General features: G+C 36.5%; 2 protein-coding genes across 5 annotated transcripts; both read right to left on the bottom strand.

Annotated features, from left to right (window-relative positions):
* Window positions 1–5,009: 5,009 nt before the first annotated feature.
* Window positions 5,010–101,102, bottom strand: SCAF8 (SR-related CTD associated factor 8). Of its 4 annotated transcripts, XM_062572405.1 has the most exons (21): window positions 100,737–101,102; window positions 79,428–79,511; window positions 77,398–77,442; window positions 74,182–74,343; window positions 71,274–71,430; window positions 70,193–70,323; window positions 66,527–66,703; window positions 59,468–59,547; window positions 58,920–59,037; window positions 56,557–56,688; window positions 56,291–56,403; window positions 55,646–55,839; window positions 54,313–54,413; window positions 52,728–52,841; window positions 51,917–52,073; window positions 50,554–50,684; window positions 48,924–49,068; window positions 48,459–48,539; window positions 47,583–47,804; window positions 45,245–46,958; window positions 5,010–6,117 (listed from the first exon to the last, which is right to left on the bottom strand). In XM_062572405.1, the coding sequence occupies exons 1-20, from the start codon at window positions 100,764–100,766 to the stop codon at window positions 45,259–45,261; spliced, it is 4,074 nt and encodes a 1,357-aa protein (XP_062428389.1). In that variant the 5' UTR covers window positions 100,767–101,102; the 3' UTR covers window positions 5,010–6,117; window positions 45,245–45,258. The 4 variants fall into 4 exon arrangements, with proteins under 4 accessions (XP_062428389.1, XP_062428388.1, XP_062428390.1 ...); XM_062572404.1 differs by lacking the exon at window positions 5,010–6,117 and having other exon boundaries at window positions 44,596–46,958; XM_062572406.1 differs by lacking the exon at window positions 5,010–6,117 and having other exon boundaries at window positions 44,596–46,958; window positions 59,468–59,544.
* On the bottom strand, window positions 100,875–101,462 carry LOC134138858 (bcl-2-binding component 3, isoforms 3/4-like). Its single transcript, XM_062573057.1, has one exon. The coding sequence runs from the start codon at window positions 101,460–101,462 to the stop codon at window positions 100,875–100,877; it is 588 nt and encodes a 195-aa protein (XP_062429041.1).
* Window positions 101,463–126,267: the final 24,805 nt, after the last annotated feature.

Below are 126,267 nucleotides of genomic sequence, written 5' to 3'. Positions count from 1 at the left end.
GCAAATATCTTCACTTTTAAATCTGAATTTTACTTTGCAGTTGTTTTGCTAATGTACAGTATTACCAAAACAAAAATTCAGCAGATCCTACTCTGGGCCTCATGAAACTTGTTGATTAGAAACCCCCTGATTAAAACTACTGTAAATAAAGATGTTAGGAAACTGAATCCTGACTCAGTCCAAATCTATATTGCACAGAATAGTTCAATGTCATAACAAAAGCAAGACTAATAGAAATTTCTCATAGCACTTATGTGGTAAGAATCTGATCTGGACCTCATATATTGTTTTAGGTAATTTTTTAAAACAAAACATTTTGTACGCAAATGAGTAAGCAGGCTATCAAAAATATACCTCCTCTGTTTTTGGCTAGCTTTCAGGATTTTATTGAAGGAACAAGGTGATGCAGATTCAAATATTTAATTTTTAATTTTTCAGTTTAACTGCGTTTAATCATAAGCTCTGTGCCTAGGTAAAAGTCAGGGGTAAGAGAGTCAGGACCTTTATGTTGTTCAGTCTGAGCTTTCATGCCCTGGATTTTAAGAAAAAAGAATCATTGTTTGGCTGATGGTCACAGATACAATTAAAATTCCTATTTTTCTGACATCCACTGATGTTTAGAGTGTGCAGTTGCTGTATCTCTCAGGGACTGGCATAAACCGGTGTGTGCATACATAGTAAGCAAATCCTGGAATGAATCTAAGATGGTAACCGTAAAAGATGTTTTGGGATTAAGTTAATGGAGAACTCAAAGTCATTCTGATCATCAAGTCTGAGGTCTTGAAGTCTTTTTGATCCTCCAAGGGCACACATCATCAAGCAGTCCCTGCATTGAGCACAGAGCTTCTGCCTGCAGTAGAACTTTATCACCCTTTGAACGGTTATTCAAGCTTGAGTTGAAGATTTCCACAATGGTGAATCCATTGCTTTCCTTAGGAATTCAGTATAGTAACTATTATTAGTTTAAAAATATCACTGTATTACTGACACATCTAGCTTCAGTTCAATTTTCATTCATTAATTCCTATTATTAGCATGGCTGTCCAGTACACAGGAATAATAAACAGCTAGGAAAAGCTTTCCTTCTCTTGCTGAAGATCATTGGACATTAAATGTGCCTTACAGGGCCAGGACTGAATTAGTGTGTTCTACCTCTCAGGCACGCTCTCTCTGTGGCTAACTGAATGAAAAGGGCTAGAAAGAGCATTGCTCTGGCAGTCAGCAAGAACTGCTTCCTCATCCTTTTAAATTCAGGGACATTTAATTCAGCTATTTAAGTTAATATTGAGGCTGTCAGGTTCCCTGTAAGTTGGAAGGTTGCAACAACTGTTTTTTTCCTTTTAAAGTTGAGCAGATTTGTTTTTTCTTATTTTAATGATAATAATAAAGCCAAAAAAGCTAGAATGTCTTGTAAAGCTCTGCCCAGGCAATAAGGAGCCTTGGTGAGGAGAACTGAGGCAAACAGCACATTCTCCATTTTCAGTGCGGCTTTGCAGTTTTCTAACTTCACCAGTTTGCTCCTTAAGTATATTCTTGCGACAGTTTCCAGCTCCCTTTCCTCTCCTAACTAAATATGCACATGGGGCATTCTTCATGGGGATGGAGTTTTTCCCAGGGGGTTTCACTGCAGGCCTTTCTGAGGTCTGTTAATGATGTCCATGGGCTCAACTCTCAGCTCCTTGCTGAGGTGTAAGAAAACACCTCTTTATTTAGTTGGAAATAAACTCCTCACTGAGCGGGAGACTTTCCTTAACTCTGCAGCTTGTGCCTGACAGCTGGAGTGGCTGCAGGCCATCTTCTAGGGAGGGCCTTGAGCAGAGCCCAGTGCCCCACCACAGAACTTTCCACCTTCATAGCGTGCCCCAGGAGGGTGCTTGCTCACTCATCAGCAGTGACTGCTTCAGAAACAGACGTGACCTCAAGAGCGTCATCTATGGTTAGAAAGTAAAAGTTCCAGCCAAGCCAGAAAAGAAGATAGCCTTGAAACTGGCTGAGAACTGACCAAATACAAAGTGTGAAAATGACCATTCACAGCTATTTCCAGTTTATTTCTCGGAATAACGCAACCTAATTGTGTCTTGGAAGAAAGCAGAGAGGGGAAATCTATAGAGCTGGGGAGAAGTTGAGGTGAAGTGAAACTGTTTACAGACTGGCCTTCTTCACACAAAAGGAAAACACAACAGTGATAGAGAAAGGTAGTGCTTAAAGGACTTTTTAGGGTGTTGCTTTACTTATAATGTTATCATTATTTTTGTTTATTCAATTGCAGTGCAGCAACTTCTTGTGAAGTATTAGCGAAGTTACTTAGCTCTCCAGTGACTTGGTTTACCTACTTAGACATTGGAATAAGAACATTTGCTCCATGGAAAGTCATGTTAGGCTCTTTTATTTAATATCTGAAAAGTATTTGGAGATTTCTAGATGAAGGTTGCAATAGAAAATTTAAAATGTAACATAGCTAATTGCTTATAAAACATGGTCATTGTTTCTCAGAAGCTTGGGCTTTTTGATGTAACAAATAATAAATAAACAAAAATTTGATAGCCAACTGTTGGGGTTTCTCTCGTATGAATAATGTGAATCAACAGTGGCATGTGCACACATACATAGGTCAAAAGCAAGTCAATGTAGCTGTGAGTGAATTAAAAGCAAATTTATTTGTAAAAGTATGTGCTGTCAAAGCTGCACATATTGGCAGTGGGAACAAAACTGTATTCAGCGGTGAGGTTTGGTGTGGTCAGCCATAGCAGAAACACACTTATATTTTTGTCACCAAAACCCCAACTGTGACCTGAAGAGTCAAGAGCCTAATACCCAAACAACACTGGATAAAAGAGCTGTCTCTAAACCCACTATTTATTTCAGGTCTGGACCCTTAACAGATGTTCTTATTCTTGGAATGGATTATTGTCTGCTAAGGAAATGACTTAAGACCATCTTATTTGAATGTGAACTACATTTTCACATACTAAACTCAGTCAGAGAAACCAACAGTTTTGCTTTCTAAGCCACACAAAGTATTTGCTCTAATTGTGCAAATATTGAACTGCTCCAACTCATCAAAGTCAGCTAACACCACTATTACCATGAATCAAACATTTAAAGCTGCTAGAAAAGAATGACTTTCGAAACTTTCTTTTGAAAGTGACTGAAGAGAGGGAGGCACTGGAGATCTTTCAATATTCATGTCCCTTCACAAAGAAGGGCTTGTCCAGATGCTGAGGGGAAGTAAGTGGGAGCTTCTGAAAAGGGGATTCAGCCAAAGAACAAAAAGCTCCAGCCTCGAACTTTCCTGGAGTGCCATAGGGTTTTCCTGTGTTGTTTTGTGTTGGCTTTTAATCATTCCTTTAACAGATGGGCAATAGTTATACATCTCTTCAGAAAGTTCTCCTGATCGAATAGCCAGGCTTTAGCACCTCCTGTTTCGGCAAGGACAAAAAGCCATTTCTCAACTTTTCTAAACATACTCTTCTTTTGAGGCGGTTGGTTTTCTCATTCAAATTCAAGTGGTGCCATGGTCCAGCCAGGTCCTCTATAATTCTGGTGAGTTCAGCTGTCCACATGCTGCGCATCTTTATGCCCCATTAATAGCTAAAGATTAGTTAGCACAAGAGAGTCACTGCACTGGTAATGCTGCAGGATACAGCTTTCACTCCTGTTCTTTTGAAAATGTTTTGGTCTACAGAACAAAATGAATTGCAAGAACATATTCCTTTCACAGCAATGTATTTTTCTTGTGCTTAAAATAATGCCACTGGCACAGGTAATTTTAATTTTTTTGTTAAATTTCTGTGGATTTAATTAATTGTCTTTATTCTCTGTAGCTTCACTAAATGAAGGAATAGTTTTTAGCCATCAAAAAACATGCTAGAAGAGGAAGTTAAAGTTTTAGGATTAGTTAGTTGAACATTAGAGGGACCCGAAGGCCTGGTTCCTCCATCAGTGTTAGCCAATCTACGACTAAACTGCTGATAAAAAGGTGTTCCCACCCTCTTCGTGATGGCAGAACAAGAGCTAAACTTTTATACAGAGTAGTTTTCGATCAGTTCAAAAAGCCTTGCAGGAGTACAGCTGTTAGTGCTCTGCAAGGGAGGAGGAGGAAGGTGTGACCAGGGGCAGACGAGGAAGACAGGGCTGCTCCATCTGAGCAGGAGCCCAGCCCTGGACTAGTTTTAATTTCTCAGGAAACCCCAGAGAGCCACTGTTGCCTGAGCCTGCTCACATGCAAATGCATCGCTATGGAGGGAGCTCTCCTGGGGTGCTAAGCATGCTTCCAGCCTTATTCCACTACATAAGATGCAGGATAAGAGGGACGCCAGACTAAGAGCTTTCAAAGGTCAGGGCTGATCTAATAACATAATAACCTAATAACTCTGGTATTTGCAATAAGCCAACAGTAGCTTCAGTAGGCCAGATCCCTGGATATATACACAGCCTTTGCTCATACAAAACTTAACAAACATATAGCTTAAATGTTACATGAAAAATATTTTTATAGTTCAAAATTTTCTTATTAAAAGAAGAAAATAAGAACCAGGAAAAATAATCTAACTAGCTTTTAAATTCTGATTCACATATGCTCAGTGCAATATATCACACACACAGCAAATCAAAGCCAGTTTAGATTCAGCTTTTCTGGAGTTTTTTCTTCCCCTACTTTTCCAAGTTTACTAATTAATGGAGACCAGATGTCAAATACTTTGGTGAGAACATAAATTTGAGATGTGAAGTGCCTAATCCTCTCTTGCCTGGGGGCCTTGTGTGCAAACTGGATGTAAGGATCACTCTTGATTTACTAACATTTTATATCCCTCTGACCTTTAACCCGGTGTAAATAATGCTACAAAGGAGAACCATAGTCCAACTGCACAAATACTTTCCTCTCTAACGTTTTTCTTTCATATCTTCTTCCAAGCAGTATTCAGATATACGCACGATTCCAATCAAACACTTGGAGATATGACATAAAAGTAGAGAAAATGATCAGAAACAAAATTTTGAAATCAGATCTTTATTATACAGGCCCAAAGCTGTGGTCACCATGCAGTTACACCATACTGGGAATGATCTTGCTGAAAGGATCTCACTAACCAAATTTAAAGAGACCACAGACTACAGCATTCCAAATAACTGGCACTTTAATTTTTGAAAGAGCAAAAATAAATAAAGGAATGGCAAGTATGTCCTTTTCACATACAGACAGGCATATACATATTCCTTCTTTTCTATAGATATTCAGGAGACAAAATTAGCAGATATTGCCCCCAAATGAAGATTTTTCATGTGAGGGCTCTTCCCTTGGTTATTAGATCAAATACACATTCTGATAGGTGCATATGCCAGAAAGGAAATACAAATACCGTTTTATATTTCATTACTACTTCCTGTTCTGTCCTCCACTTTTTAGGACACTAACAAGAAGTAATTGGAGACATCTAGTCAAATAAAAGCCCTGGAACTTTTCTTTCTATTTTTCATGATACTTTGATAATTTAAGGGTTCATCACAAATCTAAAAAGGTTCAGGTGTCTCATAAGGAATTCATCATCTCTAGAATATAGCCACAGTGAAGAGCTGCACACAGACTGCACATGTAGTGTTATGTAAAAGTGGTTATCTTTAAAAAACAAAACATTTTTTAAAATCGGTAGATCAAAACAAAACATCTTATTCCCTAAAGGATTTTCTTGCAATCTGTTTTTCAATTATTTGCACTAGGAGATGCTACAAATGATGTTAGTTACAATATACAGTCCACTGTCATCTTCTGGTCCAGCAGAAGAACCTGTCTCTCCGATGGACGCAAAACTGTTCATCTGAGCAGATCATCCTCAACAGCACAAATATGGTCTAGAAACTCATAGAGTTTATGGTTTTAATTTATAAAATTAAACCTGCTCCAGACAGGTAATACTGGTACGTAAATTTGCCATCCCTGGGTTCTAGCAGAAACGGGGTACTGAGGTGCTCAGAGCCGTCTCAGTCTGCAGCGCTGGGATCCTTCTAGCACGTCAGCCCCAAGCCGCGAGGTGATGCACACTAGCGCATTGGAGCACTTCTCACTTAACTCTGCAGAGCCCGGGACATGGTAAGCTGCCAGAACTTCCTTCATCTTGCCTGTTGACAAAAGGAACAATAACTAGTCATCACTGGTTACTGGAGTATAATTCCAATTTTTAAAAAGTCCTGTAAATGAGAGCTGAGACCAGGCAATAGCAACTGTTTTATACATAACAGATTTCTGAGAAGGTAAACCTCTGATGAGGTTTACAAACTCGCTGTTAGTTACGGGATGCTTATGAAGGAGAGAAGTGTTTTAATACTGCATGGTTCCTAACATATTATCTGGGATTAATCAATATTATTTTTAAAATATTGTTAGCATGTCGTTACATTCTCCAGTAGCTTAATTTTAAAATCTGAAATTAATAAAATACATATACATACAAATAAATATAATAAAATTTTGTTTTTAAATCTTCCTTAAAACGTTATGTCTATAAAGAAGATTTTTTTACAGCAGATTTTCTGGCTAAAAGTGCTGTTTTGTCTCTCACACATGCTGTACACAAGACACATCCTAAATAATTGAGAACTTTAATAAGGTGAATGAGTAAGAATCCAACAGACCAGGAAATAGTCTGCTTACTTAAGTTTGGTGTATGATTCTGTGCAATACATACTAGTCACGGGCATTTTATATTGGTAACATCTAGTCATTACTTACTATCCCTTCACAAATGACTTAATTCAATGGGTTTCACAGAACGGATGGTGAGAAAAGACCACTGGGTTATGTACTCTGATTTCCTGTCAATTACATTTTATCCAGATACTCCTCTGCAAAGTCCAGGCACTTTGGTTCTCAAGAAACCAACCTTTCTGCATCACCGAGAAAAGGCAAGACCAAGTGCCTGCAGTATGTATCTGCTACAGAATCAGTACAAAGCAAACAGCTTTGTTTTGTATCCTGCCATAGGCATCTGATTATGTTTACCTATTTATTTCCCCCAAATCATCAGCTAGTAGTAATTTTCAGTTATTACTGACATAGGCAAAATTACAAAAAGCATAGCTGCTTATAATCTAATGTAAATATGGAAGTCATGCAATAAATTGCAGAACTCATACTAGTTTTTTTTGTTACACATTCTCTAATTTCACGGAGATACCCAAAGTACTTCTTGTTTCTATAATTATTATCCTTATCATTTCCACATCCACAGAAATCATTAAAGGAACAGTGCTAGCAGGTAACTTGAGAGATCACTTCATCTATCCCTGATCTGAAGACAGGATACCTATGCCATGCCTGCTGATGTTTGTCTGACCACTTTGAACATCTGCTAGGCTGAAGGTTACATGAACTCCCTAAGCAACCTACTCCAGAGCTCTACTTTTCCTTGCTGCTTAAATTTCTTTCCTGATGCTTAAACTAAATCATCCTTGCTGTGATGTAAGCCTATTACTCCTTTTCCATACCTACAGCATACATGCCAGTCCAATTGTCTTTAGAGATATCTATTGCTATCTAAATACTGCTATCAGGTCTTCCTTCTGCTTCTTTGCTTCTAGACTAAACAACCCTTTAATCTTTCCCTGAAGGCCCATGTGTTTTGGATCTTTGACTAGTCTTACTGGCCTCTCTCTAAATGCTCTCTAGCATCTTTAGCTGCAGTTCCCGCAAGTGGGTAAAGCTCTTCAACTGAGGCCTTATCAGTGCTGAGAAGAGCAAAATAATTACATTTTATGCTTTGCTACTCCCATTCATACAGCTCAGAGTAGTGCTGGCCTTATTTGCAGTACCATGAGATCATTGATGTATGTTCAGCTTGGGATCATTATGGCACCAGATCTTTTCTGCAGAAGTGCTGCTTGGCCAGCTGTTTCCCATTTGTATTCTTGTGAAGCTGTTTACTTCTAACTGTATGTATGGTTTTGTATTTGTCCTAATTTAACTGCTCAAAAGTTGGTATTTTCTCTGCCATTCCTCTACTTTATCAAGATCATTTCCAGTTCTAAAACTTGCTTCTAAAACACTTTCTCTAGTCTATGTTACGAGCTTATTAAGTGTATTTTCTAACCTTTCATCCAAACTGTCACTGACAATACCGAATAATATCAGAACAAAGAAACATACTTGCAGAACTGTACTTAATGCTATATCATTGAGGACTACTCTCTGCATATGGTTTCCAAATCAGCCATACACTCAATAATAATAATATAATAATAATAATCTAGCTCAGTTTCCCTAGCTCATATGAAGTATTTTGCCATAGAGTCTTATTTAAATAAAGAAGGAAATATCAGTAAGCATCTTGTAAAATAGTTTGAAAATGAAAGTATCATGGAGAAGAAATTTCAGGCAAGAATACATAATCTTGCTAAAAATGATTTTACATCTATATAACTGCTTTTATGAAGCATTCACACTACTGGAATACTGTTGAATTTAAGCTTAATGGAGTCTTCCACAGCTTCCTAAAACTGAATTTTGTTCTATGGAAACCACCACTTAGAACACAACAAAGACATATCATTACAATACTTTTATCTTAAAATAATCCAGTTTCATACTCTCGCAAAACTCCAAGCTACAAAACCTTAGAGTATTCTTATAATTACTGTTTATTGTTTATCTTGCCTCAGTGGCTGGTTCTTGATTGTCAGGTTCCCTCAGAAATGTACTGAAGTCGGACTACTAAAATTAACAGAACTCGTCATACTGATGCTTTCAAAGAAAGGATTACAGTTTACCTTAATCTTTATGGAGTTACAAGCCAGTTCCACAACTACAGGAGGCACAAATCACTTTTCTAACATAATTTGGGTTATTTGGCAGGTCTTTTCCTACTTTTGAGCCTTCATAGGATTCTGTTTATACTATTTGAGCTACTCACAAAAGTGAAATAACTTGCTTCCTGAAGCGGAACAGAACACTTGATTCCTGGACGGTAATGTGCAACATTGCATTTTTAGTTCTGGACTGGAAGAATTGGAGGCCAGCAGAAGTTGAAATACGGAACTAGTGAACATAACCAACCTATAGTTAACCAGAACTCTCATTTGATTTGATATTTAGGGATGTGTCCCATTAGATTTCCAGTGAAAAGAAGAAGAAAACTGACTCTCCTTTGAAAAACGTAAGATTACTGAGATGCAATCACATAAAGAGGACATACAAATGCTTTCTACTTTCGTCAGTGGAAAAGAAGGAAATATGAGAAAGAAAGATAGGCTAATTAGCCTCAGCAGATTTTTTTGTGATGTGTAACACATTGCCTGACTGCAGAGGTAAAGAAGGATTCTCACAAAAGCCTCTTCTCATTACAGGAAGTGAAAAGTTCTGAGGCTGAGATAAAGCAGACGTCTTCACTTTTCACTGAATAGCTCTAGGGATTTTAAATTATAAGGATTTAAGAGACTGAGAATCACAGACATCCTGATACTGAAACTACCTTTGTCATTTTGTCAGTCAGGACCAGGACTTCCTTCCTTTCCTTGGATCAAGGCTTTTGGCAGCTGTGGATATGAAGGAAAGACAAACCTCTCAGTCAGAAATACAACTGGGAGAGAACCCAGGTAGCAACTTGTTCAGGAGCAGAAGTCTTGATATTCTATTGACAAGGAAAGATGTATGGTGACTTCTCTCCTAAGAGATCTCCATAATACCCCTTGTGGTCTAGAAATTAAAGTTGCCCAGTCCGTTTCCTTCGCAGTCATAGAAAGATGAATTGCTAGGAATTAAATCCAAATTTTTATGCACTGGTATCACAACACAATCATCTCCTGGCAGAGAGACTGCTCCAATTCACCTGCTGGCACGATACGCAGTCTTGATTTGGATATGCAGACCTTGCCTGTAATAGTGGAATGCAACTGCAGGTACTTTGAAGAGCCCTGAGCTCTCATACATGGTTAGGATACTTCTTTGTTCCTCCACAACCATTACCAGCTGCACATTGAGGTCATCTGAATAAATTTCCCAACCCAGAAACATGCATTTGATGATACTACTCTGGGAAAAAGGGAAGAAGAGAAGATCCGTTTGTTTGTAAACACTGGCTGGGTCTTGTCATCAAAGCAGGAAGTGTCTCTCAGGCCCAAGGGAATGTCTGCCTGAGCATAGCCAAATTCTGGGACACGTGAGGCCAAGTTCGATACATGCCATCAGAAGTGCTGATGATTTTACACACACGTGTTAAATTATGAAGCCTCTTCCCCTGACATTAGAGTGGAGTCCATTAAGGTAATATTTGGAATCTTACGCCATGCTGCATATTTTAATGTTACACACTCTGATGTTATACTAAACTGGTAGCAGAAAAATTAAAAATTATGATTAAATTTCATATAGGTCAATTTAATGTTTTTTGGGAAAAGTGAGTAGAGATGTTCAATATCTGTATTACTGTAATAATTCTATACTTGTACTACATAAAAATTCTCACAATTGATGTTTTAAAACAAACTAACAGGCAAACATTAAGCAAAAGTATTGTAATGTATCTAAGAGTGCTGAAACCATGAAGGGAAGCTACAATGTCATAAATTCTAGTTATATTTATTACAATGGATAATGAAATCTCCAATTTGTTAAGGATTTAGAAATATTTTTTAAAACCAAAGGAACCTGCCAGTTTGACAATCTCATGAAACAGTTTAACACACAAGTAAAATCTAGACTAAAGAAAAATAGTATATGTGCCATTCTTCAAAACAAATTAAAATTATTAGAAAGAATGCTATATAACACATTTAAAAATCTACTTAATTTAAAAAGCTTTTCTGCACTGAATGTGGTGGTATATGTGACATCAGTTAGAAACAAGCAGTCCAATGATGCATTACATTCTGCAGTTTGGATATGCTTAGAGTATGAAGTAAGAGGATAATCTAATTGCCAGTCCTTAAAAAATACAGCCTGGGACCCAGTAACCTTTGGCAGGGATTAGATGAGTTCTGCCCTAGATGGGGGAACTTGCAGCAGTTTGCCTGCTGTATGACTGAGAATGTATGTACTGCACTGCGTAAGCCAATGACTACAGCCATCTTTTCCCTGACCTCTTCACCTTCTTCCTCTCCTTTCAGGTGATCTGTGCCTGGCTTTTTTCACTTCTTACATAGCCTGCTTGAGTAAGAGATCTGTGATCCAAGCAATATCCTTATTGCAGCTGTGCAAACTCTAGCCAAACTCAATCATTTATCAAATACAGTGTTGTCAATTCTGGAGAATTTCTCATGAGCTTCATGATGATGTTTTTCTTCTGTAAAGCCTCACCTTCTGAAGAGAATGGTTTATGCAACAATCTGAATTTTCATTTTTTAATTTATTGCTATATGCTTGCAGATGCAAAGAAGCAGCACAAAACATGACTTTGTATCCTGATAGACTCAGAAGAGGCTTAGAAAAACAGAAGGCAAAATAAAAGGGATTTCCAGAGTATTATTTTTAAGATTTCCTAAAATTCTAAAGTTAGTCTCACGATTTTTGAAGACATGATTTTCGAACATTTGATGTTTGCAAGACAAGGAACCTACAAATTTGATGTCTGCCAGATTTGTAGGCTAAAGTAGCTATCATGCTCTATATTGCCATGAGGAAGACAAAGATTTATGTTAGTTTTGGAGTATGTCTACACAATTATATGACTGAGCTCTTGATCACGAGCCAAATCCTGACATACTTGCTACCACACTTCCTATGTTCATGCTTAACAGGACTCATTTGGGTACTCTAGTAAGGTCAGTGTATGAGCTGGGAACTACAAAAAACACTTGAAAGGTGTTAATAACGACTAGCCTTAATCTCTCCTTAGCTGGATGGATTGCGTGAGTGCTTCTGGCCTGTCTCAAGGCAAAGTCCTATGTACATACACAACAGGTTGAGCAAACTTTGCATTGCTCTGGTACAGCGAGCATGTGCTCATACAGCCAGGAGAAGCTGAGAGTCAGTGTGAGGAGCTGGTACATCTTGGCTGTGTGATCCCCTGCCTCACATGAAGGTAGGACCTGGCCACAGTACTGCTCCTACCCTGCTTCAGTTCTGCTGAAGGGTTTAAACTAACCTCTATGTCTCTGTCTTCAAGGGAACCAGAGCAGCCTATAGTCAGCTGAGACTCATTTAGGAAGCTGTTGGCTTCCTAGGTCCAGGTGAATCTGGTAACTTGTACGGAAGGGTCTTCGCTCCAGCTTTTCTCCAAGGTAAAGCACCAGCGGAGGTGGGCGGTGGTGGAGTCAACACCTCTCTGCCTGAAAGGCACCACCACCACTGCTGCTTGGCCACTTTCCCAGCTGTAGAGTTTGCGCACCCCTGTAAATGGTCATAATGGACAAAGTGGATAAAACTCATTGTGCAGTCACTGAATATTAGCTGGAAGCAAATAACAAATAGTTTGTTGGCAGCATTGAGCAGTGTCCTATACTGTCTCAAAGCAGTAACTCTGTGAACTCTTCTGCTGAGTTTCCAACAACATCAAAAAAGCAAGTTTAAACCAAAAGCATCAGCACTACCCTGAAATGGGCCTGAGGTTCTCATACCTCTCTGTGCCTTTGTCAGGGATGCGTCACACTGAGGACTTGAGATCCTGAGACAGACTAATAGACCTAGATTTTTCTCTTTTCTTACAGCCAAGGATACTTTTTGTTTTTTTTACTATTGTGCTTCATCTCACTGAATGTTTAAGAACTTCTGGTTCTCAAGGACAGCCTCAGGAACATACAAATTGTCTGGAGCCCTTAGCTATATGGGATAGAAGGAACACAAAGCATAGGAACTCAAGACAGAAGGTCATAGACTCCAGAATCCTGCTATTGCTTTTCATAAACTAATCAAGCTCTATCCTAAATTTTTTTCTCCTGTAACTCCTTTTTAACTACTGTTCCAGAAATTTGCTGCTCTGACAGCTAGAAGCCTTTTTTTCTAAGTTGCAGCTTATTCACGATCAATCTATATCTTTCAAGTTTGTGTCTACAATAAACATCTTTTCTGTTTTTCTGGTGTTTATCACTTTAAGGCATCTGGAGAGAACAAATTCATAGTTTCTTTCCCAGGCTTCATTTTACTAGGTTAAATAAGTCAACATCTGTTAGTCCCCTCTTGACTGTTAGACTTCCTTTTCTTTCCCCAAAGCTCACCTCTGTGTCTTTTCCAGCTTTATTTAACCTTTCTTGAATGTGGCTGATGAGACTTTCATCCCATATCCTACAAAGGCCTTCTATAAAAGCACTGCTACTCCAATATCTCCACTGCAAAGGCTTTGTTCTGAGACAGCATCTACCTTTTTCACAGCATTACACTGATGGTTCACAGACATCTTCAACTAACAAACACAATTTGCTTTTTTTCCCCGTTTTACTGTCTCCAACAGGTAATTGCAGAAATTATGTATACCTCTTTCAGTGCCTGACTTTCCATTTATACTGTTATATTTCTTTCCAGTCCTTCAGTATTTCCCACGTTTTAACAGTGTTTCCTTTGGAAGAACCATACCTATCTGCAGTTACCTGCTAGGCTTATACCAATCTTTAGAGTGAATGTATTTGCTTTGCTCACATGTCCCTCTGTTATCTAACGCTTTGTCTGCTCTCTTGCTTTAGCCCCTTAGGGGAGATCATCAGCTTCCTTCCCACACTCCCTTCACTGTTCCCATTCTGCAGTGGAAATACCACTTCCAAGAGTTTTAGTGCAGGAATTGCCTCCCCAGCAAATTAAAAATGTATGAATAGCCCTGAAAGTTGAACTTTTCAACCTACAGATTCTCTTAAAGATCTTGAAAATTGCCTGACTGGTATCAGTCTACATTTAAATTTAATTATTTATAAGAATAATCTTATTTAATGCCTAAAATAACTTTATTTTACAATATTAACAAGTTGCAATCTATCATTATTTTTGATTTGTCTGTGACCGTAGCTGTTATTGATCAGAGAGCCAATAATTTCAGTGATGATTCTATCTTACAGAGCTTGACACTAAAAATATTTTGGCACCTTTAATTTAAACTTATAAAGCATGTAAACAGATTGTCTCTTAATCCCATAGTCTGCTTAGTCTTTAAATGTCTGTATTGATGGTAAAGCTGACCAGCCTTGGAAAATAAGCAGTGGATAATCTTTCTTCAGATTATTTTCTTCAGATTATTAACCCCATTTACTGATCAGCTGTCTTTCTCTGCAAATTCTAGAAAAAAATTTGATTGACTCTATATTGGTGTTACCATACATCCTTTTCACTTACGCTAATAAAACACCACAATATTTAGAACTGCCTCTGATAATCATTCTTGAATGACAGAGTCCTAGGATTTACACAGTTTTTGCATCTGTTGAAGACTACATCCTCTATTATCCCTGCCATAGTCTCTGACTGACTTACTATTAAATCTACACTGGAGGTTTGACTGGACCAACGATTCAATATAATTGCTTTCAACATTTATTCATGTCAGATTTCAGGCATTTTAAAAGGCCCAAATCTAAGTATTTAGAAGAAGAAGAATCTTTAATGTCAACAAACAGTAACTAAAATAGTTCTGTATTACTAATGAAGATAACTAGAGAAATACTAAAGAAATCAGTCATCTACATATTACTATAGGAGCAGAAGAAATTTAAGTGGAGAAGACAAGAGAATTTATTTTGCCAGCTACTGAATCAACTTTTCTAAAGTAAAGATCAAGCCACTCAATGTCAACAATGAAAAATCTCCATTATCACTATTTTCTCCATCAGTCTAACAAAGATTTGGATCCAGTTTTTAATAATGGCAGTTTACTGGTATTTGTTTGATATCATTGCTTTGAAAATGATGCTTTTTGCACATGCCCTCTTCAGAAACCTTGTGAATTTTCAAAGTTGTCAGGCATTAAGTACTAGGCTCTTAGAAGTCTTTCACTTTTCAAAACACACTGTTGCCACTAGACACATTTTTTTAGGAATAGCGAAAACAAAAGTCAAATTTAACTTTTAATTGTGCAAAGATTATCATCTTTTTAAAAAAGACTATAGCTATAGGTAGCATCTTTGTTCCATAGCTCCAACAAAGACCGCCCCATCCAAAGAAAGTTATGCATCGTCTCTCATCAGTGCAGGAACGCGGTCTGCCTACCGAAGCCAAGAATCTCCAGAGATCAACATCGTCAAATTCACATCATTCCTGTTCTTCAAAGTGTTTAAAACAAAAATATTCTAGGGAATCACTTTGATCTTTTTTAACTGTAACTACTACCAGAACTTCTGAAGAGATTTTACATTATGCAAAGAATAAAGATACATTAATAAGTTGTGTGAGCCAGAGGAAAATCAAGAAATTTCAGAGTTTCTAATCAGATTAAGCTATCAAAAATATTTGATTTACAAATAATCTGAAGACTTTTTTTTTTTATCCTGAAGAAATACTTTTTGTTTCTACATTGGAAAAAAAAGTCAGCACAAAGGCAAATGCCTTTACTATAAGCAGAGAGTCTAGTAAATAAAACATAAAAAGTTCATAAGTTTGAAGCAGAAGATGTTAAAGATGCATTAAAAAGAACAGTCTACTCCAACTCCAAAATAGCATTTTTTAAAAAACAATCAGAAATAAAAAAAGGTGATTAACTTGTATGACTGTCAGGTTGTGCTCTTTGGGTCATACCACTAATTAAATAATTTTGCTAGCAGTATTTCATTAACAATTTTGCTATTACAAAATTAACCAGAATGTATCTTATTCTTTTATTGTAGCACATACCTCAGCAGTGATATAAACAGCTGGAAAAATATATTTACTGCAGAGATCTGACCTGAATTCATATAATATAACAGTGATAACAGAGTGAGATGGTTTAATAAATCCAAAGTAAAACTTATCACCATAGCTACTTTAATTATTGGATTTTTTTTCTCTCTCTCTATATATATTTACACACACACATACACAAACACACACACATATATACACACACACATATATGGACATAAGATTAGCAAGATGTAGTATTTACATAAATTATATATTTATTAAAATGCCTAAATCTAGGTATTTAGAAAACAAAAACCTTGAACAGCTTTAGTCTAGGAAAATTCAGCTTGGTGCCTTTAAATACAATTTCTTTGGTGTCTCCTAAGAATGTAGAGGATTTTCCAAAAATGTCATTTGTAAACTCTTTTTTGCAACTGCAGTGCTGCCAAATATTTTTACCACTGAAGAAATGCTATTTCAGCTGCATTTGAGTGGAGTAATAGTGGTAGCTAATGGCTTATTCAGTTAATCATAGTTATTCATCCCCTGGAAATGCCTCAGAATATAAAAAATGTTTTGTTTTCCTTGTGGACTCTTAAATTACAGGGATTATATAATATATATGATATAAAACCTATCAGTCTGACTACAAACTGAATCCAAAACCACTCCCCTAAAATAATTCTAATATTTGGAGTCTCAGAAGAGAGAAAAATGATGTTGTTTCCCACAGAGCTACTGAAACAGCACTGATAGCAGGGTAAAAAAAGGCTAAAAAGACAGTTCTGGTTTAACTGAAATGTAGCTGTTTGACCTCAATTTACACAAGTCTGAAATAACCATTACAGACCATTTTAAAAAAATGAAACCAGAAATATGCTCAAAGTAGCAGAACCACATATATCCTCTCCTGAGGCAAGAAAAGGCTATGGATGTAGGGCTGCAATTTGGCTCGTAATACAGGCCAGATCAATCATAACATTGTTTTTTAATCTAAGCCCAATAGTCACATCCAACTGTTCAATAAAGGAACAATACATCTTGTTCATCTCTTCTCATACCATGTATGTTTTAGAAGTACCAGTCAGACTTAGCTTTGTTTTGTTCTCAGGTCTGAGAAGACGATGTTACACTGTGTGTTGACTATCTGTCACACGAGCAAGGTCTTAGCTGGTTATATCTAATCTCTTTGTGGTTGCCATTATCCTGTGAGGCACATCACTCACTGTAATACCTTAAAGAAACCTCTTTCAAAGTCGTTTTAAAAAGATGCAGATCAAGCTTTAAGGTAATGTCAGGCATCAGGGATCAGAGCCGTCTGTGTTTTTAAGTTGAAATTGTTTTGCAGAAGGGAGTAGATCACTAGTTCATTAAAAAATCCTACTGGCTACTTCAAGGAGCAGCACTGGTAACAACCTCAAAGACAAAGTCCTGATGGTCTCCTGGATAGAGCATTTCTGCCATGAAAGCAGGTAAAAATTCTAAAGGCTTCCAGAATCAGCAAAGCAGTAAAGTTTGGTATTAGACATGTCTTCTACGAAGAAAAAGATACGTATTTTTCTGGGGAAGTAATCTGGGAGACAATAAAGTGTCAAAAGACCTAAGTAGATGGTATATACATAAGTAGTTAAGTTTTGACTTTAACTTCAAGGAAGAATTTGTTGAGAATTTAGCGATGAAAAGAAAGTTGAATGGAAGTGATTTAAAAATGCAAGATTTCATGATTCAAAGGAAAGGAAATGATAAGAGTAGTAGAAAAAATCTAGTGAATTTAAAAAATGCAGACTGTAGCAAACTCCAGGAACTAGTCTATGAAGCCTTCACTCTAAGAGGGGCCAAGTTAAAGGCACGATAGCAAATTAACCCAGTGAAGAGCAGGGCAAGCAGTATAGTATAGCAAGAGCTATTTAATTACCTTAAAATCCCAAATCCCAAAGCAGTAATTTAAGAAGCATCAATAAGGATGCAAATCTGCAATCTTACCATTGTTTATTGTGGCTGAAATGTCAGTGAGTTTGAGTCTACGCACACTGACATAGCTGAAAAGTACAGGAAAATTTAACTACATTGTGCAACATAACCAGTACTCACCAGAGAGGTGAATTCAACCAAAAAAAAAAAAAAAAAATGATATTCAAGCATTCCCTTTCATCTGGGTTCTCAAAAAAAGTTAGATGTAATTCTGCTACCTAATATATCTGAGGATCTGATACTTCAGTAAAGAAAGAGATTTATAAAATCTGCTATAAGACCAAGTGAGGTTGCAAGCAGTTTACAAGATCAGATTAGAATTCACTATGATGACAGTAATTTGGATGAAAGTTTTGAAATCAGCATTAAGTCTATAAAGACAAGTGAAAATTACCATCAAAAGATAATTCAAGTGCACAAACATAAAGGGAGACTTCCTAGGCAACAGTAGTGCAAAAAGGATCTGCAGGGGACTTCTAGTGGTCTATAAACAAATTATAAATCAGGATGATATGTAGTTGCAGAAAAAGGCAGTCTGATTTATCTTCATGATAATACTATATGCTAATCAAGTAATTATTCTTCCCCAGTCAGCACTGGCAAGGCCCTGACTATATTACTATGTCCTTTTCTGTCTACCAAACTTTCAGAGGAAGTAGACAGTTAGAGGGAATCCAGATGAAAGCTACAAAAAATGATAACAGATGTAGAAGGAGGGAAGGTTGAAAGAATTAGATTGTTTAGTCTAGAAAAAGAGAAGACTAAGAGAAGACATAACACACTTAAAATATGTAAGAAGTTGTTATGAAGAGAGGATGGTGACTAATTGTTCTCAATGTCCATCACAAACATGACAAGTAACTCACTTAATATGCAGTTATGGAGATTTAACTCAAACATTAGGAAAAGCTTTTTAACATCAGGATTGTCAGCCCTGCAACTGGTTATCTGTAGGAATTGTTTGTAATACCATCACAGGAAGTTATGAGGGCAGTTTAGACAAACATCTGTTAACATTAGCATGGCTATTTTTGATCCTACCTGGAAGCAGATGAGCAGCCTACGTAACTGCTTGAGACCCCTTCTAGCCATATATTTCAATGCTCAGCCACAGAAACAAAACACACTTTTAGTTAAAGAGACTAAACAGAACAACGTGCGCTACCGTAATTTATCTTGAAATAATTGCCAGGAAGGACTGAGCCTACAGCAGAAGAGATGGATCTCCCAAATCAGGTTAGCAAACTAATTCAATTGGGTGGAAACAGCAGAGAGCACACATTCAGTCACTGCTGTACGCTGTTTTAATTGTTTTATATACTCATATCCAGCTTTATTTGTCTCATCTTTGCTGACAAAAGCCTTTTTCACTGGTTCATAGGGACTGATATAGAGTAATTAGGTACTAACACTTGTGAATGAGCTGAACAGACTTTAAAAGGAACAGGAAGGACTGAGGCTGTAATAATGCCAGGCAGGGACCAGGCTTGTCATTAAGACAGTAGCCCACGGAAAGCAAATCGTAAGTGGAAGAGCAAGGGTGACGCGCCAGGAGACCGAGGAACGGAGCCTCCCGCGAAGGGGAGCCCAGCAGGCTGCTGCGGGCAGTAAATCAGAAAGCAGGCTGACGAGCTGCCTTTCCCAAACAACCAGGGGTGAAGGGGAGGGGAGAAGCCAGCCCTACTAGCAAGGTTTGTGATCTTGTAGCATGAAGCAGGCAAAGGGACCATGGTCAGGAATATTAGCTCTGACCAACAGCATCAGAAATCCAAATATGAGAGAGGATAAAGGATAACCTTCATGAAAGCACGGAACTAGGCCTTCAAGTTCTTTCACCCCTAAAAGAGTCTTAGGAGTAAAGATCAGGCAAAGAAGGAATCTTATGCGATTCCCCCACAGGAGTTTGTCTCCTGTAACTGGCTGTACGTTAGACTAGTCTGTTGCCAGGAATTCACTGCCAATTGCTGGAAAGCAGGTGTCTTTGCTGCGCTCAATTTCCTGGTGTGCCAAGAAAGCCAAATGAGCCGTCTGCTCTCTTGTAGCATATTCAGGAAGTTCTGATCCCCATCGATGGGTCAAGCTTAGCAGGCACTTATTCAGAGTAGCTTTGCCCTGTACGCTGTTGGATTTCACAACAGATCTCTTTTACTGCTGATTTTTTTCTTGTTAAAAAGTGTAGAATTCAACAAAAGTTAATACAGACTTTTCAAAACGCATCTATGTGGAAGCTGGCTAGAAGTAGTCATTGAGTTGGACAGGCAGAGGCTGCAAGGCTAGAAGCTGCTGTCAGGGTGTGCGTTCCCAGGTCTTGTGCAATCCCGGCAAGTTTCTTTGCAAGTTCTTCCCATATTAAAGTCAAATTTATTGCTTCTGACTACAGCATATCTACCATAAAGGTACCCTGCCTTGATCTGAAGCCTTCAAGATGGAGTAAATCCATTTTTCCAACCTATTGTGTATGCAGTCAGAATGCAGTGTAATGCTTCCAAGATACCTCGTCAGTGTTCTAGGTTTAAACAAAATTATATCTAAAAAATAAAGTACTCATTATTTAAAAAAGGAAAATAGAAAACAATGAAGACATAACCAAATATCCTCTATTAGGGTTGATCACTTGAATATAGAGATTAGAAGACCTGTAAAGACTGAATAATATACCGTGCAAGTTGAAACTCTCTCCTTGTACAACAATACAAACTACAGTTCTCACCCTCAAAAAAGCAAATTCACGGATAAATGGGAAAAATTTGATCCTGTCAACTATTTTGCTGTCAAACCTAACTGCTTGCTGAAAAAACTTCCTCAGGTTGTAATATAAATAAGTCCATACTTAAACCATTTTCGATGAGTACCTGATTTTCCTGGTATGACTTCAAAATCAGTGTAATTACACTAGTTTTTATTCACAAATGTAGACAACCAAAGAATCTGTACAGTTTACAAAAAAATCAGATTTGTATGTTTTAATGGTCCTTTCATGAAAAAATATAAAGGAATAGTACTATACTGATACAGAAATGTTTGTAACGTAGAAAATGGCCAACAAAGGAATACTCTCATAAAGAATTACTTTCTTCCCTGATTCTTAGGTCACTCTAGAGACTGTAACCACAACGATGACAATGACCTATGAAGAAGGATAATTTTGAAGATGAATGGCCTATAAAATGATGCAGCTAAATCAGATATTATCAATCTCCTGAAAATATTGAATTTTCATCATGTAAAATCCACTGGAGTCTTTCTACTGAATGTTAGCGTCAGCTAAATGCTATGAATACAGTGTAAATATTCCTTTCACCTATACAAGATTTCCTCTTTAGACTGCTGCAAGTCAAAAAACTATTAGAGACATTTCTGGCAGCATAAATGTGGAAGAAACCATGCTAACTGGAGACTGAGGGTGCAGAAAAGAAACATGAGCTACCAAGGATAGGAAATTTGCTCATAATTTCCCAAATTCCTTCCTCATTCTTCTTGAACAGTTCAGTGAAAATCTCCATGGAAGTCATTATATGAGTACACAGTACTTATGAAGAAGGATAATTTTGAAGATGAACTGCCTATAAAATGATGCAGCAAAATCAGACATTATATGAGTACACAGTACTTATTACAAGTCATGACAGTAGTAGGGCCCAAGTCTGTTTCTAGCACTGCTGTGCTGAAACCTAATAAACACATAGCAACAGCCTCAGCTAAAATATCACATTTCAGACCAATAAAGGAAAGAATGAGGAAAAAGGAAATACTACTGTTACCTCTTTTTCATGAGTGGCAAACCAAGACACTGAGACATTAAACAATTTATTCAGTTTCTTATTGAAAGTCTATGGCAAGCCACCCAAGATCCAGTCTAGTGTCTTAACATTAGTTCATTCACTTCATCTCCCATTATATCATAATTCATGTAATGGATAATATTTCTGTGAATTACCAATATTTATAAGAAAAGGGTATCAACATAGATAGAAATGTCTGATTGACCTGACTTTTCTGAAATCATAGTCTTGGTGTATTTAAATGAGAGCACCAGCCTCCTTCAAGTAAGAAATAAAATGAGAGACGCTTCTCATCTGAAATGGGCAGTGCACAGCATAGAAGCAGAGGCATGTCAGTAAAAATGCTCAGGTGTTTGGAATAATAATAATGAGAAAAATGAAAACACAATGATGAGTCAAGGTTAATGGAAGTTAACATATTTTCTTCTGACCTCTGCAGAATAAGGACAAGGAAGAGGGAATTTACAGAAATTCAGCAGGCATAATGCTCTTTATCATTGCCATGAAATTTCATATTTTGTGGCATATTTTGTGACTACAGCACATTCCTGTAACTGGCCGTGATTTAAAGAATCACCTTCATGACCTTCTTCAGTATTGTTCTTTAAGTATTTTAAGTCAAGATGTCTGAACACAAAGTTAAGTATGGGTTCAAATGCCTTGGGAAATAAGATGATGATGTGCAAGAGCTGGGAAGTTCTACATTATAGTGAAGCCTAAATATGAGAGACATTTTGTGGGAAGGGAAAGGAAAATCGACATGAAAGATTATATAAGTGCACATTTGTAAGCACACACAGAATAAGCAGATAATTTAATTCTTGATAGCTGATTTCAGGGGAACTACCAAACAATTAATGTCCAAATCTGCTTTTGCTTCCAAGAAGCAATTCCACTGGGTTTTATACATATATACTGGGGAATTTTTGTCTTTAAAAACTCATGTTTTTACACTCTGCTCTTTATCAAACTCAGGATGAATAGATATATCAAAGGAAGAGAACAATGAACTTCCATATCCCCGGAGACTGAAATCTGTTATTTAATTATTAGTACCGAATGCCTGAATTGGTGGTCTTGGAATTGATTACTTTTAACAGTTATGTATCTACAAACTAAATAAACCTGATAAAGGTAGAGGCATTCGTTTCCTGTGCTGAAACAACGACGCCTCAAGAATGAAGAATAAAATGGCATTTTCATATCCTGTAAAGCAAAAATAATCTATTAGGGCACAGGAGTCCTTTTTTAATGTGATGACACACAGTTGTGGAGGCAACTACAATACATCTTTATTTTGTATAGCAACTTTCATACAAATCATATCTTAGTTTGAGTCTTTTTTTTAAACAGTTCAGTAATTCAATAATACAGTTTCAAAGTTCATATAAAAAAGCAGATGAAGAGACAAATTAAGATGCAGGTATATACATCTATATACTAGGTTTCCAAAAGGGATTTAAAAGTGCTATAAGTTTTTTTCTGCTTCAGAGAGGCATGCTAAATATCATACTGGCCTAAAAGCAGTCAGATATCAGGGAAAACCATCAGTTTGAGAAAATAATTAAAACTTCAAGGAGCCTGGTGACAAGATATTTTACTCAAACAATACCCAGGCTTATGGGTATTAATTTGTAGTACTAAAGTATGGTTTAATACATGTATATTAAATAAAACATCACCGAAATGTGTCTCAGTTAAATATCTTACAATCTGGAAAATGTCTGCTTTATGAAACCCTAATTAAAGAGAGTATCATCTCACAGTACTAATGAAAAATTTGCCTTCTGCTTCTGTCAAAAATATACAAAGCCCTCGGTAAAATGCCTCTGCAAGGAGGAGATGGGAGGAAGGAGAATCTCAAGGAATGATGTGTGAAAGATCATGAACAAAATAGTGTGGAGGATGGAACTCCATTTTTGTGAAAGATTTTGAAATTCTCCAAAGGTAAGTCCATGAAATAAGAGTTCATGGGTTCCTAACTTTCTTTTAATATGAAAATTAGTGACATCAATCCCATTTCATGAAACATTTATTTGAATAGAAGCATACATTCTAGTGTAGAAAAAATGGTTTCATAAAAAAAAAAAATCATTTAATGACCTCATCTGCATTGAATCACAATGTCAGGGAAACAGAAACTTGAACTGAACAGAAGGACAAACCTATGGTGTATTTCAACATTACCAGACTTTAAAATCTATCACTAAGTTTTATGGACAAAGATTTCTGCTACATGAGTATTGATTTTAGAGTCATCTTTAAATTTTTAGAAATTTTATTACATTTTTGGCTGTTACTCCATATTTGCCTTATTTATCCTTTTTCATGTAGGCAGTACAGCCACCGTACACACTCACATGTGCTTGAAGTTAAGCATGTGAGAAATTTCAGTTACTCTAATCTGACTAGGCACATTTCATGTGCTTTGCTGGATTGGTATCTAGATCCTTAAATTTAATATTAAGCATAAAAAGGACTGATTAAAACAACACAATCAGGGAGGAAAGTAGTTCAATCTGCTTTTCAATGCATTAGTGAAAAATCAAAGGCACTTACTACTGTAACAGTTAAAATACTGCTGAGTGTCTAAATGAGCACTCTCACAAGTTTATCCTATTTCCAATGTGCGTAATTCAACGGATTTTTTTTAACTGCTATCTCTTTTCTTCAGCTTTGCCCTTCAAGCTCTTCAAATGTTTTTTGATCCTGAAAAACTGTCAAGGACAAAATAGAAGCATATAAAGGAAGGCAGGAAGGCCTTAAATTAAATAATATATTTAAATAGTTGTAAATTATTGCTTTCAGGTGGTCACTACTGAAGCCTTCGATTCACAAAGCACCTACGCAACGAATAGCCACCTAAACAACATCCATCACCTCCACCCCTGCCTTGCACATAAGACTAAGAGAAAAAAACACTGTGTCTGCTCTATAGCATTAGTCTAATTTGAACTGGCAGGAGCCTCTCATGAGTTTCTTAAATTCATCCACCTGTCCCCTGACAAGGAACAGTCTAATAATTTTCAAATCATCTTTACCAGAGGCGCAGCTAGTCAAACCTTAAATATTTCATTCTGACTTAATTCTATTACTAGGTTCTATGCACCTGCTTTCACACCTACGCAGTGCTTTTTCTTACGATTAAATTAACACCTCGTGGCCTCTGAAGACCAGTACGGTCTAATGGGCGCCTTCCTCGCCGCCCGCGGGAACTGCCCCCCGCAGCGGGGACGGGGCGGCCGAGCCGGGGCAGCATCTCCTCCCGGGGCAGCAGAGCCGCCAGCCCAGCGCAACCCTGGGGATAACCCAGGGCTTCCTCGCGCGTTGAACAGCAAGCTGGGGAACGAGCGACGTGGAGCTCTAACCAGCCCGGCTGCGTCCCCCTGTGAACCCAAGTGGGACTCTCAAAGGCCTAATTCAGTCACACACCTGCGGTGCACCCTTAAGCAAGTCATTTTTTTCCCCCCTAGAATATTCTGGCTATTTTAAATATGCAGACCCTAAATCTTAAGAGCAGGAGCTCTCTCTTGGTATGCGTATGAACAGTTTCTATCATAACGAAACCCTGCTTTCCACAGGGATATTTGAGTTGCTTTGAGTTAACATTTCTAGTTGTGTCTTTGTTGAATATTTAAAATACGCTTTAGAATAATAAATATTTGTCAAGGATCTAAAACCCCCCAGGAACAACGATGGGGGAACAGTGATGCCCTGAATAACCGTGGAACCCCCAAACAGGCCCAGTACAGTAATGCGGACCCTTCTACGCGACTCCATGTGGTGTTGGGTAGGTCACGGCCTAACGCTAACTTTATTAAACAGTCACGGCCTAACGCTAACTTTATTAAACAGTCATGGCCTAACGCTAACTTTATTAAAAAACTTATTATGTGAGCTTGCTCTCCAGTGCCAACTCCAGCAACACAGCTCAGCGATACGTGAGTTTGCCCACACAAAGTCACCTCATGTTCACGGAACGGAATGGGCCCGAGCTGCTGGCCCCACAGAAGCAGCCCAGATGCCTGCAGCCGGGCTGAGCCTGGAAACGGCAGAGCTGAACTCGCGGCAGAAGCGCTGGCCGCGCGCGCAGGCAGCAAGCCTCATCTGCGCCGGCTTCGGCACCAGATTCCTGCCATTTCCTTGCAAGCCAGGGACAGTTCGTCCAAAACCGGACAAAGTTCCAGAGATGTCTGCAGTTCCCTTTCTATCTACACTGATTTCTGCAAACATCTGTATGTTAGTTATTACGCAAGGGTTCTCCTATGCACTGACACTGCATGCCTGTACCACTAATGTCCGTCTCGGACACTGAAAGAATTCCAGGAAATTAGGAATTCCAGGAACCAGGAAATCCAAGCAGACGGGGCTTTGGGTTTTACAAACTGAGTTAGCTTTCCCTTTGGCAGAGCCAGTTTCTTTAATACACTTTCACTTTTGCATACAATCTGAATATTTGCAGAATAACAATGTAAAATATGAATACATTATAGAATTAATACATAGTTTCTGCTCTCAAAATCATATCCATTTTCTAGGTAGTAAAGAAAATTTCCTTTGTTGGAGATTTAAAACAATGAGTAATTTCATTGACTTTTTCCAAATGATATAATGATTTCTTATGGGCCTCATAGATTTTTATATGCATCTTAAAAAAAGGCAAAATAGGAAAACTGTAAAATAAAGTAAGAAGCTGCAGCTTTTTCAAGGCTTGTCGAGTTGCCAGGAGAGTGTCTAGGCTTCTCAGCTAGAACTGTTTGAGATTCAGTGTTCAAAGGAACCAGGGGTTTTCTTAGAGGCATGCCGGTTGCTGGACGAGTGACTGTAAGATGGCTTATAACCTAATAACATGAATATTTAAAAAAGACGTATTTTCCTGATACATGAAGTATCCTTTAAAAAGGTGACCTTTGAAACTGATACCATTCACTGAACAGTGATACCATCCACTGAAAAATGCCAGTAAAAACATACAGTTTTCAAGGAACGAGAAGTTTCTGCACGGAGATTTACTTGGAAAGGAAAAAGCTTAACAGACGACTTGCTTCCTCTCTCCCACCGCACAGCCCTGGCAATTGCACATTCCCAAGGCAGCCGATGTATCAAACCCAGGTGACGGACCTGCTGAGCAGCTGCACTAGAGCACGGGCACGTGGGGCAGGAAATCAGGCAGCATTTCACAGCAGCTAGGCCGTACATATGGGGTCAGGGTGGTAAAATCACAGCTCATTTACAATGACAATGAAAAATATGGAAGAACAAAATTACCCTTTATTTTTATATGTGAGAGAATTATATAGATGGTATGCATCTTACTTTCCCGTTGATAATTTTTATTTACCTTCAGTTTTCACCCTTTGAGTCTATATACTGTTATTTGTAAACGATATTTGAAACTTGAAAAAGTAACCAAATATCTATCTGCTTTGTCATTATTTATGTACTGAATTTAGTCTTTTACTTTAAATTTTCTTTTGTACAGCCATATGCATTCCTTCACCAGCCACAGGAACAAAGTCACTGTACAAAAGCACATTCATCTCCTCGTTCCACTGATCACGACACGGAGGGTAGCTCTTAGGCTTTCACATTATGTATGCTGCTGCTGTGCTTCTCCACCTGAGTAGTCTTTGAATCTGTCCCACCTGACAGACTCAGTTACTCTCAGTTGCCACTCACTAAGCATTCAAATACTGCTTCTTTTCTGTCTAAAAAGGATCTGGCTCTTATCTAGAAGATCTGGAAGCTGGGAAACTCTTCTTTCTCTGCTAGAGGAGAATGCAGGAAGAAGCTCTTGACAGGAAGAAAAGACTACATGAGATTTTACCACCTACCTCAGTAATATGGTGGCAAGATGGCAAAGGAGCAGAACAATCCCAAGACAGACAAGTAGCAATATGAGGTTATGAATGAGGAAACAGGTAGCTCCTGTTCCATATAAATGGTGACATCTAGTCAAAAGGTGTGATGCTGTAGCTACTGCATTACCCTGATAAAGGTAACTCCAACAGCAACCAAATAGTATAACCTTTCCACACCAAATTCAGCTATTGCTAAGTGGAGAGTATTCTTTGCATTTCTGTCCCACAACTTATATTAATAAGAAAAAAAAAGATGTACAGAATACTTTTTTTCCTTTGCTAATATATAAACCTGTAATGACACTTCTTTCCCGCTCTTTAGGACACATCAGAATTTCTGTCAATAGCACCATGTGAAAAAAAACTTGCTGCCTTTTTTAAACAATAGTTTACAAAAATACTTTATTTAATCTGTATTTGACAAAACTCCACACCCATGTAAAAGCTGAGAGTATATTTATACTAAAAGCCTAAAGAGATGTAAAACCAGATTCTCCTTCACTTTCTTCCTTTAAACTCTATTCTTTACTGTGAATTAAGGAGTTTAATCGTTACTGTCTAGCTACAGAGAATGCTATGATCACATGGTTCTGGAGCAGAGTGAGAAGATATCCACTCTGTATCCATACTATACGGTATGGGAAAAACAAAAGGTGATTCGAACTTCAGAGCAGAACTGCAAAAAATCTTATTCAACAGACAAATGAGAAAGTAGTCCCTTACAATGAAGGTGACTGCACGAAAATCACTGATTACCTAGCATTTCCCTTTACCTTCCAACATTCTGTAAGTAAATCTGGAGGTTATTTTTGATGCATTGAGTAGAAAGTGTTTGTAAAAAAACTGAAATACAAATTCAATGAACAAAGTATTAATGGTAATAATGAACTATGGAAACTAATGCAGACATCACACTGTCTTGAAAGCAAATCTCAACTAATCCAAACAGCACTCAAACTAATTTTATTAGCAACAAGATCTGGCAAAAATACACCTCAAATCACTTGCTCATTTATATGCAAATCTCCTTTCACCATTGCTCCTTTCAACCATCTCAAGTCAGTAAAATTGAGAGCAAGTATATCACAAATCAGCTCAAAAAATGATAGTCTTTCAACCTACAATAGTAGTTAGACATTGCATTTCACTGCAGAACCCGTGCTGTTCTGTAAAACCAGCCATCAAAGAAAGAAAGGGATTATGAGCTTTAGTCAGTTTACAGGCACCTGGGCTTTCTTTCAGACAGAAACTCTTGTTTCTTTGTATCCAGAAAATAAATAACTGCTGGTATTATATAAATAATGAATTGCCTAGGCCATCGGTTTCTGATCTATGCATCCTAGATACCTGTGGATCATGTTTTAGAAGTTATGCAAGTACCACCTACAGAAAGCAAACCTCATATAAGTAGGTTGAAATTTGCTGTATGACACTGCAGTGACCAATCAAATTTACGGGCACATTTTCAAGGATCTCAGCAAACAGAAGCTTCAAAACCTCAGTCTAGACCACTTACTTAAATCAACGTACTCTAAATCCGGATAAAGGCTTTCCTATCTCTACAATGACAATCTGCTGGAGGAAGAGAAGAGCAGCATAAGAAGACATCTGAAAGTGCACAAGAAAAGGTTTTTAGGATAACTGCTGCTTTGAGTTTCTGTTTTCACTTAAGAGCTACTAAAAATGACTCAGTCGGAATTAAGAAATACTTTCTTACAAGCAACACTACAAAGAAAATTTTAAAAAGCTTTGAGATCCAAAGATATTTAATTACAACATAACTCAGCTAGACATGAACTTGGCCTGCTAGAAACAAGCAAAAAAACTAGATATATTTGATAAAACAAATTTGATTCCAACAAGATGTTGGAAAAGCAAAATGTATTTGAAAAAAAAATTGCAAACCAGAAAAATTACAAAGCAGAAATATGTTAAAATGGAATTAAGCTAATGAGTTTATTTCATTGATTTATGGTAAGATAATTCATAGGATTATGCAGTTATTCTAATGACAAGCACTAGAAACTCAGATATCCAGACATAAGGGTAAATTTAATCCTAACAAAACACAAGATAAAAACGCACCCTTGTGGGACAAAACTCCCTCACAGTGCAATGCAATGCTGTCACTCCAATAATAAATGTATTTTAAAGTTTAGAATGTAAACTCAAGATTCCTTCCCCCTGCTTTGTAATATTGTTAAAGAAATTAAGTTTGGACTGCTCAAGTCCAACTGGCACAGGACTGGCACAACTGTATGTTCTTACATGCTGAACATAGTAAGATTCCTTTTACATTTAACTCTAAGCTGTATTATTTCTTCTTTGAAAATAGCACATTGAACAATTGAAAGTAGACATATATAAAACGTGCTTAAGCTTTCAATATACTCAAACATTGAATACATTACTGAATATTAACATCTAAACATACATACATTACATATATACATACAGTATAATATATTCAATGCTGAAGTACATTAATTATTAAGTATAGTGCATAAAGGCAATGATTTCATGAAGAAATCTTTCAGATAATAAGTGTAGTAAAATAAATACTACCCATATTTGAGTCAATTTGAAGGTGGTTAAAGCCAAAGGATTGTCTTTATTCATCAAACTTGATCACTTACATGACCAAATACTATGCAAAAATTTTTTTGCAAAGCATTCATAGTATTTCTTGCAAGAGAAATATGTTAGAGAAGTAGATTATAGTTGAAAATCTAAGATTATATCTACTTTCCAGTGTCTTAATTGTTGCTATTGGTGGAACATGCTGACATCAAAACAGATTTAACATGATACTGCTCTGACACATGCCACGCTCCAGAATTGGTGAGATACTAGCAGCCCTGCTAGGAGGCAGAAGAAGGCTGAAAAGAAACTAGTCACTATCAAAGAATTAGGTTTTTAAATGGGCGGTAACGGAGGGCTGCAGACCTCCTTTTCTCCTTTTGAGTATTATTAGGATTTCTGTGATAATACTTTGTATGCAGTTGATAATAAAACACATTCCTTATCAACATGAGCAGCTTAAACATGATGAAGCAGGCCATCTGATGAAACGCATTACTCACCAGAGTCACACTACCCATAAACATCAAGAAAGTATGACTACATTTACAACATTCCTATTCTGGAAACAAGTTTTATTAATGTTTTACTGGGTAGAGCACTCCTATAATCACATTCAGAAGATCAGCAGCTATATTAGTGTAACTACATACAAGTCCATAAACGTTAGTGTGCAAAGAAAACTGACGCCATTGAAGTTCCCTATAAATACAGGTGCACAATTCATATGCAAAAGATGATGGGATCAGAATCCATGCTACTAAAAGCTATAATAAATCTATAAAGCACCTCATATCCTAGTCCCCAACACAAGAGCAGACAGCTTTAGGAAAAAGCTCTTTTCCCAGTTGTCTTCAGAAATGTACATAGATGGTCCCCCTTCAGACATATTATACTGTAAATAGAGTACTCAACATAACAAAACTTACTAGCAGTATTTAAATAGAGCATTCTTAGATTTTAAGAAAAAAATACAGAAGATGATGTAAAACAGATTCTCTCAACTACATTTCTTAATTCAGCTCTCCTGATCATGTTTCTCTGATTTATAAAATAAGTAGTGTTTCAGGATGAAGCAGAGCAAAAGTATTCTGAGGAAAAGTAGTCCAAGGCATCACTGTTTGCTTCTCATCAAGATTTGTAAATGGAAACAAACTTCTACAAGTTATCTGGCCCCCTGAACTATTTTGTAATGTCTCAGATAAGACAAAAATTGGGAGCAGATAGGCAATGCTAATTCTTAGGTCCGAATGGGAAAGGAGCGTAGTAGTTACCGCAGAGCCTCAGTGCAAACAAAAGTTAGTGTTAACAGTCTTTTGTCATGGTCAGCCAAAAAAGCAGGGATGTAACTAATAACCAACCATCCCCTTTCACAGAACTTATAAACTATCAAGGTGATAAACAATTCAGATTCACCCATAATTCTTAAAGTAGAATCTCAAAATGATAAATGTGCAATCCTGGCTAATTTTAGTGTGTGTTTAAGATTAAGACCTTGCATCTTCTCCTGAGCCAGGCATACAAGAGAGCAAGAAATTACCACCAATTAGCACATATCCTCAAACTGGACTTAGAACAGCACATGGAAGCACAATTATGTAATTATTTTGAGATTCACATTTTAGTTACATGGTACCTCATCTCAATAGGGCTCAACTGGGCAGATGTCTGTCTTCAATGTATCAATAACTCGGTGGGCTATGAAGAGATAGCCGTGACTAGCATGTATTGTGCACCCTCTGCTGGCTTCAGAGCAGCAAGCAACCAAGCTTCATGAAACAATCTATTTGAAGCAAAATCCAGGGAAGAAAAATCATCTTAATTGCAAGCAGTAAAAACTGACACTAAAGTTACTGTCAAAAATGAAAGAGTAAATGTTTGCAAAAACCTTTTATTCCAAAATTACAAAAAGAAAATGAATATTAGCTAGTGTACCTTGCTCAAAGATATTCCCTACATGTAGTAAAACTACTGGCGCTATGTTTTACTGTTATTTCTTAATAGTTGCTAGTCTACTTGCATTTTTCAAAAATATTGTATTTTTAAAATTAGCATGTTGTTCGATTTCAGTATTCTGCTCTTTTTCAATCACTAAGCTAGCCTTAAAAAGCTTAGCAAAGAAAATGAAGTCAGTGATTACATTTTTTTAAAAGTAAGTCTGATATTTTCTCACCAGCTGGAATAATGGTAATGGTAAATAATAGTAAAGCTGAAATAACCCAAACCTTCAAAATTTTCAAATTACCAAGAACTACAACAAAGTAAACAGTGCTGATGTATGGCTGTGTTAATCCTCAGCAGGAACCTTATATGAGCTAGTTAGGCACCTCCTCCACATAAACTGAAATGCATATAAAACACAGTAATTTCACTTAACATACTTTACAAAACCTTCAATTTCAGTTCATCAAAATCCCATGGCAGCCACTGTGGCTCACTGCTCACACTTCAAAAAAAAAAAAAATTAATCAGTGCTAAAATGCTAAAGAAAGGAATATCAAGTCTCAAGCTCATTTTATCACTAACAAAAGAGGCAAGTTCTTAGAAAATATTTTTGAATACCTAACATTTTGCATCTTTCTGACAGAAGGTTCTATACTGTTTAGTTTGAAGTATCACAAAACTAGTATCTCTTGTAAGAAAAACCCCAGTGTACTTTGTCACATAACGTCCGTCTATGAATTTAATTGTGAAAATGTTCACAATTTTAGAGTGCCAAATAAAATATAATGTAATTATCCACAAGAAATGTGGTTGTGCTTCAAATATCTCTACTGCTTCCGCCCACAACTCAATCCTTAGTCGTCACAGAGTAGCCTTCCCAAATCCCATGGTTGTCTGCTGCTGTTTGCTCATTTTTGCATACTCCTCCCACTTCATTATGTTTTGACACATTCAGAATGAAATAAATTCTTGAGAGAAGAATTTAAACTCTTACTAAGGTATCTTCTCAAGGAGCACATTGTATATAGAACCAATGCAACTTTAAAGGATAAAAGGACAAAATAACCTAATTCAAATTTCTTATTCTGTAGTCTCTGAACAACCAGATTGTATGCATTAGCTTTAGAAATAGTGGTCAAAAAATACAGAAAAAAGGTAGGCGTGTGGGAGAGGGTAGTTGTCTCCTTCATGTCATAGACAAGACCTAATGATTCTAAGTATCTGCATACTTTATTAGTACTACTAAGCAAAGCTTTAAACCATAGTATTTCAAAAGTGTTTGAAATGAATGATTGAGAACCAGACACTTTATGAAAAGGATAACCAGCTGCCGGACATCTAAGTCTTGAAAACTCCTAGAGCCCCTCTAACAGTAATAGTTAACCATGGGAGCAACTCATCCAGCTGTCATTCTAGTCTGCCTGTATCCAAGGGCTTGCTGCAAAGAGGGGACTGAAACTGGGTAAGGTGTCCTGGCAGTGGAGACTCACTCTTTTCACACGCTTCTCTCACTGTATGTAGCCTGAGCAGCTACTCTTACGGAAATTGTAAATTTGAACTTTTTGAAACATACCGCACTTTCCCTCATGAGAAAACAAAAAAGTTGGCTGCAGTGGCTGGTTGGACAACACTGTTTTATGTAGGTGGCAGAAGCATTAAAGACTAGCAAGGGTATAAGGAAATTGTTCAGTGTTCCATTTCCTTTAAAACACATTAAAACATTTTTACTTTCAGATTAGAGATGCTGGAAACCCACAATAATAATCAGTTTTGAAATGCTCATTGCAAAGAACTTTGGTGAAGAAATTAAAAGATAGTGGAAATAGAAATTGGGGAAGTATTTTGTTATTTCAGTAGGTAACATTGTACCAACGAAAATATGCCAAATTTAGTATTTCAAACTTTTTAGAAGTTAATTGAGAACAGCAGTGTCAGGAGGACTGAAAATGCTACTGATGTTCCTACATTAGGAAAATTGATGATGATGATGGACTGCAGCTCTTTTGTGTGGGCTGTAGCCAACTACAGTCAAGACTGCACAAGGAATGGGAAGTCAGATGCAAGAGGACAGTATATCTGAGGTATCCACTTATCACTAGTGCTTTAAAAGGCTGAAGCCCTGAAGAGTTTTGAAATTTAACTCATGGCCTTTCCCCAGAAAGTGATACCTAGAAATAGGAATTCACAGGCCTATTTTATCTTGATCTGTTTTAAAAACAATCCAAACAAGCACCTAAAGCAGTTTAAGCATATCCCTCCTCTTTCTAGTAGCAATGATTAACTTGAAGAACATATTTTTAGTTAACTTCAAAAAAGTCTATTTATAAATATTAAGTGATACATTAACCACTTGACAAAGTTCAGTAGAAAAGATTATTCTGCTACTCACCATAGTAATAATCTTATTGTGGATCAAACAGAAAAGAAAACCTTGCCCTAGGTCAGCTGGAGCCCTGTATCTATACTACTCAAGACCAGTACACCCACTAGTAATTTGCAGATGCATCCATAATGCACAGCACTGCCTGGATCTGCCTGTACTCCCGGCGTTACTTCATAGCCTTGAGATGAAAAGTTCTGGCACATGGCTTTTCTAATCTAAAAGTTTTTTTGAAGTGCCAAAGTAATTAAGGTTGTGTCATAGCCCAACCAAACACTGTTTTCTACAGCATAAGGCTGAGAACAGTAAACTCTCAAGTAACAAAAGCCATCACAGACAAGACTGAACCTTTCATGAGTACATCACTTTTCCCACGTTATCCTCATTTTCATTCCTTAAACTGGGGAAAAAAAAATCAACTACTACTAACACACTAGTAAGCACTAAAAAAAATAAATAATAAAAAAAAAGTGCTGTGATTAGAATTGGTTTAAATTGGTTTGAAGTTTAAGAAAGTAAGATCCCTTCAGCTAAACAGTTGTTACCCTGGAAGGAGAGAAGAAACCTGCAGTTAACATACACTTTTCAAAGAGGGGAGAAAAAATTCTTTTATGAAGCACAGAATTTCTACAAAAAAACTTCGTAACAGTCCTGAGAAAAACATATCTTAAATGTAAATGAATTATGTTTTAGATATTCAGTGCAATTCACTCATTTTCACTTAGATTTCTCTATTTTTTCACTTACAGTAATGGTTGAAATTCACTTTCAGTAAATAGAAAAACTATTGTAAAGTCTGTGACACATCGTTTTAACTCTATTTTAATCCTGAATTACCTGGCAAGTCTACAAATTCTGCACTGCAGAAATTTATATCTAAATATAAAAATAACAGTAAAGCAATCCTTTTTCTAAGGAATTACCTGTTGACCCCTAGCCACATCTCTCTTCCCTGCCATTGAAAATGTCACATTGTCTAACACTATTCTAGAAATTGCAGAAGAATGGGAGAGAGGAGTTAAGAGAGAAGCTATAGCTGCTGACATGGAAGTACAGGGATCAGCAGGTCTTTGCATTAGGGGATGCAATCAAACACTGAATAGCAAACCATACGTAGTAACGGCATTTAAACTGTCAACTGTGAGTGAGTCAATGCTCCAGTAAGATAAATGGGGCTTCTTTATATCTTTTTATCTATTGTTCCATGTTTTGTTCAAATTCAGACAGTGTATTTGTTATATTGTGATCATGTTTTGAAGATATTCCTACCCTTTTCTTAATGAAACTGTAGAATTCTTGGTAATGGCTGTGTTTTAACACTGTTCTTTTATACCATAGTTGTGAGATCTCTTAACGCAATTGTTTTAGCTTTTAAGCCTAGACTTATACTGACAATTTTGCTTAATTTTACTTAAGAAATAAGATTTTAACTATCAAATGATATAAAAGTCTAGTGTAACCAGCCAAATATTTCATAGTAAGTTAAATGTAAAATCCTAACTTAATTTAGATGTTTAAATATTCACCCAATTTTCAGAGATGATGTGTACTTGAATCTGTAAGTTACTACACCCAAGCCTAACTTTAACACAGCCAGACTTTAGGACAAAACCCCAAAAGACGCTTCAGCTACAGGAACCCACAACTGAGGATGTATAGCGGGAGAAAGAGTCCATACTATGTTTTGACATGTACTTGCTTTGTATATCCTTTCATATGATACAGAGATCATAAACAGTGTGACTAAGCTTTCCAGGAGCTTCCACGAAAAGACTGTCGATAAACATACTTCAACAGTTTAACAATAATAAATGTTAATGTATTGTGTATCTTGCAGTATGCATTTCAAGTCTTTGCTGGATAATTACGGGAAGACAGCATGTATCAATTTAAAGCTATTTTATAAAATGTTTAGTAGATACCATTTCAAAAAAAAAAAAAAAAAAAAAAAAAAAAGAATGAGACCAAAAGAAAAACAACGAAATTTCCAATTTCCTGAGGAGCTCCTCTAAGAAAATATAATTTTCAAATAGATGCCTTTCTAAAAAGGCCAATCAGGCTGGTATAACACAATATGAGTTAAAATTTTTTGAGTTCTTCAGTAGTTCTTCAGTAGTCTTATTATCTTACGCATAAAAATGCTAGAAATGTTTTAAAAAACTGTTTTGGCATATTTGTTCTCTGTGGATTTATACTTGCTTGCTTTTGCCTCAGAAGATGAGACAGATTTAGAATGAGTTAGTTTTCTAAGTTGGGAAAAATGAAATCATTTTCAGGCATTTTTAGCTTAAATTTTGTCACTGTGAAAAAGAAAGTTTACATTATCTGGAAAAGGAAAATGCAAGACTTCTGTGCCATCACACTGCAACAGTGTTACACAGGATAACTCCTGAGGTCACTCTAATTTGTGCTTAGCTTCCTAAGTCGCATATAAACTGCAAAAAGCACTGACAGCCTAAGCTGCTAGAGGTGGTAGGAAAAGTACCATTTTAGTTATATTCTTGAACATGGTGGACTCAAACTATCATGACCCTATAAATATGTATTTTGGATAAAAGTTTTATCTGTCTTTTGCTTTTTTTATTTTTTTTTTAACATGTCATCCATTCTTATCTCTACCTAGTTCATATAGAAATGTAAGAGCTTTTCACTGGAAAATGAAAATTATTGAGGAGAGTTAAGCAGTGCATTCTAAAATGAAGAAAACTTTATTAACCTAAATATTACTTTTTCTTTAAATCATTTGAAGATTAAGCTACTTGAACAAATACAACCTTCCAAAAAAAACAATAGGCAGATGGAGAAAACAAGAATACATCATGGATTCTGAACAGAGAGCAGTGAACATGAATTACAGGGTTGCTCTACAAAGCTACATGCTGTATTGATGTAATTTACTCAGAAAGATTTTTGGAGAGACAAAAGTGAAAACCAGTGTGTTTAACTAGCTTTAAATTGCTTTCTTTCTTATTTTATGAATTTCTTACCATATGGTAGATGAGTATAGGGCTGCCCTACTTCACTTCAGACACATAGTACAAGCTACTCCCTCATACTCTTTTAACATTCTTAAAATAAGCTTTATACAGGACAGTCTGCTCAAATACTTACACAGGGAAAATAGAAACTGAAAGGAAAAAATAAGACAAAAAAATGAACAAAAAATGCCCTAGAAGGCTTCAGGCTTAAAAGCAGTAGAAATCAGACAATGAAGCTAGAACCAAATGATCTACTATCTGCTTTTCTAAAAGCTGTGGGAGAAGGAACTGGGATACACAAAAGAAAGGGTTTGAAATTCTGGATCCAGTAAAGCCAATGGCAACATCAACTGAAGCAGGATTTCACACACAGTTTTTACATTAAGGCTGACGAAGCATTATTTTGAATCTCTAGAAATAACATGAAAACAAATGTGATGTATTTCCTCAAAAGGATTGTATTTTCTACAGGCAGCAGAAAGCAAACTATATTTTAGCCATACAATATATGGGGTATGTTGAACCCTGGGACACTACTAAGCGGTGAAATACATTCTTCCTTTTAACTACTGAGATACTAAAAATTAACCAATAATTATCCCTGCACTAAGCAGACATTACTCAACAGTAAAGCTTTGGATTGTAGTTTACATAATTCAGTAACCTCCTTTTCTGTCTCCTAAGAGATTTCTCATATAGTTTTGTTCCAAACAACATCATTCCCAACATCTCAGTAGCTGTCTGTGCCTCTATACAGTGATGTACATGAACATGAAAGGTGAGTAAAAATGTAACAGATCAGACTATCCTCTAATCACTATTCAGATTAAAATAAAACCAATATTTAGATTGGGGAGAACTCAAACGGGGAAAATCAAATATTGGATTTTACACTGTTATCTCAGTTCAACACATTCTTCATAAACAAAATATTCTCTATCATCCTTCTACTTGACATCTTCTGTGTTCTGCAGTATCTACTACTTAAAAAATAACCAAGTACATATATTAACATTTTTATCAAGCTATTTTTTCCAAGAAACTTGTAGCTTTACAAATATTTACACATCTAGCTGAACCTTCCTGGTATTCATTTAGTGGTTTCTTTTCCACTTTTTTTTTTTTTTTTTTTTTTTTTTTTTAAGAAAAATGTTCAGGACTACTTAATATCTTTGGATGATTATTAATCAGAATGTGTGCATTAGCTTTTATCAAATCTAAAAAAAAGGATTTATCAATGTTTGTAATTGAATTTTTATTTGATTTCAAATTAGGTTAGCAAGCTGTTGTTTCTAAAACAACATTATCCACTGTGTGTATAAAGGTCCAATCTGTACAATATTCTCAAAGTGTGCTAAAATTTGCCATTTAATGCCTTTTTTTTCTATTTTTGATAGTAGTTTTGATCATGCTATAAGGATTGCAGATGTAAAGCACCTATGAAGTATACATACAAATTAAAAATTACAGTCAGGATGCAGACAAAACTTAAGACTACATTTCAATATTTTGTATAAATAAAATCCTTAACCTAATTACTTCAAAGTTGTCTATTCTAACAAAAATTATGGATTCCTCAGTCATTTTAAGAATGTCCAGAACTACATCCCATCAATTTCATACAATCTTTTTAATAAGGTAAAATTTTTCATCAACAAGAAATTTGAGAATATGCCATTAATTTTGCTTCTAATAAATAATAAAATTCAAAATGAATGAGCAAACATTCAAAATTGTTTTCAATATATGTTACGTAATTAGACCTCTTAATTACAGATAGTTTGATCAACAGGGTTCTCGATACTGAACTCCTTATGTTGGTCATAACATTGCACAAGTAAACCATGAATTTCAAGAGAAAGACTTTTGCCTTAGAATTAAATAATCCAATTATGTAATTCAACTGTTTAATTCAAATATGTTTCTTTGTGGTAGGAGGAATTCTGTGAGGGTGCTATTTGACAGAATAACATACTGCATTTATAGGACAATAAGTAAAAATTTAATATTCTAGTACAGTGGAATATCCTATATTGGAGTACAATTTTTATGAATGCTTGTAAAGTTAGGTCTCCATTTAATATTTACACAGTTACTACTGAAATGACAAAAAAATCTTTAAAAAAAAATCATTACACCCCAAATTACACTTCAAATTCTATAGACAAGGATTTGCTGATTTTAATCACATTTTTGCCTCATGCTTGTAATATATATTCCTTTTTAGAGGAAAGAAGTCAAGGCACTCTGAAAACAGTAATTCACTGCATTGCTGGAAGACGTCAGAAAGAGTATAAATTTAATTTTTCTTTTCTCTTGTTAACTGCAGTGACAACGGTATAGCTTGCTCTAGTTGGAAGAAAGTGAACAAATTTTAAAAGAAAACGTAAGTAGTTTTAAATTATTTGAGAGATTCCTTATTTACACTTTGATTCTTTTCTAGTGTTGCCAAAAAAATAAATAAAAGCTAGGCTACATTTCTCAGTTTGATGGATGCAACTATATTATAGTTCCTCCTTTAGTGTGAAAGCTGCATTCAGATCCAAATGGCCTACATGAATCTGATCTGTCTAGGTCTTAGTTAACAATTCTACATCCATTTGATATTCTTTACCTAGTGAAGATTTTTTGCACTGGCTTGCACACAGTTATAATACAGCTATGTTGATCTACATATTGTAGTACGTGAAGTTTGCCCTAGTTTTAGAAATACATCAAGTCATCTACCTTAAGGAGTCTCATAAGTTTTCTTCATTTCAACAAAAACCTTGAGATACGCTAGTGTGACCCCTTATATCCATTACAGCACAGATGCATACAAAAAAGCATTCAAGAGGAACATTTCAACATTAAAGCATTAACCAATCAGGAAGCAAAATTGTTAAACTAAATTATTTAAAGGTTGAAATACTCTCTGACCAGATTTTTTCTGTAAAGCACAAAATAGCTCCTTGACTAAGGGCATTAATATAGTTTTATCTAATAGGAGGAAAAGAGAACATTAGGCAAGCATTAGTGAGTTAACCGTTAAAAAAAGTAACAAAGTACAGAATAAGATTAGTAAACCAGTACCACTATCACTGCTGCTACATAAGTGTTGAAACATGCATTTTAAACTACTTTTTAAAAACTTCTTAAGAAGAGGAAATACACTCATCTTCAACTGCACTTAATTTTTAAGAGTACACACATCATTAGTCCTTTCCTTTTTTAATCTTCGTTATCAGAGCCAGTTATAAGATAAAATATTCCAAGACTGAGATGTTCAAGGAGACTACCCTTTTCCATGAAGTTTGTGTAAGATAGGAAAGAACATAAAAATTAAGGCTAATGCAATTTTACAGCTTACCAACTTTAGAACTGTTAGAAGACTCGTATCATCCTACCTCTGACAAGAAACACTGTTCAGATCATATATACTTTGCTATAAGCTACTACTTCTAAGGAGCTGTTACGCGCTCTCATTTTGGTAGCTCTACTTGACCTTTCTTGAGTATGAAATGTCATGTATGTATGTTAAAACAAGCTTCAAAATGTTTACTGAGTATCTAAAGAACTCTAGAACTTGTACAGGCTAAGCAGAGTGAAAACCACCACAAAGATGACCTTTCAGAGAAGAAATGTTAAGATACAAGACTAGTTACAATTGAGAAGTTCGTCCAGTAAGATACAATCTTTGCCACTGCAAGGTGTCTGCTGATGGAATATGGTAAAATGATATGACAGAAAGATGCTTTTGTCATTCTTGCTCAGGTAAGTATCTCCAAATTTATAAAACAAAGTAAAAGCTTAAAAATGCACCTTCTGTAGAAAAGCACAGAAAGATACTCTGCCTTCATCCCTTTAAATCAATCTCTCATCAGCAATAATTTGACTAAAACAGGTCCAAACATAATCCTCCACACAAGAAGCAAATGACTTCTCAGAACATTCTTACTTGTGTAAGCCAGTACTTTAAGGGAATACGTAACTACCATAAAATTCAAAGAATTAGCAGTAACTGTCAGCAGGGGAGGAGAGATCTTTTCATTATCTTAATTACCAGTAATGAAAAATTGTCCTAGTTATTCTTGGTGACTCCTGATATTCTGAATAGGTTATATCCATTCAGCTCTCATTATTAAAACAGAGAAGCCACTATTATTATATTGTTTTAAACGTGTTATTGGAAATATGAAGAAAGAAATTTGGGCTCCATTTTTTTCCAATTTCAGATTAAATGACCCAAAGATTTGAGAGTTAGTGGAGTATGAATCAAGAAAATGAGTACTTCAAGTGTTCAGAGCCATAGTGTATCCTTGCATGCATTCAAAACTGCTGATATAGTATTTTGGAGGAACTCGCTACAGTAAATTGGTTATTTTACAAATACTTTCTATAAACAATTTATTTGATAATTTTCCAACAACATTTAAGTAATGCCTACCCATGCCATGCTACAGGGTTGATTACAGTATTCTCATCACACCTTGACTTCATAAATAAGGTCTTTTAAATCACTGAAATGCCTTAAAGAGTGCTATACTGTTCTACTAAAATAATTTAACAGAACCTATTCCCTTGAGTTTGTAGTAATAATGTGAGACACTACATAAAAAAAAGAAAGCATCCTAATACTTTGCAGAAGAAATTGCTCCAGCAAAGAAGTCAAGTCATTATAGCAAACAACAGCTACATTTCATCTTTGTAACGTATACGGACACAGTATTCTGCTCAAGAACAGTACTGCGAGAAATCAAAAATGACAGGCTGCTTAAAACAACTCGCTAATGGGTACAGTTTTTCAATAAACGTGTATGCCTAATACATTGTTTGATTGTCTGTAAAGTTACCCGCAGTATTTTTCAATATACATATTGCTTATGTAAATAAAAACATGGACAAAACATTACGGATTAGTTTTTTTAGTTGCTGGAATCGACAGTTAGCTTTCATCTCATCACTAGAGGAAGCTTTAAACCGGCCAGAATGGCTGCCCAAATGTCTGTGCCCTGTCTTCTTTCTGCCCCATTCTCACCCTTTCCTTTATATCAGCAAAAACTAAATTCCTGTACTGTGAAATGCATAAAGCAATTAATCTGGCTGGATACTTGTACAGTTCTTTTCAGTGCAAGTGTTGGCTTGTGATGACTTCATCTACAGTGAGAGAGGACAGTTTTCACTTAAATTCTGAAAGACTTAAAATTTTCACTTACAAGATGAAGAAAACATACCCTATCATTAATATTTTGTCCCTTCTGAATACCTCTCTTTGGTAATACTTGTCTGCATCCTATATTAATAAAGTGAGAAATGGAACAGTCCTAGCTCTAAACACAATGAAACTAAAGACTGTAAAATAAACTTTCAGTTTATGAAAAAAATAAAATAGCTATTGGAAATTGATGGTATAACACACATACTAAGTACAGTAGCCAATTTATTAATGTTTGAAAGATACTACCAAAGATGAAAAATCATTAAATAATACATTGTTTTATAGCACTATCAACTGCATTATTTTAACCTCTCTCACTTGATAATTTACCTGCACCATCATACTCCGAGAAATATGGCATAACACAAGTCCCAGTTTAGAAAAATGCAAAACAGATTAACTTTTAGTTTAAAAAAATACTTAAAATTTTTGAAAAGAAAAGCTACTGTCAATATTCGTGTTTAATTTTGAGTATTTACATGGTCTGTTTCTGAAATCTTTTCAATCTGCAATATTAAATGAAATAATATAATCATTTAATTTCATAAAAAAATTTTACAGCTATTTTGTGTGTTTGAACTTTCACAACTACATATGCCTGACCAGAGTACTATTGCTAGGTGCAGCATCATCAGTCAAGTTCTCTGATCCACAGAGTCTGCAGATGAAGGTACTTTTGCCTTAAATATTGTTCATCTCAATTCCTGAGACACGTTCTGGTAATAAGCATGTCAGCAAGGTCTATTACAAAGCAATAATTTTTAACAAACATCTCATGACATCCTAATGACTACTTGTACAGCAGACAAAGAAGCATTTGTGTCCACTCTTTTGAAAGTCTATCTTCATTAAGCTGACAGTTTCTTTGCTATCCAGAATAAAAGTCCTAATAATTTTAAAACTGAAACATGACACAAAAGGAAAAAATACCGCTCTGCCCCTTCCCCGCCAAGAGGAAGGGCAACAAATACTTGACTCTATGTTTAAGGCATGCTTATGCATTACATTCACATGATATCCTCATATTTTCATCCCTTTGGGGGAAGTGGAAGAGGAATTTAAACTTGCTTGTTCCGGCTTTAATGAGTTTAAAAATCTAATCTGAGCTAAAAATGTTCCTACCACCAGTAGGGCACCGATTTAACAGAATCTATTCTTTGCCTATTAAGCAAGAGGAGAAAAAAAAAAAAAAAAAAAACAGATCTCCAAAACTCAGTGAAAGGATACTTTCACACATGGAATTTTAACAGAAGTTATGTTGAAAAAAGTTGGTGGAATGCACTCAACTAGACAAATTGAAAATCTTACATTGCCACATAGCCAAATCTTTCAATACCAATTTAAAGGATACACAAGCAGCAAAATAAATGAAACATGAGAGAATAGCGTTACTAATTTACCTAAGCAGCCAATTCATCTCAACGATTTAGCAAGAGGTTCTATTTCAATATGAAGCCACCAAAACAAAGCTCCCCTTATTTCTGTTAAAAACATGTAGGCTTTTTTAAACCAACAACAGCTTTTCACTTTTCGTGCAACAATTCTGGTCTTTGGAGAGTCACTGAAAACAAATAACCACAAAATACTTTAAAGCTACCACTACCTACGCAGAATACCAAATATATTACAGAATAAGACAATGCAAATACTTGCTTAAATTTTGGCTTCATGCATAACTGCATTTTCAAAAAGTAACCAAAAATCCTACTGTATATTTTTACAGTATGTTATGTTCCACCTTCTAGAAGTAGTAAGAACACATTTAACTATGAACATGAGAAGATAAACACGACACATTGTAGTCAAATAAATGTTTTTATCTTACTACCTAAAGAAGGTGAAAGGTAAATTTTTATAATCTAATTTCACTTCAACTTTATTAAACTGTCTACATTATTCTGTGAGTGGGTGCACATGCACAGGCACACACAGAAATAGTGATATCTACATACAGTTTACACAAATATTTACATACATATGTTATATACATCAACTAATACGACTGCATGATTTTCAATGTAAAAAGCATAGGCTTCCTTCTTGCACATGTAACTGTTGCATTGGTCTTACAAAGTAATATAAACCTTTTGCAACAACTGTCTAGGCACATATCATAGCTGATTCCAAGTTTTTATAGCTTGCAGTTTTTTTAAAAAAAATACAATACCTAGAACACTGTTATCAAACAAATATGCTTTATTGGCATCTAAAAACAAAATGCACCCAACATTAAAATGTACTTTTTCATTTTTTTTAAACCCACTGCAGTACGAGGAACAAATCACAAACACTTACTTTAGAGAAAACAGAGACTATAGTGTAGATTTTACAAAATCACTTTTAATCTCTGTGTTATGCTCCTTAAATGACATGGGCCACTTCTTTTTCTGCCAAATTGTAGGAACATAAAATATCACAGCTTTGTCTATACTTTAAAATTCTGCAGCAGCCTAAAAACACGGACAAGATACACCAGCACCTGTTTTCAAGTATAACAATTTCGATAGCCAACCTAAGGGAAGTATCTAAAAAATTCCATTTTCTTCCATAGGAAGTCTTTGTTTGACAAGCTGTTGTTTTATCTTTGTGAAATTAAAAGCGAGTGGGGGCAAGTTTATGCTTTACCAGAGAAATAAAAAAATGTTTACCTACCATGTTCAAATTAAGAACAGTATTCTATACAAGTCAGTTGTACAGTTATTTAAGTGAAAGATGAACATGAACATCAGATTAACTTAATTCTGGCAGACAAAAACGAACTGCTACGGTCCAGTCAGCCATTTATCTATTACAGAGAGATGACAACTTTACAAAAGGTATCTTTTACCTACTGAGTGATGATTATGTCCCCTCAGTTTCTGTGCTTTCTACCACTGGTTCACTTTCTATATCAGCTTCTGTGTCACTCTTCTCTTTGTTTACCTCGCTGGAAGATGTCAGTTTTTCATAAAGTTCTGGATCGTCCTGCACCTGCGCAGTTGGTGGCTGACTTTCTGTCTCTGTATTTTCACCATTTACCTGGGGCATATTATCAGCTTTGCGTTGTGAACTGGCCCCATCAAAATATTCAAAAACCCTCGGATGTGGAGGGGGGATCCAGTTGTTTGACATTCTGTCTCTTCCAAACCTGTTTCCGTTAATTTCTCTGCAAAAATTAAAATCTCTGTCATCTCTATCCCTCTGTCTTTCCCAGGGTCTTCTGCGGTCATCAAAATCTCTGTGAGCATCCTGTTCATATCCTCTGTTCCAATTGGGACCACCTCTATTGTCAAACCTATAGTTTATATGCCGAAACCTCTCTCTGTCTTCATGGAAGCCTTTAGGGCCACCATATATAGGGAAGGTATGGTGCTCTCTTTCATCGTAATCTCCTCTCTGTCCCCAGTGCTTCTCTGAATTGAAACCAAAATGCTCCCTTCGACCAAGATTATCTATACCTGGTCTTCCAAAATTCTCTCTCATGTCTACATGTGGTCTGGCAAAATGTTCTCTTCCATCCACTGGAGGTCTTCCTAAACCTTCTCTTGGATCAACAGGTGGTCGTCCAACAGAATCTCTGACATCCACTGGAGATGGTCTATTAAGATTATCTCTGTTTTCTACTGGAGGAAAGCGATAATCTCTGTCTCCTTCCTGTTGAATGTTATCGCCTCCAAGCGGGAGTCTTTTCTCTGAATTAGAAATGCCATCAATATTTTGTCTTCCTGGTGTTCCAAAAGGTCTTTCTGTTTGATTAAAAATATCTCCTGGGGGAAAAGGGCCTCGAGGTGGTGGGTGAAGAGACGGATCAAGGATTGCTGGAGGAGGAATACTGCGCTGTGGTGGTATTCCAGGCTGCATTAATGGAAACCTTGGTCCAGGTGAATGGGGCATTAGGCCTGGACGGATATCCAAAATAGGCATTCCTGGCATCCTTTGATTGCTAATATTTAAATGAGCCATATTTTGAACACCAGCTGGATGCTGCATTGCCATAAGTCCAGAACTATTTGAAATATTTGGTGGTGGCACTCCCATAAGTCCAGAACTACTTGAAACATTGGGTGGTGGCATTATGAGAAGCCCAGAGCTGCTGGAAACACTGGGTGGCTGTACTCCTACCAGAAGTCCTGAACTGCTTGAGACAACAGGTGGCTGCATTCCCGTCAAAAGCCCAGGGCTGCTTGAGACACTGGGTGGATGCACTCCAGATAGAAGCCCTGAACTACTTGAGACATTTGGTGGTGGCACTCCAGCCATAAGTCCAGAGCTATTTGAGACGCTGGTTGGCTGAACTCCACCTGTAAGAGAAGAGCTACTGGAGACGTTGGGTAGCTGCACTCCTCCTGCAAGACCAGGACTGCTTGAAACAGCTGGTGGTTGCACTCCTCCCACAAGCCCAGAGCTGCTTGAGACATTTGGTGGCTGTACTCCCCCTGCAAGTCCAGAGCTACTTGAGACACTGGGTGGCTGCCCTTCTCCAGTAAGCCCAGAACTGCTTGAAACGGTGGGTGGCTGCACTCCTCCAACCAGTCCAGAACTACTTGAGACATCATTTTGCACTAAAATGCAGCAACAAGAAGAACAGTTAACAGAAATTACCAATGTAACACAGAGCATCCAAAGCAAAGTTGCAGCTTAATCCATTATTCAATTAACCCAGTTAGTGACGAAACAGACAAGATCTGTCACTGTTTCTGTATAATGAACATACACCATTTTAATTACATACATGATAAATGGACAGTAAGCCACTATGTCTACACAGTAAAGAATGTAGAGCAGCTTAAAAATGACAGATCTCACAACCATCACTCAATTTGTGAAAGTGTCAAAATCTTTGAAATAATTCTATAAATATTACACTATTCTACCCCTCTCCTACTCCCTTCTACTGCCACATGCAGAAAGAATGCACTTCTTAAAAGTATTCTTAAAAGGCTCCCAGTGGTTCAGCTGTACAAGTCTACAAAGACTTGCCTCCTGAGCATGAGATGCCAGAAATCAACCATCAGATGCTGATAAAGGTGATTCCCATCACTCCTTCATCTTTAATTGAAAATGAAAACTGGCCTAAAACTTCCTATTCTGTGGTTATTAGTGCAGTGGAATAGGATCTGCATAAAAATTCAAAGGTATAATGTCTCTTGTATGTGAAAATATCGGACAATAAAAACATTTCTTACCAGATCTATTGTTTTCACTGGAAGAAATTTGAAGTTCTGTAAGATGTGAGCCTTTTTCATCTGATTCTGGTTTGTTGCTTGGAAGAGGATTAAAAATACTTCCCGTAGATAATGTTGGAGTGGCTATATTGCTACCAACTGTGCCAACTGGTAGAACAAGGCTAGTAAAAGGAACATCTTTCATTGCCTCTTGTGTAATTGGTAATGGAGGCTGCACTAATGCTGCAGAGAAATAACAGAAGTGTATCACTATAAGCATACTTTCAGCCTTTTAGTTCAGTTTGGCAAAGGTCAAGCTGTCAGATCACATAATCAAAAAAATTACTATTTTAATTAATATTTAATTAATAAGTTACTGTTTAAGAAACTGTTTTAATTACAAGATTTATGATGTTTCTGATAATACTTTTTATTCTCAATCAGTACATTAGCAATTATTTTGTAGCAACCATGAACTGCAGGCAACCTAAGCAATAAGTATTTTTTAGCAGACATTTTAAAATATTGAAGGGATACAGTCAAAAGACTGAAATAAAATAAATTATTATAAGTTACTCAGCAACACCAAATAGCTCAAGTAACAAAAACACCAGAGTATGTATACAACCAGGTTCAAATATTAAATCATGAATATGAATAAAAAATAATACAGTTGTCATAATTTTTTTCAACTGCTTTATGGTAAGTATTATTTTTCAGTCAACTTGAAAGGCTCTGTAAATCTTTTTCTCAGTATCTACTTAATACAGATAACTAATAACCTGTACTTTACTATTTTCCGTTAGATAGAATTAACATTTGATTAATTAACAAGTAGTACATCAAACAATTAAGCTTTTCATGACATATAACAATCATTAGAACAACTAAACTTACGTGTTGGAACCACCGGTGGGACAACCGGTGGTGGGACAACAGGTGGTGGGACAACAGGTGGGACTGGGGGAGGCATAAAACCTATATGGAAAAAATTACATTTTTACTATGGAAAGAAAGTAAAATTATACTTTTAAAATCTCACTAACAGCACTCATCCTGAAATGTTGCCTCAACATTCTTCTTTCAGTTCCACATTTTCCAATAACAAAAGAGTAATGTTGAGAATTTTTTCTTTTTGTTTAATTTTTACCAAAGATCAAAAAGAATTCAGCTTTAATGCTCTCCACTGAATGCACTGATAGGAAATAATATCAAGTTAGGCATAAGAAATTCTATACTAGGTTTAATTAGAGATTCAAAGGTCAACTCACTCCAATAGCAAACAACAGCTGATAGAAAAGTATACGAAGCATGATATTACATAGACCACACAAAATTTCAACTTTATTTTTACTAACCTACCTGGAGGTGGCTGTGAAGGGTTGAAACTTGCTCGCAAGAAGGGCGGAGGAGGAATTGCGCTATAACCAGGAGGAGGGACAGACATTGTGACAGGAAACGCAGGTGGAACTAAGCTAACAGCAGGCACAGCTGGAGCTACTGGAATCTTTTTTGATGAGAAAAAAAACAAATAAACAAACAGGTAACTTCAATACTTACAGTATTCAATGACACTGAAAGAGGGATAAACTGACTCAACTGTAATTCTGGTAAGCAGTGAATGTACCAAAGGCTTTGGATGTATTCTACAGACATAGAAGTATGAGATGGCATTCTGGAATAATATCTACTCTACAGATAAACAAGAATCCTGGAAGAAGAATTCCTAAATTCTAAACAGAATTGAAAATACATGGTTAGATACTGTAATTATTCAACAACAAAAAAATGGGAGACAACCTATGGGAGACACAGGAATACAAATAGGAAGAGAGAAAGAAAAGGAAGAAAAATATAGATAAAAAGGCAATTTAAGAGCACTTAAGGACAATGATTCCATTTCCATTAGAAAAATTCTCGTATTTTAGAACAGTACTGGAAACTTGAGAGCTTAGTTTCAGGTCAATAAACCTGATGAAACCCTGAAAATGATCTCGTATTTCTCAAACCTCTATTTTGAGTTATGCCTTTTGATTCAATGCAGAATGTTAAGAGTAATAAGCAGCAAATTAAAAGATTAAATATATATATATTTAAGTATATACTGATCACAGTGTATGCTAGGGGACCATATAAAATAAAAAGACCAACTTTTTTGAGAAGAAAGCTCAAACTTCCACAAAGGACATGCAAAAATATTACCTTTCATACTAATTTTAATGACAGCTCAAGCATGAATTAGAATACAAATTTAAAAAAATATATATATTCAGCAGCTGCTTTTCATTTTGCAATTTCATTTGGTCATAATAAAAAGGATTTGAAGATTTTGACAAAAAGCATCTGAATACATATTTGATAAACATGTACAGTGTGGTATACTTGAGGAAAAATACACTACGTTCCTCCAGCCTTTCACCATACTTTATTACTGATTAGAAGTTAATAAAAATTCTGTTTTATCAGAAAGAAGAAAATGTAGCAGAAAGTCAGACTCTCATGAATTACTCCATATACCATATTTCAACAGCATACTCCTTTGAATAACAACTCTTTTAAAGATAAGGTTCTCCCTATGAAATTCTGCCTAAAATTACTGACAAAGTAATCCAAACTTTTATTCAAACCTGATACATATGGGGAAATGCAAATAGGTAATATGCAGAAGTGAAAATAACACTGAGTTGCTTACTATACAGAAAGATGCTCTGGTGGTTTGCTCACTATAGTTTCTCTTTAAAAAACTAAGGTGCCAGCACTTTTAGTATTCATTCCATCATCAGCATTTAAGTCCTTATTAGAGAGCCTACTGAAGTTTGGAATACTTTGTGCTAAAGCATGAGATTAAGGACTCTGCTAAACCATGCAACTGAATCTTCCCTAAAGTATTTCAGAGATAAATACATATCTAACTCAGCAGCTTATCTGTATTGAATAAAAACTTCCCTCTCAGATCTGTGGAGGTTTTGTAAACCCAAACGTTAATACAAACCTGCAGCATAGTGACTGGTTGCGTGTAAGCCTCTGTCTGCGTTGTAATAACTGTGCTCTTATCAACTGCAGTACTCTGCGTAGTTTGAATATTTTCTTTAGCAGCTTCTGAGCTTCTGGCTGTTTCCCATTCTTAAAAAAGGTATGTTTTTATATAAAAAGATAATTAAGGTGTTATTTTGGTTCACACACTAAAAAATCCTCTTGTATCTTAAATAGCAAATTTTAAACTGCTATCTAGAGTCATTACAAATGATCTCCAAAATTATTATTAAAACACCAAGTGAAATTATAGTTTTTTTAAAATAATATAAAAAACTAATCACCTGCAATATATTTTTAACTATGCCTATAAACAAATTGAATTTTTAAAACATGCCAAGCTTTTTCAGCAATCGTTCTGTAATTGGTAACATAATCTATGTTCCACTTTTCTACATGCTGCTATTCACAACACACCTATGTTAACACTGCCTAGCTTATAAAGAGAGGATCCTCATTTGAAACAAAACATTCATCAAATTTCTTCCTTTCTCCTCTTCCTCAGAATCACTTCCATCAACACAAGGAAAAAAGTTTTGCATTTGAAGTATAATATAATTTATTCAAGAAGTGTAATATAACTTATTCAATGTAATATAACATTCAATAATGTTTCACATTTCAATTCTTCTGGCATTTATATACAATTTTTACTTAAAATAATGGGTGCATTTTGAACCGAAAAATTACTGTCTCTAGTATAAAACTGGATTAATTCACTGTCACATTCTGTAAAGAGTCCAGTCATTTGATGCATTTACAAGCTAGGACCATTTCAAGAAAAAAACTCGTAAATTTTTTCACAAACCTGACAAACCTCTCTCAATTGAGCTATGGTTTTGGGAAAAGATCTGACATTATCTACTTCTTGTCTCTTTGGCTTTAGGGAAAAAATACATAAAGGTTCAGCTAACTGACACCTATCTGGACAAGTACCAACTCCAACTTAAGTCTTACACCTGAGTATAAGATTTTTCACAGTCACAACCTGTTCCTAAATTTTATACAAATTAGTATTTCACATACTTGGAAACCAGTATGCAGAAAATTCAGAACTACTTTTAAAAATGCTGATCTTTACTGTCTTGCTTAAATTCATCCTCCTGACAACTGAAAACACTGCCATGACAATGAGTTAGTTATTCATCTACAAAGACCATCTAGGTATCACGATATCAGTGCCATTTATATCATAAACAAGTAGATAGTAAAATTAATGTAAATTGAAAAGAGTTTGTATTATCTAAAATAGTAAACTTCTGAGGAGTGGCAATTTTCAGGGGAAAAAAAACATTTTCTAATTATTACAATCATCTCCATACCAGTATTTACTGTCTCCTGGTCAATCATACCACCTTCAGCAAAGCCATCCAAATCATCCAATTTTACTTTCTCCCAAGGGATATATGAAACTCCCAGATCCACATCCCAGAACTGCTTATACTCTGTTTTCACACCTTTATTTAAAGCCCAGGCAATCTGAAAACAAAACCCAACCAGATAATCTAGTTAAACCAAAAATCCAATAAACAGAACATTTAAGATAATTTCCTTCATATGTCTGCCACTTAAGATCAGTCTTGAATGTCTACTTGTTGAAGTTTTTAAAATAATTAGCAGAAAGTTGACTAGGCCTCTGCAATGAAAGGCATGTAGAAGATTGATTACATTAAAAAGCTTAATTTTGTTCTACGTTAATACTAATAGACATATGCAGAAATTAAAAGCACAGTATCTCTAGGACTTGTCCTAAAGCATCACAGGAAGTAGAAAAACTACAGATCTGCTCAGCTTTTAAACTACTTATCTCTGTAAGAATACTCCCAAATGTAGTATCAAGTGATTCATATGGTCGGGTACCGACTTAGGCTGTTTACAGTCTTGAATTCTAATTATCAGCATATATATATATAATGTATTTTCCAAGTACTTCCTAAGCAACAAGTTATAATATAATTTGCCTGGAAAACCTGCATTTTACAGGGAGAGGAAAGAAAATAACCTACCTCTTATTGCTTCATTTTCCTTTTTCATTTCATGCATCTGAACCAAAAGCTTTCAAGTGATGAATCAACATACTAAAAATTATTGTATTTGAAATAGAACAGCATTCATAGATTAAAATAAACTTACTTTAATAATTTTAGATCCAATTTTATAGGACCCAGAACTAAGTTTCTGAAGAGCACGATACGCATCTTGTCTATGAACCATGCAGACATAAGCACAACCTCTTGGGGGAATCATCTGTGAAAAAAAGCAATGGTCTTAAAAAGTAGGAAAAACAGTGACATATCAACAGTAAATGAATGCTAATATTAAATACTACTACTACTATTAATTTTGAGCATTATCAAAACTTGAGAGTGACACTGGCAAAGTATTCCAATTATAACATTTCTAAGATGAAGAAGCAGGTCGAAGAGCAAGCGCTAAAGATGGAACAGAAGCAGGCTAAACTGGGAGCTATAACAACTTCAGAAAATGAGAGGTTCCTACCTCTTCTCAAGCTCTGAATTACTGAGAGCTGAGTAACAATCTTGCACAGCAGTGCAATACTAGTGATTAAAAGTAACTTGGTGTTTTTGAGGGGCAGAGACCTCATCCTGAAGCTTGATTCCTACTAGCTTTAATGTTTAATTTAGGAAAGAAAAATACAGTGTGGCATATAATATTACATATAGTGTTAAACAGTAACATACTGAACAACAGAAATATTTAAGATGACTAATTTTAATACAGTTGTTATAAAAATAAGATTACACAGCAACATTATCCTAGCTAACTGAAGTTTTGTGGAATGCCTAGGATAAGATACTTATAGCATGGTTTGTCTCTGAAATGTGGTAAGTGCTGGGACATGCACTTGTTGCTAATTTCTTTTGAAATTTGTTCATATTTAAGATATCTTACTTAAATGCTAATCCTTGCAAATCAAAATGAGACTTTAATGACAAGCTATAGGCTTTTTAACTCGTAAAACATCCTGCAATGCCATAAAAAATATTCTTGACCAGTTACGTATCTCATATGAAAAATAATGAAAAACATCTGAAATCTGAAATGAATGAAATTGTATGAAAAGCACTGTAAAAGCACTAGAGTTGGAACAATGCAGATTCCTCCCATGTAGATATGCTATTCTAGGAGAAAAAGACTTTTCTCTCAAACTACAGTCAACACTGAAGTATGACTCTAAATGACGCAATAATCATGAGAAATATGTTGCCTACTAACCTGTACCTTTTTTATCATCATATTTTCAAATGAATATTTGTTTTTACTAAATTTCCTCTGTTTTTTCTAAATATTTTATCCACATTGACTCCACTTACGCACTCTTCTGTATGGGATGTAACCAAAACAATATGGACACAAGTCAGTCTGTGTCCATTAGCCCAGCAAAGTGAAACCTGCCACAGTGCTTCATCACAAAAAGAGAAAAGACATAACCCTGTATTTGTTAAGAACTGATTTTAAAATTTTATTACCCAATTTTATAGTTAGTACTTTGAAAGAGTCTTTTTACTATGAAATGCAATACTTAAACTATTTTAAAAGTCAGTACATGGAAATCAACAAGAAAACATCATAGCTATAGCTTCTAAACAGTGACACGTTACTCTTCTAAATACAACTTTCAGCTGCCTAAAGGAATTTTGAGGCATAAGCCAGTTTAAATTGCTAGTATGTGATCCTTGAAAATGGACTCACTTACATTAATAGATTCTATTTGTCCAAATTCTTCAAACAAATTGGTTAAATCCTGTTGTGTAGCCTTCTTGTCTACTTGACCTACCCAAAGAGTAGTACTGCAAACTGTGAAGAGAAACATTCATATTAATTAAAAAAACAAATTTTTGCTTATATAATAATTTTTAGCATGGATTTAAAACACTCTATAATAAACAGAGAAATCACTCATCAAAAGTAGGAACTGTAACACTACAGAGATCAAGTGAATTAACAAAAAGGTTAAAAGACACTATATGGGTATTTAATAGCAAATTTAATATTTGCTTCACCCCCCCCAATCAAAACCATTCCTTTAACAGAGATGAAAAAAAAAATTATAGCTTATTATAGCTATGGTAAAATGCAAAAGTAATACTTATAAAAAAAACATTTCCATTCAATGTTCTATAAAAGATGTCTGTAGGATTTAAAGTCAGATTTAGCAAAGTAAGACTAAATTCTAAGGGGCTAAATATGTAGTTTTAAACAAATATGTATTATAAAGGGAACTTAACTACAGTACTGTGCACTACATTGCCACCTGGAAAAAAATGGAAGCTGTACTTTTACTTTACTTTGGGTAATACATAATATTTTTGCTGCAGCTATGTTAACCACAATGCTTTCTAGCATCGTCCATTTGTATAAAAAAGCACTGTAGAGTTCCACAACAAATACATGTTAAAGATGCCTGTTCAAGTGGTTTTTGCTGATATTCTTTTAAATTGTCATATAAATTATTATAGTCCCTTTCTTTCTCCCCGCAAAATTCATGAGATGAGTTTTCCATGTATATAACAACAATCTGGAAACACATAAACTTGCTTGAGGCCCACCACTTAGCTGAAGACATCCATGATTAAGGTTTAATGACTGGCCTATTCAGCAAACTATCCAACATTTGTACTGTACACTTTAACCTAAATTTTATCAGCATACCAATATTCAAATCAAGCTCTGATCATCTTCAAAGGTACCATAAAAGCAAGCATTAAAGATAAAGCAGATTGTAACTCAGGCACAGCTATTGCTACTCTTTCTTTAGAAGTAAAATCATCAGCAGAACAGTATGATAATTGCTTTCATCTAAGATTTATTGCTGTATCTGTGTAAGATGTAAAAAATGCACTAGTTACAAAACTGTTAAGTAAAATTTTGGTTGTTTAAATAACGTACGTAACAGTACTCAATCTAAATTTTGGGGTTTTTTCAATCAAAAGATAAAGTCTTTTCCCTTAATTTTTCCTCAAATTTTATTCCCTAGATTATTTTAATAATTCCCTAAATTTTTAAAACAGTAAGCATCTAGTACTTACCACTTAGTGTTTTTGACCGTATAGGAGGTAGTCCCTTTTTCTGACGTTCCTTTTCCCTTTCCCTAGCCCTTCTTTCACTGGAGTATGATCGAGATGACTTTCTCTTCCTTTCTCTTGATCTTGAGCGTGAACGTTTTCTGTGTTTACGCTTACGAGAACCAGATCGTGATCTAGATCTTCGTTTTCTTGGTGACCTACAAAATACTTAAATTTAGTATGTTGAGTTTGAGGAAAAAAATTACTAATTGCTGTTTTCTCTTAACCACATATTTAAAGTATGATACAGACATTTCCTTAATGTTTACTCAAAATTTTTCAGGAATTAAACTTACTGTCATTACTGTGAGGAACAGAACATATAACCTGAGCTCACGGTTTCTGTTTTTCTAGCATAGAGAACCTGTCCAACTGGTTAGCTTTAGTTAGTTATATTTGTTATTTGAGTAAGTCTTAAAAATTGAAGTAGGTCATAGGTATGCAAAACAAACTGCCATACAAAAAGTCTTCACTTAGTGTACTACTTTCTGTTCATTGGCAAAACTGCTCATGACAGTTCTGCAAAATACAAAATTGAGAATGAAAATCACAAGCGTCAACTTGGTTTCTGAAAAACATTATCTACTTAATACAAGTTCACTAAGAAACCTTGAACGAGATCTTGAACGTGTTCTTGATCTTGAACGAACAGCTGATTTCTTTTCTTCTTGTTCAAAAATCTCCTCTTCAGCCACATCTTGTCCTTCATCTATATCCATGTCCTGTGGTCAGACATAATAGATAGTCAGTAACTTTTAATAAATATAGTAAATACAAGTATGTAAGAAAATAGACCTATTTTACTTATTTTGAAATTATCTTAATACTATGTGTTTTCCTTTATATTTCCATAACCAAATTTAAAATAGTTTTACCTGTTGTTGAATATCCATTGAATCATCTACATTTGTGTCCACTTCTAAAAACTGCTGTTGACTACTCCCTTGTGAAGGTGATGCAGAGTGCTCTGAGCCAAAATTTCCCTCTGGATTTTCCTCAGGGCTTGCCTGAAAAGCAAATAATAATATAATCACAAAAAGCCTCATAATTCAAACTGCTTATTATGTCAAAATATAAGCTTACATGAAATAATTGCTCAAGTATTTCTGAGAAACAGTTTATTAAGTGTTTCTTATTTTCCCAATTCCAAAGACTGTTCAGCAATTATCTGTTGAGAACGACAACCAGCCAGATGTCACTCCACTTCATTGTAAGTATTGTCGTAAAATACATAATTTTTAAAGACTTTAGTATTCCTGACAATATAAAATATTACTATTTATTTGCTGAATCAAAAAGCAAAGTACACTATTTGTTGCTCTTCATTTGGTTAGCTAGAAAACAAAAACAGACAGGACAAACAATAGCAATGTCAGGCACATACACAGCAACACTCAGAAGATACTTATTGCTCATCTGTGCACATGCATTAATAAATTATGTGTTGTTATAAATAAAATGAAAATATTCACAAGAACTAGTTAAAACATTTACATTCAGTTTCAACATTTCATACATAGTGTGATTTAAGACAATAAATTACTACAGCATAAAGGAGGTTCCTGTGTCACTTCTGTCAATGTGTTAACTATAAGCAATCTAACAAAACAGGCAGTTCTGAAAAAACCCAAAGCTAAGTATGTAATTTTAAAATGTAGAACACTAAAAGTGTTAATTTGTGATAAAAGGAAAATAAGGAAAAAAGTGTAATAAACCCCTGTTTACAAGTATTGAGTTGAAAGCACAGATTTAGCTTATATAGCCAGAAGATATAAAGGTACACTCAGGAATGCAAGATGGACAACTTTTATAAGTAGTTTTAAATCTATAATCCAATATTACATGTAAATGTTTCAGCAGTTTTCATTACATTTTTGCTTTAATCAGAAGTTTGGTACTCTATCTGGTAAGAGAATGAATGGTAGAAAGTTTGCAAAATAGCATGTAGTACAAAGGTTTTCTGGTTTTATCTCTGTATTTTTAAAGAGTTTATAATGGCAGCTTGCCGAATTAAAAAAAAAAAAAAATCTCCCTACCACAATTTGCTTAATGTATTTGCCTTCTAACACCATCCACTTGCTTCACCTCATTTTCCTTATATTTAATGATTCTTCAACTATATCCTCCTTGATATAGATTGCTCTATTACTTGTTGCTCCTTCCATCTCTTCTGTCTTCCTGCTCTCCCTCTGCTCTTATTTATGTTTAACAATTTTGGTTTTTGTTTCCTCTTTCTCCCCTTTATCACTGATGCTTAAACATGGAAGAAAACCTTCCTTATAACTTGCTGCAAAATTACTGAGGAGTTCTGACAGAAATTTATAACTTCTAGCTGCAATCAGGGTAAAAATGAAACTTGCCCCTCATATTGCCTAGATAAGAAGATAAAGGGACCTAAAGGGAACCAAATTCTGGAAGAACATCAGATAATAAGGAGTGAGTCATATGAACACTCTACCCACAGATGTACTCTAATTTAATTTCATAAATGAAATCTAATTTAAACTTTAATTCTACATTTTTTCAAGAGAAATTACTTTATAATAAAGGTAAGTAGGTACCATTTTATTTTCAAATTAGATACCTACTTTTAAGTAAGTCATATTAAACACTCCTAAAACAGATACACCCGACAAAGTTATACTTCTATACATTTTTTTTTATATGGTTAAGGCCAGAAATTGCTAGATCATCCCTCTATGTCAAAAACTATTCAATTTTTAGCTGCATTGTACAAACTTTCTCTGTTACTATACTTACATGAGAAAGGAAAACGAAATATAGCTAGTAAAAAATAAACTATTTTTCCAAACAATTAAAACTCAAAGTCAGAATTTCAAAAGCCACAAGCCACTGTTGAGTGAAAGTTGAGTGACTACATCTTCGCACAGGTTAAAGTCCCCAACAGGTGTTTGTTAAGCTGGTAGTCCCTTAGATTTTCTTCAAGCCTAACATTTTTATTATTCTATGAAATTGTATCTGGAGGGTACTCTTTCAAATCATTACCAGAAAGTACACCCCACACATTTGGTTGTATTGATTTTTTCTGCTCTTTGTACTTTCTTCCTCTTATTCCACTTTGCAAGTGGATGCAAGTAGATGATCAGCTACCGACAAACACTCTCATTGTAAGAGAAGTGGCAGAAACACGATATTTTTTTTTTGTCCTGAAGTAAAGCATACATTTTTATCAGTGGAGAACATTATTATTATGATAACCACAAGATGGAGTTCTTACCTTTTGAGGCTGCTGTTGCTCCAGAAGCTGTTGTCTGAGATGTTCTAAGTTTTGTTGCTGCAGTTGCTCAGCTAGCTGATGAAAAAGCGAGTTGTTCACAGATTCTGGTACTAAAGGCCTAAAATGAAATAATTTTAATAATCCCAGTTTTTCTCTTGGTTCAAGCAGCTGGTAAACAAACCTTCATAACTGAATTTCAAGTTGAACTAAAAATGTAAAATAATGAAGACAATGTACCTAATACTATCTTGAGTTGTCATCATTATCATATTACAGTTTTAAACGTAACTAACAATGCAAAGCATATGTTAACGTTAAGATGAAGTCATCAAAACTTCTGGCACACAGCCTTATGTCGAAAGTTTTTTAAAAGTATACAAGTCTCATCTAATTCAGTGAAATGCCTTTTCTCTTCCTACTGTTTTAGTATACTTATGTATATGCTTTATTGTTTTAATATACTTATGCTCCAAAAGAAACATTTTGCTTACTATTTAATATTAATGTTCAGTTTAGTATTTTCCTTAAGAAACATAGCTTGGTCTTACAGTTGGGAAGTGGGAGTTTCCTTTTTAGGCTCTTCATTTTGTTCAGATTCTTCCCCAAAGTCAAACCGGTCCATCAGCTTCTAGGAGAAAGCAAGATAAGCATTAGTGAGTATTCATTATAAAACACGTCCTTCTGTTTACTTTTCCAAAAGAAAGATGCTCTTTTCTCTGAATTGAAAAAAAGTAAACTTGACAAAGAACTTGAGCCAAAAATTAAGTATCATACTGGTAGTACTACTGAACACCTCAAAGCATCAAATCCCCAGTCTTGGCCATGGCTTTCTTGAGCTCTGGCTGGTGTTCCAAGTAAAATTGTGTATCATGTCAATAGTAAACAATACCTAGTTTGAGAAGGCTTTAAAAAAAGATTCTTTTTATGCAAAGATATTTTTAATTAGAAGGAATTACTACTACAAAGAGCTAAAATATTCAATCCTTTGGCAATTAGCAAACCACAGTGCTCACATCAAGAGAAGAGCAACACATTATTTTCTAAATAATTATAGTACTTTGACACATGCAGGTCATTTAAACAATGTGCACTCCTTCAAATATACTGCTCCTTATAAACAACCTCTCACATAGTCTGGGACAAAGCAAAGTAAACAGTTATCCTGTGAGAGAAAGAAGCCTCCAAAGGGATAAAAAGCAATGGATCTGTCAAGGGAAAAAAAAGCTGGATAGACTTCCTGTTTTATCTGTGAAGATGTCTAAGTTGGAGTTCTACTGAACAAAAAATTTTGCTTTGACTCTTTTTTTTTTTCTTTTTGAACAGCTCAGAAGCATTTCATTTGCATTCTATTTATTTAAGGCAAAACTATAGAACACAGATGAAGAAATACAACAAATGTTATTTCTCATTGAAACTTTTTTTTTTTTAATATACTTCTGCATTGACACAGCTGTGGTACCAACCACATGTCCACATACCTTTACACCTTGGAATTTTTCTGAAAAACAGAGTTAACACTATACTACAAACTAACATAACTTTTTCTCAGAACACTAGTTTCACAGAAAAAAAACAGAACGCAGACCAGCCATTTGGAAATCTAAGGGCAGAAAAATTTCAAGTAACAAGTCATTATGTTTCGGCAGCCTTTCTTCTTTTTAGGATGTTTTATGTATTCTCAATTAAAAGAGAAAAGCAAGAAGAACGAAGCGTAAGTTGACTGAGAGTTTCATCAATCAAGAATTTTTAGAACTACTTTCCCAATGAAATAATGTAACATACATGAAGTACAAAAAGTAGGAATATGAGAACCTGAACAGAGACTTCCTGAAAGCAGGACTGAATACATCTTTGAGAAAGCACAGCAGACCAGCAAGCTCATGGGAGAAGGAAAGCTAACATCCTGAACAACTTGTATCATATGTACCTCAATTTATCAACTAATCCATTTAAACCTTAATGGAAAATGGTCTCCTTTTTTCATTCATTTCTTATTGCTAGAATGTTATTTCCATCTGCAAAATGCTACTTCTCTGAACTACAGTACTCATTTGAGAAAAATGCCCAATCCCATCTATAAATAGTTATTAATGGTCATATACTTTCCATCATGACAACATAGAAAGGAAAATAAGAACATATGTACTATTTAAATACTGATTACCTAAGGAAATGATCAAATGGAAAGAAATGACTGAAGATAAGAAAAAAATGTATTTAGGTAAATTGGCACCAGAGAAAATCAAAGAACTTCAAGTCATGACAGACAAATGTGCAGCATAGTTTCCATTTAAATATGCTTTTCATAAATATGAAATAGTAGGGAAAGATTTGAACTAAAATATCTTAATTTAAAAATAAATCTTAACAGAACATCCTAAATGCTCTGTACAACAAAGTAAAAGAAATTAAAGACAAATGAAACATTAGGATACTTAGCATATACATAAAACTATGGAACTTTAAATGATGGCTACACCTGTTACTTCAACTACCTAAGGATAGGATATGTTCAAAAAAAGCAATGGGAATGATTTAAGATAAATCTTTTTATTACAAAAGAAACAAAATTACTCTGAAGGGTCAGGACTATTCTCTTTAGAAATGTGAATAAAAGAATATAAAGGCATAGGTGAGACTAATCAAGTATTTCCTTTTACCATAACACAAGGATAAGGTCATCCAGTAAAATCAGAAAATAAACATATCTGATGCTGTTAAAATAATTTTTCAAACAATGCTCTTGTGCAATTTATTACTACAAGATACTATGGATGCTCAAGAGCTTGCAAACAAAGAAAAAGGATGTCAAGAACTGCCAAATTTATCAAAATTAAAGATTTTAAAAAGAAAATAAGATACTTGGTATTCAATAGAAATATCTTTCAGTGATATTTATATTTGTTGTCCAATTTACTGTCACTGCACCACGGAATCAGAACTAAGCTTCAAAATTTTCTTTACATCACCATGTTTACTGTTTATATATCATAAAAACTGGGTGTTTTTTTTTAATATTTGCCAGCTCAGAACATTGGCCACACCCTTTTTGGGTGTGGGACCATCTATCCTCCACTCTCTAAACTAAACAATTGTGAGAGTATTTTTAGTCTTTTCTACGGAAACTATTTAATATTTCTGGTGATTGCTTTCATGAATCTCTAAGATTCTTTCATTTTGCTGCTGCACCTTTCTTAAGGTTTTCAGCATTAGTTACTTTATCTCAGGTAAGAATATGTCATCAAGTTCCATTAGATCAAAAAAAATCTTTACTCCTCCATTCCTTATGTATCTTAGAATCATAGGATCATTCAGGTTGGAAGGGATCTCAAGAGGTCTCAGTTCAATCCCCTGCTCAAAGCAAGGTCAGCTGTGAGCTCAAAATAGGTCACTCAGGCTTTATCCAGTTGGGTCTTGAAAAATTCCTAGGACAGAGATGACAGATTCCCTGGGTAGTCTCTCCTACTGCTTGACTGTCCTCATGGCGAAAAAGGTTTTCCCTGTATCCAGTCCGAACCTTTTTTGATTCAACTTCTGCCTGCTGTCTCTTGTTCTCCTGCCATGCACTGCTCCACTTTCTTGCTGATCTCCGTGTACTGCTGGGAGACTGCTGTGAGATCCCTCTCCACCCAAAAGCCATCTCTTCTCCTGGTTGAACATGCCCAGCTCCCTGAGCCTCTCCTCACTGGTTAAATGCTCCAGTCCTGACCATCTTGGTGGACCTCCACTGAACTCACTCCAATTTATCATCTCTCCTGCATTAGGAGGTCCAAAACTGGATGTGGTATTGTAAATGCTGTCTAGTAAGTGCTGAGTTAAGGGGGCCACAGTCATGTTCCTACAGTCCATGATGCTGCTGGTCCTCTTTGCTGCCAGGGCACCCACAGGCACAGGCTCAGTTCCCTGTATGCCAATACCATCCGGGCCTTCCCAGCAGAGCTGCTCTCCCCAGTCATGCCCAGCCTGTCTTGCTGCAGGGGGCTCTGCAGCACACTGCACTTGGCTTTGTCAAATTTGTAAGGTTCTTGTTGGCCCATTCCTCCAGCCTGTCTAGGTCTCCCAGAATGGCAGCTCTGTCCTCAAGTGTACCAACAGGTCCCCCCAGACCAGTGTCGTCTCCAAATTGCTGGGAGTGTACTCTGTTGCATCCTCCAACTCCAAGATATTAAACAGGACAGGTCTCAGGATAAATCCCTGCGGTATTTCACTTGCTATTGATCTGCAGGTAAAGTATGACCCATCAGTCACTATCCTCACAGACTGATCATCCAGTTCATTTTTTTAATCTATCCAGATGTTCACTTCTGCAAGCTGAACATTACTCTCCCCTTATCCCCAAATTCAGTCATTCAATTATCATATACGGCAATCAGATTGATTAGGTACAATTTGTCCTTGGTAGATCTATGTTGACTGTTTTGAATCACCTTCTCGCCCTCCACATGCCCAGAAACATGTCCCAGGAGGACTGGCTCCAGGAACCTAAGTGAGGCTGACTAGCTTTTAGTTTCTTAGGTTGACCTTTTAGCCTTTTTTGAAGACGGATGCAACATTTGTACTTTTCTAGTTCCCAGTGAACAACTCCAGTCTCCACTTACTTACTTGCTTACTTTTGAAAAAGTAGCTAGAGGAAGTTACAACTGTTGCTGAGCACTAATAAGCAAATTTGATTTTATTACGTAAAATAGTGTTCAATTATCCTGTAACCACAAGAGTATACAACTTGTTCAATTGCTTCCTTCATAATGTATGTTAAATAGGACTCATCAATTCTGACCTTTAAGTGGTGCCTGCTAACCACACACCTCAGTTCTTCAAAGTCCTTTTGACCTCACAAGATAGATCTTAGTCAACAGACTTTTCTACCTTCTTCCTCTGGATAATTGAAATACTCATATCACACACATCTCGTGTGAAATATTTCAATTCATCATCTTATTTACTTTATTTTTCAGTCTCTTATGAAGAACCATTAAGTAGAAGGCTTTCAGAGAAGTCAAAGAATGTATATTAACATTGTTCCATTTTCTGTTTTGATGTAGAACTGTTGAGATAATTTTCTTACAGAAGTTGTATTTGTTAAAACAAGGATCACTTGTTTATAACTCTGTTGTTGCTGTCTTCTAAAGACAAGAAATTCATATGCTCTAACCTCGGAGATTAAGTAAGTGCAAGTTTGGTACTCAAAAGTTGCTAACAATTTAGTATTGCTGTTTCTTGCTCTGTTCTGACACCCATTTTTTGATACTTTTATCTCTGGAAGTATCTTCACTTCTAATTCAGGCATTTTGTGTTAAATATAAAACTATTATTGCAAGTTCTCTAAAATGCATACCAATACCAACTTCAGAGCATGCTAGGAGATCACTAGCAAAGATTTGGAGTGAGAAAGCAAAGCATTCCCCCATTAAAAAAAAACACTTAATAGCTTTTTTTTTTTGGTATGCTAATTCAAACTAAAACACTGATGTAGATGCAATCTATAAAACACTGATTTTTTGGCACTTCTTTTATTTATTAGTTAGGCCATAATAATTATATAATGAAATAGAAAGAAAGACTAAGACTCTAGTAAACAGAATGATATCATGACTCATGCTATTCAGCTATTGGGGAGAAAGAGCTGGGTTGCAGATATCAGTACTAAGAAACTATTAAAAAAGAAAGAAAATAATTATTCCCCAGACTTATCACTGCCAAAATTAAAACTGCCCATTAATGCCTTATATATTTATAGAATATCCAGATTTGCAAATCCTCAAGCCATGGAAAAAGGAGAAAAAAGGTATAGTAACACCAACGTCATAAAAAAGAGAAAACGTTCTAAAAGTACCGGCTGTCTCTGCAATGCAGCCTAAACAATCTTTGAGTAAAGCCTGAATGGACTAACAAGATATACACTACAACTTTATTCATAGATGCTACAGAACACTGAACAAGGAACTTGAAATGTATTAAAACCTAACACTACTCCAATGCAGAAATGAGGTACAGATCACATGCAGTAAACACAAGAACTCCTCCCCAGCTTACCAGAACAACAAATCAACACATCTATAAGCCCACCAAGAATTTGCAATTTATCACATTTCCACTCTTAAACAAGAATTCCTTCTGCAACACTTACCTTCAAAGTCCCATAAATCACAATCGTGTACATTCACTCTGCTGAGAACTTTCATGACAAGACTCCTGTATACTATTACTGCCATAAACTAAAGAACTTCAGGCTGAACTCTCACAACGTACATAAACATCTCAGTACAATGCCAACTCCTTCAATTTGCTCCAGTTAACCTCTCCAACATTCAAGATAGCTGCACCTATCAGTACACCTATTCACATAAATGCTGGAATTCAAGTCTGTGGAATAAAAAAACAATAAAACACTGTGCTCTTGTTTTTTTATACCTGTATATTAAGGCAGTCCCTATTACTGATCCATTTATTCCCTGTGATTATAACCCATTCTAGTAGATGGTTACAGTTGTATTACAGCATTTGTAAAGACAATATTTTTGTCCTAGGTTATTTTTACAACTGTATTACTTTCATCAGTAATGATGACAACTTTGTTATGTCAACGATTTAATGGACCAAGCAGGAATTTATGAGAAAATGTCCTGCAACGTCAGATGCAGTACACATCAAATTTAGGCCAAATCATTGCCAGGAAAGAGATTTTTGGGGAGTGGAGGGGGAGAAGGGGAGTTGGGAAGCTGCTTTTCTTCTCTGATTTATTATTTTTTGACTCAATGACAATCCTACAGAGATCGACTGACAAGCTTTTTCCCAAAGATACTAGAACAACATAATTCTGTACCTCGAGTAGAAGTTCTTCCTTCATATTCTAGCTGATATTCAACTGTTATTACTGTATTGTCAGCATGGTTATTTCCACCTGGTCTTGAACTGTATTAGCTTTCCTCTTGGAATTGTGCATTCCCTATTTTTTAATGTGAATGCATATTTTGCAATACACACAAAAATACTTAAAGGGCTTTTTTTGTTTGTTTGTTTCTGACATCCTTACAGAAGTATCCCTTGACTAGTTTTAACTACAGTTACGAACTACTTCTTCACTAACTATCACATTGTGGCTAAAATTAGTAATTTACTTGGCACTTATAATGTAAGAAAATTTTAAGTCTAATAATCCTTTAATCTTTTGGGAAAACAGGGTATACATTCCTACAAGTTTCCCTTTCATTATGCCTTAAGAAATCATTTCCTACTTTATGTTGTATACACAGGAAGTGAAGGGCATAAGACACACTCAATTTTCCTCTACGTATAGCTCATCTGAGATCCTCCTACCTGTTATGTTACAAAGGGGAAAAAACACATAATGGCTTAACTTTGCCAAATTAAATCCAACTTCATATAAATGTTATCTAGCTTGAAACTCATACAAGACTGTATATTATCATTTACACAATTCTCTCTAGAAAATTTTTTGAATTTTTCAAGATACAACACTTGCTAGTATGCTCATGTATTTTTAAAACTTCTAAATTTATACAGCAAAACCCAAAAAAAGACTCTTTCCCAGACACACATATTTTAACAATAAATATTTCTTAAAACTTCTATTACTCTACTTCTACCTTATTAAAAGAGACACTCTGTTCCAGTGGATTAAGTGTGTTGGCAGCAGCAGCTGCAGCTGTAAGTTGTGCAGTGAGGGCCTGTAACTGAACAACAAGACCAGCATCCAGAGCTTGAAGTAGTGAAGGCTGAGGTTTCTGCTGCTGTATCTGCAGTGTCTGTATTAATTGCTGAAGCTGAAAGAGAGGACAACTGCATTAAGCAAGAAAATTAAACAAAAGAATTAAACTAGTCTTTTCCCCTTCCAATTAGGAAAAAAACCCTCAGGAATGAAGTATTATCTAACCTATGGCTATTATTTCATCTTAATCTGTTTTCAGTTACGGCAAATTATGTTCCCACTTACTGGCTAATTTGTTTTCTGTGGCTGACAAGACATGCAGATGCTTCGTCCTCCTAACTTGCTCTGACAGGTTGCATGATGACCAGTCACCACTCAGGATTTCCTGCTTTCTAGGGTTCCCCCTCTTCTGCTTCTCCAGTTTGATTCCTTCTGACCTGAAAAAAATCTGTTAGCCTACTCCAGCTTCCTAGGGGCCCCACCTATATTAGGAAAATCTGTATGCTGTAGCAACATTTTTAATAGAGAAAATAATTACACTGTTGCAAGCTCCACTTTAAGTTGATGCAACATGTCTATATTAAGAGTTTGTACTAGTGTCTTTGGATTAGTCACAAGATAATCTCATGCTGAAACTCAGGTTTGAACTGACAGAGGTGCAACTCCAGTCATTTCAATAAAACCGTAAAAAGCAAATTAACCAGGAACTGGGAATATAATTTGACTTCTTGCAATAGCACAGATGCTGGGTTCTGTATAGCACCATCTTAGGATAAAAATTACCTAAAACAGCTCAGGAGATACAATTTTGAACAAGAAGCAGCATCTCCAGGGCATGGTAAAGTACAGCAACAACTCCAAACTCCTCCATCCACTATGGTAAAGAACATTACCGGAAATGGCTGCATCTACAGTTTTCTGATTTAAAGAATAAAGTATGGGGAATGCCAAAAGGCAGATGTAAAAATTTTGTTGTAACAATCCCACTGTGCAACTCAGGAGAAGTTTAGTATTCTACTGGAGTAAGTAGTAAACATAAGCAAAGAAGGAATTTTCAAAAGCTCAGTGAAATCTCCTGGAATGGAAACTAAAACATTTGATCAGAATGTTTCCAGATACCCGAAGAGTCTCTTCCTACATATCTAGAGATATGCAAAGAAAAGTAATATATCTTCCTCTAAAAGTTTTTAAAACAAACACACTATGAGGACCATCCAACTGTTTGGTATCTCTTATTTTCCTTATCCTGGTTTATTATTTGTATGCAACTTTTTAAAAGGAGCTGTCCCACTGAGGAAAGCAAGCGTGGAGATCCGTACGTCTGTTAAATGGAGATCCCACCATATAATTGTAAAATTTATCTTAATGCACCAGGAAAAGATACTATCCCTATGGGAAAGCCCTGTTAAAGTACCTCAGAATTAGAGGAAGCAGTTCTTTAATACTTCCATGAGGTAATCCCTGGAGCTTTTCCTTTGGATATTTCTGGATTTCTGGCAGATCCAGACCAAACAATGCTGATGCAAGCCCCTGATTATCTTCAAGTTCATATTTCACCTCTTCATGGATTTCAACATTGAGTTCTTTTAGTGTTCAAGTTTCTGGGATTTCTCCCTTATCGCTAGGCCTCACTAGAAAGTCTGCATAAGCTGATTAGGTTCATCTTCTCTTCCATACTGCATCAAAAAAGTATGACCTTCCTCAAAGGTTGCTTTAGAGACAGCCTCTGACATCATGAAGCAAGTCATCTTAAAAATGAATTATTCAGACTCTTTATCCAGTAAAGCCTCTGAAAACACTTGTTACTTTTTTACTTCACCAGAAGAGCTTTCACGGATTACTGCAAGAGGCAAAGCTGAAGGGCTGCCTCCCACACACCTTTCTTGGTTGATCCATAAAAGATAAACAAATACGGCTGGTCCACCTTGCCGTATGTTGCTCTGCGTAGGAAGGAATCAAACTGAAGAAGCAGAGATGGAAGCCCTAGAGTGGGAAAATCCTGGATGGTCACCATTCTAAATGCTTCCATATTCTTGTTGGTCACATCTCTCTTCCTGCTGTCCTTTCCTGTATCTAGACTCTCATCTTACCTGTATGCATTCTTCTCACCCATAAAACACAACCTATAGATGAAATCAAGTACTTTGGCTGGAGCTTATGGGAAAGGAAGTGGTTTGTGGAACAGGAAGAAAAAAAGAGATGGAAAGGGGATGGAAACAAACGCTGTAGTTCATCCACAAATCCTAAAGATCTGTATGCACTGTCTTTAAGTACGCAGTCTGTCTCCATGCTTTTCTTGGGCCCATCTTTTCTCTCCTCTCAAAGCCATTTTCTTTCTCATTTTACCATTTTCAGTAAATATGCAAATGTGATTTCTTTGACCTGTAATTCCTGTCTCATTTTCATTGATTTTTATCTTCCTCCTCTGCTGCTTCTTATTTTCAAATATTTTTCCTATTTTTTTCCTCTAGCTAACAATTTTTAAAACTACTTTACTTCCCTTGTATTCCCCTTTTCACTTTACATCCTCCCTCTGCTTAAGAGCAGTTCCACTATCTTTCTTCTACACTTCATGAAGTATCCTACAAACTCTTCCTGCTCTCCTTTCCAACAACCATATCAATTTTGCTCAGGGTGATCCAATCAGAAAATTGCCTGCATATGGCTTATGAACAATTACAAATGCCACTGCTTAGTTGAATACTGTAAAATCATCTCACTTAAGTAAATAAGTTGCTGCCGCCAGAATCAGTGCTTCATAACAGCTCACTGGCAGCTGCTCCAGTTTCATATTTTTTAGTACTCCATCAGGTACTAAACAGGTACATCCTACGCCTCAGCCAGTAACTATAATCCAAATAAAAATCAAAGTGTCAGACCCAGGCTTCAGCTATGCCAAAGTTCTTACATTAACTGAGTAAAGACGATAATCTACATTTTTACAGAAAGCTAATTCTAAGCGTTCAATTTATGTGGCTTCAGGTTAAGAAGGACAGGCAGTTCAATGCATTCTGCACACGAAGTCACTTTACTGAGCTGAGCATCTAGAAACTGAGAAACACAAAAATCAATCACTTCTTCTAAATGAAGACCTTATTTTTGAATGTTGCAAAATAAAAACTGTATTTAAAGCTAAATGCAAGATAAAGAAAAGGATCAACACAAAATGTATTTCCATAATGAGTATACTCTCACTGCATAATTCTATGCAGAGTTTAGCTTTGAGGAGGCATCTAGCAGAAAAATGTGCTTAAACTGGCACTCTATTTCACAGCTGTATCTCTGAAATCTTAATACTGCTTTTGCTTGATTTGTCTCCAGTACTATACAAATAAGAAATTTTATGTATTGAAGCCCAGTTTTTTCCCATATCTGAAGTCACATTCTGGGATACTTTTAAGGAATAAATAGGGTTTTATAAAAGGTATTAGGAAGCTTTAAGTGATTTAACTGGAACATACTTCTGATTAACAACCTTATGGGATAACTAACATGGGTACTAGATACAAAACTAAGAGGTAATAAGGAAAAGTTGTTTTCCCTTAAGTGTAGCTAAAGATACAGGGCAAACAGTGTACAGTGCAACTTTCTGCAAAATATTTACCTGCTGGCCCTGAGGACTTTGTAAAATTTGTGCTACAGCAGCAAGTGTATCTGTATTAGCAATCTGAGATACCCAAGGATCAGGTAAACTCTGCACCACATTGGCTGGAGTAACTGGAGTCACAGGTGTTCCTGAAAAAGAGAAAATCCAATATGCCAAAATACTTCCAACATATAGAGTTAAAAATAAAGTTTTTTGTTTTTTAACAATATTGTATAAAGCAACAAACATTCTTGTTATTTTATAGGAAAGATTTATGGACAATAAGAAATCCAATGATAAAGACACTATAATTTTTTCAGGAACTCACCCTGACAAAAAATAGAAGATGTAAATATTTTCTTACAATTATTAAATACTGAGAAAGACACTGTATGAACACCACTTGAAAACATAGCTCTTGCATACACACACACACATATACACACACAAAGGAAGAATACAGACTTCAACCAGCATTCCTTAAGCAGCAGGATTACTTGAAAATATTGTGCAAGTGTAGTTCACAGAACTTTCCACTGCTGACCTGTGGGAACTACGAACAAAACCACTGATGAATGCAAAATAAACCTAAGTTTCACACAGTAATCTAAACCATTGAATGGAAACAATCACATGAAACGATAATTTTTACCAATCTATTCAGAAACATCCATGAGATGCCCAGTAACTTGTGAACTCACTGGAGTTTTTAGGCAAAGCCTTGAGAGTTCTACTAAAATTGGATGGATTTGTCTTCCATGTAATTGTGATAGTGAACTTCACTAAGCTTTTCTCTCAGTTGTGGCACGACTATTTAACCAACATTTTCTTAGTATTATTTTGGTTTTAACTCTGTCAATGACCTACTGTTTTGACTTTCAAGTATAACATTATGCTTACTGCACTTCTACAGAACCTGAAAATACTTAAAAGTATATAGTTGGAAAGTAAACAGAACAAGAGAGCTCCTTTTTTTCCCAGTATTTCCTTTGATCTTTTAGCTGTCTAAAGGAAACCAGTGAGATTTTTCAGCATGTTGACAGCCAACATACTAAGGCTGACATAATTCAAAGTAAGATCTTAGCCTATCTTTGTTTACCTGGTGTATTGTTGCTCATAGCAGCTGTAGTGCTGGGTAAGACTGGAGTCACAACCGGAGGAGGAATTCCTGCTGCCATATCCAAGAGAGGCTGAATAATTTCACTCTTGAACACATTATTCTTCTGCCATAAATTTAGCACTCTAACAATTTTACTCTAAAATGAAGAAAGGATAACAAAAGATCTGAGTCAAGATTATATTTTTTATTATTATCAATTATGGAATTAACAATTGGCAATATTAATATGTCTAGATCTAAGTACTTTTTGGTTACGAACAGTAAGAAACATAAGAATAGTTACAGTAGGTCACACCAAAGATGTCTAACCCATAATCCTGAGACTGACTTACACGGGATACTTAAGGAACATTAAGGACACACTGTGCACACAGTGACATTGCCTTCTCTCCACAGAAAATCAAACAGACTAAAACAAAATCACAGAATTATAGAATGGCAAGGTTGGAAGGGACCTCTGGAGATCATCTAGTCCAACCCTTAGCGTAGCCCATACGGGGATTGAACCCGCGACCTTGGCATTAGCAGCACCACCCTCTAACCAACTGAGCTAAACCTGAAAAGTAAAACAAGTATATCTGGCTCCTTTATATCTTTACTCCTGAATGGTACTATGAAAGATAATAATTTTAAGGAAAGATTTTAAAGCATTACTAATAATTAAAACAGGGAATTTTCAGTCTCTTATATTTTTGTGGTCAACATATATTAATGTAATATATGTAAAAGTTTACCTATGTACCAACTGAAAAATGGAAATATTCTAATAAGACTGTTAACTACTAAAGAAAAGTAGCAGCTCAATATTTTACAAGTCCTCTAAAAATAAAGGCCACGTTTCTTATATTATTTCTTGATGAAGTAAAGAATTTAAAAGTTTAAACTGAAATACAATTCCCATTCAATTATAATTACATAATAATATATATAAATGTGGACCATGGGGGAAAAAAAATAAGACTTTATATAACTGTTAAGGGTAACTCACTGTTCTAGTTGCAAATCATTTCAACCTTGTTTTGATCTGCTCTCAAATGTTCTCTCTTCTAAGCTTTATTACTACCAAACAGTAAGATTTTTGCCTTGTTTTGAAAAGCTGGACAGTAACTGATAGGTTGGAAAAGATACCTTGAGTTACTATTGATCAGTTGTAAGGAAAGTTTAGTAAATTTCTGCATAAAATCTTGTGCTTGCTGCCATGAAGATGACTCAATACATTCAAGTTCTATGAAACATGAGCACTGAACATTTAACTGTACAATGTTTAAACCAAAAAGTCTGTTTGCCCAGGAATCTAGGAACATATTTAACTTATAAATAGAGATGTACTGAATTTTCACCACATTAAAGATGCGAGCTAGAGTTCCTTTAAAGAAGTCTTTTAAGGCTTCCATTCAGCATCATGCTATATAAGCCTTTTTTCTTTCAAAGTTTGTTCTGTCAGACAGTCTCTAACAAGCTAATCAGAGGCTCTAAAACTTCCCTTTTCTAACCAGAATAAGAATATAAATCCATTTCTGCCTTTTAGTAGATATTTCCTCTTGCACTTTCCATGTCTGAGCCACACACAGGAATCAGTATCTTTATTTTCGTTACTTTTTACTTTGCTGCTACTGTTTTTCTGTTTTTTTTCATTTCTTATGTTTACTCAAGTAAAGACAGCCGTTGTGCTCTTAACTGAAGGAAAAAAATAGGTTAACTGTCAGACATTCACACTTATATATATGTAAAAACACCAATGGAACAAAAGCAGCACGATTTGATCATTCATATACACTTAAAAACAGATTGGAAAAATATCATTCAGCTTAAATAATCTGTTCACCAGCACCTCAGAACTCCACTGCAAAAGACAAATACCCATGCTAGAGTTTTTCAACTAATTTTAGTTTGCAGATCCTGACATATTTTCTTCTGGAAGTCCTAACCCCTACAAAAAGACAGGAATCTTAAGGCAGTTACAAGAGGCATGCAATAGCTGAACTTGCCTTAGTCACTTTTCATGGATGCCTTGGGTTTCAGATCAGTGACTAAAAAAATGTATCTGCAGGATGCCATTTAACTGTCCTAAAAATAAGCAGTCTCTCTCTTCTTGCATTTTCCTGTCTCACCTATTACTTGACTTCGTAAGTGCATCACACAAATATATGTGGAGATGAAGCCCTTGGCATTTCCCACCATTTTGTAGTTTTTCAGTGCGCTAATATTAAGACACTCCAGCTATTGTAAAATCACTGTGACAAAGGAAGTTAAACTGTCTGCATCTTCTGCTATTTCCAACCAACCTCAAGCTGCGTAAAGATAATCTGGTAGCAATCTTGACTACTGTAGTCCAAGGAATCAACTAAGCTGTAGGATCAATCTATTGAACTTAGAACTTACTCAACTGTTAGTTGTTTTAGCACCAAAAGAAAGATAAATTTAAAGACACTTTGCTGCTTTTTCATTGTCACTTCAGAGCAAAACACACTAGCTTGCACTGAAGATACTGTTATCAAGAAACATATTTACTTCTGAACACTAGAAAACCCCTGCTCACTCATTTTCTCAATGAAAAGGGGAACAGAAAGAAGACTGGCAACCCTTCCCTGACCTATCAAGCACCTGCTTAATTTCTCCCCATCAAAATACCTTACTACCACTCACTGAGTCTTCTTGAAAACCTTGTGGAAAAACCCCTTTTAATCTAGCTGGATGCATCTTGAACCATGTTTCCACTCAGACAAGCAAAGTTGAAAGAAATCTATACAAATGCACACTGCATAATTGCATAGAGAAGTCTATAATCAGGTTCACTACAGTAATCAAAATGTGAGTTATTTTTTTTTACTGTTTACAGATAACATATTAAAGATTGTTTTGATTAGAAGAAGAACAAGTGGTTTACCTTGTCATCTCCAGGACAACGGTACAAGTTCTGGAAAGTGCTGATGATGTTATTGCTGAATCTTGGAGCAAACACATCCTTTTCTTGCCCAAACTGATGTCGGGACTGCCTCACAATGGAGTCAATGACATAGAGACCAGGCACCTTGTATTCTGGTTTGCACTACAAAGAATGAAAATTTAAAATATGCACATGCAAAAAATAAAACAAACCATTAACACCTGAAAGCAAATACGGACAGTCCACTAAAATTTTTTAATGGCTCAAGGTATTAGCAAAATGTTCTCTATCTAATAAGTTACTCCTCAAGTATCAAAATGTCTCAGACAGAAATATCTAAGCTTTAATGTTCAATTTATAGCATTTTTGCATATTTTGAAAATATTTAAGTGGTGTAAAGTCAGTTTCCTACCACTAGAAAAATGAACTTTTCAGAATCTAGCTAGCAAAATCTAGCACATGAACTCTGTACTCCTTTAAAATGCACCACTATTTTAAAAGAGGTAGAAGAGCATAAAGCATGAACAAATTCTAAGTAGTACACTGGAACTAGATAGAAACATTATTCAAAATATTCTTGTCCTTCTTGATGATCTAAGTCAAAATGTTAACTTTATTTTGAATCAGTAGGTGCTACATGTTCCTCTTGAACAAGAACGTATTTAAAAGGACACTAGTTTGGTTGAGAAGATACTGATGATGCTTATTTTAAAACTATGGAAAACTTACATAAATTTACAAATAGCACAGTATTTATAATGCACATGTTCCAACTGCAATTCTAATTACTTAGGTAATTATTACAGCTGAAGTCTTTGTCTTCTAATTACAAAAAATTGCATCAGACTAGTGCAATCAGTTTAAAGACAGAACGAAAAGTTGTACAAAACCATAAGGAAATCATCACTGGAATAAACTATGATGCGGATTTACTTTATGACTACTAGTTGTACACTCTCATCACACAAGATATCATGGAAAACATGAGAAAGTACACCTCTTCCCTCTCTGGTCCAGACCATCTAAAAATGTATCATGTAACACTGCAAACTCATTATCTCTAACGCAGAATCCAGTCTACCAGCATCACATCCTCCTAGGTTTCTCCCTTGCATTTTGTGTATGCTTTATATCTTATTTTCAAACGTATTAGTTTACCTCTTCTCCAAGCAGAATTACATTTTGTCACTTTCTATCTTTTTTTAAAAAAAATCTTATTAGGTCCTTATATATGATTTCTCTTTCCTCAGTATGTATAGCTTCTTCCTCAGTGTGCCATTTATTCCTTCTTTGACGTCATTAACAAAAAAAATGTTAAACAGGGCTGGCTGTAACTTTATTCTTGAGTTTTCCATATGAGGTAATACATACAGACTAGGTATTTCAAATTATCTTTACCTCTAATATTAACACAACTTGGAGAGAAGACAAGAGTTTCTAAACACAAACCTATTGCTTCAGGTATAAAGGAATTCATTGGTACAGAAAGCCAATTTTGTTTTTGCTTATTTTTTTAATACAAGCATTACAAAAATTCTCTAAACTGTTTAAAAACAAACTCTCCAAATTATTAAACTACTTAAGAGTCTAGATACATATTTTTTGCTTTGAAAGTGTTACCTTGCTAACACTTGAGAGCTCAATATAAAATTTATTTATGCTGTAAATGTAGACCTGTGTTTACAGTTGTGGTATTCTTCATTTTTAAAAGTGTACTGCATTCTTTATTTTTAAGAATTTGTATTAAAACTACAAAATTATAATGCACTGGATGTATTATTCTGTTTTAAGAAAATAAATTCCATGTATTCTAGCTACTCAAATTTTAGCTGAATGACCATCAAAACCAGATTATTCCGTGTATGTAACATACTTGCATACAACTTTTCACAATGTTCAAACTAGTAAAAACTATGGAAATTTAGTAAGAAAACTCAGCAAATATGCTAGGTAGAGTATTTAAAAACATGGAATACACTAAGCCTAAGAAAGGATGGTAATGAATATGATAATACAGATAATAAAAAATAAAAATAAAATAGAAGTAAAAAATAAAGAAGTAAAATTTCAACTGAGACAGTGAACTTAAGTATCCACAATCTCAGATAAGACAGATGTAACACACCAACTGTTCAATTCATGAATATGTCTGAGTATGAAGATAATACTTAAATCTGGATACTTAGAAAAATGACCTAAGTTTCGATCTCACAACAGAGCATCCTTGTACATGGAATGTGGTCACGTGGCCCTTGATTTGCTATCTTGCCAGAGATACAATCAATCAAGATGACAATAGTGCAGTAAGATAGTGTCAAAAAAAAATTGTGAAGAATTATTTTAAATGAAGTTTCAAAAAAAATTTAGATGAATTTGGAGGAAAGAAATGATTGGATTAGGAGAGAACCCACAAGAAGCTAAGATGGAACGAACATCACTCTGGACAAGTCTGTGGCAGATTTTAATGGAAGATTCAATGGTCTGAGCTTTAGCTTGAGGTGACTGCTTCCAGAAAAATAATCCAATTATCCAAATATGCACAATCAGTTCATAAACATCGAATGGCTAGAAAGGACCTGTCATCTCTTTATCTACAATTCTGCTCAAATACCAACTTCCTATTTCATGGTATTAATAATTTATGGACCTCGTTAAATCATTCATGAAAGACAAAAAAGAATTACCAAACCCACCAAAAGAAAACATCTAATGCAGAGAGATCATTAGACAAGGTTATCAATCACAACATAGATCTGCCTTCTCTGTAACCAGCAATGAATGGTCCAGAATTCAGTACATTCCCTTATCAAGTAGTTTGGGACACCGAATACAGCATGTGTAAATATAATCTATACTCTCACTAGTTTGTGGAAGAGTCAGGACAACCAGTGCAGTTCCCAACAAACTGCCAGTTCTTCATTCAGAGGAAAAACCTTCTCTCTCTTCTTGAATATGGAATAGTCTATCAGCAACTACTGCAAATAAATATCAGCATTTGGAATTCAGCCAATGCAGTATTAACTTCAAGATATGTCACCACAAAGTGGTACTGATCAGATGTGCACAAGGATAAGAAGATGGACACACATTTTCATCTTCCCTCATCTTAATCTTTATCTACACATGTACATAAAACATGACAGTCTTAAATACTCTGCATAATATGAAACAAGGAGATTTTCTTGTGCTGACAAAAAATACCTGTGATTTACTTACCTTCTGAATGAATTTCTCAACACTCTGTACAACATGTTTGTAGAACTGGAAAATAAAAGAGTGTTTCAACAGAGTAGAAAATCTGAAAATGCATATACTTGTTCAAGTAATGCAATTCTTACAGTAAACTCAGAATTAGACACTCTGGTTGATTAACCAGCAATTCAATATCTTCAGCTGAGTATATGGTCTTCCTTACAACATTTAAAGGCATAAGGAAAACTAAATCTCATTTGTTTTTGTCATCTGAAGGATTTTCTTTTTAATTGTATTTTTTTAAACAGGTACTTGTTTAGAGGCAAGTATGAGAATAATATAATTACTCCTTCAAAAACCTATAGCTACTTTATTGTACCTGACTGAAGATGTTACCTTAATGTTAGTAGGCATATAATTTCACATTATTTTATTTATTTTTCACATTATTTTATTTATTTTCCAAGTTCAGTTTAATAACATAAACCTTTCATAACCTAAAAACACAAGAATAAGAAGATGAATTCCACCAAATACTTTTTCTTTGGAATATTATTTTAAACTTACACATCACTGCAATAGTGATAAAACTGCACAATTAAATGTTTTTATTGAAATGATAAAAAAATGGAAGCATGAGCTACATTATTCCATTACCTCATATGGTGCACTGAAACGCACACCTCACAAATAGAGTGGGTGAGGAGCAAATGCAGCAGTTACTTTATATTCTGTTTTCTCCTGACCATTGTATATGGTCATTGTTTGGTGTGCAACAACAAAAAGGAACAATTGTTTGGTATACATTACACTTGGAGTAGGCTCCATACACATTTAGAAAAGATTTTAGTTTCTGGAAATAAAATATGTCAATGCCAATTCAAGTTACTGTATATATTAATTTCCTGGTACATCAGTCTAGCATTAAATATCCTAAGGAAAACAGCACAGTCAGAAAGATCAGATAGTAGGCTGACAGCTACAAGTTAATATCTGGAAAATTAGAATTACAACTTACATGATTTTGGCAGGTCATGACATCTCTGAAGTTCACTTTACTCAATCACAAAATGGATAAAACTCAAATGTTTACTTCAAAGTGAAATATATAATATTTTGGTACTATTTAATCATTTACTTTATAGAAACATTTGGTACTATTTTTATCAAAAAAGTGCATTATTTTTATTATGTAGCAATCAACAGATTCTACTTTGCGTAGACTTTTCTTATTTAAGAAACTCAATGCATTCTTCTGTAATCAACTTGCTATTTTTCTGAACTATACAAAATGCCAGTATGGATGACACTAATCTGAAAACATCTCTCCATTCTTAGTAGAGAAATGTAGATAGAAAGAGCCTAAATTAATGGCTTTTTTGCTTTTATTCTTTCCTCTTTTTCACCTATCCTGATTTCAGTGAATTCCCATCTGTTTTAACGGTTTAACATTGATGGCATACTTTTCTCCCTTGTTCTTCAGTACTGTTTTCTGCTGCTTCATTGCAGTTAATTTTATTTTGTGGCAAGGTAATTCTTTAATTAATATGCTAATACTAAAATTTAGATTAATTTGTATCCAAACAACAATAAAAATAAAATCTAGGAACAATGCACACGAAAAAGTATGCTATGAATTTATGAGAATGAAATAAAACTTTAACAATTGTATTAATCCAAAAAGCATGCATATCTTATGTTTTCTGAAAATAGAAAGAAAACTCTTTTTAGTATTATATTTATTCACATATTCTTGGACAATCTTATTTTCCTTATTAAACATAGCATAAAAAAAAATCTCTTTCAGATCTGATCAATGAACTAAGTTGGGATAATTCCTTCTTGCATATGACAATCAGTAAATGAAAGTCAAACAACGAATTAAGCCCTCTGTTGCACTTTTGTAAATCCATTACCATCACATCTGATCATAACTTGGAAACTGTAAACAGAAAAGGGCGGAGGGGGGAATTTCAGTAGCAAGTTCTTTAAGCTATGCAAGTTGAGAGATGAGAAGTGCAAAGAAAACCAAAGTATGTTAGCCGATTTCTCACCTTTATAGCCTTGATTGCTGCCTTGGTGATCTGTGTCATTTTAGCTTTGGAAATAGGTGGCTTGTAATCATTTAGCGAGTACAACTGAGGTAGGAAAAGAAAAGAAATTTGTCAAAAGTATATTCTGCAATTGTAAAATAGTAAAAAAAATACAGTGTATGTCACAAGAAAATACGACTTTTCATTTTTACTTAATTTTAATTATACATTATACAGAAAAGGCATCCCCATTCAAGAACATAAAAATAGTCCAAGAAAGGTATTCCCACTCAAGAAAAAAAAAGGCCCAATAAAAAATATAATACAAAATGCTTAAAAGGTAAGATCCTTCTTTGTAATGCTCACTGCATACCCAGATTTACTAACACTAAAAACAGCAGATAGGTGCAGGTGCAGTTGCAAAGGTAATACATACAACACACAAATATGGTGGGTTTCTTAAGGTTTTCTTTCCAAGGCAAAAAACTTAACGGCAGTATACATGATGACATTTATGCAAGCATAACAGACTTTTAACCAAACGCTTATGTCATGCGTCATCATCTGCCTGCAGAACCCAACAAAACAAAAACCCAATATTAAACAAAAATTTTCAGCCCAGTGAGAAAGGAACATGTAGCAATTCTGCCACTTGAAAAAGCAGATTTGTAAAAAATACTTACTTCATTCACTATAGCTAGAGAAAAAACGTATCATAAGTTACACAAATGCTTAAGCAAGCATTTGTTTCAGTTCTCAGTTATAATATAGTTGCACAGCTTCATTAATATCTAACTAACAAAACAGCCACAAAACAAGTAGTGGAGTTGTGCATCATTTTTCTCCCATGATGCAAAAGTAACTTTACTCTTTTTATAGGAACATACATCTTCCTGACAGAAGCAATCCAGAATGGCAGCTTTTCATCAGAATTTTGCTACATACTGACAACTGTAAATAAACTAAATTCATAGTTATGACTGATAAGTGGTAATTGAAAAAAACTTCTCCTTTCACACTAAATGAGTCTGGAATTCACATTCCAATGCTATTTACTTGCTGTGAAAACCTCAGATTATTCACAGTATATGGCTTTTAAAATATGTTGTTCTTTACTCCTTCAACTCCTTATATTATGAAACATAGGACTGTCCAACATTTTGCTACTTTCATATACAAAATACCCAGATACAAAATGCCAAATCAGTTTTAAAGCTCTTGACTTAACTTGCATTATATTTTTGTTTACAAAATATGTTTAAAAGTATGTTAGCTTGAAAACAGAGCCCTGACACCAAAATGTCCATTCATACAAAATCTAACCTTTCTTTCCTAAAGCCTCAGGAAAATTTGGATTTTTTTCATAAATGGTCACTGAAACAAAAACAGTATCACAAAACCCCTCCCCCACTACATGTGCCGAGCAATGTAATGTATTTAATCCTTCAATTTCCTGAAATTCAACCATAGTTGAACAGGTAGCACAGAAAATATCATTCAAAATGGTTTACAATTAACAAAGTATAATGCAACAGTAAACAGGATCACTTAGTGGAAAGGATTTGACAAATCTTAAATACAGGTCATGCTCCCCAAGCTGCTATATAATAACTTATTGCTCTGAAGTTAACAAGATATTCTTCAGTTGTATTTGAGTTCCCAAGACATAAGGATTTGTTCTCACTACAACCACGAAACGCTTTTTCTATACCCTCCTGTCAAAAAAAGATTTTTAACTGAAAACTTGCACAGCTGTCAAACTGAGAAAAAGTTTGCTTTGTCCAAGCATAAATACCAGTCATTTTAGCTTGAAAGGATGCCCATTAAAACACAGGAAGTTTTGTTACCAGTTCACAGCTACATATTCAGTTACCCCTCCCCCCCCATTATATCTCATTTTACAAGATGCTAATTGCTGTTGCAAAATATTCTGAAGTGCTTAGGTGCTTCCTACACAACAAAAAGAAGATGCTTTCTAGAATTCAAATACATAAATGCTGTTAACTGACACAGGGGAAAGGGGGAAGAGAGGAGGAGAACCAATAGACTCCACTTATTCTCTTCTTTGTTGTATACTAATAGTTCAGTGGTCAAATTTCAATTATCTATAGGTGATTTGCTAGATGGCTGGCCATCCATGTCCTGGATACCAGCCTGGGTGTAATCACATGCAAGTACAGCTAAATTGTGGTTTGGTGCCACTACAGTGCTGGAAGCAATTTGTTAACTTCCATGCAAATGCCTCAGCAGAGTCAGTTTGGATATTCCCGGTCAGCGTTCTCAAAACCCAAACTACTACTGGCCAATCCCAGAGGCCCGCCCAAGAGAACAGGAACAGCAGCTCCGAGACCACAGACTCTCGGAGCAAGGAGAGGGCAGAATCGCACAGATGTGCTAGGATCATGCCCATCTAGTCCATTACTTTTGAAACGATCAGGAAAAAGGGGAGGAGGCAGTTCAAAGCATCAGGAACACCACAACGCTGGGAACCACAGAGCACTCGCACACAACTGATTCTAAAGCACTGATTCACATATCTTGCTATCATACATCTCAGCATATCCCAAAACAACAGTTTAAAGGGGATGTTGATAGCATCTCATTATTCTATTCCAGATAGCAGACAATTATAGTATAAGTTTTCTAGTTTGCATTATTTGTTATTAAAAGTAAAAATAGGAACCAAAAGAAACAGAAAAAATAAGATTGTATTTCTCTAGAGACAGGGTTTTGGACAAAGTATAAGCAGAAATATTCAGATGTTCCAGATTCTAACAGTGGCTTAGAAGGAAATGCAAATCCTAAATTTAGTACTTCGAAGAAACCAAGACAAAATGAACTACCACTCTGAATTATTTTTCATTAATTGTCTTTAAAAAGCTTTTAATTTTCAGAAGAAACATTTTGTTTTGAAACCAATATTCACTTGGACTAATGGTGATTTAGATCTATTGGTTCCTTACAAAGGAAGTCTAAAAAAGTAACAATTATAACATTAGATAGGACAAAGTGACAGCTCAGGACTAAATATTTTTTACATTTTTTGCAACACTTAGCAGTTCCATTTATAAAATTAAAAGATTTAACATTTCTTAAAACTTCCTCACTGAATCTTTTAGTATTGAACACACTTGAACTAGGTAGAGCATATGAATCCAGAGCATATTTTAATTCATTATCAAAGGGGGCCAAAACCCAGCTTTTCTGAATGCAGAGATGCCCTCAACATGCACAAATGCCTCCTTGAACCCAACTGAAAGCACATGTTCTGGCCTCTAGCTTCACCAAATTCATGCATTATGCCTTATAAAGTCAACCAGGGATTCCGTTCCACTTGCTCTCCTGCTAGGCTGGTTAGACAGAGAGGCAAGGCTTCGCTGGCCCTCTAGGAATAAAACCTGGGATTTGTCTCTAGCACACAAGAAAATTCTTTACAACAGTAGACATTTAAAGAAATCTGACATTCTTCAAATCTAGTCAAAACAAAACAACCACAATTTATTCAGGATTATAATATATGAAAGTAAAGAGCTAAACACATATATATGTTTATTTATAGCTTATATATATAAGTTTATTTTAAAAACTTTTGTTGATCTTCTGGCTCATTTTTCTTGTATGCCTTTTGTACAAATGCTTAGCTGCAACAGTTCACGAGAAATCAGCTCACTAGCAGAAGATAATTGCCTGCCCTCGCATCAAAAAAGCCTTTAAGAAAACTAGAAAAAAAAATACCAAGATGACCAAACAGTAAGGTCAATGAAACTATATGAACTAAAAGGATACCTTCAGAAAATCAAAAGTAATGCCCAAATAAGAAAAAAAACAAAAAGTGACTATACACTTTAGCAACTTAAATGTAAAAAAATAAAGCAAGCAAGCTTGAAAAACAACCAAGAAAAGCTGTAACAATAAGCCCCTTTAAAGGGACAAAAGGAGCAGAGAGCTCCTCTAGGGCCAAAAGATAATGAACAAATAAAGGAGGACTCATACGAGATAAAGTACTACACAAAAAGCTCCCTACTCAGCTTTTAGTTTCATTCACTGAGGAAAAACTGTGGAGACCTCCCATATTAAAATCCTCCTTTACGTTTATAAGAGGCTACAAAATATATACACAAAGAGAAACATAATGAACTGCCATTCATCTGCTATCTGCCATCAGAACTGCCATCTGAAGGAATTCAAGAATGAAATAACCACTAATTCTGATTTGTGAATTCTCACTTAAAACAGTCCTCATCTTGTAGCACTAAAATACAAGAAAAGTAACATGAATTTCTGAGAAGGGCTCAAGAAGCGACTTGGGGAACAGATCCGTCAAGTTTGATGCCTGTACCAGAAGAAAAAGAAACTACTTGAAAGAACAGAATTAGCAGGTACCCAGGTAACTCCACACAGTTGTTGTAATGAAAGGCCCCATCTCAAGCCTACTGAAATTCTTTCAAAGGCTCAATGAGCGCACAGATCAGAAAATCACTGATATAGTCCACCTGGACTACCAGAAGGCATTTAATAAAAATAATTAAAAAGTATGACAACTTGGTAAATTACTCTTTAAAGACAGGAGACAAACAATCTGAATGAACAGTCATTCTGTTTACACTAAAGCTAAGCCCCAGTGCCCTCCCAGAGCTTGTATGCTCTTTTGGATAGGAAAAATAAAGTCTGACTATCAAAAGCTGCAAGAGAACCTATGTAATACTAACAAGTAATAATATGGCAGACCAAATAAGCGTAAGTATATGTGAAGTAGTGGACATAGGGTTGCAAGCTGACTGTTGCTATTCAGGAATGAGATCTGCTGATACAAGAGACGTTTCTTTGAAAGCATCAGCTCAACAGTAAACCAGAAAGATCTCAACAGCAGTAAAAATAACAAACAATCTTACAACCAAAACACTACTTAGGCCAGTGTATTAACCTACAGTGCGTTCCCATCTTGAATGCTGTTCAAATTTCTGCCTTCCTCGCCACTCTCCAAGATCCACAGGAAATTATCAGGGATAATGAAAACTATGTGGTAGCTTCTAAGCGAAGAACTAGGACGCTTCAGCCTGCAGACAGGGTTACTGTGGGGATGGCAGATGTCCATACCGTCCTGAGTAATGGAGAAGATCAACTGGGGGTGAGGAGGAGTGCACCAAGCAGGACATAATATAAAGTCAAGCAGGTGAAGGTGGCTCTAGGTTTCTGAGCTGGTACTCCTCAGAATTCCACACCTCCAAGGGATGTTCTGGCATGCCTCAGGGCGATGTGACTCACCTTTAAACAGTTATTACTATCATGGTAAGTCTTCGCCCAGATACTGTAACAAACACACCTACTCCTTTAAATAACTGTATAAAATACAGTTAACAATCTGTATGGTAGTATACAATACAGCTCTCAGTTCAAAAAGAACTTATTCGTATGAAGTTTGAGCCTTATCACATCAGGCAGCTGCAATTTTTTTCCACAGTGGAAAGCCAGTTCATTTCGGAAGGTCAAAGATGAAATGCTGTAATCTTCAAACAGCAGAAAAACCCCAGAAGTTTCACAGATTTTGAAATACACTAGTTATATTACAATATAAGCTTGAAGAAGCACGCAAAGGAACACATACACACAAACCATCACGCAAACTTCAAAAAATATGCTTTACAGTTGAGTTGCTATACGATTTGGTGTGTTTTGAAGAAAATCTACCTAATTCCATTCACTATTCATTTATTTATTTTCCTGGATAACATAAACTCCTATCAAACGCCTGCCTGGAAAGAAAAAAATGATCAGTACTTCTTCAAGCATCTGATCACTATGAAAAGACATCTGACTACTAACAAACCCAGTTTCTCTAGTTATTCTCATAAGTTCCCAGCTGGAAGGACTTGCATAGTTGAAGTGACTGCATCAGTTTTTTTATGGAAACACCAGTAAGTACAGGAACTTGCTTTTAAAATCTGAGGCACTGCTGTAGTGAATACCTCAATCTGGAGTCTCTTGTTAAAATGTTCTCAGAGAACAAAAAAATGTGTTCTCAGAGAACAAAAATTGCTCTGTGAACATGGCATGTCTATCAATAGTTGATGACATACACATATATCTGTTCAAAACCTAATTCAAAAATCACTTCACATGTTGTAAGATCAATTTCTTTTTCCTAATCATTCAGTACCGATTTTGGACCAGAACTAAAAAGAATATGCCAATCCATAAAAAAATAGTAACTGTTTCCCAGCTATCTTAACATCTGCTGGAAAAAAAAAGAATTTTTTTTTCATATTTTCCTGGAAAACAGTGATGCTACAAACACTTGTGTATTCACCCAAGATTCAACAAAGGCTCTTCTGAGTGAAGTCATCACAATACAAATACAACATTTGGGATAATGCTATTTCTTCCGCCCTCTTATTTCATTAAGATTGACTTGAATGAAGTTTAAACCTGACCAAAGAGTATAAAACCCCCTGACAAAAAATATGCAAAGCTTTATTTTATACTTGAACTTCTTGAACTATTGCATGCTACTCAAAAAATTAAAGATGAAACTTTCCCTCTTTGAAGATTGATGGTATCATCAGTCACTAAATTAACCAAGTCTCAGAAGAAAATAGTGTGTCTGGTATGGGGGGTAAAGAAATCTAATGTCTTTTGAAGAACACAAATGTTAAAAGACAAAGACTAAACTTCTATAGAGGATTTTTTGGGGAAAAAAAAAGAATGTCTAAAAATCAAAGACAAGTCATGAGTTTTACTGTGCTGGTAAAAGAGAAACCACTTCCAAACTATTGGAACCATTTTTGAAAAACAGGTGTAAAGAATCAAAACATAAAGAACAGAAATACAGTTTTCTCATACTACTTTGTGGGAATAATTTTATTTTTTCCCTGACAAAAAGCATAAGGAAGATAAAGACAATACTATCACATTACTGGAAAAATTGCCAGTGATTTTTCAATTCAATGCACTTAATACAACTATATATTTGTCTGTAGTGTCCATGAAAATGTAACGCGCTGTCACTTTATTCTGGAAAGTCGGGGAAAAGACAATGAACTGGCTACCTCAGGTATTCTGGATGGTTGTACATACTCAGCTCCAAACAAACCAATCAGCTCCATTGCAAACAAAACTGGAAATCACAGAATAAAAAATGAGCATTAATCTTCCCATCACATTCACACCTAAAGAAAACACTGGGCCAATTTTCAATGAGTTTGGGAAGAAAGGGGAGATTTGTTTTTCTGTTTGGCTGTATGATTCCTTCTAGTCATGCCCTAACCACATCACCTTTTCGGTAACTAGGTGGGGGCTGTCAGTAAACCTTTGAAAAAAGTATTCATATTTGATTAAAAAATGATTATAAATCACAGGAAATCTTAAAAGGGTGGCCTGAACCTGAATGACACTTCAGGGACAAAATGAGTCATAAAGATACACTTATCACCAAACCTTAATCTGTCTCAATGAAAACAATCCTCAGACTAATGATCTTGCAAGATAAGAATTAGATGTCAGCCACAAGGCTGTAAGCACACACCAGCTTATTAGATAGAAAACACAAAGTCTTGGAGCTGATTTAAAGAACAAGCACTTGCAAGAGTGGATTTTTGTTGTGACTTTTTTCTTTAAGACTGATTCTCAATCTGTTTTGTTATTGAATTGTAAAAAAATGTATTTTCCTCTCTACTTTACAAGCTCTTACCCTAAGTCAGCTATACAGAAACATAACAGACAAAACAAAGAAGGTCAAAGCTGCATCACATCTCCAGCAGTACTCAATGGCTCCTCCCTAGTTTGAGTAGACTGTTCATCAGCCAACCTGACCATCTCTAAATCATGCCTCAAAAACTACCCTGAATCAGCTGTGCTCCACCCGTCCAACTCATCGGCCTTGTATAACACTAAAACATTAAGTAGTAAGATTTACTGCCATAGAACGGTGAAAAATCCCAGCAAGGGTAGCTTGTACTATTAACCAGTTCCATTGCTCTGCAGGACTGTAAGTTCAAAAATCCTCAGCGAAGCATTTGAACCACAGAGGCTCAGATGTTCTCACAGGATACTGACTCACAGCAGTCCTATGGTGAAAGGAAGACCCTAGTGCATATCAAGTGCGTATACCAAGTATACCAGGTTCCTTTTCCAGGTCCTACAGCATCTCCTGACATTCCATATATACCCTGCATTCTCGCTTTCATGTGCCATCCATATCCAAGGAAAGCCTTACCAAGTCACAGGATGTTCTTCTCAACCTTCACCTGGCCCAAGCCAACCTGGCTATTTTGAACTCCAGGAGGAGCAGGAACTTGAAGAGAGATCTGGCAACTGCAGGAGACTTTCAAGCTCCTTGTCTAACCATGCCTCTGAGCAGATCATCACCAGATGCACCCACCAGCTGCCAACTTCCATCAAGAAGCAGTAGTTACTGTCACGGTTGCTCTGTTCTGTCCCTCTCTGGTTGCCTCTTTTTTATATTTTTATTTTGATTTTTAACTTCCTCCTCCCATCTTAAAATATTTTATCTCCCCCCCCCTTTTTCTTTTCTTCACCTCTACTCCCTTTCTCTGAGCTAGGGAACAGTGAAAGAGATGTTTTTTAGTGTACGAGAAAACCAATAGGATCAACGTCTAATAGCTTATGTTTACAGAAAGCAGTACACAATTGCCCTTTTAATGATACTTTCTGTGTATATCATGTCAGCCACCAACAACCTGAAGCTCATTCATTCTTTAACCAGAGTTTTGTTCTACCCTGAAAAGACTATTAGTATTTTTTAACTTCTCACAGAGACCTGTTCCATTACTTTGACTGTCCCTTTTGCCCCTCAGTGCACATGCAATCCGGCCAATACAGTCTTGTAAGGTGGAAACAAGAGTGGTACAAGATAAAAGTGCAGTATAACAGATCTCTATTTCCTTCCTAACAGTTCCTGGAATTCTATTTGCTCTTTTGACTACTGCTGAACTTTGAACAGACATTTTTATTTCAACTGCAAGATCTTATTAATTACCAAATGATGTCATCTCAGAGCCCATCATCATGTATATAATGCAAGAATTGCCTTTTTCATCCTCATCTCTCCAGTCTGCATTACTGTGCATTTAGTTTGATCAAACTGCAATCTGTAAGCTATTACTCAGTCAGTACAGCGAGGTCCTTCTACAACCCATCATGGCTGTCTCTCCACTGTCACTACGTTGAGTAACTTAACACTGTCAAACTTTTTTTGTCTCATTATTACTCCCTTTCCACATCACTTATGAACGCACTGAAATGCATATATTTTCAGCACGGATTTCCTACAGGAACTGACTTTTCCAAATAAATTCAAATTCTGCTGCTTCTTACCACCTCAATCTTTTCTGTTCTTACATTGGTCAAAAAGATTCATAAGACTTAGTTTTTAGCATCACGTTCTAAAACAAGTGTTTCTCCTGCACCATCCTCTCCATTCTAGGCAATTTGTATTATCTGAAAATAGAAGAAATTCTCCATAGTGGAATTCTGTATGCATTTCTTGGACAATGGAAAAAGTCTCACTTCCTCATAGATCTCCTTCAGAAATAACAGTCTGCAAGTGCAGCCAATTACACAGATTCTACTACATAAATCTAGATTCAAGTATCATATCCTTGAAATGAGCGGGTTGGTAAGTAAAGTCAATTACGTTCACAATTTTTTATTTTCCTCTATCTCATACAGCAATTTAATGATTTTTACAGCAAAAATTAATGATAATGAGAGCTAAGTAACTAGGTAACAGCCAAAATTCGAGTGTATATGACTTAGGCTTAACAACATTATTAGTAGTCCTCTCCCCCAGTATCATTTACATAAAACTGTTGTCCTATTTCCAAATTTAGAGGAAAAAAGATGGGCTTGCTCAAACATACATGGAGGACTGGTAACAGATCAGACTGATGCTATAGTTAAAGCACTGAATTTCTGCTCTGTGTTTTTATTTTAATTCTGTTAAGAGGAATGGTCTTCAGAGAAAGATTACAGCTGAGAACTAATCAGCATATTTCACAATCTGATTGTTCAGTAATGCAAACAAATATTTTCACTGGTAAAACCGTATTTCAAAGAGTGTTAAAAATGTTAAAAGTGAATTTTATTGTAATTATCTGTAATTTACAAGTCACTACAGTGAACGGAGCTAAGCCACAGACTAAAGTTTCCCCAAGACCACTCAGCGTGCACATCAACTACCTAGTCTGTGCTTGGTCAGTTACTTACAGAGCAAGTTACCCCATCTCTGCAAGCAACAATGGCATACTGTGCTTCTAAAAAGCCCAGCATTTAATTCTGACATCTTTCACCACTCTTAAATCAACAGGCAAGCAGTATTTATAGTGATATTTTGAATACAAAATTTGAGTAAGGTAAGGTATTCATTTTATTAAAATACAGGTGCATAAGTAATGTATCCTTTTTCACACCTCTGGCCACAATCAGTAAGAAAATAATGGCAAGAGATAAGACTAGTTTTTCCATAAGAAGGTTTGGAAACTAAGAAAAACCCTGATTTCATGTGATCCAAAGGAACTGATATTCATGTAGATGACAGAGATATTTGTTGTTACAGCTAAGGGAATTTTGATACTGATATTAAACTGTCTGCTTTAGGACTTGCACCAGCCTCTGAGATCATGACCTGAGCCAGTGTCAGGGCAATTAACTACACATATCTCTACTGAGATCTTTACAGTTTTTTTCTGCAGCTTTTGGCCATGCCTGCTACCAGGATGCAACATTAACCAGATACATAATGACATGTAGTAAATGTTCAGATTCAGATATGTAATCAATGTTCAGCAAGTCCTAAATTTGATGTCTGGAAAACAAGATAAACACTCAGTCACACCTAGTACATATTAACCTAACAAATTAGGTGAATTTTTTTCATATTTCAATGAAATTCAATTAGAAAAAAATCCAATAGTATAAACCGAAATAAGTCACTGAATTGCTCACCAAATATTTATATCTTTGCACACTGCAAAGAAAAAAGCATTGTCAGCCATTGCTTTAAAAAAGGACAATAATCATCATGCTTTTATTATGTTACATTTTATACACTCTCCTGAGATTTACTCTCTAGGAAATGTTACCTAAGCCCATTCCTCAGTAAATAAGAAGCTTTCTTGGTGCTGACTAGGGCCTACTGTGAATTTTAAAATTATGGATCAGGTGTGCATGTAGGATGACCAGAATAGTAGATACTTCATTCCCCATGATATATCTGACTTTGGAGGAGAACAATGAAGAATTCTTCTCTTCCAGTAATCAATGCAAGGCAATACAAGATGTCAAAGCCCAACATAAAAAAATAAAAATAAAAAACACAGAGAATTACAACCCAACAGCAGTCATTTTATCAGCAACTGTTTTTAAACGCTGGATGATGTGATTTATATTAACACACACAAAAAATATGTCTTTAAATAAGTTTATATGTTTATATAGTGAATTTTATATATAATGTGTGTAATACGTAACATTAAATATATTATATAATTATATATTTAGCAAAAGTCAATATTTTTGACATGCCAGAATGTGTTTTCCTTTTACCTTTGCATTTAATTTTATATATAAAATATTTAAAAGCCATGAAGAATACGGTCTCAAAAAGTTTAAGGTCTACATGTCAGTCATCTTACACAGCATTCTTTACAAAGGTTTGCTTGAAGAGAACATTAGAACATTCTTCCTAACTGAGCATATCAGTAATCAAGGAAAACAAAGATGAAAAGCCAATAAGCCATTCTCTAACCAGTAACATTTTAGTCTGTAATGAAGTCAGGTATTACCATCACTGCCTCTGTACAGGCTTTCTCCCATCCACTTCATTTTGAGAAAAGACACATACAGCTTTCAAATTTACTGAACCTGAGCAATTTTGTGATGGAATGGACAAAATTCCATTTTACTTTTCATATTTCAGAATCAAAAGGCATATTAGAGCATTTATTCCAAGCTCCAAAATTCTACTGTTCACGAGATTTTTACAAGCTACTCTATTCTGATACCTCGCATTTTACTAAAACATACCTTACAAAAGGGAATTCAGGCTTGATTTGAAAATAAGGATGAAACAAACCTACTACTTTTGTTGTTTTCAAAAAAGAAAAAAAAAAAGAAATAAAAGGAAGCATCTAAAATTCAGAAGTCTGACTCCAACTCTAGGCACTATTTCTAATAATACTTTCTAAACTAGCAGATAATTTTCAGTACTTTCTATTTTCTCTCTACAAGATGTAATGAAATCGTATTTTGTGTTTCTTTCAGTGAGAGTAAGCAGATAATTCTTTCAAATATCTCCTCCACCCCTTGCAACAATCTTCCAGGTCTCCTTTGTTTCTATTTTTTCTTTTTAAAAATGTTGGCTATTTTTAATTCTGTATAGTATTTTTAGAACTAACATACATACATAAAATTATCCTACATACTTGCTACTTCTTACATCCAAAAATCACAGTAGCTTCTTCACTGTCACACAGAAAGCTCACATTCAATTCATACTGACATGGGAATGCTTTTTTCTAAATTCATACCTTCAAGGAAGGCTTATGAATTCTGTAAAAATAGCCTGCACTTCCTACTCTCTAAATGTACACCCTTATATTTGACTAATTTTGTTTGAATGCTGCTTTGTACAAATGACTATGAACACTACGCTAAAATTCAAAGAAACTATCCGGATCCAAGTCTAGAGCCCTTGACTGCACACATCTAAGAAACAGATGTTTAGTTCAGAATAGCTTCTACAACATTCTTTATCTGCCCCGTGCCCATTATAAGCTATAAAACATAATCCTTCTTCTTCTTTTCACTCTCCTCTTCTCTCTTCTTGTATCTTCACAAACTTAGAGGGTTTACTGTAAGGGAACAAAAATCTTAGAAAAAAATAAATCTATCACCTAAAATGGCTAAGCAAGATTGAGGGGTTAACCTAAGCCTCATTGAGGGCTTTACCTCAGATCTATCCCAGATGAAAATGTCCGGATAATCTTTGAAAGTACATCACATAAGAAAAAAAAGGGAATATAAAAGCGGTATTTCATCTGCTATATTTTCTTCCTACTGCCATATTGCTGATTTTTATCATTAACATTTTATCATGATTTTATAGCTTATTCTAGATCAACAGGAGAAGCGAGTAAGTTCATGCACAATGTCTATCTCTGCAGAAGTCCAGGATCAAACTCACTGAGTAGTCACATTTGAGAAGTGCCCTTTGTTCATATTACAATTTCAGTAAAATGTGCTGCAGTATGAAGTCATGTACCTTATAAAAGTCTAAATATAATCACAGCTCTACAACTGTGAGATATGGAATATAGGGACAATTCCTAAATGTTATGAAAATCAAAAATCTGCGCATATTTTTTAGCAACTGATTTTCTGGTTTTCTATTCCAAAATGTTTTCTCCTTAGATACGGTTTAACTTCCCTTTCAATCCCAAAGAAAAGTCATGATTTAAACTAAATTCACAAATACGATTTACATCAGGTTGGTTTTCTCAAACCAACATATCGATTATAGAAATATTTTTCCTTTCCTGTTAAGTGATTCCATTCAAGCTTTTGAAAATTAAGAAGCAACTACTACTACATATCTGGCAACCAAGCTAGAGAGACCAACATTTTATCTGAAGCCACAGTAGATTCAGAAAGTAATTTTTTTTCATGAGAACCAATTTTGGTTTGATAATACATATAGGAGATTTAGTATTCTGGAAAACTCTAACCTAATCAGACCTTTCTGTGGGTTTCCACCAATCTGCTTAATATATTATAAGCTATTTGGTCTTAACCATTGGAAAAATCCAACGACATTTACAAATATGATTAATTCCCCTTTTAAATCTACAGTCGTATCAGTATCAAAGTATGAAAACTGTATCCTCTATCTATCCTACTAATTTTTAAATGGTTTGTCATTACAGCTCCATAAAGCCATACTGTGAGGCCAGGATTTTTAAACCAACAGTTCTATAATGAGTAGTTTTCAATTCACAGTATTTTATACTTCTTTAAAGAAAAATATCTATAGAATAATAGGGATGGAAGCAAAAGAGGCACATAATTAATTTTATCTCAGTTTTTAAAAGTAGTTAATAAATCCTAAAATCAAAAAAAAAAAAAAAACAAAAAAACAAAAAACCCCCTCCACACCAAAGAAACCCCACCACTCAAATATAAACGAATTAATAGGTGGAAACATTGAATCCTAGGCCAAAACACATGTGGAGAAGGATCTTCCGAAATATCTTTTCCAAAAATGCATGCTATTTCAACTATAAATTCCAATTCAACAACGTAAGACAGCTGTGTTCACTGCCTTCCATAAAATACCTCCTGCAGCTGCCAGTGGTGTTCAGAAAAAGGGTATTTACTCCACTCTAACAAAACTGTTGTTATAGTTAAGACTATTGCTTCACAATAAGCAAGGTGAAGCCTAACAAAATATGGGCCCTTCATCTATCAACTATCGCTACTCCCTCTTACCGCTTAATCGTCGTTCCTTGCTACCACTGCCTCCTGGATCTAAGCTCTGTGCCTGCCTCTTGTACACATCTTCTTTTATGCTATCACTGTGAATGGCAACTAGAGCACTGTCTGTCAATCCCCATAATCCGTAAAGATCAAATGCAGTAACATATTTTAACCTATGTGTAAGATCTTTTTGCTTTGAGTGCCAAGTATTACCTTCAACATATATATTTTAGTAACTTAACCATTTGCATTATATTTTCAAATGCAAATCCAACAGAAAAATAATCAATTAGCTACCTGTTCATATGATCACAAGGCTAGGGGAAAAAAAAGATAGTAATCCAGTATTATTCATTTAGGATTTTTTAAAAATCTCCAATCATCAAAACCTGCATCCAATAAAATTAGGTAAATCCTGTAGGCAAACTCTTGAAGTAAGTGGAAAGCCAATGGTAAATTGTAATATACCTGTACTCGCCATTTTGTAGAAATGGTAGCTTACTAGCCAGAAGCATGAAAGTGCAAGGAGTGGGCTGTTACAAGGACTATGCATTTATCATGGGATAAATCTGACACCACATTGTGGTGAAAACTGCCTGATTTCATCTCAGTTCCTCAAAATTTTAAGAATTCTCAAAAAAAAAGTTTCCATTTGTTCAGTACAACTGGCAACGAGAGATGAAGACAAGAACTAGTGCAGAAACAGCTAAGGACCTGCTTACTCTTTTGCAGAACACTCACTCTATAGAGAGTAGAAGCAGCTGTTGAGTAAGGTTTAAAAAAGTACCTAGTTGATCACTGCTGCTATCAGCTCTCCCAAAGAAATACTGCATACAAACAGAAAAAAAAAAAAAAAAAAATCCAAAGAAGTCAAAAAAGAGAAGGAAAGAAATACACATGCAATTCATGAAAAGTTGTGATAAAGGAACTGAGACTAATACCACTCATTGCCTTCAAAGCCAAACTAGCCAAACTCTGAATACACAAATTAACACACAATTATATACCATTGTCCTAGGCCTTACCATGAAGTTACACCAGCGTTTGCTGAGGTCAGGAATTCTAAAGAATGATGGATCAACCATTCAGGAAGTAAAACTCTCAGTGGCTGTCCAGAGATGGACCAGTTTTACAGAGAAGAAAAAAAGTGGGCTTCCTCTCAAGTAAAAAGGACTCTCATGAAAATGATCAAACATCTAGTCCATAGTTTAAGGCCTGCTTTCTCAAATGCTTTTGTTCTTTCTTGTATAAGAAAGCCATTTTGATTACTAAAATCCACTCTTACAACTGCCAGAAGAAAACAGACTGCTCATAGCAGGACGAGACTGAAATAAAAATTGTTAAGAAAATCTCAAGTAGTTTGCAAAAGTCTCAGGAAGTATATGGCAAATAAAGGACCAGAGATCACGAGAGTTCAGAACTGCATTTGTGTTAAACTGCAATATGATTCACTGTTCTATAAATGAGTAGCAAGCAGGACCGATACTTTAACTACCAAATAATGACTCAAAAGCATTAACAGAATCCAGAGATTTACATTATCCTCCCAAGTAACCAGGTATCTAATTCAGATAGAATTTAAGAACTAATTTAGAGCGTGTGTACAAAAAACAGAAAAATAATCAATCTCTGTCCTATACTACTTCACAAAGGAAATAAGGACTAATTATCAAAACCAGAGCAAGATATGCACAGAAGAAAACTAGCATTTTGGCCCTTTAACAGATCCTTGCATGATCATATATTTACAAAGGTAAAACACAAAATTCTGCATCTGGAGAAAAGCAAAAGTCAAATCAGTCTGCGAGAATGGGATACTAAAACTGTAAATATTTATTCAGCACACATGGAAACGTTTAGCCAGATGAGTATCAATGTCATATTTACTATTTCCTGATGAGAAAACTGCTTTCTTTTTCTATGTCTTTTTAACAAAAGGCAAATAGTTGAGAGCCACCACAGTTCAACTCATTCTGGGAAGCAGCAGGGTAAAACATTTAAATTTCACTGATACTGCTCCTCATATTCCTGACAACGAAAATGGAAATAATTAACTAAATGATTAAATGAAATGATTAAGTGAAATTAATCAAGAAAGCTTCAAATGTATCATAGTTATAGAATCCTTTAAAATAGCCAGAGGATGTGAAAGAAGGGTACTCTTTTTCACCACCAAAACTAATAACAAGAGAGATGAGAAAAGAGACACATTATCTCATTTTCTTAGCACCTAGAAAAAAGTTCTGCAGATGTTTTAGGTACATCATCCAAGGTGAAACTCTATTTAGCATCTCTATGATGCTAAACTAGCATGAATTTTAGCATCACCTGGCGTTCTTTTGTGAAAAAGAAACTGCCTGTCTTTTAAAATACACCAGTAAAACAGAATATTCTAAAACAAAGTCATTGATATACTTTTCTATACTTGTGTGTCTCCATACTCCAATGTTGCATAATTAAAATGTGGATTATTTTCAAATATCATAGTTCTGAAATAGTAGCTGATGAACTCTTCCCCATCACCAGTTAAAATACATCTTCTAAAGAAACATTATGATAAAGGTGATCAACCGGCAATTAACTGCAAATAGAGTATACAGGCAACCAGCAAATGATCACTGACTAGCAAGTTATGTCTGTACCACTTATAAATTTGAGTAGTACCAGTTAACTTTAAATTAACAATGATTATTTTATCACATCCTAGCATTTTTTGTGGCTCTCTCACAACCTTTCTCCACAACAAAAGCTCATTGTGACTCCACTTTATGATGACCTATGTGAGGACAACCACTGCTGGTAACAGCTAGTCTAGCAATTCTGTGAAACAGTTTTAATTATGGCTCTCACGACTTAGAATACCTTTAGACTAAACGGACAAAGTTTCCACGATTTGTCCAAAGTGAACACAGCTTATGTTTTTTTCTTTTTTAACATAAATAGCATGCAAAAAAACAGTAAGGGCATCATCACAGACTGCAAGGCTTAAAGAAGTCAGTAGCCATGTGCCTGTATGTGACTGAATAACAAATATTAAATCCACAGAAACAACTGTGTTGAATTCAACTAGATCAATGTATTACTATTGGAAAATTTTGAAAGAAATAACCATGTAAGCTGACTTTGTTCTTTAAAATTAAATTAATTTCAATATACTTCAATATTTCTGTTATCCAATATTTAAAGATATAGGTAATATGACTAATAAAAAAATTACCTCAAAAATTCAGTTTATATTGTATTTAACACCAATCTGTTATCTCCATTTTTCCTGAACTGAATTGTAATCCAACACACTTTTATTCTACAGATGTGAATCAAAATAAATCCACAAAAAGAAACATACTTGCTCTCAGAGTTAAAGAGTTTGTTGGTCTCCTTTCATGCTTGTCTGTACACATTCTTCACATAATAAAGGGAAAAATAGTTTGGAAATACATAGTAATCACTGCAAAAAGCAGACGTACTACAGGAAAACTTTGGGGAACACAGCACACAAAACAATTTTTCATTTTCAAGTACAGCACCCGAAACCAATTTTAGAATGGCTAGATGTCAGGCCAACAGCAACTCTTTATTACCGAACCAACTCTGCAACATTCTATAACCAACTGTACTGCACTTTAATTATTTAAGAAAGTTTGCAAATAAATCATTATTATCTGAGTGCTGGAACTGCGTCAGCATGTGTGCTTGCCTCTAGTCTATTTCAATTCATTTTTAACAAAATACTTTTTAAAGAATGTATAAAGAGCATCTCAGATGTTTTGTTCTGTCAAGATCTGTTCTTGAGTTTGACTTGGTGCTTTTCAGTAAAATTTCAGAGCCTGAATTGAGACCTGGAGTAAAACAGTTCTGCGATGGTTAGCACGCACAACGTCAACTATAGCAGATGACAACTGTGCAGCATGAAACCGTGACAATTAACTCAAAAGTACATTAGATCACCTATACAATACTGTATTTCTCTGTTCAACTGTTAAGCATTTTTAATCAAATAGTAAGATTACTACTACTCCAATAAAATTACTACTACTACCCAACAATAATACTAGGCATGTTTTATTTGTGAGTATGATTTCTTATGTTTGAGTTTATCCTTCCTAGAACTGAAAATGTCAGGGATAATTCTCTACATACAATTAGGTACAACATTGACAATGCCAAGTAGCATCACTAGTTATGGAACAACTTCTCACAATAACAGGCGTTATTTCCAGGAATCAGAGAAAGAAAAAGACTATCATACTTGAAATATTTATTTCTAATCAAATTAATGACAAGCCCATACTAATCGCTTCAACGATGACTGTCATATAGGATAGGTATAAGAGAGGATCTTGCTCAGCTTACACATACATTTGAAGTAAGCCATACTACACAGCTGGGCAGCTGTCTATTTTAGTTTCACTGCAGGACCCAAACACAATTCCCTCCTTGAAAACAAACAAAAAAAAAAACCCTAAAAGTTCCCAACCTGCAGAGTTAAATGTTTAAATGTATCTCGAATGTTTGTCATTTGGATTTTACCAGTAAGTTATGTAAACTGTTGTAAAATTATTAACTGAATCTAAACTGCATAAGAGAAAGTATGGTAAAAGTTTTTCTACAAATTTAGTCTAAGTCATCGACTGCTAAATTTAGTTCGCGTCTATTTTCAAAACTCAAAATTCATTTCTGGAGTTTAACATGACCTTAAAACAACATAAAAAAGGATAAGGGATTATAAAAGTGGAGTAAAAGTGGAGTATAGTACTGAGTACAATGTATGGACTCATATAGTTCAGCTATTTTAAATGTTTATTAATCATTTCACAGTTCTAAATGCAACATATGTATAGGTCAGTTAGAGACAACCATGACAAGTCAGTTTGAAAACAAGTTCAGCATTGCGTACTGGGTTAGACTGGCTAGCAATTATATTTAGGATTCTCAAAATGTACAAGTTTTGTACTGCTTACTTCCAGGATGAGGGTGAGGGTTATAGCATCTTTAAAATCAGTGTAGCCTAGCATGCAAATACAGAGACACAGGTCAAAACAAAACAGAAAGATAAGCAATAAAGTTAAGTCTATTCACAGATGATTTCACGCCAGAGGAAAAGAGCTGTTTAAAATATCATAACCTGATCTTCCATATTTGCTTTTCCTTTAACCCAAAGTCTACTTTTTCACGCATTTCAAAGATTCAAGCCATGACTGAACAGTTCTACTTGTTCAGTACAGCTCTCAGCTTAAATCTCCAAAGTTAATTATTTTGACAGCCCCTATACCTGAGTGCTCAGAAAGTCAGACATATTTTTTTCAGTATGGAACTGAAGACTTTTGCTTACACAAGTAGGTGTATATGAGAAAAAGATTCTGAACTGCTTATGCTCTTTTATTCCTATGATCCTTTGTCCATACTCTTAAAAACATGTCACCTAAGTTAACTAAAAAAATAAAATAGAGCAAAACCAGTTTCTAGTACTTATTTTTCTTCCAGTGGCCACAGTACGATTTCTTCTACTTAAAAGTTCGAATTGCATAACATGCAGTACCTGGAATTGCACAGACCACCCATACATCCATTATGGCTGCTTAAGCTCCTCTGTTATCAGAAAGTATTTGCGCATTTAAAAAGCCTATTCTTATTCTGGCTTGTAGAAACAGCATAATTAGCACATCATTCTACTACAAATCACATTAACGTTATTTAAAAAAAAAGAAAAACAGCACTGGTGTACTCAGGTGATTGAAACCATGCCATTTCCACATGCAGGGCAAAGAGAGGGCAATGTGGGATCTCTAACATGTAAGCTGTCTGAAAAGCATACATTGTAACCAGAGCTGATGCTTCAGATCTGTAATGTAAGTCTGTTTTTTTTTAAGACTAACCACCTTTTATACAGAAATGAATTTATTTTCCTTGTTTTCATATTAACTTTCAAAAATAAGCAATAAACAATTCCTGCAATACTGAGGAACAAAACAAACTTATGACAAGAACTATCTTGCAATAAAAGTAACATAAACTATTGGTATAAAGAATGAACCAACTTCTGTATCAATATCTGAGCTTGTTAGTGCACCTCTATAGGTCTTTTATACCATTCTCAAGTGAGTGTTTTGGTGCAGCACATAAATTCTAAGTAACAGGTATGGAATGTTTGCTTTTATCCTGACTGTTAAATATACTATTTTCAATCACTAAGATGAGTTTCGAGGCCTTTACATCTCCATCCTGGATTAAAAAAATAGCTTCATGAGGCATTAAAGCATGCATTGCGGGTTGCAGGCTTACATTTAACAAGAGGGGTGGCAGAAAAGGTGAGCGGTTCGGGAAAAGAGCACAAGTCCCACGTCTGGGAAACCAGGAAATACTCCCATCGCCTAGTGCAACCTCCTCGAGCCCGCTACACGGAGCTGGCTGGGCATCGCCAACCTCACTGCAAGCCAGGCACAGGAAAGAGGCCTCCTCCACTTCATCCTCCTCCCCTCATCCCGCCGCCAGATCTATTCTTCTTCATTCAGACTCCCGCAGCCGAAGAGTGGCGGCGACCAAAGCCCCCGCCGCTGCCCCCGTCACGCTTCGCGGGGCCTGTGACAACAGCCCGCTCCCGCCCGCCTGCCGGCGGGGCAGCAACCCCCGGGGGTTGCTGCCTGCGGGGAGCGGCCACCACCCGCCACCCCTCCCCAGGAGGAGGCCGCTGCCCGGCGGCCCTGCCCCGCCATGCCGAGGCGGCGGCCCGCGGCCGGGCGGCCCGCGGTTGCCGCCCCCTCCGCGGGCGAGTAGGGAGGGCGCCGGGGCGCCGCCCGCTCCCCGACCCTGAGGGGCAGCGGAGGGGAGGGGGCTACACACCTCGCTGTTAAAGGCTTTCACGGCCTCCATGTCGCGGCAGAGGCGGGAGCCAGGCGGCCTCTCTCCGCTGATGGCGGCTGCGCCGCGCCGCGGCCGGGAGGGGGCTGGTCTCGGTCTGTGTGTGCGTGTGCGTCTCCCTCAGGGGCCGCCAGGCCTCCTCGCCATGGCGAGTGGCGCAGGGGGCGGGCGCGGAGGGACGCGGGCCCCGCTCGTTTCCGTCTCCTCCCGGCAGCGCGCGGCCTCCTCGCCCCGCTTCCCGCCCGGCGGCGCCGACGTCCCCTCCCCCGCTCGGCCGCGCAGGGAGGAGAAGGAGGAACAACGCGCAGCGGCTGCGGCGCGGGCGCCAATATGGCGGACACGCGGGGGCTCCTCGCAGCGCAGCTCCGAGAAGAGCCGAGCGCGGCGGCGGCTAGAGCGCCGCCTGCCGGGGCAGCGCCCGCCCGCCCGCACCATAGAGGCGCCGCCCGGATGTCGGCCCCGGCCCGCTCCTCCCTCCTGGGCGTCCGGCGCGCCCGCCCGCTTCGGCGACAGCGCCCCCCGGCGGTGCGGAGCAGGCTGGGGGAGGGGCGGCAGGCGGGCGAGCGAGCGAGGGAGGCGGTGCCGCCGTGCGTTAACGGTTGCGGCGCTGCGTCCCCGCCTGCAGGGCTGCCGCTGGGAGGGCCGCGTCGCTGCCGGTCGCAAGTAAGCGTCAGCTGAAGGATCACGAAAAATAAGCCTGAATTCCATGACGTTAAAGTGTCATATTATTTAATAACTGAGGCAGATCGAGGACTTCCGTGGAGAGCGCGTCTGTTTTGTTTTCAGCTGAAGGCCAGATCACGTAAGCAGAAAGCTGGCTGCGGGAGGAAGCTGACTGCTTTCAAGCAGTGCCGTTTCCTCCTCACACCTAGCTAGTAAAGCTTTATCCCTGGGCATGGCCCGCTGGGGGAGATCAGCTACAGCGGCCTTGGGCCCATAAACCTGCAGGAAACCGAGACAAAATAAAGACTTGCAGAGTTTAGTATGTTGTAGCGCTATTTGTTCAGTCTTCCTCCCCCCCTTATAAAGAGAGACATTTTGTAAGTTGGAACAACAACAGAGAAGAGAATCATTTGAATATGTTGGGGAGGGGTAAAAAGCAATTAGCAAAGAACATCAAGAGGAAAGGAGGAAAAACTAAGTCACAAGTTCAAGTGCAGTTACTATATAGATACTAGAAATCAACAACCAAAACACTGCCAAAAAATTCCAATACAGTGTCAAGCTTTAAGAAATTACTTTTATTACTAATTGCTTATTTTTAGGTTGTTTCTGATCTGAAAATAATAGCTAACACTCTTGTTACTCAGTGTTTTCCAGTAGCTGCTAGTAAAATCCTACAATGATTTCACCTTTACAAAATACCCACTTCTACTTAGAACACAACATTCTGAGCTAACAAATCATCAGCTTTATCAAATGAGTACTTGCTTCCTTGAACCAAGAGGTCTGACATGAGGCCAATCTTTAGAGTTCAAAAGATACCATTTGTCATTTAGAATAAAACCTTAGATTTATCTTTGGTTGCTATTCTTCAAAGTATTGTTGTCTTTTCAATGCTACAGGCACAGAAAAGCTGTGGTAGTGAATTAGATTCTGATCTGAGTTGTACTTTGTTATTTCCCAGTAGTACCTAAACCGTTCTTAGGATAAATAGTACCTACCTACTGTCATTGAGCACTCCTCAAACCTAAGCCAAAAAATCTCCATGTCAATTAATACTTCTGCTATAGGCCCTCCGTACACCCCCCCCCCCCCCCAAAAAAAAAATTTTTACTGAAACACAGCTTCAGGAAAGAAAGATAACAGGTCCGCCTTCAGTTCTGGGTTTATCTTAAATTCTAAGCCACCCTATTTGAAAAGTAAAACATGCTTGAATTTTAACAGGCTTCTGCCTATTAAAACATATGGAATATCACACCACACAAGAAAAATAGTTTTGCGAAGACTTTTTTGAAATAGCCAAAGTGACTACACAACTCCTTTGATGGGGAAGGAATCACTTGGATATATATGCATGAAGCCTTGACCTAACCAGCCCTTCCTCAAGGGAAGGGCCCTAATTTGAACTAAAAGCATTTATAGGCTGTTTTCAATCTGTAATAAGCATTTAAATGAATATATTTACCACTTGCAGATTTTAAGTAACATAACAACTGCACTGAATTCCAGCTGTAGAAAAACAATGCAAGTAGATCCCTAGTTTCATAAGGAGTTAGCTATCATTCAAGAATAAAAATCAGGCATCAGAATGAATAATGTCTCCCTGATTATAATACTAAATGTTCTAAATTAAGCAAGCATAAAAATGAAGTAGTAACAAACTGTTAGTGCAAGAAAACTGGCTTATTATGAGGTACCTTGCTCCAGGAGACTTAGTTCCATGGCTCCTACTCTTAGTCATAACATACTAAAACTGAGATATTTCTCATCTTGTTCTGGAACAGAATCAGTGACAGCTGTCATCATTGTGTTTCAGCAGTTATGCAGAGCATAACTGAAGAAAGCTTACATTGCTGATGAGAGCAATGCAAGCTTTCAGTTACGATGCTCTGCATAACTGCTGAAACACATACTAGAAACTTTTCAAACCTGCAAATAAGATCACACTTTCTTTCCAAACTGTTGATTAATAATTAAATAAAGTGGGATTCCCACTTGATGGGGCATGCTTCCTGTTTAGATGCAAAGTGTTGCATTTTAAGAGAAAAGCAAGAGTGAGTAGAGCTTTAATCTCTAGTTTTCCATAAAAAGGTAAAATATTTATATCCTCCTTTTTCCTAATTCTGACTAGTCTAAATGCAGGCTCAGTAGACCAGACAGTGTCTGATTTGCAAATGTCCTTAAATCCTCCATCCAAATGAGCAATTCCTCGTTTCTTCTCAGCAGCACCTTTTAGATTAAAAATCACATGCAGGCATGAGGAGAGATGGTTCACTGGTAGGCACAAAGAGGAGAGAAAAGCAGATCTGCTATTCAGGGGTTAGGTTTAACTCGGTTAGAGGATAGTGCTAATAACACCAAGGTTGTGGATTCAATCCCTGTATGGGCCAGTTGTTTCCCTGCTGAGCGGGGGAGTTGGACTAGATCACCGTCCCTTCCAACCTCACCGATTCTATGATCTATTAGCCACCTGTGGCTTCTAGTAGAATGATGGTACTGAGTTTTCTTTGCAATAACTCTCCGCGCCTCTTAAAACACACATCTGCAAGTCAAAATAAGTCATTCTGCTTGCACATTGCCAGTTTCTACTTAATTTGAGTGTCTTTACAAAGAGCTGCTTACATTTTTGACAAGCATTAGCACATTCTTGTCCTCTATCCTTCACTAACCCTATCTCATCCTTCTTCCATACCCATGCCTCATACCATTTTCTCTTATAATTCTTCCTCAAGTCTCTTCCTCATACAAACTTCTCCTTCTAATTGATATATTCCTCAAACTTGGGGAAAAGTGTAGAACTAAATTTGATACTTGTTACCATCCTGATTTTCTAGCAAGCGTGCAGTTAAGTGTTTATTGCAACATGAGTGTTGGAATTATTTCAAGTTTGTTGCATGTTCAAGGTGAGAGGTCCAGTATAATTTGGTTTACAATATTAGGAATCTCAAAGTAAAAAAACAGGTCATTTGAAGAGACTTTGTTTTCAGTGCCTCTTTTCCACTTAAACGCAGCCAATTTTGGTGTTATTACATCCACTCAGGATGGCTCTTTTTCTGGTGACCACTTCAAAAGAGGCATTTGAAACTATTCCTTGAACTGTTCTAGACATTTCTGACACAAAAGTTCTTTTTCATTTCCATTCAAGTTGCCACTCCAACTACTCTAAATGCTCTTAATTAGTCATTAAAGGTATATAATTAAATCTTCCATTGAACTCTTCCTGAATTTGCTGCAGATGTATGTTCTCATAAGAGTTTAAGTGTTTATGAATTTAAGTGTTCATGAATTTCAGAAGTTACAAGAGGAAGTCTGAACCTCATTATTTGTAACCATTTGTTCATGATAGCCTGGTTATTGGGAACCACAGTTTACTATCCATTTTTTTCTGGTCAAGCTTGACTTACTCTGTCTTACTGTTGTCCTAGCCTGACCAGTGCTTTCATCATGACACCGCGGAAGTCAAAGATCACTTCATTGGAAGAAATGTGCTCAACGGCAATTTGAATTTTTAGTTAACAGTCCAGCTTCTGCCTTCAGCTGCATGTTTAAGTCTTCAAAGGGAATTGCTTTTATTAGCAAAGAGGAAGATAGATGTGGAAATTACTTTTGGTAACATTTCTCAGACTTGCTTGTCAGGAGGTTTAGAAAACTGGATACAGCTGTGTTGGCAATACAAGTCACACCTACTGTGCTATTTCCAACATTGCTAACAAACCCAGCCAGGAAGTATTTTCTAACACTTTCCTATTCTGTACAGGGTTCTAATCTTGAAGTTTGGACTTTGTGCTATACTGTTTCAGATTACAGTGTACAATTACAAGGTAAGTGATCACTGTTTCTTACAGCTGCTTAGTCAACATTACAATTTACACCTAACAAGAAAGTTCTTTTAAAATAGTGGTCATACAATAGTTTAGAGTAGCAATTATAACATGCTTACCTTGTTCTGTGAAACAGCAGAACTACAAGGATGGAACACAGAACATCCTTATGATCTCATCTTGCAAACACAGAAAAAGATAAATGTTTTCTAGCCAATTCCAGCTATAAGCAGCCATTCGTGCTTGAGAGAAACTCAAGCTAAAATAAGAACTATTAAAAATTTTTCTTCCACTACATCTAGGTGAAAAAATAGGTGTAATAAAGTTTTCTTGAGGAACTCAATTCTAGCACAAAAAAAGATAAACCTTTCAAAATAGACAACTATTTCAAGGACAATTCAGTGATAAATTTTAGATATTAGAAGTAGCAAAATAAGTTTATTTGGGATAATACTGTTTATAGAACAACCATCTGACCCAGGATCAAAAAGCCCTAAATAAGAGTAAGACAATGACTGAGAATACAGCTTCTTATAAGATAAAGTGTTTACTTGCTGGCTCATGTTCTTTTGACACACAGGTGGATAGCCAGTCCATCCAGCAGTTTTTTGAATCATTCCTTCACATCATTTTATCTCCTCTCTCCTACCCATCCATACCAGATCTAGAGCTTGATGTCATAAGGCTGCAAAACCAGAATTCCTTCTCCCAGTGTGTTAAGGCAATCTTATATGACTCTATAGAGCATAACAGAAGTGAGCACAGCACACTAACAGTTGTTTCCATCACTTCTCTATTATCTTAAATAATGTAGGAAAGTGATTAATTCATTTGATATTTTCCTTCAAGCATTTTTTACTTCTTTTCAAGCTTAACAAAAAGAGCTAAAATATCACATTCATTATCCTAATAAAATAATCTGCATAGACATGAAATCAAAATCTCAGCCAAGGCTTAAGATCACTTTCGATCAAGAGCACAAAATAGCATAATAGAGATTTATGCCTAGGATATCTGCCTACTGATTTTATTCTGTTCACCATAGATAAATATGGAACTGGATAAGATTTCCTGCAGTGATTAAACAGTCACCACATATGTCTATTCGGATAGCTACCAAAACAATATTATGTAGAGCAGCAGAAATAAACAGCCAGGGTTTATATACTTTAACCTTGCTATCTGCAATGCCTCATTCACCACTGATAAAAAGTGTTTTCCTGTTTTGAGGAATAAAGTCATAAGAGATAAAATACACCTTCTTAAAAAATTAATGGTTTACTTCATGTTCACCAGTTTAGCTGATTTTCCAGTTTCAGAACTTTTGGTGAGTTGAGACCTCATTACAGTCATAACAATTGCTTTTTTTTTTTTTTTTTTTTTGTCTAAACAGATGGAGTCCTTACCTCTTTCATTACCCTTTGTAAACAGCAGCTCCAGTAAAACAGCAAAGTGATTTCTTTTCACTTAACTTGCATTGTTGTTTTTTGTCAGTGAGACTAAGCTCATTAGCCACTCACACAGCAATAGGAGAGACATCAGAAATCCATGTTGGCACAGATACAGCAAGCTACTAAGACAGATGGAGAAAATCTGTTTTCCTCACGAATACACACCTGTGTTTTTTTTTTTTTTTAAAAAAAGTACATCAGTCTAAATGAAAGCTCAGCACTGAAAGAGTTATGAGGAACCAAACAGAATATTGATGAACAAATGTTTTGTGGGAGTGTGTGTGTATATGGTCTCAGCCAACATAACAGACCAAGGAATTCTAGACAATCACCACCTTATTTGGAGGGCAATGGAGGGTAAGGAAAAAAAAAAAAAAAAAAAAAGATCACTGCTACTTCTGCAGAACAAGTTTACACTGGAAAGTATTTGCTATGTTGAGTTTTCAGTAAAGATACCAGAATGGCAGGATTAGGATAAAAGATAAAGAAAACTTAGTTCTCTATACCTGGAACATATACTATTTCAAAATACGTTCATGATGTGACATTCGACCATTTGTGTCAACACTTGGATTTCTTTCTAGATGCCCTAATAAAACTTAGTTCATTCAAAATAAAACTTAGATCATTCAAGTTAGGCATATAAAGTTGAGGGAAAGGAAAAGAAAAAAAAAACAAGCAAAAAAACCCAAAGACCCTCAACTGTATTGCTCAAATTCTGCATGAGGAAATGCAGAATTGTCCTTCTTGATTGTTATTAGATCACACTATCAGTATACTTCAGGCAAGGCATGCATGCATGCATGCTTACTGGTTTTCATCAGTAGTTAAATCACCTGTGAAGCAGGTAGATGAAAACTAAACCAAAGGAATGTCAACAGATCCCCCCCTTTTTTCCCCTCCTCCAAAAATAAAATTATCTGTCCAAACTCACAAAGATAAAACCCCAAACATTTAGTTTCACAGCAGATATTTCAAAAGGGCAGGGGGGGAGGAAAGCAACCGCCCAGCCCCATAGATCATGCTAGCCAATCAGATGCTCTTTTTCTTTTTGAAAATGTAGGCAGAAAAGAATCAGTCTGCTATAGCAGGAGATGGTAGTGTTGCATACATACAGCTCAAGGGAAAGAAATACAGTATACAGCATTCTTCACCCACAAAAGCCAAAGGCTTAATATCTAGCAATACCTTTCAAGCCTTCAGCTGTCTTCAAGATTCATGAGTCCACAACTGCACACTGCTTATATGCCTTTGTTACCTCTAGGCCAAAAACTGTACAAGACAGTCACTAACTAATATTTTTTGGGAACTCCACCCTGGAAAGGAAATAACTATGCTCAAGTGACAAGTATCTTCAACACTGAACCTGATGCTTATTCAACTCATTCATATATATTATTCTTGGTAATGATTTTCCCTCATTACCAAGAACAATGAGAAACTGGGAAAATCTGCATACAAGGACTGCACTGTGAAGCTCTGCGAAACACCACCCAGAGAGTAGCATGGGTAGTGCCGAATTAGACCTCCTAAACCCAGCTGGGCTGAGCTGACACATGCTATAACTCAGGTATGCCAGCACTGCAATTCCCAAACACTGGCAGTTTCCAGGGGAAAATTAGCTTGTCCCATGTGTGTCCAAACTACTAAACTCTCTAGATCCATATCTCTGGATTTCAGCAATGCAGAGGCATTCCAGTGACTATGCAGAATTCAGCTCATGATGACAGATTTGGGAGTTGGCTAGCTCAGGTACAGCAGAGCTTAGCAGTCAGGTTCCCTGGTGTCTTTAAAAAAAATTTGTCAAGCACAAAAACAAGAAAACACTTCCTAGAAATGAGTGGTCCCTAAAAAAGTCTAGTTACACTAGCATTATACTTTAGCTTTCCTACTGTCTCACTTGAAGCTCTTATCTCAAAAGAAGGAAGAGACTGTAACCAGAAAGTATGTGTTTTCTAGCAAACCCTGTGTTAAAAGGGACATTCCCAGCTGGGCATTATTGCAAAATTCCTGATGTATAGGCTGTGTATGTTGAGGCATAAAAAGTCAAAAGACCTGTCACACCTAAGTGCTGAGAATATCTCCCAAATGTGTAACTAGAGTAATTACAGGATGCAACTCAGTGTCCCTGAGGTTCCTGATGAACTTTACCTAGTTCAAAATTCTTACGTAGCTTTTAGTCAGGAAAGCATCTAATGACTTCACAAGAAGTCATTTCCTCCCTCTGCCTCCACCCAGGCTTGCTTCCTGGGTTACAAACGCTAAGAAGACAGCAAATACAGAGAAAAACAAAACTACAAAGCCATTCTCTTTTTGCCTGCAGTTAATCCATGAATGATACTTCTCAGGAGGGAATCTGGAAACTTTAAGCTCTCTTTGGCCTTATCTAGTTTTCTGTATCAAAACTAAAGAATAAAAAATCCCCATATTAAGATCAAAGTACAGGACCAAGCTCTTATGCAGACACATCTGAAGATACAAAGTTGCTCTTTCTTACAATAACTTATCTATCATTTGTAAGAGAGAAGAAAAGGGAAGGGAGAGAGATGCAGCTCAACACATACTACACAACTCGTTTTGAAAAAAACATTATGCAATTGCTACAGTTTCCCAGTCCAAAGCTTTGTTTACCCAAACACCAGCATAAAGTGCTGTTCAGGTAAGCACAATTACCCCCCTGCGAGTGCTAAACTGAACTTCATAAAAAAATTTGGAAGAGCGTATTGGCTGCTAATACATGAAGTTGCAGAATCAGGTATATTGCTGAGGATAGAGGACAAAAGTAGACTGACTCTCTAAAGTTCTCTAAAGCTTGACAAACTTTATATTCAGTTTATATTGCAAGAGTTGGTCTTAATATGATCAGATACTTTTTTCCCTTAACTAGAGTCATAGATCTTAAATTATTCAGAAGTTAAAGTGAGGTATTCAAGAGGTCCTTTGTCAGCTTTCTATAAGCCTTTGTAGCTTTAGAACCTGGACTGTTGACTCTCATAGGTTTTTAAAAAGCAACACAGCAGAAGTCACCTTGTCATGCTTGGTAAGCTTTATAATGGTCATTCTCTTCAAAAGGCAGGCATTAAGGAGTTAACATGAGCTTGATTCTTCATGTCAAATTAAAGATTGTTTCACCTAAAGAGTGTTGTTACTACAAGAACATTTTGTATCATTTCGTTGGTGCAAACATACTAGTTTGTATATTAGAAAGGACTTTCTTACTAAGCAGTGACTGAGCTAGCCCAAATCACTCAAAGTTACTAGATGATGCATTCAAAAGCACAGTAGGCTACAGCAGAGGCAGGGTTTGGATATGCTTGTGGTGGAGCTTTTCAGGTTAACAGCAAAACTTGCTTCCTGGGTCTAGCAGGTACTGAGCACAGAAGAAAGTCATTCTTTCAGTTTTCTCTTGACTGATACTTCTCAGGAGTGAACTTGGAAAGCTTAATTAAGCTCTTTGGCCTGATCTACACAATTTTCTGTATTAATATGGATTTTCTCATTCTTTAGTTTTAAAACCAAAATACAGGACCTTATTACAATAATTACAATACTGCTTTAATACCCCCCAAATACACACAGAATCAAGATAAAGAAAGGCAATATTTTTTCTCCAATCTGAGGCCCAGCCACTGGGGGAATTAAGTGTTATGAACTAGGTCATCCTTCTCAGTCTTATGCTTGCTTTGCAGGATTGATAAAACCAGGTTATGTCATTTAAAAACTTTTATGCAACCAGAAATATTGTACTCATCTTAACAGGCCCCAAATTGCTTTCACTCTTTACCAAAGTCAGCATTTCATCTTCATACACAGCTATCCACATGAAACTAAACTGACAAAGAGCTAACCTAGTATCTAAAAAACAAAGAGGTTTTATGAATATTTGTAATCTAAAACTATTCTGGTGATAGGGCACAGACAAAATGCAAAGTTTCCCCGCAGCCCTGCTCCGCAGCTCCCTCGGCGAGGGTCTCGCGCACAGCCGTGCCCGGGCTCCCCGCCCGGGCATCCCGCGCGGCGCCGGCCGCCCCCGCGGGCTCAGCGCGCCGCGCGAGGCCCCAGGGCGACACCTAGCGGCCGAGCGCGGCCGCAGGCGCCGCGCCGCGCCCGGGCTTGGGCCCCGCTGCCGGCGGCAGCCCGGGCAGCTGCGGCGGGCTTGCGCCTCACGGCCGACAGCTCCGGGCGTCCCCGGGGCCCGGGGGAAAGCGAGGGGCTAACCTGGCTGTTCCGGGGACAATCCTACTGCGTGCTTGCACTAGAAACCGCCATGCTCTTAGCACACAGAGGCAGAGCAGGCACTTCTGACAAGTGAGGCTTTTCCTTCGGAAGCTACCACTTTTGACACAGCTGGAAGAAAACAGGAGAGGGCATTCTTGCAGGCAGCCAGTTTCTTCACACTTCTTAGTGGAGGGAAACACAGCTCTCCTTCTCTCCAAGCATTCTTTCCATCTGTCCCTTGTATTCCCTCTCTCCCCCCTCACTCCACATGCAAATAAACCCCATTCAAAACAAAAGTAAAATCCCACATATTACACATACCACCCTCAGGGTGCAATTTTTAAGACAGCCAATACCCAGAAATCTGCAATGATGCTTGCCTAATGCACTTTGCCATAAAAATCTGGGAGACCGTACCTGCCCACCCTTTCACCAGTGTTGACCCCCCTTCAACCTTCACTCTCTCTAAATCCTCTCCAACAGTACAGCTTTGATAATGCAGCTGAAGAGAGACCAATCAGCATTAACATGCCAAATAAGCATGTTCATTTTTCGTAAGACCTTTGCATCTCCCCCTTCCATTCCCAATAGCCAGGAGTGATAAAACACGAACTCTGCACACCATTTCTGCTATAGAACTATCAGAATAATAAAGGATTGCTTTTAATTGTATGCTACTCAGCAGTATGCTTATTGTATATACCACATCAAAACAAAGCCCTGATTAATTTGCAGACCTGCACTTCAGCTATAGTTTTGACTTTTTTATTCAATTTAGTTATTCCAACTCAAATGAAATTTACATGCATTTGTTTTGATTTAGTAATAAGATTACATCTTGGGTCACAAGCTGAGGCCCAGAACTTGTGAACTCAATTTTTGGTCCATCGATCACTGTGTTCTTAGAGCTTTACTGAAATAAATGTGAGTCATGAACTACCTGTGGTAGAGATATTCTGCATTATCTCCTCCTAATGACCTGAGGTAAAAGGATGCAAGATATAAGTGTGTGTATGTAATTCATATATATGTGTGTGTGTGTGTGTGTATGAAAATGGGAATGTATAGGTCCATTGCTGCCTTTAGAAACTCACTTTTTTTTTTTGGCCTTTCTTTCCTCATCTTTAAAAGAAAAATACTTTGTCACATTCTGAGCTGTCTGGTTAGGTCACAGGCTGTTTGTGATAAAGACTACTTCTTGCTCAGTGCACAAAGACAGGACTCCAATCTGTTTAGGCTACACAAGGCTCAATTATTCTTAGCACTGGTGAATTTTAAGGCTCCTTTATACAACTCCAAGTCCCTTGGTAGGGGGTGAGGTAGGACAAAACCTATAACATAAGACAACATAGCTGAGGTACATAGCTAAAGTACATGATAACCATAGGTATAAGGTCTGCTAGCTGTAGCAGCTGTATTTGCTTAATAAAATCTGACAATCCTTTAATTAAAGCACTAATTCTAATGAAGAGAACCCAGGCACTAGTGATGATGCTGACTGCTGCTGACACTATCTCATGGCAAGACAACCGAGTAAACCAAAGAATTAAAAACCCACACCACTGTGTATATTAAGAAAACAACAAATTTTAGAGTACTAGTAAACTGGTTATAGCAGTAAAAGAATAAACACATAAAATAAAAGGAGGATAAAAAATAGCAAATGCCATTACAGGCAACCATAAAAAACACATCAATATCCTCCTGCCCCAAAGTACTTCCAAAATAAAGAGTTGCATATCTCTGCATTAATAAAAAAAGCAATGTAAGGCAGTCAGATCTACCAAGCATTCTGTAGTACCTATAAGTAGCAACTATTACAATGTATTTCTGAACATTTAGTTGAATAAAGTTCTGAAAAAGTGTGTAACTCAATGTGTTTCCTTTTTGCAGAAAAAAATATTTAATACAGAATTTGATCTTTGTAACTCAGTATAGTAATTCTTCCCAGGTCTAACATCGAATTGTCTGCTTGAATTCACGGACATGAGTAAACCCCTATGAAGTTTTACATAAAGGAACAAAGGTCCATCCAACTATAGGTCAGATTCTGCATGACTAATTGAGGTTGACATTTCCTCAGGACTTTTCTTCAGATCTATTTGAGAAAAAGTTGGCCAGACCTGGAACATAAGGAATCAGTCAAGGGCAATGCTAAATTGCATGCTTCTGTTGCTAGTGAGAATGAAACAAGCAATGTCCAATCTCCTAAAAAGGAAGATACAATAAATACTATTGTATACAGTTTCTTTGTCACAACCTAGATGTAGGCTTTAAACATTTGGCAAATTGCCTGTGCAATCTTCCACACATTTTATTGACCAAGAATTAGGACTGAGTTCTCATCTACTGTGATGAGAACATCATTCTGCCCTTTCTGTAAGAATTAAACTAGATATAAAATGTCAGAATTTTTTAGGCATATCTGGAGAAGAGTGGGGGAAAAAAAGGAAAATATTACATTAGAAAAACAACTTCAGAAGGCAGGCAGACACTAATTAGGCTATAGTTGAAGCAGAATAAAGTGATCTGAATACCATGACTCTCTTAGTTTAACTGCAGTCTATTTAACTACAGTCATTTCCCTCCAGAGCGCCCTTTGCATAGCCCTTAATACACAGTTTGGCAATAACGATGGCTTACATTAATGTCACAATTTTTATTTATGTAGCTAAATTACATGATCTTGAGAGAGTCATGTATATTCATTGTAAGCATCATTACTAGCTCTGTAGTTCCTCTCCCAAAGCATTACTCTTGAAAACACAACAAAACACCTTAACTTTCCAGGCTAGCAAAAACCCTAATCTTGCTTCAAATATAGTGTTAATACCAGGCTTTAAGCCTGGATTTGAGAAAAGAAATACTGCATCAATTTTTCCATAGATGCTTATAGGGTACGTATGGTAATTACATTGGAATTACCAATGGAAAAGAGACAGACTTAATTTGGTCACATACAAGGAACATAATGAGGGGTTCTTCCTCCTGAGCAAGAAGCATGACTTAAAGTTGAGCTGTGCAGTTAGTAAACATTGCTAAAAAAAATGGTTTTAACAAAAGCCTTAACACATTAGGAGTAGCTTTTAATTAAGAACTCACTATATCACACTCACTGTGCAACTGCTAGGTATTTATCCCCTCCCTATATCTTTCTTAGCCTTGTCTAAAAGGCTGACCACTTTCCCCATATTCTAAAGGAGATTTTTTTTGTCAGGTAGATCAACTACACCTGCTACTAGCAATTGAACACCACAGTATGAAGGACTATTCATCATCTCCCACAGCATTTCCTCCTACCAAGGATGCAGCTCTGTTCACCATAAGATACAGGAAACTGGAGTCACCCTCCCTTTAAAATGGTGAACTGTAGCACATCACTTCTGGAGGAGTAGGCTAAACCAGGGGCGGAGGGGAGGGAAAGCACAAATAGCACTACACAACTTACCTTAAAAAGAAAAATAGTATGTAGATAAACTTCCAGAACTCTTTTTCAGCTCAGATTTCTTGGCTTTGATGCCTAGTAGTAGAATTTTTTTTCCTGTTCTTTCAAGTACATCTTCCTCATCACAGTATAGCATAGTAATATAATAGCTTTCATTAGTAAAAGGTAGAATAAGAAAAAGGAGCAAATAACAGCCTCCCAACCATCAAAAACAAAAATAAACTTTCATATGAGAAGAATCCCTTTGCATTTCAGTTTACACGGTTCATGTACATGCCAGTGTCTGTTTGAAGAAGACAAGAGTTCGTATATTGCCATTCCTCAGAATGCAGCTGAAAAAAAATCTAAGACATTGCTTTAAACACCAAGAGCAGTTAAAGCACTTTCCTCGCCTCAAAAAAAAAAAAAAAAAAAAAAAAAAAAGGATTATTAGCAGTACCTGTTCCTCTGAAAGCACCTGAGATATTTCAGTCATTTCAGTGATGTCAGTCAGCTATCTCATTGACTCATGAACATGGGCAGACTTAACAGAAACAATTCCATCCTAATTGTTCATTCTAGTCTTAGGAAAAATACTATGAACCACTAATAAGAATCTTGAGTTAATATTGAGTTAATACAGTTCGCAACACTGCATGTTAAGTGCTGGCTTACCTTAGTAGAGCAGGCTATAAGCTGTGGCTCTCTAGATCTGCTTTACATGAAGTTCAGCTTTCTCCACCATGGGATAGCAACTAATAGGAAGGAGCAAGCAGTAGACTCAAGTTGTTATCCTTTTTAGCTCTATTTATATTCCTGAGTACTATCAGACAATTAAGTTGTGAAGCAAAAGATAAGTTCTGTAGATATGGTAGAACTCATACTAGAATATTTACAAGCTCTTTAAAAATTAAGTACTTTGAACCATTAACATGCTTGTAAATGAATACTAAAAATTAATGAAAGCAGCTACAGTTTTTTTTATTGCAACCAAAATATATACTACTGTTTCACAGCTATATCCTAATTTGTAGTAACTACTTAACATAGATACGCCTAGACAGCAAATAAGTACAATAGCTACCTCACTTCACTCTTTTACTTGTCTTTTTAGTGCTATTACAGGTTAGGGGTGGGAGTGTCTTTAAATGGGTGATTTAATCTGCTTGATGAGAGGAAAAGGGACAGGTGCTGGAAACATGTGGTTTGACTTTCAGCTGTCAGATTTAGAAGGTATATTCTTAGAGACGGGATGGGGTAGTCCTCTTCAGAGCTAGGTGGTTACATGTCCTAAATAATAAGCTGTTGCAAGATGGTGTTGCTGTCTAGTGTAAAGAAGTTAAAGAATTTTGTTCGTTGCAGGATGTTGCAGTTAACTTTGTAGATTTGATCTTTTCTCTTGAATGCTAAAAGATAGAAGCTTGATATTTGTTGCTCTGTTAATAGAAGACAGTTCATTTAATTCTGTGTCTTTCTCTTTTACCTGAAAGCTGTAGTTAGCTCTGGAGATCATGAGGAATATAAAATGAAATTGTGCTGTAGCTGTACTTGTGGATATGTTAAGTCTTGTGCAGAAAAAAGAGAGTAATATTGGTATGCAATATCTCCTTGGTAGTTTCCCATATTGTATTGCTAGGTAGCCGCCTTCTTTCTCTGTGATTAAGATGAGTGTCTTAAACTAGCGTAAGTGAAGAAAATGACTCTACGATTTATGAAAATAGAGCTATGTTAGAAAACTGAGCAAGGAAAGGAAGTACTAAGACTGTTTAGGGCAGCAAAAAAGATAAAAATTTGTGCTCATTGATTATCTCTGATGTCTTATTGCACAATTTAATCAACCTGTGACTTGTGTGCTAAGTACATATTAAAAAAAAAAAAAAAAAAACTAATTAGCCCTTTCAATCTAAATATCTATAGTGAGTTGGTAAGATATAGTAGGCTTCTTACTGTAACATTTAAGAGCTTTTTGTTAGTTTAGTTTAAACTGTCTGTGGACCTTATGTTTTTGTCATGCTCCGCTGTCTCTAAAAGCTAAGATAAGACTGTTTGAAGTTGCAAGTAATGAAATTTTAAGCCTCAGCATTCATGGTAACCTGTGTAATAAGAGATATATAAATTGACTTAAAAACCTACTCCTCTCTAAAATAAAAGAGAGCATTTCCCATTTAAATATTGACTTATCTTCAAAGGCAATACTATCTTTGACCTATTTGTGTTATGCGGCCTGAGACTTCTAGTATTGCTGCCTTCATAGCAAACTCTTTATCAGAGCTTGAATTTTTCTGGAATTTGCTTACTGGTAAAATTGCAGTTGCTGAGAGGCTTGATCTTTCCAGACCTAGAAGAAAGTACTGAAAGTGTATGAACTAAGTAATATTCCCACAGATATTTAGCATATTAGAGCACAGGAGAAGTTTAAGGAAACTAGCTTTATTCAAACAAAAAAAGCCCACTATCTGAACTGTAACTGTGTTTCAACAGATATCAAGTGACAATCTTGAAAATTCAAAATGGAGCTATTCAGTCCTTGCTTCTATTTCCCTCTTTTGGAATACAGCTACAATTATAATATGAATTACATGCACAAAATCTTTACTGAGAATGAACTTTGAGACAAACATTTTCAAAAGTGGAGTAGCTCCCTTTTTATAGATCTTCCCATACACTTCTGTTTTTTATAACAATGATGTTTTATTTTTCTCATTTTAGTTATTCAGTTCAAGTGTATGCAGGCTCTATATACCATAAAATTGAAGGATTTTGACAGCATGGAGTTCTGGGCTTTTTGTTTTTAACTATGAATATTAATGAATGACCCTTGTTCTTGAATACATCATTTGCAATGGGATGTATGCTTTGGAACAGGCAGGAAAAGTTTGTAATAAAGTGTGCGCTCTATTTGTGATCATCTGGTCTTCTAAAACAGCAGAGTTAAGTACACCCTGAGGAGTTATTACAGCCCAGTAGAGCTTATCAATGGGTAGCGCACGGATTGAGCAGAGATCCTAGCAAAGCACTACAAAGACATTATAGGATTATGGACAATATCTATGCACTCTACCAAACAGAATGATGGGTCATTTTTTAAGTACTAATCTACAGTAAAAACCTGTCAGTGCCTTAACCTGTCTCTTTATGACATCTTCCCCATCGAGGCTGAAAGGGTTGTCTGCAGAACAAATCGTGTGCATCTTCCTCCCTCTTCCCCCCCTCTTGTTTACTTATTTATTTTTAAAAATAAATATGAGAAAAAAAGTCTTTCACTTGCCAGTACTTCTCTGGAACTCCTGAGCTTGGGAGGATGGATACTTCCTGCATGAGGCACTTGTGTTACAGACAGACAGTGCTTTTGCTGTCTTCAATCTTTATTTTTAACTGCTATACACAATTATGCTGAAGTGGTCATTTTGAGAAGTGGTTTCTTTTTCTCATTAAAAGGAAAAATGAAAGTAAGCTTTCACCAGCAGTCATTGTAATAAGTGATAGATGCTTAGGTGCAGATCTGCACTTTTCCTTTGCTGTGTTACCATCTCAGACAAGGATTGGGCTGCCCTCAAGAACAGCATGGGGTGTCAGTGTCATACCTACTGCTCTGGCTTTGGGCTGCTCTGGAGTGGGGACCTGAACTCAGGTGTGAGGCACGGGTAGCTGTTCTGGTTAGTTAAACAGTGTAAAACTCCATCCTTCTGCCAAAGTCCACTGACAGGGAAAACTGTATAATGGCTTCTTAATTCCCTCTAGCCCTATCAGTAAAGCACCTACTCAGAATTTTCTCTGTCTATATAGTTAGGGGGCAATTCTGGCTGCTTCGAATCTGAAGGGCTTGTTCACTGTTAATTAGCTGAAGCTCATCACCCCACAGATGGGGTGGCTTTGTTATGCTTGTGAATTCAATCCATTTTGCTCTCCACAAAACTTGGACATCCATTTCTTTAGAGGGTCTGGATATACTTTACCTTCTGTTCCTTAAAAAAAAATCTTGTTGAATAATGCTTGCTTATCTGATGGAGGAATAGGGAAGACCAGAATGAATCTTGATAAACATCCTGTACAATCTATAATAGACCTAAAAAGTGGTACACAGGCGTGCTCCAGTTTGCTTTCACTCCTCCGCCTTTGGAAGTGGATGACCTTTATTCTGGCACAGCGTTGCTGCCTTAGATCTGAAAAGGTCCCCTTGCATCACACTAATCGGGGCTCCTCGGTGAATAGAAGTCGTCCTTTTAGCGGTATCCTGAATGCACTATTGACTGACCTGCTGACAGGAAGGCCTGCCGCGATAACAAAGGAAGAAATGATTCAGTAGCCACCGGAAAGCCTCCCTTGATTTCATATCTGCTGCTCCCTCTCTTTCCACACCACCTCAGCTGCTTTCACATGAGGGGAAAGTTTTACATTGTTCTATTCTTGAGTCTTTTTGTTGGTGATTTTTTTTTCTTTTTTTTTTGTCTTTTTACTTTCAAATGTCACATTTTCCAGCAGTGGTATCAAAAGCAAAACAAAACAAATGTTAGCCTGATAGAGCATCAGAAAGTATTAACTACAGCTCAGCTGTAGCAGAAAATAAGATATGCAAAGACAAAGTGCTGCATTATGAACGTCAGGGCAATTTCCAAAATTAACTTAAGAAAGTGCAAGGGGTTAGGGTATTGCCTTACTGAACCGTGGCAGTCTCTAGGGTGACTCAACTGCAGCCCTTTATTAGCAAAATCACAAATCCTTCTTTAGATAAGTCATTTGGAGGCTGTTACATTAACAAATTGTCCCATTCAAAGTTTAAAATGCTTTTGGTTTGTATTACAGCATCCAGTATGCTTAAACAGCTAAGAGAATGTTAGAAAATTATTTTATTTAAACAAGAAAAAAGCAATGAAGCCAGTCGTTATTATTCCACGCTTCCTGTATGAGTACGATGTATGCTAGCGTGCATTTCTATGTATTTTCATTACTATGAAAATTCATTTGCTGTATTCAAGCAATGCATATTTGAGTATTTTTACACTTATCTGAATGAACTAAAAACATATTAAATGTTCCGGTCTGGACGTTAGGATGAGTCAAAATTAAGATATATACTAGGAAGCGCATAAATAATAACAGAGTGTAACCCTACATGTTTGTTTTAAAATAGCTAACATAAAAAAACTTGAGGCTTACATGCCCTCATTTTAATGCAGTTCATGATGTAGGGATGTATGAATTACCAAATGAAATGAATCAGTAATCCATATACTTTGTCATTCCATCTCTTAATTAAAAAGCAAAAAAACTCAACCAAATCTCAGGTATCCCTCAGCTTGGGTTCTTTTTCTGTATTAAATTGAGAGGAAAATTCCATTTGCTCTGCCTGTTTAGAGAGAAAGTTGTCTTCTTTCTGAAGAAAATTAGCTTTTCCACATTGGTTTTACATTACATTCTTTAGGTAACTTTGTGCTACTCCTACTTCTCTAGCTATTTTAGCTGTTTGAGGTGTCTGTTTTCTGTGGCACTGTTGCATGGTTTTTGAGCTCATCAAATTATCTGAGTTTTTAACTTCTTAATTTAGAACTCTTTGGATTGGTTTCCTTTTTTTATGAGGGAGTGCAGCAGAATAATGTTGCATAAAAATGTCAGGTTTGTTTGCTGACTCATCCTTGAGATCTGGTGTGAGAGCTTTCTTAAGGACTCAAGAAATTTTGGCAGAGCAGCTTTCCTGCAGAGGCGTGGGGGGTGTAGTTCTGTGTCAGAGGCACTGGACCCTGGCCAAGGCATGGCAAATCCTGCAATAATTGTGTTTGGAGAGAGCATATATATGTAGATCCCAATTTTGGATTAGACAGACCAAAGGTTGCACCTTTGGAAAATGGGTAGCAGGAGGTTGTCAGTGTAGGGCAGACTATAAAGGGGGCACCCTGACGGAAGACAGGTGGCAGAAGGTGCTTTCCTCCATGGCCTTAATGACGTGGCAGTCTCCTTAACTTTTGCTGGGACCAGTATGGAATAAAGTACTTAGCTGGTGTTAATCTACAAGTGAAAATCTGGCCCATATACTCCAAAATAAGGTATGGAGTTTCCAGAAGCGTGAGAGCCAGATGTGATGGAATTTTTCTGGAGGGTACCTGTTGACCCAGAAGGCCTATTTGTTAGGAAGCCCTTGATACTAGAAGCATTGCAAAACCATTTCAGAATTTTCCAAGCACTTTATGAAGGAAAATGTGACTCAAACACTAGCTGAAGGCAATGTCAAATTCCAGAATGTTTTTCTTGGTGTATACAAAAGGTCAACCCCTATGTTATGGAAAGAAGGGAATAAAAAACTTGGTAAGACCTTAGAAGAACAGCACTGGAGAGAGCATTTTCATGACAAGATGTTCCTAGGTGACCTGAAATTCAGCTGTCAAAGTGAGATGAGGATATAAAGCATCATTTGCATTGATTTGGGGCCTTCTGTCATATCTACAGGAATTGTTTGAACTCTTAGTTTTGCTTCATAAAATCTGACACTTCACTATAGATTACACTTACCCTGTCTTGTCTTTCCCATGTGATGATATCAATACAAACTAGGATTAAGTGCATACCAATAGATGGTATGTAGAATCATAGAATTAATAAGGTTGGAAGGGACCTCTGGAGATCACCTAGTCCAACCCCCCTGCTCAAGCAGGGTCACCTAGAGCATGTTAGACAGGGTTGCATCCAGGCAGGCTTTGAATATCTCCAGAGAAGGAGACTCCACAACCTCTCTGGGCAACCTGTGCCAGTGCTCCGTCACTCTCACAGGGAAGAAATTCCCCCTCACGGTCAGGCCGAACTTCCTGTGCTTCAGTTTCTGCCCATTGCCTCTTGTCCTGTCTCATGGGACAACTGAAAAGAGTTTGTCCCCATCCCCTTGACACCCTCCCTTCAGGTACTTGTACACATTGATAGGATCCCCCCTCAGTCTTCTCTTCCCCAGGCTGAAGAGGCCCAGCTCTCGCAGCCGTTCCTCATAGGGCAGGTGCTCCAGCCCTCTGATCATCTTTGTAGCCCTACGCTGGACTCTCTTCAGTAGCTCCATGTCTCTCTTGTAGTGGGGAGCCCAGAACTGGATGCAGGACTCGAGATGAGGCCTCCCCAGGGCTGAGTAGAGGGGCAGGATCACCTCCCCCGACCTGCTGGCAACAGTCTTCCCAATGCACCCCAGATTACCATTGGCCTTCTTGGCCACAAGGGCACATTGCTGGCTCATGGTCAATCTGTCATCCACCAGCGCTCCCAGGTCCTTCTCTGCAGACCTAGGACTCTCCAGAAGGTCAGCCCTCAGCTTGTACTGGTGCCTAGGGTGCAGGACTCTGCACTTGCCCTTGTTGAACCTCATGAGGTTCCTCTCTGCCCAACTCTCCAGCCTGTCCAGGTCTCTCTGAATGGCAGCACAGCCCTCTGGTGTATCAGACACTCCTCCCAGCTTGGTATCATCAGCAAACTCGCTGAGGAGGCACTCTGTCCCCTCATCCAGGTCATTGATGAATAAATTGAATAGGATGGGACCCAGTACAGAGCCCTGGGGGACGCCACTAGCCACAGGCCTCCAACTGGACTCCGCACCACTGATGATGACCCTCTGAGCTCTGCCTTTTAGCCAGTTCTCAATGCACCTCACTGTCCACTCACCTAACCCACACTTCCTGAACTTGCCTAGGAGGATGTTATGGAAGGCAATGTCAAAAGCCTTGCTGAAGTCAAGGTATACAACATCCACTGCTCTCCCCTCATCTACCCAGCCAGTCATTCCATCATAGAAGGCTATCAGGTTGGTTAAGCAGGATTTCCCCTTGGTGAATCCATGCTGGCTACTCCTGATCAACTTCTTATCCTCTATATTTCTGGAGATGACATCCAGAATGAGCTGTTCCATCACCTTTCTAGGGATGGAGGCGAGGCTGACGAGCCTATAGTTGCTTGGATCCTCCTTCTTGCCCTTCTTGAAGACTGGAGAGACATTGGCTTCCTTCCAGTCCTCAGGCACCTCTCCAGTTCTCCATGATTTCTCAAAGATGATGGAGAGCAGCCTGGCAGCAACATCTGCCAGCTCCCTCAGTACCCGTGGGTGCATTCCATCCAGGCCCATGGATTTGTGGATGTCAAGCTTGTCCAGAAGGTCTCTAATCCTATTCTCCTCAACCAAAGGAAAGTCTCCCCTTCTCCAGACTTTCTCCCTTACATCCAGGCTGCAGGATTCATGGGGGCTGCCATTAGCAGTGAAGACTGAAGCAAAGGAGGCATTCAGTAATTCTGCCTTCTGTGTAGCCTTTGTCACCAGGGCCCCTGCCCCATTCAGTAGCGGGCCCACATTTTCCTGAGTCCTCCTCTTGCTGCTGATATATTTGAAAAAGCCCTTCCTATTGTCCTTGACATCCCTTGCCAGACTCAATTCCAGCTGAGCCTTAGCCTTCCTCGCCGCATCTCTACATACTCTGACAGCATTCCTATAATTCTCCCAAGTAACGTGTCTCCTCTTTCATAGTCTGTGTATTTTCTTCTTCTGTCTGAATTTGGCCAAGAGCTCCTTGCTCACCCATGCAGGTCTCCTGCCCCCTTAGCTGAACTTCTTACTCATAAGATGCACGGCTCTTGAGCTTGGAGGAAGTGATGTCTGAATACTAGCCAGCTCTCCTGGACCCCCCTTCCTTCTAGGGCCTTAACCCATGAGATTCCTAGATGTATCAAAAGATATTTTTCTATGGGACAAGTGTATACACTTACCTGAGTAGTCATTTTCTTTCTCTCTTTTTTTGTTTTGTTTTAATGATCTCATGAAAGGTAGTTCAGAACTGCTTTTAGTTGAGACTAGGAAGAAAAAAAAAAAGATTAAAAGATTTTGCCAAATCTATTCATGAAGTTTTTTACCGAGCCTTTTTGGTGGTGATTGTGTTTCTGCTTATGCAGTGCATGCTGGGTCTCAGGCACTGGAGGGCAGTACTAGCACTGTAACACATGGCTGACTGCCCAGGCTCTCCACTGTGAAACAAAAACTTGACATTGGAAAAAATGTCTTAAAATCTGAGAATACTAACAGTGCTTTAAGTGGTTCACTGTAACAGAAGAGCAGGCAAATGCTGCCCTGGAAAGATGCCTTGCATACTTCAATTCTTTTCAAATGAGAAATCATATTTCCCCTTCTGCGTCCCTCATGCACTCTAATTTATGCCTTAAGAGGAGAGGATGGGAGATGGTACTTAAAAGCATTAGCTCTGGACTGGTTTCTGAACAGTTAATGTACAGAACTGCCTTTTCACAGCCCATATTTGAAGGGTTATGTCTCTGCCAGAAGATAGCTGGATCCATGGAGGCAGAAAAATAGAGTTCCTCAGATTCCTTAGAAGGCCTGGAGAGTGCTGATCACACTGGTACAACAAGGAAAGGAAAGGTCAGTGAATCAGTCCAGTAGTCTCAAGTGGCACACATCTTGTATATGTCCCATCTCTCTATAGGATGTATCTAGTAACACAATTATTAATATATTTTATGTTTCTGCATACTTCATCTTTAAATTTCTAGCAGTTTGGCAAATACTGTAGAAAGCTAGTACATTTTATTTCATTTCAAAGTGCGGTCTATTACAGGGCATTATGCTTTCTCATGGAAATATTTTTTCCCTTATACTGATGTATTGCTATGAATTTGAATGAACTTGAAACTTAGGGCTGTTTTTTGTATATGTGAAGTGTTACCTAGTGAGACAGAGTAAATATCCCATATATGTTCTAAGGAAGATAAGTATTTATTAAATGTTCCTCCTAACATGAATCTTTCTGCTGCCTTAGAAAAACAGGATAGTAAACAGTTGTTCTAGAAAACTGTCACATTGAGCTATTTTGTGGTACTAAGGAGGCTCTAATTCTTCAAAAAGCATCTTTCTGTATCTTTTTTCTTGCCAGATGAGTTAAGTGATTTATCTGATGTTATTTCTATCATGGGCATTCTTTGTTAGTGAATTTAGCTTGCATCAATTAGAAATCATCATTCTTTCTCAGCTCCTATTAATGCTTTGTTTCTCTAGAGTTGCATTTACTGTGTTCCCCAGGGAAACAGATTCCCCAAACCGCTATTCATGTGACAAATCTCAGCAACTACTTACGGACTTCATTTGTATATACAAAGATTACTCATGTTGCTAAGATTCAGTGCGCTCAAGCTATCTCTGGTGGGATTTTTTACCTTGATGTAAATAATGTGCCTCATTGCTTTCAGTCTATAAATGCAATTCCTGTTCCCATGTGCAAAAATGATGCTATGGATGAAGTGCATTGATGTATTTTACTTACTGATGAAAGAGGTATATATTCATTATCTATTTTTAAGATATTAAAACCACAAAACAAATTGCAAATGTTTTCTATGACTTAGTAATAATGCTGGTATCTGGTTCCTATGTAATGCTGTTGGATATCATTTTTTCCATTTCATACATGGGGAACAGAGCCACAGCAAAGTAAAATGACTTCCTGGAGATTGTCCAAGAAGCTTGTAGCAGAACCTGGAAAACAATCAGGTATTCTCCATACTAGTCATCTGCTCTATGCACAGTGGTGTCCTTCGTTAAAACTTGAAAGATTTTCTTTTCTTAACAATGAGGAGATCAAGTGATTGTGAGAGACTCATTTAAACTCTAACTAATTTAGCTCCAACTGATGTAAGAGCTGAAAAGGCATGTAACAATCTGCATTTTTTGAAATGTAAATAATTTTAAAGGTTTTATTGTAAAATGATGTGATAGAGCAGAACAAGAAAAGGAAGTGAAGGGAAAAGAAAAATCAGTAAACAAGCAAAATTGCTGTTATTTGTATAAACTAATCCTTTCTAAGGCTATGTACATTTGATGCAATTAACCTGATAAGGCTTCCCTGACCTACTGAAAGAAAGCAAATTTATGACTGAATCACGTTTCATAGACATTTGTAGTTACAGATTCTCATTATCGTTTATTTCCGTAGATGACCTGTCCCAGCTCTCTCTGTTGTAGGTGGTCCTTATAGCTAGAGAGTGTTCTGGAGAGAGAAGGCCCCTATTTACAGAAGGACAGGTGCCATAAAGCACGTGCTTATCAACCATGATTGAGTAAGGCTTTTGATCCTGGCCTGTCGCATTTTTCCTTTGAACTTACAAGCAGAGAAAGTGCCTTGTGATGTTAAGACTGTTTTTACAAAAACATCAAGCCTCCCACTTTGGGCATCAGAAAACAGACTTGCTCTGTTGGACTGAAAATGGAAATCTGTCTTTTTCAGAGTCTGCTTCTCTGATCTGGTGCCAGTAGGTCACAGAAAGGAGTGTTTTCATTATGTCACTGATGCATCCCATTTCTCCTTATCCTCCTCTTGTGACTCAAAGGTAGAGTATTTCTCAGGACCTCTAGCCATCCCTTTCGTAGCCCTGCAAGGATCTTCGCTACAGCAAAAGGGGGAGTGACACTCCCTGTATCTAGTGCTCATATTGGGTTCCTATATGTGAGCTTCAGCCAAGCTAATCTACCTTTTTTGTTGCAAGATAATGTGCATGCTATGAGGCACGTGCTCTGAGTGTCCAGTGATCTCCATACTGCTGCAGGAATAGGTAACTGGTTCCCAGAGAATGTAATTTCTACCCATTTGTGTCTAATATTTTGGTATTGGCAACCTAACCGAAAGACTATTGAAAGTAAGGCTCTGCAAGGAGTTTCATATTATAGTTTAGCCTTAGTTGGTGAGAGTTAGAAGTGTAGCTTGAAGGAAGGGCTCACTTTAAGGTAACAAAGGTAGGAAATTGCTCTTCACGCTCCTTCAGAGCAAACATGCCCATCACTTTCTACATGATGGGATTCAAAACTATTACTTTGAAGAATACATGATGCCTGTTTACTGAATATTTATATGCTGAGGGCAAGCTTAAATCTTATTTCTATCTCATTTATGTGATTAAATTAGGTGTCTCAATTAGGG

The sequence above is a fragment of the Rhea pennata genome, chromosome 3 (assembly GCF_028389875.1).
Source record: "Rhea pennata isolate bPtePen1 chromosome 3, bPtePen1.pri, whole genome shotgun sequence".
In the NCBI taxonomy this organism is placed as follows: Eukaryota; Metazoa; Chordata; class Aves; order Rheiformes; family Rheidae; genus Rhea; species Rhea pennata.
The sequence above is the reverse complement of the archived record's forward strand: the minus strand, read 5'-3'. Positions and strand labels throughout refer to the sequence as shown.

Excerpts from the sequence above, each read along its gene's own strand:
- SCAF8 (XM_062572405.1), bottom strand. The coding sequence starts at position 100,766 with ATGGAGGCCGTGAAAGCCTTTAACAGCGAG. Across the intron at positions 59,038-59,467 it reads GAAACTCCCACTTCCCAACT|GCCTTTAGTACCAGAATCTG; the intron begins GTAAGACCAAGC and ends ATTTCATTTTAG. Across the intron at positions 54,414-55,645 it reads ACGGTCAAAAACACTAAGTG|TTTGCAGTACTACTCTTTGG; the intron begins GTAAGTACTAGA and ends TTCTCTTCACAG.
- LOC134138858 (XM_062573057.1), bottom strand. The coding sequence starts at position 101,462 with ATGGAATTCAGGCTTATTTTTCGTGATCCTTCAGCTGACGCTTACTTG.